At 32.6% G+C, this 144179-nt stretch overlaps 5 protein-coding genes and 1 non-coding gene across 7 annotated transcripts; 2 read left to right on the top strand and 4 right to left on the bottom strand.

Annotated features, from left to right (window-relative positions):
* Window positions 1–66710: 66710 nt before the first annotated feature.
* Window positions 66711–94179, bottom strand: LOC123717069 (mitogen-activated protein kinase kinase kinase 15). Of its 2 annotated transcripts, XM_045672855.1 has the most exons (25): window positions 94021–94179; window positions 93744–93949; window positions 93151–93345; window positions 91473–91642; window positions 89453–89731; window positions 88831–89001; window positions 88442–88554; window positions 88087–88288; window positions 87225–87336; window positions 85943–86112; window positions 85357–85537; window positions 84468–84668; window positions 83225–83375; window positions 82068–82282; window positions 80563–80658; window positions 78029–78168; window positions 76996–77142; window positions 75159–75254; window positions 73652–73745; window positions 72682–72864; window positions 71833–72097; window positions 71413–71557; window positions 69419–69535; window positions 68836–69009; window positions 66711–67779 (listed from the first exon to the last, which is right to left on the bottom strand). In XM_045672855.1, the coding sequence occupies exons 1-25, from the start codon at window positions 94064–94066 to the stop codon at window positions 67539–67541; spliced, it is 4110 nt and encodes a 1369-aa protein (XP_045528811.1). In that variant the 5' UTR covers window positions 94067–94179; the 3' UTR covers window positions 66711–67538. The 2 variants fall into 2 exon arrangements, with proteins under 2 accessions (XP_045528811.1, XP_045528812.1); XM_045672856.1 differs by lacking the exon at window positions 75159–75254.
* Window positions 88617–88735, bottom strand: LOC123717589. Its single transcript, XR_006754841.1, has one exon. It is a non-coding gene; the product is annotated as a 5S ribosomal RNA (ribosomal RNA).
* An 892-nt stretch (window positions 94180–95071) lies between the features above and the next one.
* Window positions 95072–108650, bottom strand: LOC123717209 (muscle-specific protein 20-like). The gene is made up of 4 exons (XM_045673093.1): window positions 108500–108650; window positions 96896–97107; window positions 96413–96533; window positions 95072–95820 (listed from the first exon to the last, which is right to left on the bottom strand). Exons 1-4 carry the CDS (start codon window positions 108521–108523, stop codon window positions 95629–95631), a joined length of 549 nt encoding a protein of 182 aa, XP_045529049.1. The 5' UTR covers window positions 108524–108650; the 3' UTR covers window positions 95072–95628.
* Window positions 98722–100178, top strand: LOC123717210 (myophilin). The gene is made up of 4 exons (XM_045673094.1): window positions 98722–98855; window positions 99257–99456; window positions 99525–99645; window positions 99715–100178. Exons 1-4 carry the CDS (start codon window positions 98850–98852, stop codon window positions 99895–99897), a joined length of 510 nt encoding a protein of 169 aa, XP_045529050.1. The 5' UTR covers window positions 98722–98849; the 3' UTR covers window positions 99898–100178.
* LOC123717208 (circadian clock-controlled protein daywake-like) lies at window positions 105143–108051 on the top strand. Its single transcript, XM_045673092.1, has 6 exons — window positions 105143–105373; window positions 105639–105731; window positions 106620–106767; window positions 106922–107055; window positions 107133–107282; window positions 107655–108051. The coding sequence occupies exons 1-6, from the start codon at window positions 105307–105309 to the stop codon at window positions 107846–107848; spliced, it is 786 nt and encodes a 261-aa protein (XP_045529048.1). The 5' UTR covers window positions 105143–105306; the 3' UTR covers window positions 107849–108051.
* A 5548-nt stretch (window positions 108651–114198) lies between the features above and the next one.
* Window positions 114199–121203, bottom strand: LOC123717408. Its single transcript, XM_045673390.1, has 2 exons — window positions 121123–121203; window positions 114199–115319 (listed from the first exon to the last, which is right to left on the bottom strand). Exon 2 carries the CDS (start codon window positions 115306–115308, stop codon window positions 114199–114201), a length of 1110 nt encoding a protein of 369 aa, XP_045529346.1. The 5' UTR covers window positions 115309–115319; window positions 121123–121203.
* Between the last annotated feature and the right edge of the window lie 22976 nt (window positions 121204–144179).

Here is a 144179-nt window from a genome sequence, read left to right as displayed (position 1 = left end):
TAACTTTGAAAGGTACCGTCAAGCGGTTTTTATAACTTATCTCAATGTGGTCGTGTGGTTTTTAATATGATCTCTCCTTTACTTACAATTTTTCTGGAATAAGGTTTGATGATGGCTACGAGGTTGCGAAGCTCAGTAAGGAAACGCCAATTAGATTTTAAATCGTTCTAAGCTATGTGAAGTCATTTTAATTATTCAATAACTAAGAATGATAGGTAACATATACCATTGAAAAAATATATTATTTAAGTCAAGTTTTTAGGATATTTTTATATATTCGCGAAAGTCGATGCGTACGGAATTGGCACCAAGAAAATGTTACTAAGCAGTTATTATAAGTGAGTAAAGTTCCATTTTGTAACGATTTTATAATAAAAGCTATTAATTCGTAAAGATAGTGAGCGTTGTATTGTCTATTTTATAATGTTGGTAAAGCATGTGTAGTGTTTAAGATTGTTTCAGAAAATTGTAATAAAGCTAATGAGGTAAAAAAACATGTTATATTTTATACGGATACTGATATTAGGCCCGTCGTGAGGCGGGTTTGTGTTACTTTACGAAGATAGTGTGTAAGTTTACTCTTTAAAAGAGTTTTCGCAGGTAGTAGTTTTAGTAGGCTTAGTGTTTTTTATACCGGCTTGATGTTGTGACATTTACTATTAATTATACTATACGCAGAGGTACCGAACAAGCGGCTATCGATCATTAGCCTATGTGTAGTGGGTATGAGGGTAGGACGACGAAACATTTCGTTTTTGTTTACGGAGCATGAGCGGGCAGCAGTTATGTGATCTTTACCAAAGTGTCGCTGTTCGCATGCATATCATTTAATACGACGCTAGATACGTTTTGGTACAAAATTTAGCGAAGTTTTTATTCTATTCAATTTATTATATTGTTAGACAATTCTGTGTTGTCAGTTTTGTAGTGGACAGTACATTTCCATATTGGATCGAAGCCGTCTCTAGTCGATTTCATCGGCTTACGAAAATAGTCTAAAAACGTCTTAAGAAGTTTTGTCCTATTACAAGTCTGGCGATTGACCTGAATTACTTCAGTTATTTAGCAGAATTATATTATCATCTAGTGTTTCCGATTATGTTACGTTTTATATTGCTTATATTATATATTAATACAATGTTCATTAAGTATTTAATTCATTTGATGAGAACCTAGTCGATTCTCTATGATATCACATCTCCCAAAGTACAAATCCTTGTTGTTTAGTCCAATTTTGTTTGACTGTTATTGACTGGAAATTAATTTAGAGAGAGTAAGGCTTGCTCGCTAACCGCAGCGGAAGCGTATAGTAAGGATTGGCTTTGTATTGAATTTTCTTTGCCTGCGATGAAGCCTCTTAATAAAATCTGCATAATCATTTTATGGTTTGTACATCGCAATCGTCGCCGACAAGGATAATCAAAGTGTATAATTGTAGTTAAACTTATTACTGATTTTTTCAAGCCAATGGCAACGATTGACCACTTCTAAGTTAGCAGCTGTGTACATTAGTTTGATGTTAGTTTATTTTAATTTTATAATTTACCTTTAGTTAAAGCATTGTAACCCGATACTTAGTTACTTTTTCCCACTAATTTTAAGCTTCATTGTGTGTAAACTTCCCAGCAAATTATATTTTACTTATATTTGTTATACTTAATCGCCTACTACACATTACCTAAAGGGAAAGCTAATTTGCATTGAAATATACTTCAAATGACACTACCTATGGTAATACAATGAAACCTTTATAAAAATATAATAAAATTTTAAAAAATTTACTGTGCGTTTCTTTTAATACTACCTGTTTTTGTTTGAAAATTAAATTATAAACAGTCGGTGCTCAAAGGTTTGCCTGAGATGGTTGTTAATTACATTTCTCTTTCACATATTTGTTACGTGCTATCTCGTACGTAACCCACAAATTTAAACTACCGAATTTTTGAATTAATGTGAACGACAACACGAGTGAACTACGCTACAAAATTTTGATAAACACTTGGTGTACGGTAACGATTGCATTGAACGCATATATAACATCAAAAATATTAAAACTTGTAATAAGGCATGAATAAATTCAATCATAGTTGACTTTTCTCCATAATTTATACGCAATATTAAACAAACAATTTAAGCTTTTTAAATTATTACTTTTGTCATATTTAACGCGTTACAGATTTTCATTTGTATCTTCATTGCTAAATATTTAATGATCATACAACACAGAGGTTAGATCATAATTAAGTAAAAGGCACTGACAATTCAAGCTGTTTGCAATCTGCACTACATGCTTTCGCTGTAGTTAAAAGATCAGATCGATCTTCCGAATTTCAATTGTTCAATTTCGCTCATAATTTTACTTCTTAATAGATCTCACTCCATATTCAAACAATCAACATCATAATATTCAGTTTGATCATGCTTTCATTAAATTATAGAATACTACTATACAATTTGAAAAAAATGCACACAGTTATACAATATATGTATAACTGTGATTATGAACTTGTTTAGATTGAGCTGGTCTTTCCAGTTTCTAATAAAAACCTTTAAAAAAAACTTGAATCCAGAAATCAAAAATCGCTCACAATACAGTAAGTTCCGTCAAGTGTCTGTCCAAGGCTATTCAGATTCGCGTCTAATCCTACCGCTACAAATTTAGAGATAACGAGCTCCAAGTACGGGTTACTTAGACGGATTTGTATTTCCTCCGTAAATAGCTCAGAATTAAATATACATTGAATTTGCATCGTAGATTCAGAGATTTGGAACGTAATTAGCAATTTAGATATACTGATTAGAATTGAACTCGAACGATTTTTGTTAACAAAACAAATAATTGGATAAGCTCACCTGTATTATTTGAAGAAAAAATGTTAGTTTTTATAAAGTTATAACGTTTAAAAAGAAAGTTCAATAATTGTCAACACATGTTTTTTTTTACTAATTGTCCGAAATTGCCAATTATACGAGCGCTCACTAGGTAATATTTGCAGTATTCATGTATTGGATACATTGGTGCTTCGAAAATTTAATATTAAATTGTCGTTTTGTCGTACTGGCCACTTTTACCTCTTTGGTTAGGAATTCCAAATTCAATTTTTACAGCTATTTACCTGTGCAATTGTTTTTCAAAACCACGATTCATTTAACTTTCACGTTTTATTTTTATTTCTCTGTGTTACTCTATTTACAAAATGGAAAATATGAAATATCTCGTTATATACAAGTACGAGTTCCACCGGGGCACACAGTGCAGAAATGGCTCGAAGGATTAATGATGTGTATGGCGGCGGTGTCGCAAAAGAAAACAGTGCGTTTTTGGTTCCAACGGTTTCGTTCTGGAAATTTCGAGCTGCAGAACAAGCCCTGTGGACGGCCGGAGACCAAAGGTGATATGAAAGAATTGAAGGCTATGGTGGAGGTGGATTCATCGCAAACAACGTCTGAGTTAGCTGCTGGCTGCGGTGTTAGTGATAAAACTGTATTAATGCACTTGAAGCAAAGTTGAAAAAGCTTGAAAGGTGGGTACCTCACAAATTAAGTGAAGCAAACCGACAAATGCGCGTCAACTGCTGCGTTACATTACTCAACCGGCACAAAAATGCAGAGATTTTAAATCGAATCATTGCCTGTGATCCCATACGATAATCGGAAGTGCTCATCGCAATGAACTCAGCCGAACCAGCCAAATCGTGCCCCAAGCGAGAATTGACTCCGAAAAAATTACTTGTGAGCGTTTGGTGGATTAGTGCCGAGGTCGTTCACTATAAATGGCCAGATGATAACGGCAGATGACTATTGTCGGCAACTGCAAACCATGATTGAAAAGCTAGCTGCTAAACAACCATTGCTGCTTCACGACAACGACCGACCACACACTGCACAACAGACTGTTACCAAATTAGAGGCTCAATTGGAATTTCGAAGAGGTCCAACGTACTGCCCGGACCTTGCTTCATCAAATACTATTTCCGAAATTTGGTTAACTTCTTGCAAGGTAAAAAATTAACTCTGATGGAGCAGTCGAAACCGCCTTCAAAATGTTTATAAATTTCCGTCTAACTAACTATAAGATGGAGTAAAGTGCATAGATAGTAATGGAACATACTTTGATAAATTAAATATATACTATTTTTTTTAAATCAACTTTTTGTTCCTCTCCTACAAATTTCAGATGTTATTACCTTAATGTGTTTAATGTGACCAGTACCTATAGGCAAACATTCAGTAAGAGATAAAATAATTCAATTATAAAAACTAAAGAAAAAGCAAGTCGATTTCAAAGTGTGAGGGAAGCAACTATGCATATGCAGGCTTGGGTCCTTTATCAGAATGCTCAATCTGGTGAGTGTTGGCCAAAACGCGTTCTTCTGATACTGAAACTAAACTGTGCTGCAAATATGCCGCAAAAATAAGAAATGCAATACAATAAGTATATAGAAACCAATATTACATACATTACGGTAAAATTAATCGATTCCATATCTTCATTGCTTTAAGATAATTACTACCGTAGGCACTATTTGAAATAATCTTGACCCGAGACGTCGTTTGTAGATTAATGGCCGAGGTGTAATACATAATTTAACTAGATTTATTGTAGTTAGGATCTAGATAATTAGTATTTACACCTCGTACTATCAGATGACTTGGAGAGGTGAAACTGCATTGAATAAACATTTTATCTTACTACATCTTACACAAATAACTTATTAATTAAGCTATTTAACATGAGGTTAGTCTCAATAATAATAAAAGCATTTGGGTTCTGTTCACGGCAAAATATGTTTCAAAGTAAAAATACTCATTTATTTATTACAGAACTAAAAAAAAAACATAATTATATTAAAAAAATATGAACGGAATTTTAAATTACTGCTTCCACTTTTATAAAAAAATAAAAGTTGTACACATAACCTTCATAAAATATAAAAATCTACGAATTTCAATGTTATATTTTTTTCATCTTACGCAAAAATTGCATTAAGACGTAAGGTGTAGTAATAAAGTATTGAATCCAAACTAATCCATCACATTTACCGCACGTAAAACTGGCAATAAAACACCGAACTATAAATATAGGGTCAGTTTATAGAAATTTCGTAATAATAAAGTGGACTTGGGAAAGGGACACCTTGGGATATCAGGACGAACAGGGCGCACAAAACGCGTAAAACACATTTTATTGGACCACGCATAGCTGCGTAGGTTTATGCATTATATCTATCACTGTTTACTAACTTGATTGGAAACGTGCTCTTTCTATTTACGCAAAGAATTTATATTTTTAGTACTTCTAGATTTGAGTCTAATCCCTCGGTCTGGGTTCGCTATTCGTACGTGATGTGGGAATTCTGCCAGTGACAGAATTTGCGATTGGAAATTAACTAAATAGCTGCGGTTTAAAAAGAATATTGGTAGCAGTAAAATATTCAAATCATTGACGACGTTTTTTCTGTATTTTGTTGACGAAAAGAAAACACAGAAGAATCTTGATCAGTAGGGAGTGATGATACTGCCTTAAGAGCGCTCTCAGTCAACATTTAGCTATTTCTAATATGTATATATTATATAGCCCCTATTCCTTCCATTATCGTGAACTACATGAACTATTAAGTTTTTAGGTACCATAAAATATATCCATGTAACACTATCAACCACGTCCCTGTTTATGGTGCGTAACAAGCAATAAAAATGAGGTCCCATCGTTTTGCGATCCCGTCACGGCCTACTGTCTTTTGATGAGGCCCCGTACTTTATTTGTCTATAAACTTTTTATATCTCGCACATATCCGATGATCTTGTTGGTCAGCGAAAGTAAATACTCGTAAAGCCAGTGAACGGTGTAAAAGTGTGTTTACCTCTTTGATCTCTTAGAAGGTGCTCTTAGCACCTATCTAAAATTTTACATAACCTTTTCAATAAAACAGGATATGACTAAGGGGAAACATAAATGTCCGCTTAATTTATTTCTTGAGTGTACTCTATTTTGAACGTCGGTTGTTGGACTGAACATAAAGTTTCACTAGACCTTTAAATAATATTTTTAAAAGAAATACCTATTTGTGAATTATGTAATGGTTTATTAATAACATACATAGGAGACAAATTTGATTATATGACAAGTTTATAATTAATTTACCGAGAGTACTAACTAAAATTTTCAACGGGCCAGACACATTTTTGGGTCTGTCTACATGATAATTTTTATATGGTTAGTACTTCAACAGCCTTCTATGCCTGACTCACGTAGATTTTTAGATCATCCGGTTAGAACGTTGTTTTCCTTCACACATAAAAGAAAATTCATTGATGTATCGCCGTGATTTGAACCTCTGAATAACATTAACCACTAAGCTTATCATGCTTTAAAAAGTACATATATGGAAAAGCTGAAAAAAGTTACTATATAGAGTAGTATAGTTATCATTATGTTCAAAAGAGTTGGAACACAAGAGATAAATAAGACATATAATATTGCGTATATGTTCATTACGCGATGCCAGCAGATGGCGTTGCTGGCTAATGACGCCGCCGCATTAAATTATTTTTATGAGCTACCCTCCTGACGTTCACCGCAATATATTAAGATAGTTTGCTGTGGTCTTTATTTATTAAACTTAAGGTTTAAAATTTTCATACAGAAGGAACGAGGGAAAAAGCGAAATTCTAACAGTAAATGTTACCCTTATTATAAAAAAGTAACTAATTATTGTTATATTTATGGTATTGTACTATTTTTTAAAGTTGTTTTTCACGGTTTTATGAAACAGTAAATATAAAATTCAACCGGTTATATCCAATAGCATTTAGCAATGTAATTTTATTAATAACATTTTTTACATAAAGGTAAATCTAAGCTATATATAGTAATAAAATTATATGTTTGGTCCCTATGACAGTGTATCTATAATTCTAGCACAACTCCCTCGCTCTATTGCGATAGCAAAAATACTTTGTCCCATGACAATTTTATGATCCTAGCTAGTTCATCAATAAAATGACTTAAGATTTTACAAAAGAATCTTCGGTTTAGTTGTTCCAAAGCAGGCTTCGCCAAACGCGGATGCAATAAATATATATCACTAATACCGTTCATAACTTTATCAGTATAGTCTATAACCATGCCCAAGCTCGTAATGTAAAGAGTACGTCACAAGTTACGACATTAAAACGTCCGTAAAGTCTAGTCTAGACTGCAGTTTAAACACCTTCGCAAACAACGTCACATGCGGGCATAAATCCCTTTATTATGTGATCATTTCGCTATTAAGTTTATTAGTCAATCGCGCTGAGTTTTTCACTACCAAGCGTTTTTACCTCGCAAATTAAAATTGGTTAGAGGTGCGCAATATATTATTCGCTTGCTGTAGCCTGTAGATTTCGTGTATCTATGCAAGATTAGTACGTATGCAAGATACGTGTTCAATTACAATCATTATATTTTAGTAAATTCTCTTAACTCTATAATAAATTATGTATTAAATATTCTACAGGAATCGGACTATCCTGGCCAAAACTCCGCTAGATAAATTTAACATAAACAGACGATCATACGCGGCCGAGGGACTTCAATTATATGGTCTGTGACGGTGAAGATTCCAGAATTTTATTAAGAGATTTCCTAGCATAGATTTAATCCGGAAAAAGCTTACTCGGTCATTAGAAACCTGCTTATTTTGTTCAAAATTATCAGTATTCTTTGACACTCGACAACATTGAGAAATTTAACCATAGTTATCTATAGAAAAATACAATTCGAGGAAATACGACTGGATATCGAACCCGGACGTTATGCAACGACATACTTTAACCTACACGACATGTTCTATAGCCTAAGTTAAGCCTTATAAATGATGATATTTATCTTAGTTTAATTCATAGTAAGAATATTTTATTTTAATCAATCGGTATGGGGTTTATATAAATACCAAGAAATAAACAATTTAAGTTAAAATATATTATATATAGTGTAGCATTATTTAATTAATATATAGATAAATAGATATATGATCTCAAGTATCAATAAATAATCTTATAAACGTGTAAGCAACATATACCAGCGTCAAAAATATACTCTATAAAGTTGAAACATCTGGGACTCACGTAATTTTGATTAAAATTGAATTGGAGCCCGTACGAAGATTGACGGGTGTCTCTCTTCATTAATTTTTAATACAGTCCGTACTGTATTAAAAAACGCTATTCCTTTAATATTTTAGCATTTCAATAGGCAAAAGAGATAATAAATATATATGTGATTTAACTGTCGCCAGATTTTACTGTTTGGATGATTCTAACAAAGTGCAAACACAAAAAGAAATCTAAACATATTCCGGCGTACAAAATATCTATTTTGAATATTCGAAATTGTATGAAAACACAAAACCATATTTTTAACTTTAGCTAATAATTTTATGCTGTTTTTACCGACTTCAAAACACGAAAAAGAGGATAAGTTTCTCATTGAGTAAACCTAACACCGTTAGACAATTTCACTATCAAAACGATATAAGAAAAATTAATTTGTCCCGTGCAGCTAAGAAAGGGCACTAAAAAGGAAATAAAACAGTTTTATTTGGTCGTACAGTCGGTAGTGAGTCGGTCATTAACGGACTAATAACACTGGCTCCCCTCAAACAACTTTGAGAGTCGGTATTGCAAGCAATAATCTCAAATAATCGCTAGAAATCGCAACAATTCTTGTAATTACAGAAAATTGGTATACAGAGTTCATGCATTCCAGTTTATAAAATCTTGTATCTAACATAAAGTATCAAAACTATTAAAACCGAATAGTTTGCCTTCTTGGCCCTGAGAGGACGGTAGTTCAGCTGACTACGTTTTAAGGTAATATTTATCCTCGCTAAAATCTCGTTGAAGGGCAGTGCAAATACCTTATAATATTTTCTATAATAACGAAGGCATGCAAGCACTTGTATTTACGCAGTTTTTAGCATTTTTATGAAGGCGACACCATAGTTAAAACCCAAGAAGCCTTGCACAAATTACAATTACCTTGCACTATATAATAACAATTATGTAACCGCCTTCGTGGCATGTTGGTTCGTGGTATAGAGATCCCTGGTTCGACTGCCGACATAGAAAGTCTTGCCCTAAAACATAGATAATAAAGCGACAGACATGTGTGGTCTGCTTCATATTTTAATGAAGGGTCATAAGTGTGACTATTTTATAATAACTGGCCTATAATTAAGCATACGCATTACAATTCTGACACTTATTATTGCTTTTCCACACACACAACCTTGAACTCAAAAATCTCGAACAATACCTAACCCCATTATTAGTTCGTCTCGTTAACAAACCCATAATTAACTAAACTAATTTTCTATTCCAATTCCACGACTGACAGTTTATAAAAACATAATAACATCACGATTTATACATATAATACAATTGTAGTGTCTGTTTATTCGACACTAGATAACTATTCACTGATGATTAAAACTTGCGTTGGTTTCTGAAAAGCCAGAAATCATCTTTAAAAAGTAGGTGCGTGAATCCGGATTTTTCTTTTATATTTTTTAGTTGCGCATGATCACATAAATGCATGGGGCAAAACTAACGATCGCATTTAATTAAAATAAAATAAGAAACCAGTAGCTCTACAACCGTTTTAGGTCTGGGCATCAGCTTTCTGTATGTTTTATGATGAAGTAGGTGCATTCTTCTGTGCCAGACACATGCCGTCGACTTGTAGGGTCTAAGGCAAGCCGGGTCCTTTACCGTTTAAGCTAATATCAAATGGTCACATAGACAGAAAGTCCATGGGTGCACAGCGAAGGATTTTACCTACAGCTTCAAGGATGAGAGTCGAACGCTGAAGCCAAAAGGCAAGAAAATCTCTATAATAAAAGACTTATAGTTGGGATCGAAACCATATTGGTGCCTTATCTATGCACTGAAATATGTTAAATTTCGATTTCGTTTTTAAAAACAATAAGATCGTTCCACAATTACAGAGTGATGTCTGTATACATCACTAGTTCCGAAAAATATTGCTTTTGCTTAACAAATATGAAATAGTAAAAACATAATTATGGGCTTTTTGTTTTAATATCTATGATTTGTTATTTAGACTTGGCTTATTTAAAACGCAAAATATATCGAAATGATTTCCAAGACTAATTCACAATTTCGTTTATTCTATTATTCATGCTTGCTACAATCTATGCAAAAAAATGTATAATTTTGAATTTAATAAAATTATTAAGTTTTTATAATTCGTATATAGTCTGTGTATATTTCGTCTATAGCTTGCCTCAAAATATAGTTAGGTGTCCTGAATATATCTTAATTCAAAAACATATCAGATTCCGATCTTTATAGATCGTTTGAACTAATCTAATTTCTAAGCTATGATTCACTCTAAAGTAAAGAATTTCCAGTCTTTTGTATTTCATATGACATAGATGTAAAAGAAGAGAATTGGTTCCAAAGAGCTCAATGTAACTAAGCCGCTAATTTATACTAAAATGGATTTAAAGAACTAACATGGTTACTGTAGGCGGGTAAAAACGTGAAAAACCAAAAGGTTTCCCAATAATAAATATATCTTATAAGAAACTTCATAAAGTAGTCTAGGAATATATGTCTAATTGCATTCGAAGTCATACCAGTTATAGAAAAATAAGAGCCAAACGAGCCTTGGTAGTTCTTCAAAACATTCTACGATAAATGCAGTCTATACGTCAGTCTAACTATGTGTATACAAGTATGCAAATATTTCAAAAGTTTCCTTGGCCACTAATAATTCAATAGTTAATAATATTTATAATATAATCTACATCTCTAACAAGCTTCTTCAATCAGGTAATATGAGGATTATAAAAACAATTTTTTCCCAAGAAAAAGAGACAAAAAAATTGACTACATTTCGTTTAGACGAAATGTAAAATTTTTCGAAGAATATCGTAAAGATATTTGATACTGTTGATCAATAATGTTTGATAGAGATATCCAACCTTTACACGCGATTAGGTTCGGCTTGTGGTTAATTTATTTCTGACTAAGCGCCCGCCACGAGTTGGCGATCTTTAGACAGCGAATCGTATCAAAACTTGTGTAGTTTTTTGTTAACGATAGATATTATTTATCAAACGTGCCTTCAAAATTTCGTGCGTCTTGCGCGTCTTCCATACTGTTGCATGTGAGACTAATCTACTTAATTACACACTGTTATAAAAATGTTTTATGTTTTCTTGTTTTGTTTATATGTAATATGTTTTTAGTTTTTTTATGTCTTTAGTTCCTTGTTTAATTTTTTTATTAATAAGTTGTCTTTTGTATTAAGTTATGTTATGAGAACATAAGGAAAGAAAATACTTTTTTACCGCATAAAAGCTATTTGTATTATTATTTTACATAATTTATTTATTTATAGTATTTTCTTTCAATGTGTAAAAGCTATGTTAACAAAAGACAATACAAGAAAAGGAAATAAATAAATTAGGATCGTGAATTCGCGCAAGAAATTTCGCTGGGTTGCTTAGTTTTATATAAAAATTATTTTTTACTAAATTGGCATCACTGCTAAATAATGAGTCTTTTAGCCTACATGACACATTTTAAAACGTCAGCCTATCAAAAGATTGCTCAGAAATATTGTACGCGCGTATATTTCTTACATAAAATAATTATCTGTTTCGCATTCCCTTGCTGACACGTAACATGTAGTCAATAGAGTAAATAATGTAATAAATATACGTTTACATGCGCCGCTTACGGGATTTTACTTTTTCAGCCGCTTCTGGTAGGCCCGCCTGTCTCACGCTATCAGATTGGACGCTTCATTAACATAAGTGTAATGTGATCCACGAGTTGTCTTACGCGCCGTGGGTCAGGTTTCCACTAAATTATTTCCGTGTTACCAAACTGAATGCTTTATTCATTCACTTATTTAACTTGAGGTGACGCGATTTCTTGATGTATTAATCCCAGTTTAGCTTTTTAGCATATCAAAGGTCGCGATCGCGTGGCTCAGATTTCACGTTCCTATTTATAGTTATTCTTTTTATAAAGATATATTTAGGAAAGCAAGTTTTAATTTTCCAATAATAATAACGTAACCAGGAAAAGAGTAAGAGTACCAATTCTTAAAAGGCCAAGCTCCGAGCTCTCTGGTATTGAGTGTCCATGTATCACTCAACATAACCATTGCCTTATCTAAAAAAAATAAAAACCTCACAGGATATGAAATTTAAGTCTAGTTAAAGAAGAGTCAACGTAGGTTAGAACCGTCAATGGACTTTCTGTTTATGTGTTATTTAACACCCAGTCGTTCGGTGAAGCAAATCGTGTGGAAACCGGCACGCCTTAAGCGTGTGCTAGTCTTAGAACTCTGATCGCCTACTTGCCTATTAGACGAAACAAAATTCATGCAATTCTAGTAGAGAGGTTAAAAATCATAATAGTCTTTGCTTTAAACGAAAACTTTACGCGCATACGTTCGCAAACGCAATAATTTATTTTTCTTTCGTAACATAAAAAAGGCAATTTAAATTTGTCAGCCATGTTCCACACACTCCAACGTTCCTATCTATGGAATGACGACTAATGGAAACCAATTTAAATAAAGAACAAACAACATTCTTTTGTGTACTCTGTGCATAATCGCGGCGGTAAAATATCTTATCAGTTTTTTTCAAATAAAGAACAAAATCTCTTCCTCTGTGTTTTAGTATAACAAAAAAGATCATTAATTAAGTGCAAGTGTCTACAAAGTTTTATCAAACTTACACGTGAGCCGCTATGATTACGCTAAGTAATTGTTCCCGAAACTCTCGTAAAGGAAATTTAAGGATCTTTTATGAACTTTGATGGCGTGACGTCATTAAGATAAACGATTAATACGCTTTGAGATTGCATCTTAATTATAAGGTACTTGTAGTCCTCGTATTTCCATTTTAAATGTTTTAAGTTGAGCATATTTGGAGTTGGATAATATATATTTTCTGTTACATATTTTAGTTAAAAGAGGACGTAGTGACAAACAAGGACTGAGAATGATATTTTTTTTATTTAAGCTAAACAATAATGTTACACAGAAGGATAAAGACGCAAGAAAGAAGTGGCTATTTGATATCTTCTTCGTTCCTTGCATCTTGGTAGCTTAACGGGAATTCTTAAGTTAGGTTAGGATAAATTAGAAGCGGCTTTCAAGTAGGATATACCAAGCAACTATGAATGGTGAAGTCGGGGAGGTGGTACCTACAAGAGAAAAAACAAGTTAAAAGTTAACCGACGAGCATGCACTGTAATTGTCATGAAAGTGGATAAAGCTAGAGAGGTATGTCCGTACCGTACAAGTGGAGATCGGTGGTCTGCCTACCCCTTCGGTAGAAAGGCGTAAATCAATATTAAAAATTAGAACTGCTCTGTTTTCTACGGTGATCTGAATAGCGGTTTTGTGTTAGAGCATGCAACGTGTGACCAATTGTTAACGAATGATTAGTAGTGTTTCAATCTTTTTTTGTATCTTTTAAAATAGACCATTAAAATTGTATTACATGCTATCGCACCACATTAAAAGTGCTTAACCGATTTTGATATATTCCAAATAAAGATGAGCCTTAAAACCAAGGCTTAGATAATTAAAAGGCCAGGGCTTAATAATTTTCGATTTCGAACTACGAATTTATTCGGTAATTCTGAAAGTTTAAATATATATACCATGTGAAATAACATCAATGTGATAGTTTTTAGGTAAAACAATCGAATTATTTAGACAAAAGACAACACAATTTTTCTTTTAAAAAAATGTATGAAGTATTAAACCTAAAAACAGATGTGGGACTTTTTTTATGTAATAGGAGGCAAACGGGCTGGAAGCTCATCTGATATTAAGTAACACCGTCGCCCATGGTCACTCACATTGCCAGAAGCTTCGCAAGAGCTTTTCCGGCCTTTTCCTTGAAAGTTTCAGTCGTAACATCGTAGTTGAAATTTGCTCAATTATACAAGCATATAGCAACCGTCTGCCCACTATATAGAATTTCATAGCGTCCTAACTCCCTCGCGTATAATCCTACGATTTCTATACAATTGTCCTGAGAGCGAGAACAATATAATCTTTTTGTTGTATTAGATACTACGACCATCGCATTCAGTTTAATTAACTTTGAAATACAATAGTTATGTCATTAAAAATACTTACAACGTAATGTTTATAAGATAAAAAAATATAATGGGATGGATAAATTCGTGGTTTACTTTGAAATTAATTATAGACCTGGACAATTCAGATAATGCGTAATATGTTTTAGAAGTTTAGTTATAAATTTTCACATTTAATTAGAGTTTTTGAATTAAGTTATTTTAAAATCAAACATACACTTATTAAATAACTTTAGCTCCAGTAAATATTTTACGTAAAATTATTGTCATTATTTTATTTAACTTATCAAAACCTTACCAAAAGTATCAGCGATAAGGCGTAAAAGATAACAAATTTCACATTCAATAATACGCTTTACAATTTAATACCGTTTAATGCAATAAAACCTGTTTGCAAAAAGCTAAATCACCCTTAGCCGTACCCGCTTATAAGATTCAAGTTTCAGCATTATTAATCCTCAATTCAGCGTCTATAAACGTAGCGAGACGTACAGAATTCAATCTTTTAGGGCCCAGTCTGAATCATACGATGTGATGGGGCGGCAATCATTCTAATGGGTCCATCGGATCTCACAGACCAAATTAGTTCTTTACAAAGGTCCATCATTGAATTGAAACCGTCCAGACATTGACCTATCACATATTAGTCTAGCCTATTACCCATTAAAGGATAATTCAGATAAAGAAATATTTAACGACGTGTATTTTTAAAGTATGTTTTTTTTTTATGTTGGTTGAATATTGAATCGAAATATCATTGATTTGAATCATATTATCGCTTACCTACTACAGCGTTCCATATATTTACAACGTCGTTAATATTAAGATATCCCATCAAACTTAAGTCGATATTGTGCCGAATTTTCAATACTTATATAAATCAATCTTTTTAGGTCTGGGCCTCAAATTTCGGTATCTGATTCATGATATTTGTTAATCTGATAGGCAAGTGTGACCAGCCTTCTGTGCCTGACGCACGCCTTCGACTTTTTGGGTCTAAAGCAAGCCGGTTTCCTCACGATGTTTTCCTTCACCGTTCAACCGAATGCTAAATGCACACACAGAAAAAAAGTCCATTTGTGCACAGCTCGGCAAAAAACTTAGAAAACAAAAACGAAAGAAAAAGTACTCGAATGCTATAAATATTTAACATAGTTAAAACATATGAAAATAACTACATATCTTTATTGCATTTCATGTATGGGGGAGGGGCGTCCTAGAGTGTAACTTTTTTATAAAGCTCGTTTTAAAACTATATCCTAGGAGCTACACACTCCTTACGTATCTGCATAAGTGCAGTCGACTCTCCGATGCAGGTGTTTACTTGTATACGGGAGCCCACAACATTTTCATTCGCCCGAAGCATCTAAAAATATTTACTGTTCTGAAACATTCTATGCGACTTAATGCAGGTGAAAATTGAAAAAGTTTATGTTACGACCACTTGTAACGTCTCAGTCTAATTTGTATATCAAAATAGCACTTTTACATCTTCTACCTTTGTTGTAAAACGCTTACTTTGTATTTTTATTAAGTTCAATTTTAAGCCCAAGAATATACTTTAAAAGCGCTCGCTCGCTCTTTTATAAAAAAGAAACCAGTGGCGCTGCACCCTTTTTAGGTCTGGGTCTCAGATTTCTGTATCTGTTTTATGATCTGACATTTCTGACAAGTAGGTGATCAACCTGTGCCTGACACACGTTATCGGATTTTGGGTCTAAGGCAATCCGGTTTCCTCACTATGTTTTCCTTCACCGTTCAAGAGAATGTAATTCCCGGGGATTGAAGCTATGACCTCAGAAATGAGAGTCGCACGCTGAAACCACTAGGCCCACACTGCTCTCATGCTTATAACTTATGGCTAATTTTGTAACTACGTTTAAAATACATTTTATTAATGCATTTTGTAAAGATTTTGTAAAATAAAATAGGTCAAAAGCAAAGCTTGATCAATGAGAAGTTCAATTTCTATGTCCATTAACAGTTTATGTAAATATATTTAAAATATAACATTTATTTTATTTTATTCTACTAACGTTAATATATAGATTTGAAAGCTATGTAATCATGTGTGGAATGTATAGAATCGAGATAATACCGCCATTAGAACAATTTCAAAGGCGGAGTCGTAGACGCATCTAACAGACGCGAGTCGCTCGTAAAAGTGAATTATTATAACCGCGTTCACTGAATTTGAACAATTGCTTTTTACACTTAAGACCTAGACTAGTCCTTTGATATGCGTTTGATGCATTTGAATTTTAAATATGCTACCGTCGCCCTTATAAGCAGGTGCGGAATGTTTGTTTCAATTGAATTAAACGAAGTGGAGTAGAAGTGACACCTTATTCCCAACCAAATACAATTTTTGTATTCTATATTCAAAACTTATCTTATATCTTTTTATTTATGTGTCATAAATTAATATTAATATTTGAAGAAGGTAATTATTGTCAATGCCATCGTAGTATATCAGTGAAACCTCTTTTCATAATAACATTGTTAATTTATTGAATTCTATATTCAAAATTTCTTAACATTTGATTAAACAACTAATACAGAAGGTTGCCAATTGTCAGAGACTAATAAATTCCATATTCAAACCTGACCTTGACTTTTTAAAGTTCCATTTGGGTGTTATTCAAAAAGCGAAACAAAAGATTACACACGGTTAAGTTGGCGACGTGACGTGGATATTGTAAGCGGTAACAAGTGCCCTTCATCGCACAAGCGGAAGGTGCGAAGTGCAATCAAGAGCTCTTACCTTGTGCAAACAACACTTTCGCGTTCACACTCCTTAGTATGTACTTTTTTGGAAGTCACTTTTTGGTTTTAATGTTGCTAGAGTGCGCTCATTTAAATATGGAATTCCTATTTATTCAGTCGTTTTTCATATAACAAAAGACTTCAAATTTAAAAGATATCTACAAATAAAGGTCACTTCCCAAAAAAACATCAGCCTAAATTAATCAGGGCTGAATTTCCTGATGACTTTATAAACGTAATTAAAACTTTACAATGAGATTTCGCCTGATTTCTTTTTTAATTTCTTCTGACTTCGCTAATTTCAGCACGACGGGGGATGACGAACCCTTAGTGAATCGTAATTAAAAAAATAAAAGGGTATCCATGAATGTTTAACAATAAATAACGTAAAGAATGTAGAATTCCATCTTATTGTTTGACCCGGAAAATCTTTGACAATACAACTAAGAAGATGAAAGATAAATCTGAAAAATAATATTAAGAAAAACTTATGGAATAAAATTATTCAGATTAATGCAACTTTATAAAGTACATTACACTACTACATCCGTCTCTTTAATCATAGCGTAAACTAACCTAATTACCTTTTATGAAAAAAAAATCACTGATTGAAAATTTCACTAATAAGTGTTATATAAGAATATTTTAATAAGCCTTTTAAGAGAAATAAAAGTATATAGTGTTAATTAATTTATATATATTTGTATTATATCGTTTGTCACCCCTTATTGTTTCGATCAAGGCAAATTTTGTTATATTGAGAGGTAGACTCTCATCGTTATACCTAAAGATTTCTCCTACTATGTGTAACAATTTATAGAATTGTATATTCATTGTATATTTGTTGCAGTTGGAGCAGTGTTGGCTTAGTGGCTACAGCGTGCGCCGCTCATCCCTGAGGTCGTAGATTCATCCTGCTGTATTACTCAAAGTAATAATACTCTATAAATATTATAATTCAGTCGGTTTTTCTAGTAGTTTCGGTAACATTTAGGAGTTATCCAACTTATTATAGACCGCTACGCCCGAGAAAGTTCTATAAACATCTGTTCAAGCCATGACAAAAGCTCGTACATAAGTTGGCAAAATTGTCTCATTTAAGGCCAGAACGGTCACGAAGGTATCATTAATATCAGCTTAGCCGTTGAGTTGGTGACCATTAACGCAGAGACGAAAGCCTTATTGCGAATCCTGCTAACTCCGGGATAAGGACGATCGCTTATCGTCCCTTATAAATACAATATATCTTTGTAAGCACCTGATCGTTGGTATATATACCAATAGTATAAAATAAAATAAAAAACATTAGAAGTTATACTACTAAAACTAAAATGTTGACTATAGCTAACTTCAGGGTGTCTGTTTTTTAGTGACGTTGTGCGCGCATCGTAAAAATTTACTCTCATCATTTTTCCCGCGCCAAAAGAGGAATAACTTAAAAAAAATAATAGGCCCGTGACTCAGATTTGTGATATTTATTTTTTCTAATAGGAAAGTAGGGAAATCAACCTGTACCTGACTTACGGTGTCGACTTTTTGGATCTAAGGGTCGGTTTCCTCACGATGTTTTCCTACACCGAATCTTAAACGCGCACTTATAAAAATCCAATGCTTCGACATCAGGGATGAGATTCGCACTCTAAAGCCAAGGTCAACACTGTTTTTTTAATACTCCCTCATTATATTAGAAAGTACGAGCTTCCGCCCGCAGCTTGCCCGGGTGTATTTCGATTACCGTGATGTCATACTTTTTGTTGATATTAAAAAGTCCCCTTCTCGGTAATTACACTATCTTTTGTAACTAACTATATGAACATCCGTTCCACAGATTTTGAGTTTATCGCGTACATTTAGAGTAAACTTGTGATACTTATTTGTATTTGGAATATTAGATAATAATTCTGTATCAGGAGAAATAACTTAACATCTGCATCTAGTTTGATGTTTTGATTTTTTGTAGAAATTGTATGTATATAATCATTTGTTTAATAAAGGCGAATATAAAACAACTTTTTGTACCAATCCTTTTTTATGTAATGGGAGGCATACGGGCAGAAGGCTCACCTGATGTTAAGTGATACCCATGGACTCTTATATTCCCAGGAGGCTCGCAAGTGCTGGCCTTTTAAGTATTGGTAAGCTCTTTTCTTTAACGACCCTTAGTCGAATTGGTTCGGAAATACTTCAGGGGCAGCCAGCCACATAGTGGTGGTGCGCAAAAATTGTCTAAAGAAACGCTCAGTTATGGAACGACAGATGTCGAGGTGATACGGATGATATTTTGTATTCTGCCCGGGCTACTCTGTTCAGCTACGAGTATAAGTCCGAGCAACTCCTCTGAATACTCTCCACGGTAAACGCGGTAGAATATGCTTAGAGATCCAACATCTCCCACATCAAGACGCTCGGTAAGAGACTGGTCGTCACCGATTCGAGTCGCTCTTCGTTGAATACGGTCAAGCGGAAGGAGGCTTAATATGGTAACTCTCGAAACGTCTTAGCCTGATAAGTATAAAATTAAAAAAATATATATTACTTAAATATAGTTGAACATTTCTTTTGTTTTATGTATTTAAAAATATATATGCAATACAAAGTAGTCGATATTTCAAATATGTATAAGCAATACGTACAACGATAATATTGTCGCACAAAGGCAAAATGAAACAATTTCATTAGAAGCGCTTTCTTAATAACATTACGTTACCGTAATTACTCTTATACTAAGGTTTATTAGTGTTAGAACTGCGGGGCACACATGTCCAAGTCTAGCCACAATACATCTCTAAGAAATACATACACACTGCAATCTTCATCGTTCACATTTTTGTATGTACAGCGTGACACATCGTAGATTTTTCACATTCGAAAAAGCATCATTTGGTTTGATGTCGCAACCACGAGCTTCCCTCTTACTTTCCGTTCTTCCGAGACTAAATTCCACCACCTAATTACATCCAAAAGTTTCTTAATAAAATCCCTAAGTACCGTAGTAACCCGCCTGTACCAATAAGATAATTTTGAAAAAAATATGAGCCGGTAAATAGCTATTGTTCAACATCTCAAATTACTAACAACGTAATAAAAGAACTTTATTCGAACAATAACCAATTTGTGCGGAAAAACACCGCCTCAAGATATACCCATTGACATAAATAAATCATTATCCAAGGGAGGCTTAGCGTTACGTCAATTTTCAAAACGAATTTTCATTGTAATGGGCCACAAAGAAAAACGCGAGTGTATTCACGGTGCTTTGTTAAAAATTAATTTGATACTTTTATCTCGAATTTCTTGAAACATTCTTGTAATTTTTTCGTTAAATGGCCACTCAGGTACTCATTATGTATTGATAAATTTTTATTACAGACGAATTTAAGCAGACTTAGCGATTCTATTGTTCAAGCCCAGGTTTAAAAAAATATTTTAAATTGCATTTTGGCCGTGTAACTTTTAGTATTATTTATAATCTAAATAAACAGTTCGCGGTGTGTCTGTCTACTGCCTTTTTATGTGCGTAAGTAGTCCTTATCATCGTGAGAAAACCGACATGTCCTAGACCCAAAAATACCTATTTCGGCCAAAAAGGCCTACTTGCCTATAAAGAAATATCAAGAATTACTTTTATAAGTTTATTCTTAAATAACATTTTATCAAACATTAAATCGCTGCTCTAAAATATGATTAATAACATTATCACAAAAAGCATCGATAATAAATCTTATAATTTAATATGTAAGTAAACAAAAAAGGCTAAGTTTCCCCTCCCATTCCACTAATAATTATTAGTACGCTCGATTATAATTGGATCATCGATTATTCGGATCTTCGATAAGCATATAATTGCTCTTATATCGAGTTATAATCGCAAATTACACGTGACTCTATCTCACGAGTCTTAATATTATTTGAAACTCGTTCGATTTCAACCATATATTGTTTGATAAAGTCGATTTTGCTTAGTTCGTGCGATGCGGAAATTTATTTAGAAGATTAAATTGGTATCAGTTTATTTCTTTAAGAGTACCTTATTTTTTTTCAATTATATATAATGGTAGTATGTTGAAATAGTTGAAATCAAGTATTTCGGAACCAATTCGACTTAGGACGTACCAATTTTTAACAGGTTGGCAACGAGACACTCTGGAGTGTCCATGTTTTCCCCCTATTCTATAAAAAAAAATGTTTTCAGGTTCATTTGATAGGAAATACTTATTTATATAACGCTATCAAACAATTAAAGCGGTGCATCAACAAGTCTGGTGGTTACATGAGGTGAAATATTTTTTAAATTAATTTTGTTGAATTACAATAATAAAAAGCTCGTAAGGTAAAAACAATTGTGAGTAAATCATGAAGTCTTAGACGAACAGCGATGGAATCAATTTGTCTTTTCTTAGTTTAATATCAATTATATAATTCGCCCCGTCAACATAGTTAGTAAATTGATTTGAGGCTGCATTTCTCGCATTCTAAATACTAGGTAATTCAAAACAGAACGTATAAAAATTGTATGAAATATTTCTGCATTAGTCAAGGAACCCCTTCATCCAGCCTCAGGTGAAACTGGCAGCTGTCGGGAAACGGAAAACCTTAACTAATTATTTTTTTCAATAACCACCCGTTGCGGCACTCCCCTTTGTCTCTAGGACTTATGAACTTAATTGCACTTTCACTTAACGATTTTCATTAATTTTAGCTTACCTGGTAATTCAATTTAATAAATAGGATAAAAACGGTTTGTAATAATGGTTATAACTCTTATATCAGCAGACGTATTTTAAGTTATAATTCATTTAACAATGTAAAACCTAAGACGTTTGCTTTATTTTGATTCAATAGCGTCTTTAGTCACAGATACGCGATACGATCCGTCTGTTTGATAAATCAGAATAAAGCGAAACGCGGCATTGTTATGTCGTTATTATTATAACTAACTAGAAGAATCTTATTTGTTATTGTCACTGTTGTACGTTCAAATTAAAAAAAAAACTCAAATTGGAACACGTGTATGCTTAAATAAAAAAAATAACATTCTATAAGTGTTTTCTGTTAAATATTAATAACTAATAAATAATATTACGTGAATGTGGAATCAGCTGCCTACTGAAATATTTCCGAGAAAAGAGCGTACCAATTCTTAAAAGGCCGGCCACGCACCTTCGAACCCTCTAGAATTTAGTGTCCATGGGCGGCAGCATCACTTAACATTAGGCGAGCCTCGTAGCCGTTTGCCCCGTTCTATAAAACAAATATACGTAAAACTAAGTTTCCGGTTACTGGCTTCGAACTCGACATCAATGTAAATTTATATAGTTCAGCTTCCTACGAAAAGCAATTTTTAAAACGAAACTGTGATTATAATATACGAGGTCACGTCTAGTACATCATTACCCGCATACAAGTAAATAAAATAAAACTTGTCTTGTTATTTATGAATTCGCTTAAAAGCCATTTAAGTCAGTCGAGTCACAGCAGACTCTGATAACATTTTATTTATACACTTTTAAAGCTCGCGGCTCGCGCGTTTTTGATAAGAATTGCCCTGGGTCGTATCGTAATTGAAAAGTGATAAAATAAACACTAAGTGACAGGACTTTAATATAATTGATTTAACTTCAACGCCTTTTTAATTTAAAATACAGCTTGTCTTTCGACACTTTATTTGGATGAAAATGTTATTCGTGGATGATTTAGTAAAGTCACAGGTACTGGATTACACATAGAGATTTGGAGAAGAGAAACTATTCTTCGGTATAACAAGTAAATTTTGAAAGATTACTAACAAAGTTTGTTTTGCCATTAAATTCGAGAATCCCAACTGATTTTCGTTAATAAATAAATTTGATTTGATGGTGCGAAAATATAAATTAAAAAAGAATGTTGTTATCTCTCTATTATGATTCTTTTTTATTAATTTTATTATTGTTACTTTATGTTTCTGAGTGTGTGTTTTGTTAGTAAAAAATGTTATGTATATGTCTATATCTATGAATAAAATGTTTGTGGAAGGAAATATAATTTACAATGTCGTAATTATACAACAATATATTATACATGAAGAGTGGCACTCCGCAGACAGGAATGGCAGGACTTCGAAAAGGCTTTTGCTGTTGCAAATGATAGAAATATAAATGTAAAGTATCTGAAATAAAAGGTTTTAATTATTATATAACTAACAATTGTAAAAAAACTATATCAAATATTATAACAGTAGTTTGTATTATTCTAACGTATAAAAACTAATAACCGATTTCAAAAATTATTTCACACATTGAAATGCTACATTAACAGTGAGGAGGCTATTTTCCAAAAAACTACGCTGACCGAAGCCGCGGCAGGCCCCCTAGTAATAATAATAACAAGAGAAGTCGTCTTTTTTAGTTAAACTTTTCTACTTCATTATGTAAAAGTTGTCAGCTATAAAACCTGTAACAAAGCCTTAAGATCTTAACAAGTTCAACTTTTCATAAATAGCCAGACATGAAGCAGAACAGTTTGAGCGATATTGCGTAGTGGACAATGGATAGTTGAGACCAGTGCAAACACAATATCCTCTATGATACGGGGATTATACGCCAGGAGAGGGCTAGACAGCCTACCCACACGATGTATGAATTTGATTAAACAATTTTCAGACAATGATTTTTAGGAGTGATAAGGTGTTTAGTACGATAGATAGAATAATGTTAGCATTTGAATTTAGCTCATTCAATTCGTGTCGCAGAGAACTTTTTTTTATATGGAATTCTATATATCAAATCGACCTTATAATTTCAATTTGATTCGACTAATTTAAATAAAATCGTATAAAGTTTTGGACTAGGAAATCGAAACAGAAAAAACTTAACTATCTGTTTTAAATTTAGAAGTTTCATATTGACGATATTATTATTTAGGTTAAGTTGATGCGTGCATATCTGTGGGTTTATAAAAATTATGAAGTCTGTTTTAAAATGAATGGGGTGATGAAAATTAATACATCCATTTTTCATTAAATGCTTAGTATCTTTAAATTATTAGAGATAAGGCTTTTGTAATTACTAACTCGACTTTCCTTAACTACCTCGCTGAATTACAATTTCCATTTTTAAAATAGGTCTTCCAGCGTAAATGTCTAAGTGCATTCCGCGTACAAACATAACAATTCTCTTTGCTTGTTTTGCTCTAAAGAACAATGCTTTAATATTTATGCTCCTACATTAATTTAAAAATAGTTTGTTGTAAGTTAGTAACTAGCTGATAACAGAATGTCAACACACGTCATTGTTTCCGGCGTTGCGACGCGGTGTCCAAAACTCCAAACACGTCGCACTGTCACACAATTGTAACGAAAACCTTATTCTATATGTTCGATTTACGAATGATTTGAAAAAAAAATATAAACACAATTATCCTATTGATGGCTTCTAATATTTGATATTAATTTCTTTAGTGTTTTTGTTAAAAATTCAATTTCATTCAATTAAAATCTATGTGTAAGAAACTCGCATATTCTCTTGTTATAAATACTTATTTATTAAATTCTTCCTGATTATGAAACAGAGTAAAAGAGTAACTACATATAATAGATAATGTTTTTTTTTTGAGACTTTGGGAAGTAATGTTGAAAAATAAAATTATTTCTAAAGGTTTTCTATTTCGCTAACAAACTATGTTGTATATTGTATATAAGGGTAGTAAGTAGATAAGCCGATGTATTTAATTAAAATGTACGATGGTATCGATACAGTATATCGAAGGCTGGTTTCGCAGTTGACATAATAAGCACCAAACAACGTTAACCATGCGGAAATTGAGTGCGATCGTATACTATACATTTTATATCGTAGATGTGCAGTTGACAACCGCTTAACAAACCTGCACTCGAATTTGCTAGCGAAGTTTGCTTGTACATGCAATTTTATACTTTAAATGATTTTGACTTAGGTAATGTTATATAAAAAATAAGACTATTTATTAAAATAACCCAACAAATTCAGTCAGATTACTGATTGTTGTGACAGAAAATTTTAATTAAAACTTTAAATTTTAATTAGAACCGTACTGTTAAAATCAACATTTTAAAACGAAGAACGACTTACTTTTTTAACTATCCACGTATACTCACGTATTATTTACCTTATACACGTCTTCATGGGAACTTTTAACACAAAAGCTATCCAATAAGTTTGTGTTTCGATAATACAATTTAATTCAAAGCGATATATATGTCCAAAGAACACGAGAAAAAAGTTGTTCTCGCTATACCCATTTTAGTACATTTAAGTAATATTATAACTGAATAATATATATATGTGTATCTTTCGGCGTCCCTCAGGGTTCGGTTTTAGGGCCAACGCTGTTCTTGATATATGTCAATGAAATGTGCAATACCAAAATCAATAAAGGTATCATCACTTGTAATGCTGATGACATGGCACTAACTTTTTATGGGGATACATGGGAGGAAACTTATAAAAACGCTGAAGCGGATCTTCACAAACTTAACGCGCACTTAACCAGCAGTCAGCTAACTATTAATCCATCTAAAACTAACTTCATAACTTTTGCTATACGTGATAAGAGCCAACCCCCCTCCAATCTTAACATAAAATTACACAAACTAAATTGCAATTGTAGTGAAGACTGCGGCTGTGACACGCTGCTTAGGGTGAAACAGATTAAATACTTAGGTGTGATTATTGACCAAAATCTAAACTGGCACGCTCATGTTGATGCAGTAATAAAAAGGAAACCTACGTAAGGTTAAGCTGGATTTTTTGCAATCTACGTCATGTAGCGGAGCCAAACATCATATATACCGTGTATAAAACATTAGTTCAATCTGTTATCACCTACTGTATCACAGTGTGGGGTGGTTGTGCGAAATCCAAAGTTCTACCACTTACTAAAAAATAAAAGTTTTCCAACTGAAGAGTTGTACAAGTCTTGCAAACTACTGACCATACGCCAGCTCTATATTCTCCGTTGTGTCGTTAGGAGACACGCAACCTCTCCACATAAAACAGACACACCTCAAAAAAGGACCCAACATAATATAATAAGCTACACAATTTGCAAGACAATCTTTACACGTAAGCAATACAACAATCGCTCAGCTTATCTCTATAATAGTTTAAATAAAACCCTTAGCTTTCATAATCTTACATACCATAAATGTAAAACAACTTTAAACCATTGGCTCGGGACACTTAACTACAACAAAACAGAAGCATTGTTAAATCATCTAATATAATTTTTTCCTTAATCCATCTTTTCATGCAACATTTTATTTATTTATTTTTCTTTTTTTTAAACCAATTGTGTTGGTTGATTAAACTTTGTAAATTTAAAGAAGAGCGAAGCTTCCCTGTCACAGGTCTCTGACTTACTAGGGATGCCTCTATCTGAATTGTCTTGTACATATATCTGAACAAATAAAGGATTTTGATTTTTTTTTTTGATTTTGATTTGTATATTATTCCTACATCCATTTTTCATACAATTCCAGCAAATATAAAACATGCTTATTAATTATAGCAAGATAAGCATAACAATGCTAATATTTGGGAATATTTTTTTCCATTTCTTATAACAAAGTTAATAAATACACGCGTAAGTGCATGAGTGACTGTAATGTGTTTGTTTTTTTTTTAATTGTGGACGGCGAGCGTGAAGGCTGGCTGCATTTGGATCTAGTCTGACCGGCGACAACAACCCTATTTCATAAAGGGGAGAGGTAAAAAAAAATGTGTGCATGTACTAGTGTACACACGTAAGAAGTGAAACTTCTTTATACCTTATTTTTCGAAAAATGATCTACTATATGCAACTTTACAGAAATTGCTTAAATAAAGTTAAATTAGATAAAGTTTAACAAAAGGTTTTTCTTATTATACACATGAATACAAATAATACAATTATTTCATTTTACCTTATTACTACTAAGATTACAGAATTTCATTAGAATTAGAACTATTACTATCATTGTTATCGTTATTATATATTAATTGGCTTCGAATCATCCGTGGTAGGGACAAGAAAGAGATGGGGCCGTAATGGAAAAATGTGACGGTAATTTCTTTTCCAACGCCCATAAAGAAGTTTTACTTCACACTTTTGCAATTGTGATATTATACTTGTACAGTGTAATATTATAACACAGTCCATTCAATAGGTTCCACTTTCCAATTATCTCTTTAATTAAATACAATTAAACACATTTACAACTTATACACGTATAGGTATGTACTATACGTAAAAGGTATATTTATTTATCTACTATATAAAAGTAGAATGCTTAATCCCATCAATTCGCTTAATATATTTCCCAAACAAAGTACCAATAAACGTTACAAGTTAGATGTAAAATCGACTTAATAGATTAAGCACGGATATGACAAGGATACTGTGGTCATAAAACTTTCCCTGCGTGAAAAGTGAGTTTGGTCACGAAACCATCATTAAACCTAACAGTAATAATAGTGTTTCTTGTAAGCCAATGATTGTACACGCCATAATAATTTGAGATTTTAGTTTTTGCCGCTTTACCTTACTACTACTTACCCTAAGGTTGATGGTCAGTGATGTTTGAAAGGATGCGAGACACGTGGCAGTTCACAGTGTTAATTTCTTCCGTATGATGACACAATTGAGCTCTAAGTATGACTCTCGAATATCCAAAACGTGTTGGACTTCGAAATACGTTTTAGTTCTTTCTAGGCTTTGACTACAAATCTTATGTTTGGACAGACTAACAAAGGTAAAAAAACACATTGATAAATGTGACACAAAAACTATCTGTGCTTTGTTTTTTTTTTTGTAAATATAGGCAAGTTTGCTATTTGAAAACCAAACACCATCTTAAGTTAGATGCACTAGTAAGCAGCGAACCCTTAATATTTGCAACGTTCGTTGATTATGATACCAATATACGTTGTAATTTAAAAAGGCGAAAATACAAACTTCATAAGATTTATGATAAAATATGGAATAGCACTAATTTTAATATATTCAAATTAAGCTTCATAAAATAGATTGACAGCTTAATTCACGTTGTGATTTATGCTTTGGCTAATAATACCTCTAAAGTAAGCATTACGGGCTACAAAAAACTGCGAGCCGTAATAGCCAAATTTACAACACATTTTAAAAAAGCTTGGAGAAATCATAAATAGAACTTAAACAAAGCATTCATTACTTATTCCGTTCATATCTTTGCAAAAACCTTATTGCATTAACAAAAATACATTCGCAAATATAAAAGACAACTAATACGTGAGCTGGTGCAGCCTGTTTGGAAGCTGCGACAAGTTTTGAACGTTTATGAATAAATAAGGAGATGCCGTCTGCCCCATCAATACCGCGGTGGCTGTATGCCAAATTCTGTTCGTGACACTTAGCACTTTCGCCCTTTTTTCGTACACACGTTGAATATTTTGTGCGGCTAATTTCCAAACCGAGTGCGACTCGGGCGAGCAAACGTTTCAATTCCTTTTTTGCAGATGCCATTGCAATTCATTTGTTTTGCTCGTTTCGATGCAAGCGTGTTTACTAGCGCTGCAAATGGAGAGTCTTTAGGTGGTATTTGAGATTGTTCGATGTTATGACAATATACTGCTTATAATACCGCCTTTATCACTATATATAATATAATTGAGTCCTCCGTTGACTCTGAGTCTATTTTCATAAACTCCGCTTACTAGACAGATCGAAGTCGCATTTGTAGTGGCCATAGTTATAATAAAAAGCCCGTTTATTTATTAAAGCTTACCACATCATACATTGTACTTAATCCACTGAATATTTTATATAATCTTTCATCTAAAATGTATGACAATTGAAGTACACATAAGTGTTTCAAAAAAGAAATCAAAAATTATAGAATACAATTAAAACATATAATACAAAAAAAATCATCAGCATAACAGCGAATTAGGTTCGAGATAGGCAACAAACAATGCTTTCTCTAAAACAGATCAGACCACTACCGAATATATCCAGCTCCGGATAAGCAATCCGTTAAAGTCGCGAAGAATTCGTAAGAGAGGTGCTTGTTTAATTTCCAATCTTGACTTTTTTAGCTTTACATATTATTTTTATCTGGATTTCCTATAATCTAGCCACACTCAGTACCGCCGATCGGAAGACACAGGTATATACATCCTCCAGCTTTTTCCAACTGATAGTCAGTCTTTGGCTTTCTCCATTAGCTTCCTACTACCGCTTTTGTTCTTCTAACCACCATTTTTTTGGGGCGATACACAGATAAAAGGTGGATACTTAAGGCAACTACATATATGGAAAGGACCAAGAGGAAGAAGGAGAAGAGGGCTCCCCACAGTAATCATAATAGATAAGAAATGAAAATAAATCCTTAATCGTTCTAAAAATTTCGAGAAAGCCTAATGTATTGCCTATATTTCTTTTGTATAATAAAAATAAGTTCAAGCCCAATACTTAAAAGGCCGGCAACGCTATTGCAAGCCCTCTGGTAATCTGTCTATGGGCGGCGGTAACTTAGGTAAGTGTCGTACCCGTTTTGCATCATGCTGATGCTGATACACAAACCGATATAGACATAACAAATTATTTCTCAAAACTATTATAGGTTAGGAAAACAATTTGTGTATTTCAGAATACAAAATCAAGGGATATATAAATTCTAGTCTTTGTAGTCAGTGTAAATCAGACATAGGAGTTGACATTTGAAATTTCCAAAGCGACGCTGTTTGGGGAAGGTGAGGCCATTACCCGGGTACTAACTGCACCCTTCTTCGCCTGTCTGAAGGTTCATTGCCATTAACGGTGATCTAAGTGCAAGTACAAAGCATTTCGAAGACAGCTGACTCAAGAATGCTCGTGCTTGGGTTATACAAATGATTCTGTAATAATATAAGAACAATTTATATAATAAATACAATAGCACAATCACAGTTGGAAATATATATATTTTGATAATTATTGATTGATATTTTAACGCCTAGTTTGTCAACCTTCTGTGTTTTCGATTCTAAATCGTGCCGGTTTCCTTACGATGTTTTCCTTACATAAGAGTGAGTGTTTAATGGTCACATACATAGAAACATTGGTGGACTGCCGGGGCTCGAACGATCTCAGGAATTATATTTTTTACTCTGAAACCATGTCCCTGAATACGGCTATTTATGCATGTATACGTCACTTTAATAGTGGTTTTAGCTATGTCTAATGACTGGCATTAGCTTTCCCAAATAACTTCTTATTACGACGAGACGATTCAATAAAATTCAGGTTTATTTTGTTTGTTGTAAAAACCAGAAAATATGATGCAATGACATATGAGATTAGAAACTTCTTCGAATTTATTACAACTAATGTGTAATGAGTAATGAGAATGAGTAATGAACTAATAAAAACATTCTTATCGGATATATATTTTTTGCTCGCTATTCAGTGGTCACACGAGCTGTCGGAATAATTCCTGCACCTAGGTTTCATCAGAATACGAAATTCACAACCAAAAAACAACTCGACAGCTGAGCTTAAGACAGTTTTTGCCACGCACCACTATGTGGAATCAGCTGCCCACTAAGTAATTGCGAACCAATTTGATTTCAAGAACAATTAAGAAGGCCAATTATTAAATGACCAGCATTTGCGATTCTTCTGGAAATGTGAGTGTCCAAGGGCAGCTTAAAACCAGGTGATCCTCCTACCTGTGTGTCCTCTGTTCTATAAGAAAAAAAATATGGTATAGAAACCAGCATAGAAGTTGACATAAGGTCAAGACTAAAATACAATGTTTCCCTACTTTGTTGGACGATTTTAAATTGGGTAACTGCTTATTGTTCAGAGACTAGATTTACGACCAACGACTAAGTGTACCCAACAATTGTCTACAATGTAAGCTTTATTTTTGTGGATTTCAAAACATGTACGTACAATGTCTCAATATTGGTTAATATTCTTAAAATTAGTGACAGCATATCATCATTGTATTGGTTCGGACTTTTGTATCTGTCTTCTTGATAATTGTTTAATATACCTTCTGTGCATCCTTAAGAGGTTTCTGGCATAGCCATGCCTTCCTTCGTCGTATTGTCAAGTATTTATTGCGCTGCTTGTGTTGGGAATCGCGCTAGCGCAGCTCATAATAATACTTGCCTTAAAAATATTAAGAACATAATCTCACAAATACGTCTATCATATAACAACGGCACCTAATAAAACTCGTTTGGTTTTTGAATTCCATAATATTTGTTTCTTCGGAAACCTTTTGGGTTGGGTTTCCGAAGTCTTCTTAAATTTAAGTCTTTAAATATTTCCCAATGTGAACCCTAGTCTCCAAAACAATAGAACGCCTGCAACAATCTTGCGCTCTCAATCGTCCACTTGGAGGTCCCGCAAGAAAAAAAATTGTGTTTCATTCATTAAATGAAATTTAGTCAAGCGGCATAATTTAATAACTCAGCCATAGCATAAATAACGCATTTAGTATCTAAGTATGATTTATTTAAATACCCATTCATGTGCAAACTTCCAATAACATTTGCAAAAGTATTAAAAATCAGACATAATTGGAATAAAAGTTACAATAAAAACTTTTGGGTTCGTCTGATTGCAGCGTTCACTTAATGATACATTATTACAAAGAAATAAATTTTCTTTCGCCGATTTATTTCTAGAATCGCGTTCGTGACTGCATCGAAAAGCATCAAATTTAAATAGCACTGTTCACCTTCGTTATTTTTACGAGCGAAGCAGACGTTCCACGAAAATAAGGGACTCATTTCTCTTGTGCCATATTTTTATTTATGTTACATAACGCACTAACAGTCAGGTCAATACCCAAACTCAAAACAATACCGTACACCAACCACATTATACAAGCAAAAATTATAATAGATTGTTCTTTATAGCTAACTCTGTAACTTGTATGTAATATAATTTTTTTTATCAGTGACCACATCGTGTATAATAAAATAAATTGTTAAAATATCACTTATTGTTGTAATGTTAAATTTGTTGGTTTTCTGTTACTAAAAGGGGTCCTAAAGTCCAATAACTGTTATGTATATGTAAACCTTGTCTTGACGTCCGATGATGAACCTCAGCAGCAGCTATTATTCCGAACACTCTCCAGGGTATATGTGGTAGGAGGTGCAGAAAAAACCCATATCTCTAAGCAATGGAACAAGCCACTCCGGAAGTAACTGATCGTCGACGATTCAAACTGACGATTTGTATACTGTCAAGTAGAAGGGGAGGGAATGGGATCTCGGGAGCTCCAGCCCGGAGGTGAGAACATTACTCCAGTACTCCCAATTTTCTCTTTATAGAAATTAAAACACAAATTAATAGGTAATTGACTGTCTACCTACCAATCTACTTCGAAGTAACGATTTCAATGACTCTTACTTCCAAAAAAATATATGACGTCATCCAGCGTCACTTTATTCGACACGTGTTTCAATATTGGTAAACCTGCTTGGAATTGCGAGGTGCGTAAGTTCGACGTCCTGGTGAATAGAAAACCTGTCCAGTTTATGTTTCTACTACACTATTGTAGACTTCTTAAAAAAAAACAAAATTCTTTAAAAAAAAACGAGGGTACTGTAAAAATAATAAATATATGAATATATTGTGATGACTATACTATGTAAATGTGTGAGTTTTTGGAAGACGAAACAAATGTGTGCGCATGTTGCATGAAAGATGGATTAAGGAAAAAAATATATTAGAGGATTTAACAATGCTTCTGTTTTGTTGTAGTTGAGTGTACCGAGCCAATGGTTTAAAGTTGTTTTACATTTGTGGTATGTAAGATTATGCAAGCTAAGGGTTTTATTTAAACTATTATAGAGATAAGCTGAGCGATTGTTGAATTGATTACGTGCAAAGATAGTCTTGCAAATTGTGTAGCTCATTATATTATGTTGGGTCCTTTTTTGAGGTGTGTCTGTTCTATATGGAGATTGTAGTCATACAATTAATAAATACAATAAAAATTAAATAAATCGTATTTACGTAAAGTAGCTATATATGTACAATATAATAGCTACTACGTTTTAAATATGTTAAAAAAAGTGATTAAATAGATCAGAAAACCACTCCTAACATAAGATTTCCATTTTTATTAAAACACCTCAACATATCTCTCAGTTTTCGAGAACATTTTTCTCCGGCTTTTTCGGTTTTCTTTTTACCGTTTAAAGGGAACCTAATAGAGGTCGTCAGTAGACGAAATTATGCAGAATTAGGGGTCGCTCTTGATGGAGTAGTACGTTTTAGTGGGCCTTTACGAGTGCCTATTGGCGTCGGCTTTGCAGTTTGCTCTGAATAATTAGGGAATACTGTGGAAATGTTTACGTTCAAAAGCTTAGCTACTTCACAATTTAAGATGTTCTTAATTAAACGTATTAAATTATACAATAGAGTCCTTTAATAAATTATAATTAGCTAAAAATTTGAAAGAATGACGACGTAAGTCAAACTGATTTTATCTCGCATACTTAGTTTGCAACGCTTTGAAACCAATTACCGCGTATGTTTTAATGATATCATGTACACAGAACTCTTTTGATAGTTATATTTCCCAGAATTAAATGACCGAGAATGAAACTTTATTCTTTAGTTCTTCGTTTTAGAATATCATATTCTATATATGGGTGTGGCAAATCTTCCTAAATTCCACCCTTTCTCAGACAAGTCTTGGCACCTTTGTTATAAGGCCTATAAGGATTTTAACATGATAGGGGATGGCCTGAGGATCTCGTACCTTCAACACTGTCCGTCACCACAAGCTTCTCCAAGTTATCGGGACTTCTGAGTGCTAGATGTACAAAGATATTTACATGACATTTTTATATGAAATAATGATAGCTACTACATATACTACTATTAACAAAACATTCAAGATAAAAAAAACATGTAGGTATTTATCAAACTAAAAAAGGTCAAATTATATAAATTCACTTTAGAAAATAAACCAATTTATTGTCAAATCAATTGTAGCAATAACGTTTTACGATATTAAGAAGCTCTTAAAAATAAACTGCAAATGTGTACAACATTAAATAACATAATGTTCCATGTCAAAAGAAATATGGCTGCGTCGCAACTGCGGAGATATTTTTAGTTTTCCATTTTTCTTTGTACACACATTAAGCGAGAATTGTTGAGAATGTGCTGTTGTGAACATTTCTACAACAATTTCTATAGCGTATATGTGTAGGTTGATAGCCAATTTTATATTGGTAATACTTTTATTTGATTGTATTAAGTGAATATCCTTTTGTAATACAGATAGTATTTACGACACAAAAGAAAGACTTATCTTTGGACAAAAGCAATACATGATTCCAAAATTACATATTCCACTAACAGTAAATCATTTGTTTATAATTAATGAACTACAATTTTAGTTTGACAAAATGCTTTGAGTAACTAATTCACATCGTCTACATATTAGTTTTTAAAAAAGTACTCATGCGCCATGTAAGATAAGGGACTAGCAAAGAAAATTCAATAAATTAATTGCTTGCCTGTTAGCTCACGAAGTTCTAAAGAATCTCTGAAACAAGCCCACAGGGATCGCACATTTGAAATAGATACAATGCTCAATTATCTTGATTCAATTTTATTTAGCCTTTTTGTGTTTGAACAATAAAACACGAATTACTTTCGCATTTGAAATAGCAGTGTCTAAGGCTTAGTAGCACAATACATATATAAATAATCATTATCTTATTTTTTGTATATGTTTGATATTTTTATTATAGCTCAATGTAAATAACAGTCCAATGGATGAGAGACGCACGCTCAACCGTGTGGCTAAAAATTACAATTCAAAATATGTATAGGTACAATAGAATGTAACACACCTGCAGATTTCAAGATACTAATCAATAACGAAAATACAGCAATACAATTCCGCAAACGAAGGTTCTAGATGTTTGAAATATTTCGAACAATGCGTCTGAAATCTTGTCTAACTGCTTCACATACCGATGCTCAATACTCTTCAGGCACGTCTGTGGCCGACCGGATTACGACGCGATCGATAGCCACAATAAATATTCCGGACGCAGATAAATCACACGAGATCCGAATTGCTCACAGGTTTAAGATAAAATTTGTCTTACACGGGAGATAAAAGCCTTTTCTTGCTGTGTTTGAAAATGGAATTACTGAAACAAAAAATAAATATCATTCTTCTATTGATATTTGTTTACCTTTCGGACACTATGGCAACTTGTTTAGTGCGAATTATTTTTAACTAACTAGAATCTTAATTGGGATTATTTTCATAAGAAGTCCTTGAAACCACGTATGAGGATTTAGATTAAAAGACAAGACTAAAAGAGTATCGGTTTTTTGCTAAAAGATAAAATTTTTATAAAAATTTTAGATAAAATTACTGTGGCGTTCCTTTACTTCTTTTTTACCTCTGTGCACAAATAGGTTTTCCTTTCCACGTGCAATAAGCATGCTCGTACGGTAAAAGGAAATATCGTGCGGAAACCAACACGTCTCAAACGCTGACTAGGATAATACGGAGGGCTAATCAACTTGCCTTTAAATTACAAAATGATCGATAAAACAAGAGAGTTGTAGGAGTCTTATATTTCCTGTGACGTCTGATAAAAATTTTACTTTACTTTTAATTAGTACCAGTTCTAACTTTACAATGCTTTGGATGCATTTTACTCTACAGCTGTGAATTTTACAGTTAAGACAACACAAACAAACACAATAAACTCAGCTGTTTAAATAGAAAAGATTGAATGCAGTTTTTGTTGGGTCAGTATTACATTTGCATAAAATTATTTTTGCAACGTGACTCATTTGCGTGATTCACCCAATGAATCAACAAGAAAGCGAAATTTTCTATGCTTTTCGAGTTTTATTACGTTTATTCTAGGATAAAAGTTTGAGGAATTTGTGACTAAGCGGTTTCGTAATGGGGCCGTGCCGTGTGTATCGGGATCAATTCTCGTTAGGAGTTTTTTTATATTTCTTAGCCTCTAGTCTTGATCTAAGAATACGATGAAGTTCCACAGTCAAAAACGTATACCAGAGACCAAAGATTGATTCTTTTCTTAGAATACCTTTCTAGAATACCGACTCTTTAGGAAGCTTGCACTGGTCAACATATATAGACTATCCACGGTATAGATCGTTGTAGTTATGCTAATAATATATAAAATTATGAGTAAAATAAATAATATTTTATATTGTTTTTGTTATGACCGATAAAAAATAGTATAAGCAATTGTCCTGAATTGTGATTTTAATGAAGTTAAAAACTGAAATATGTCGAACGTATTCCAAATTAATAAATATGTGTGTGTGTGTGTGTGTGAAATCGACTCCATCTTATCTTTGATATAATATACACTATTTGATTATTTGAATGAAACATCGTTATATATTAATTTGACAATTTAATTACGTGAAGTCGAATAGTTCTAGTCGAATAATTCAATATGTACCAACTTCAAACTTTACCAAGTAAATTATGACAAATTTTTGCGCAATTGTGAATAAGCAACTATAACTTATTGTACATACACAAAAAAAATTACGTGTTGTAGTTTACAAACGTAAACGTAAATAGGACACGTTTTTTGAATACCTAATTCGAAGACACATACAAGTACTACATCCATATAATCACATTAAAAACATAAAATTCTGGCAACATAGCCCTACCAACAAATCGACAAAGCTAATATTACAAGCTAAATCGGCTGAACCACAATCATGTAGTGGTATTAGCGATATAAATTAGGATGTTACGCTGTCAGCCCACTCAAATAATCGTAAAGAAAAGATACTGGTCGTTCCCAGCACTTGCGATGCCCGTTTCGTCTGTTTCATTTCGTACGAAAAATAACAAGTGAAAATTACATGGGGAGATGTTCGTGTATGAATTATACATAAGTTGTGTTACGTATATATTAAATGTTTTTATTTATTTTCTTTTCTATAAATAAAAAAAATTAAACTAATAACACAATTATATAGTATTAATAATATTCGTAACCTACATATTAATATTAATAATTTAAAATGTATGAATAGAAAGATAAAATTAAATTTAAAAACTAAGATCATAATATCATAAATATCCGTAAAAATACATATGATAAATTATAAATAATGTATTTCTTGTAGATTCAGTATTCAATGAAGTAGATCAGTCATACATATATCATTATACTTATTAATAGCAATACAATTTAAAATATAATTCAAAATATTAAGATTCAGTAGTGCAGGTAATCTCTACTTTGTCAATTTTTTTTGTTTTTTTTTCTAATTTAATTGATGAATGAATATCTGAGTTTTTCTGTATCTATCAATACAAAAAATTACGAGTACATCTTGTAAGTAGTTTAACTGGATTATCTTCAATAATCTCAAACCAATAAAATGTTCCCAATTCGTGGTGAAAACCAATGCACTAATAGCATTGAGTCTCGCCCAGACATCTAGAAGCATCAGCCTCCGCATACTTATTGCTCGATTTCCCGCAGAGCAATTTCAATTGTACCATACCATTAGTGGAGTTCGGATGGCACTCGTTGCGATAAAACTTGATCGAAATCTCTAATGACCACTTTGCATACAGGTATGACTTCTATGGAAAAGTTTAAATAAAGTAAAATATTTTAAACAAAACTCGGTTACTGTTAGACTAGTGGTTAAGCATGGAGTTTATCGTAAGGAACTTTGAGGTGTTACCTATAAAATCCCTTAATGGTCACACCCGTCAGCCTCCACTTTATTCACAGTGAGTCACTTTGACAAACAAGCAGATGAGGCGCTTGGATTCTGTTCATTAAAAAATATATATTTTAGAACAGATTTCTCTCGGCTCATGAAGGCTTGTAATGCTACAAGATGTTCATACATATTATACATCTAGATTTTAATCTTATAGGTTTATTAGAATAATATCTACTACTATACATTCAATCTAATCGAGTCCGTATCTCCAAACCTGAATCAAAATTGATATGTCATAATTATTGCAGTTACTTATTTTGAGCTTATAAAAGCAAGCTCGGGTGATTGCAAACGGAACGAACAAGATATAGATACAAATATGATGATAAAGAAAATGATACAGAAGCAGTTGCTGAAATGTCCTTGTCGCATATCCCTAAGATTATGGCAATACACCTAAAATAACCGCCTGTAATAATTATTTTGTAGCTAGGGGAACTTATACTAGTGTAATTGGCGTTATAACTGTAAATTATTAAGAGATTTTGATGGCCTAAACATTGTTATTTAATATAATATGTATTAGTTGTGATATACATTGTGTTTTCATGCGATAGTCAAGTGAATATTTAAAACATTTTTTTTAAATAACGATATGTTGTTACGAAGTTACGTTTTTTAAGACATACGACTAAACTTGATATTAAATTTTTATACTTTGTACTTATTTAGTTCAATATTTACATCAATATTTGTTAAAGACGACAGCTTATTAATTCAAATCTTCTGTTTGAGTCATTTTACATTATATACAATAAAGGTATTTTACTAATTGCCAGTGAAAACAAGTGTTAATTCTAAACTGAATTAAGTACGCAAATATTTATTTCAATTAAGATCCCCTTTAGCAAAGAGGCTGCGATTGACACGAAAGAAAATCTTGTGACATCTGAGAAAAAGGGTTCTTTCTTAAGCGAAAAGGAATTTTGATTGAGAGCCACTTAAGCCTTTTACAGCATACTAATTAACTGCGTAATTGAGTATTTACTTATATTACGAGTTTGTCAACGATATTATGTCAAGGGATCTTTTCATTCGGTTACTTAAAATATAGTATAGTATACAGTAACTAAAAATATATAGAATAAAATTTCTTTTATAAAAGTTACATCTCTTTGTTTTGGAATTATCATTTTTTAAGATTTTTGAAAAAAAAACATATTTTTTATTTAACTTTTAACGACTCAAAATTAAATAATACACTGGTTTGAATTGGAAAATTCTAGCATATAAGAATCAACCTACATATCGTTACAAATTCATGATCCTGAATGCATATAAGACAAAAATACCTTAGAAAAAAATGCAATAAAAGATTGGTTATATATTTTCTTTGTAGATTGTTCGCTTGACCGCACATGGAATATTTAAAAGTGCCTCGGACCTTTCGATCGAATTGAATAGCCATCCACGTGAATAAAGTTTCAGTGTATTTACATAGCCCAGGTATTTTTATTTAGAAATATTGTCCTTTCTCTTGACTATTTAATCTGAATCGGTCACGTTTCACTTTTACAATTTTCTTCGAGGTAAAACGAGATACAATCATTTTATTTTTATCTTCAGAGACCTGTATAAAGTATTTAATTTCAAGAAAATACGAATTTTAGTATTTTATTGGCATCAAACGAAGTGAGCTAGAAAAGACTAGCTACGTACGGAAGTATGGTAGTGTAAACATATTAAACGATTGGTCAACCCAGCAAATTTCTCTCTACAAACTGCAAGAGACTATACCATAGATCAAATCTATAATTCGGACCCATATAATTTGCGTTATTGCACATGCGTTCCATTAAGCCAGTTACCCCCAGAAGCGACAATAAAGAAGTAAAATAATCGTCCCTATTAACTTCATACACAATTACAATCACGTGCACGAGTTGTGCCTTCCAAATCCTTTACGACCTATAGAAATGGGTGCAAATTTGATTACAGTAGTCAATTATGCGTGGATTTCTGCCAACAGTGTTTTGTTTTTGTTGCTGTATCATATCGGCTTAGTAATGTAATTAACGTATAACCTGAAGGTAAATTAGGTACTTTGTTCGATTATTGGCAAAAAGTGGGGTGAGAATTCCAATCGAAAAACGATGGCTGGCTTCGTTTGATTGTGATTGGTGAAACGGAAAGATGCTAGTTGTCGTTGCTAGTCCATTTGAATAGAGTTGTAGTAGACAATTTAATGAAATATCTGATACATTTCATTAAAAATATAAACGTAAGCCATCAAAAAAATTTAGATGCAAGTAAATGCTAAGTTGAACTTCCTGAAAGTTTGACTCATTACTAAAATAAACATTCTTATTAGTTTTGGGCCTCAGATGTATATATCTGTTTCATGATCATTTGTCAATCTAATATAGTCAAGTAGGTGATCAGCTTTCCGTGACTCACGATAACCGTGCCCACATAGAAAGAAAGTTCGTCGGTGCACAACTGGAGATCGAACCTACTACCTCAGGGATGAAAGTCACACGCTGAAGCCACTTGTCCAACATAGCTCTTAACTTATTATTACTAAAAGGACATCTTTGAACTTCTAATATTTTCATAGTAATGCAATTGACAATTGAAAATGTATTTCTTTCCGATAGATGCATAATGTATTCTACCCCTTAGTTCCGTATCCCTAAGGATTTACAAGCTTCTTAATGCTGTGTTAAGTTCAAGTAAACAGGTTGCAAACGTTAATTAGAAAATTTAAAAGGCGGACGGGTTCCCTACTTGAATCTTTAATAGCAATTATGTCACAGTTTTTGTGTAATGGAGATGGTGAAGACGGTGTTACTAATTAGGAGCAAATGTTCCAATGTTATCTTAAGCCCGTTTTACATCATTTTGTACGTTGCTTGAGCAGTAAGGGGAAATTAATATGACTTTGTTTGTTTCTTAATGAGCGTGTATATGTTTTCGATCACGTGTTTAATAGAGAGCATTTTTAGAACGGATATGCATGTACGAATTTCAGACTTATATAAAACTGCTCACTCATTTTTGAGGAAATGTATACAGATGTATAACAAAATTACAGATCATATAACCAAACTTCCGCTACAGAAGTTCAAACCTTACATCAAGGAATCCCTAATAAAAAAGGATATTACACAGTTCAAGAATACATAGACGATAAAAATGTGTAGGTACTAATGCCGCTATATCAAATAGCGGCATGGGATGTACAAATTGTACCTAGATGAATAAATGACTTTTTGATTTTGACTTTAATATACTAATTTGATAATTTCGCTTATGAATTAGGAATCAGCATATTTCTTGTAATACAATAAACTATGTGCTATACACTACTTACAAAGATCAATTTTGTGACACCAACCATTAACGCTGGCAGCATTTCCTCGATGTCCTGCTGTGCTTATCCGTTGACCGACGAAAGCATCAGCTCTGAGGTCACCGCATCTACCAGGCGCAACTTAAATCTTTAATTAGCGCCCGAGGACCTAAGAGTCTCTACTCCAAAAGGAACAAAATCGAAGTTGGAGGAGTCTAAGAAAATAGACACCTCATAAAACACAATTCTGGGATAGCGCGTAGAAAGCGGCGCACGAGCTACCTGAAGCAATCAACTACCAAACAAAATTATACGGAAACGTCAAATGACTTCATAGGCATCAGATTTTTTTTATAATATCGTGCACATTACAAAGTTAGGTGAGTCAACAATTAACGTACAAGAACACTCAACACTAAATAATGCAAACTATGTTAACATAATTTTCCTCTCAGAAGTTGTTGGAGCTCGTTAAAATATAAAATACGCCTTCAAATCACTTACTGTAGCTAATTAGAGTGTAACTTTAAATTTAGAAGCATTAAAAGTTTTCACCTTACTTTAAATTCAAATGAAAAACTGCTTCAGTCGGAATAACTTTTAACAGACCCCTTAAATTTTATGTTAAACGGGTCGTTTGACGAAATTCATAGAATACTATAACGATACAATAAAGGGGGTTTAAATTCAATATCGACACTCCTGGATCGAATGAGCAAATCCCTTTCGACACATGAGTGTTTTTATTTAGCTTTTTATCGCCTTCATCGTGGCTCGGTGGGTCAAGTATGAGTTTCAATCGAAAATGTCACGTATAAAATATTATTCTTAATATTTTATTTAAGTAACTCATACGCTATGAATCATATCATCTGAGTGAGAAATAATTTAAGATTATTTTATTATATTTACCACTTTAAATTATATTATAAACGTTAATGACCCTATTGTATATCTTGATATGGATTATGTAGATTTTTTAAAGTTATTTTTTGTTACCAGTTAATAAATAAATATATTTCAGTTTCAAAGACGATAACGTTTCATTTAACTCTCGCTAGGCCCGATTGGAATGAAGTCACATTACCGTTCGATTTCCATAAGTGCAGTCAATTCTGCTTGCATAATGATATCTCCCGAAATATATTGGTGTCTTTCCCGACACATCGGGTAAAAATATTTCGATAAAGGGTATTACTAGTTAGAGACTGTTAGTACAGATTTATATAGTCTAGAAATGGCCACAAGATTCATCCAATCAAGTTCCATTCTTGGCCAAACAATAATTATTTCTGTCTAAAAGTACCCAGTAAGGTTCCACTGAAATATATGCAATAAACAAATGTATCTTGATAGAACACATGAATATTCCAATTATATTCTCGGTCTAATTAATCTTGCATCGCGGCTAACAAGGGAACCAAACAAATGACAGTCGTTTCCTTGTAGACATAGTGGCCAAAGATCGGACGTCTCAAGAATAATTGGTACGTCTTACCCCAATGCGGTCAGCGGTCAAACTGTTATTAATTAGTTTGACTTCAGTGGCTGAGCTATTGCTTGCTTGACCTCTTGTTTTCCTGGTATAAGGCATAATTAATTGGTACTCTATTTTTAAGTAATTATAAGGAACAAATTAATACATTCAATGGTTTTATAGAAACACGTATGTACGTAACACAAATCACTGCTGTTGTTATACTTTATAAAGCGCTGACGAAGTTATTCCAGCCGCTAAGGATATACAACTACTCGACTCTGGGGCCTTCGGGCTGGCCAGTAGTGATTAGACTGGTCAAGGACCTTAAGGTTGGAAAAACTGTTCACCATTGTCTGTCTCCTATCCTGTCTGAAAAACTGCTCTCCACATTATTTGGTTAAGCACGTAGTTTACATATAATTCGATACTACCATGGGCTTGATTCGATCGCAATGCCAGAGGGCTCGCGAGTGCTCTGTCGGCCTTTCGATGCCCATGGAAACGCAAATTAACAATAAGTAACTGAAATGAATCAAATGGAATCCTTTCTCAATACCTACTGGTCACTTGAACAGAAGTGGTTGTGAAAGTCAATCTTATTACGTTGTTCATTGATGTTTTTATAAGTAATCATAAAATAAAATACACAGTATTACTAATATTCTTAACCTACAGCTAAAATAAATTAATAAAACAAAAAACAATAACTAACCTTACAATATAATAACTAAAATATATTATTAAAAGGAGTCCCTTTGGGCAAGGTCCCGAAGATACTGGCAGCGTTCCCCTTTGAATGGCTAGACTAATTCTTTGTCCGACGTAGCTGTCATTATTATTGATTATTTTCTTTAATCTCAAATATACGTATACCCAAATTGCTATCAATCGATCATATTAATGAGGACCATCCTTACGAAGGGAGGTGATTCTAGATCTCGGTAAACAATAATGATTATAATTAATATGTAAAACTATTGATCTCATTGCTGTATTAAAGAATAATAGAATTTAGAAGTACATGTTCTATAACACGGTATCTCAAATGTTCAAACAAAGGCTAATTTAAAATTAAATATATCCATTTACTAGAAAATTTACATAATCGCTTCGGGCTAAATGAAATCTTACACTTGGTCTTAGAAAACTCGGATGTTGTTTTTGTAAGCAAGTTGATTTAGTTTAAACAAGTAATTAAATGTATCTAGAGTCTGTATTACTTTGGTTTAGCAAGTTCGCGTGTTTTATTATGACAAAATTGCAAATTCGAACTCGGAACGTTGCAACATTCTAATTTATATAAATGGTAGTAATTACATTAATATCTAATTAAAGTTATTTAGTTAGTTCAGATGTGGACTCCTGGGCTGGACGCTGCAACTTCCAGTATCGGAATCGCTCGTATGACAGCGATTCAGCCCTATCATCCTCGCAAAACATCAGCCCTATTGATGCCGATATTGAAAGGACTACTTCGAACATAAATACAAAAACGTCGGCATCGGTATTGATGTCCTTATAGGAAGTTACACAATATTTACAGACCTTTTATTTACGCAAGTTCGTGTGTCCGTACTTCTGTGTTCGTAATTATAGAGATATAACATGTAGCGTCTACGACTTCCTGCATTTCTCTAAATTTAGAATCCACCCTGGAGTATAACAAGTGTGTAGACTAAAATCCTTATTAAAAATCCATATTATTACACTAAATTATATATTTGTATCCTTTTAGTCAAAGCATAAAGACGATGTAATAGAAGGAGACAACAGAGGTTATCTACCTCTCTTTATGCCCCCGGAAGGAACGTTAAACAAATTATAGTACTAGGTAGCTATGAAAATGTATTTCCCCTAAGGTTATTATGACTGAAAAGTTTCAATAACTCCACAGTTTGCGACCACAGCTTATCTTGTAACAAGTTGCGTCTATGGGCAACTAATAAAAACTTCCTACTCGATTGCTTCAAACCACTTTAAATTCAAATTGTGGAATAATTTATCTTAGGATTCGGTTAGAGTTTATATTATATTCTCTAACGAAATCCAAAAAGTGCATTTACGAACAATACATATAATATAATTATTGTGAATTCAAGAATTAGAATAACTGTTTGTAAAATATAACATTCCGTTATATTTATTACATCAATTCAAAGATTTTAAATGTAAATAACTTAAACAAGGTAACGAGAAAAACGCATAGATTTAAACTATGGGCATAACATGAAATGTCAAGTGAAGCAGTGCCTTTCATTAATATTTTAAATGACAAAATGCTCGCATTTTAATAAGGTACTGAAAAGCCCAAGAGCACAAATCGTCTATGGAAAAAGAAAGTTTTTTAGTAGGACAGAAACGGGAGTGTGTGGAAATGGCATTCAATTTAAAGAAAACCTGAGCATGTTTGCTAATTCATTATGTCTAGCACGGGGGCGTGAAGGCGACATATTGAATTGCGAAGGCTTTAGAATTAAACCCGGTTAATTAACAAATGCCTCCTCTTAGCCGCTATTTTGTTCCTTGAAAAGGCATTTGTGTCTCAGAAGATTTGTATTCTAATTCATAAGCGATATGAAATGTTTCGTTTTGTCGTTTTAAATCTATACAGGATTTAAAATACAAATATTATATACCACCTCTGCTCTACACAACGCAAACATAGTTTTTTGTTTCACTTGGAATATTAAATATAAATAGTTGGAATTGTGCACATATGATGGGCAATCAATTGTTGATTGATGTTAAATATGGAATGTTGGTTCTCCATTACATATTATGTACGTTTAAATATAATAATATACTGTGTTTTCTGTTAATAATTAATAAATAATTTCATATTAATGTTTCATACATGTTACGAACTGAACGTAAACTAAATTCAAACAAATAAAATCGCGTATCACTCATATCTTGTATCTGTTCGTGTCAGACACACACATCCAATGGTGGTCAGCAAGCAACAGCCGGGGGCCGTTGCGGTCACTTGAGGCGCGTCATTTTGACGGACAGCTGTGCAAATCCCCTAGGGCCATCTCGACATTGTTCCTCATAAGTGGGAAGTAGTGTGAACGATTAAGGGAGCCGTTATTTTAGTTTATCTATATAATAGACGTTTAATAGCACAAGTAACTATTTTATTGAAATACATGAAAAATTTCTACGAAAAAAAAAATGTAATTGAAAAACAAAAAAATAGTATTTTGGAATTTACTATTAAGTCTTATGGAAGAGCTGGGAACCCTGATGCAGGTATTTTTTTTACTTAAAAGTATTTGCAAATCTTGTAAGATACATTTTTGCATATATTGCCCTTGCACTTTTTGGTGGTGAGGTCGCAAAACAAAATCACCACTTTTTTATTATTATAGATATAAATGTAATATTATATTTACTTTAGAACGAAACTCTTTTGCGAGCTTTATAAAACCTCTATGAAATTAGAAAATAAGGTCAACAATACATATTTTTCTTTCGTCAATGTCATCGATGCAAAATATTTTGTTTCATTTTCGGGATAATAGACTAAAATGAAATAAATTAAAACTTATAAATAACTATACAGTTTAAAACAATGAAACGGTAAGCGCGTTACCATGATATATTACAACCAATATACATGTATATGTATAATTATTATATATATTATAGCCTAATCCAACCATAATTTTAGTTTTATAAACATGTTTTATTTTTTCATGTATTGCTTTCAGAAATAAAGGTGAGCGTTTGACTAGGAGGACAAGTGTTAATAAAAGTAAGCAAATTATAAAAGAATCTACTGTAAGAAACGTTAGAAAGGACAGAAATGATTCCGCAGTACCGGATAAAAATCCTTTCAAATTATCGCAACAAATGCGGTTGTTTAGCAAACCTAATAAAAAGAAAAAAGAAACACTTACTAATTATGAATTGGACGAGCCAAAGACTATATGCGATGTTGATGAAACGTTTTATAAGATTATAGAAGGACGTCCACTACGACAATTTTCGGACATAAAAGTCTATATGACGAATATAAGAGACATAACCTTATTTAAAGCAAATACTGCTTATCTTAGAGATGAAATACTACAAATGGTTAACGCTAAATCAGATGAGATGGAAGAATATGAAAACATCTTCAAACTTTATACCGACATAAGATCTAGTTTCATAAGTTTTGTTAGAAACGGCTATAGAAATGCTAAAAGAAGTGAACAACTTTGCAAAGAATTAGAAATTAGAGTCTCTAATGTAACTGAAGAGTTGAACGAATACTGTTTCACATACAACAAACTTAGATGTGAAGTTGATAGTTTAGATGCAACTTTTGATTTTTTATCAAAATATGGTGAATTCCTTTATGATATATCTCCTAATATTTGGAAAAAATCACGTAGAATTATGTTTCTTAGAGCGTCAGGGCTTTTAAGGGCACTATCATCTGACGTCTATACTCCATCGAAACCATCTGTTAATAAATACGATGGCTTTATAACAGCTTTCAAAACAAATGAGCCGCAATTGTATTTTAAGAAGCCAACGCAGTTATATTACATTTTTGATGAATTAAGTAAACAGTGCCTTAATTACATGCAAAAAGAAGTTTTTATAACTAGTCTTAAGAATAATGTTCTAAGACGAAAAGATTATCTAAAAAAAGTTATTGGATATGAAGGTGATGGATTAAAATATGCTGTAGACTATTATGAAAAACAAATACGTTTCTATGAACTGAAAGAAGCTACATATAAAGCTAAATTTTACTCAGTGTTAAACAATGATTTTTATAACGTATTTGCCTCTTACGAAGCAACAAAAATGTTTACGTGTTTGCAATATGCACATACACAGATAATAGGTTCTCAAGAAGACCCCAAAGATAATATCAAAATGTTAGCTCGAAATTTAGAAACGCAATTTATAGAAATTATGTCTCAGTTCGACGATTTGGACCAAAAAGTTGTAAAAATAGCAACGAAAGAGCTGTTTGCAGAAGACAGGAAAGTGATGAAACAAGCACTTTTGGCGCAGAGAACCTTAAAAGAGTGTAACATTCTAACAAAATCTTTGTACTCTAGTTTTGAACCTCCTAGACGGCCACGGCGAAAACAGCACATAACTAAGAAGACAGTATCTATGCATACGTTTCTGATCTAGTAATTTATCGTGAATTATACAGCAAACACGGTTTCTTGAATATCTAAATAAGCGAAATTATTCTTATTTATTATTATTGTTCGTGTGCCTAAGGCGGATTATTCTAGCAAGTAATTACCATAAGCTAAGTTAGGTAGATGATTGTGCGTTTTCTCGCAAGTGTTTACGCTACGGTCGTCGCTCTGGGACAAAACGTTTACTTTCATGAATACCTTTTCATAAGAGGTAGAACCTTAGTTACGAATATAACAATGAGAATTTAATCTTAATTTTTAGCGAGAAAAGTTTTTTTGTTAGTCGTAGCAGTTCACAAACTATTATTATCGTTGAAATTATTTAATAAAGATATAACGATCTGAGTATTTTGTTGCAAATTGAATAATTTCGTTTTTGACTAAGCTTCGGAGCGGGGACAAAAACTTCATATTGTGTCAATTTAACTTCTAATCACTTTTTAAATACGTTAGCAGCGAGACGCTCGTCCGATCAACGAATAAATTTGAATGTATTAACAAACTGATTGAGACCCCGCCTTCTTGCTGACAACTCGAGGGGAACAAAATTGATTTTTTTACTTTATATTCACATCTTAGTTGTTAAGATGTAATTATGCTGCTGTGTTGAATAAAATTTAATAAATTCACCAATTTTAACTTTTCCATTCGCAAAGCGTAATTGTTAAAACATTTGGTTTGGCAGAGGACGAAATGAATTCAACTTTGTGCCCCTAAAAGTCATCTCGCCGATATATAACGTTATATCGTCGAGCGCGCAATTATAAATATGAAATATGAGTACTTTGCATCCCACAGTTCAACTTATATGAAAAACTTGGAGCTATTAAGACAATACAGACTATTCTATTTCTAATATCCGAGGCATTCGCTCGAGACTAAAAATATTTAATACTCATTTGGGTTCATGCTCTTTGATGGTACTTGGTTAATAGAAATTCAATTTATTATTTAAACAAAAGTACCGTGAAATGCCGGAGGTTTAATGCACGCATACCTCTGTTATTAAACCGGCCCGCTCGGAACAAAGGGAGCAGTGGAGCGTCGATTGATAATTAATATTGTTTTATTATAAGCTGCGTATCTCGTAGACGCAACGCGGCTCGCGAATTTAAGCTCAGCCATGTGTGCTAATTCAGTTATATTATGCTTAGATTGATAGAAGATGTTTATAAGACCTTTCGGAAGGTTTAATTTAAATTCTCTTAAGCCAATTTTAAATTTCCGCCAACTGATTTCTGCCTCGTTTATTGTAATCAATTATCCAATAAGACTTTACGATGTCATTGTTGATCAAAACATTATATAGAAACGTAATAAACGAAAAACGAAATGTATTTTAAATTTCACGTCACATCTAATGACATTATCATAGCAGCATAAACTTGACATTTTCATTTTCAGAGCGAAATAAAGGTGACAATTATCTGCAAACATGCTAAATAAGTTCATTGCTCTGTTATAATGGAATAGTAATGGATATTCTATTTGCGTATAGCCTAATCGATGTCAGCCCTCGTCAAGTTTTGGGTAAATCTAAATGAAACTTTATTTTAGAAACCTTGAATATTTTATGGTTTAATAAAGGCAATACTTTAGTTAAAACTAAGAGTTAATGTGTCTATTTAGTCTCTAAAGAGTTACTTTGTAGTGAAGCTCTTTTTATTTCTGTGAATATATTATAATACAAAACAAAATATTTGGTCTACAGTCTTGGGACACGTAGGCTTCTTCTAGCTCTCTTCATTTACTTCTATCGCGGGCAACTCTAGTCCACACAGTGGTTTTCAGATCCACCCCATCGCCTGACCTGTCAACCTCTTTTCGGCGTCCATGCGTCAGGTTGCCTCTCTCCCTAAAATATGTCAAGGGGGCCGATGGCTGGATCATGCGTGATACTCGTGAACGGGTGCTATTTGTGGTGACTGGTCGTACTTGAATTCGTGTATGCGGTGATGTTAGTTATTTCGACTATGTATTTGCGTGATGTTCACACGAGAATGTTTGTGCGTACTCATATTTCACAATGCCTCCTGCTAATAGAGGATCTTTGACAATGTGAGACGAATCTTTGTTTTTAATTTATTTTATTATTATTTATTTACTTAAGATGTCATGTGGAACATGGTGTAATGGTTGCAGCTCCTTACAAACGTTGTGTAATATAAATTAGGCGATTAAAAAGAGGGGCGGACAGTTCATAGCCAGTTCTTCTCTTCCGCCCTTGAATTGAGAAATGGCAGTAAATGTTAAATCAGAAGCATTTAAGGTATATTTATTTTTTATTGACGTTCATAAGTGTACATTGTGTTACCTATATGAATAAATGATTTTTGACTTTGACTTTTGCTTTTTCCATCTCGGAGCTGCTATTCAGTAATGAATCTTATCCATTTTTCATGACTTGCTCTTGTCATGTACCCGACAATCGTCATTTTAGGCGCTTTACTTTCTAGAATACATCCTCCACATTTTTAATTTTTCTGTGTTTATCTGCCCTTACTTGGTATGGTATTTTAGATCGGCATCCAAAATGCTCCTTTCCATTCCTTTTGGCAGGAACGCATCTTTAGGTTTCTGTGTTTGAGTGCTCATGTTTGGGCGCCTATGTAAGACATGATAAAGCATTTTCTTCATCAAAGTGCAAATGTATTTATATTTAAATAATTCTTTCAGGGACCCAAATATCCATGCACATGTTACTCTTCTGTCAATTTCTGTATCTGTTTGATCTCTGATAGATATGAACTGGCCCAGATATACATAATTGTCGACGTATTAAATGCTTTCTCCATCTACTAATACCTCAATTTGTCGCTCGCTCTATTTGTCGTGGCTTTATTTATTTTTCTACTTGTATTTGTTAGTTATTGAAGCATTTGTTGCAGGTTTATGTTCATTATCAACTATGAGTACAAGGTCATCTGCTCACCTGAAGTGGTTAAGTTTTTGGCCATGTATTAGTTCCACGTGTTTTCCAGTTCAGTGTTCAACACACTCTCAAGTACTGCAGTGAAGAGTTTTGGAGACAAAAAGTAATTAATAATATATTTCGATAGAATAGAAAAAAATTGTCATTATTTTATATGCAAAACACATCAAAGGCTAACGCGCATATCCTGTAATAAGGAAATCAACTCGTGACAATGTAATAAAATTAAGTTAAAATAATCAATTTGTTTTTATTATAGCACTTTTGATGGTATTTTAATATTTTAATTATTAAAAATTATTTTAATATTGACCTAAATATACCTACGTTCTAAGATATAAATATATAATCGAAAATCTTATACTAGGAATAGCTAGCAAAACTATTACAAATTTTAAAATATGTGTCCTGAGACATCGGTCTCACTCAAATCAGCCTAAATTAATCAAATAATGTTTCGACACGATTTACTTTCAAATTGACACTAGAGTGATGAGGTACATTCAATAGATATTAGACTTTAAAACGCTAGCACTCGATCTATCATCTATAATAATATTTCAGTTAATAACACTAGAATATCATATGCACTATAAAATTCAGTCTGGTGTGAATTTCGGCGCTAAGATTCATATATTATAAACAGTAAATCCCCTGCGGTGGCCTGAGTTTAGGGTCAGACGTGTGTAGCTTGATTGATAGCGGTGATTTCGCCCCTAGAGCTAACTAATTGCTATTTTAGCCTTAGATGCAGCCATAATTCTACAACAGATTATTGAATTTGTCTGATCACTATCGATATATACTATTACGAGTTATGTAATATATAGGTAAACTTTACTTAGGCATACGATATTTACAATAGAATTACAATTTCGTCAAAGTAAAATTAATTGTATTAAAACTTAACACACGATAAATTCATTTCTTTTTATCATTTTGCAATGAACGCAATTTCAAACACTAAAATTCACTCATCATTAAGTACGTTTTCGTAAACATCAATCATCGCGAACCGGTTAAAGTGTATATTTTGACGTTCAAAAATTCACAAAACGATATTGGAATTATGCGCGATTCAAAACAGATCTGTGGCACGCATGACTGATACTAACGACACAATGATGCATTGGACCCTTTGACGCTATTTTTTAACGGGGAGGCTCTCCATTAATCTTCAACCCTGGTACAATTAGGTATAAAAATTGTATATTAAGCGAAAGCCATTAGAGCACGCATGTGCAAGATAAATGACTCAAGGTGCTGATATATGCAATATGATATTGAAAAAGTGATTGATATAGTCTGTTTAGGCCAAAGTGGTTTATCGTTGATTCAAAAGTCATGGGCAGTCAACTTTATTATAGTGGATCATATATTTTATACGTAGGTATTTTAAGATATAGTGATAACAAATTCCTGGTAAGCAGTAATTCATATAATTAAATATTGTTTAATCTATTATGAAGTTGTTAAAATAGTTTTATAATGACTTACAAGTAATTTTGAACTTCCTGACACGTATATAACAAAACTTCAAAATGTATTTCATTGCAGGCTTTATGTAGGTCTAGTATCAAGATAAAAATCCATTATATTTGTGATAATATCTGAATGATAATAAATTTGTGGTAAAATATCCTAATGCTGTACCGTTTAAGTAAAATTTATAAACACAAAAAAATGTTATTGTTAAGTCGCAGATTAGCTAAATAATTTCAAGTTGCTTGGAGAAGATTGCTCAGAAGCAATAGGACCGCACATAACACTAGATATTAATAAGTAATATTCTGAAATAATACAGCAACGAGACAGGTGACATCGCTCTTTCCTTACGTGGGTTGTGATTTGGTTTAATTTATCGTTAATGGCTTAGATACGCGAATGTTCGCACTGATTGCTAGACTCCCCCGAGGCGTTAGTTATATACGTGGTTTTAAAATACTTTATCATACTTAAGAGTGTTTTCTGTATATATTTAGATTAAGTTAGAATTCATTTGTACAGAGAGGTTTATGTAAGACAAATTGCAAGGGACATATTTTGAAAGTTATTCGCTGAATTCAAGTCGCTTAAGAAGATTTAGATTTAAATAAATTCGTGGGAATTCTACAAGACATGACTAAGTACTTCGTACCTGTTTATTTATTTAATAGCTTGTGAATGTATTTTAGTGTCTTGAGGGACTAACTTTTGTACGCGTTAAAACTATAATGAACATGACGCTCGTTGTTTTGATCTTTTTTTCTCACTGTCATTGACTTTGAAAATAATTGCAGACATTCTACATACTCAGATTACACACATTCATGAATGTATTTAAATTAATGTGTAATTTGAAAGGATGGCATGGAATTACATTAATATATTTAAATAAGTCTTACGTTTCTCAAATGTCATATTATTTTTTTAACCTACTGTAATGGTTTTTATTTCTAAATTTTTTGCCTCCGAGTACTTGAACGGAAATTACTTTTGCAAAATTATTTTCTTTGTAATGGAATTATTTTGAGGTATTCTTATACTCATTAGATTAAAGAATATTGGTAAAATCGTAGAAATATTAAGCATTCATATACTTCAGCTTTAGTTGGGTAATTTTTATTTCTTTGTGTTGCAGCAGCTTCAAAGAAATAATATTAATTTTAACTTCCTCTGAAGACAAAGATTTCGGGTGTTATTAAATATTTAATACCTGCATAGATTGTCTCGCCGAGATTCAGCATTCGGGAGACAAAGTAAAATGCAAATTCTCATGTATTTCCAATTAGCATCCATTCCTCTCGTCTGTCATTTAATAACTAATGTCGTCGTAACGTCGTTAGGGAATTTAGAAATAGGAATTTGTCTGAGATCAATATATTGTAAGCGCGACATAGCATTTGCTTTTGCATTTAGTAACACGATATATATTTCAGCTGGATTCTCCTGGATAGAGACTTTCATACGCACTCAGATATATGTGTATTATAATATTAGGTCCTTACATATGAAATTGGCGTTTTGTATGGGTGGAACAAAAAGTCGAATATTTTTAAATATAATATATTTAATTAATCAAAGTATGAACCATTGTTTTCTATGCACTTTTGCCATCTCATAGATAGTTCATTGATCCCTTTACTAAAAAAAACAGTCGGACGGTAAAAAAATCAATAAAATCTGTGAAGGCGATTTGGACTGCCCCAACAGAGTTAAATTTTTTCCCTTGCAAGAAGTTGTCCAAATTTCGAAAAAAATGGTTATCTGTTGGAGCAAGGTCCGGGGAGTACGGAGGATGTCTTAGACATTCCAATTGAAGCTCTTCTAATTTGGTAGCCGTCTATTGTGCAGTGTGTGGTCTAGCGTTGTCGTGAAGTAGCAGTGTTTAGCCGCTAACTTTTCCATCATGGTTTGCAATTGCTGACAATAGACATCAGGCGTAATAGTCAGGCCAGATTTGAGAAAACTGCAATGAACAATACGGGCACTAGTCCACCAAACGCTTAAAAGTAACTTTTTTGGGGTTAATTTTCTCTTGGGACAGGATTTTCACTAACACCGCAGCCTGCAGCTAACTCGGACGTGGTTTGCGATGGATCCGCTTCCACAATACCCGTCAATACTTCATTATCAACTTGGGTCTCAGGCCGTCCACGGGGCTTGTTCTGCAGGTCGAAATTTCCGGAACGAAAACGTTGGAACCAAAAACGAACTGTGTTTTCTTTTGCAACATGACCGCCATACACATCATTCACCCTTCTAGTCGTTTCCGCAGCACTAGTGCCACGGCGGAACTCGTACTCGTAAATAATGCGATATTTTAAGTTTTCCATTTTGTAAAATGAGTGACGCAAACAGAAAAAAACAGAAGAAAAAAACAAAAAAATGACGGTCATCGAAGCACAAATACATGAGTAAATAACTGTACAAATTTGAATTTGGAATTCCTTACCAAAGAGGAGAACATCGTGATTAAAGTGGCCAGTACGAAATACGCCAATTTCAAATGTCAGGACCTAATAGTAGTTTTGGCTGAATGCAGTGATGGCCTAGTGGCTTTCGGGTGCGATTTTCATATTCATTACCATGCGAGGTCGTACGTTTGGTTCCCGGCTGTGCACCAATGGACTTTCTTTATATGTGCGCAATTAATATTCGCACGAATGGTGAAGGAAACCGGCTTGCCTTAGACAGAAAACGTCGACGGCGTGTCAGGCACAGGGTGATGATCACCTAATTATCTTAGATAACAAATGATCATAAAACAGATACTGTTCTCCTGGTACTCTAATCTGAGGCCCAGGCTTAAAAATATTGTAACACCACTGATTTATATTTTATTTTATTTTAAGTGCTATGCTGCATTTTGTAGTTTTAAAGTTTTAATAGCGTAGCGGAGTTTAAATAGCGTAGTACAATATAATATATATATTAAGTACCCATTAAAGATAACTCGATTCTGAGTAAGTATTTACAATGATCTTGGTTGCAATAACACAATACAAACCCCAGTTAAATTAGAAATACATTTAATTTGTTCATAAATTAATTTTATATGGAACAAAGGCAGAATCTTATTTTGTACGAAGCTAATGATATTACAAATATCACTTGTTCACAGCGACGTATGAAACGAAATGCGTATAATTAATTTTCATTGTTTGGTTTGTTAGTACTGGTTTTGGGAAGTTGTGAAGTTTGATATGGCTTTGTTACAATAGCCTTATGCGGTAGAGAATATTATATAGTAAATTAATTATACAGTTGGAAGTATCTTAGTTTGTATAGCATTTAACAAGAGTTAGTGAATAACAATGCTTCTGTATTTCTTATAAAAAAAATGTGTTCGAACATTCTGTATATCTACTCACTAATTAAGTTCCACTTTATTTATTCGTGATTGAAACGTTTTAGGAGGAATAAGAGTGTGAGTAAATTTTGCCTAATTAAATATTGGCTGTAGAAAAGCGAAAAAACATGTCAGCCACAGATGTCTGTATTCATGCCTGATCTCTTTTTTAATAGAGACGAAAAGTGCTAAAATCGCCTTAACCTTCAATAACATCAATTAACAAAATTAAATTTCACTTTTTCTAGGTGGTGAGGAGATGACATTGAAACAAATAAAAATGTGTGCGTGTACTAGTGTAGGTTGTAAGAACACACGTAAGAAGTGAAACTTCTTCATGACCTTATTTTTAAAAAAATGGTAGATCACTTGATATGCAACTTCACAGAAATTGGTTAAATAAAATAAAATTTGATAAAGTTTAACAAAAGGCTTTTATTATCATAGACATGAATGCAAAAAATACAATTATTTAATTTTACCTTATTACTACTAAGATTATTACAGAATTTCATTAATTATAATAGATTTATTGCTATAATTGTTATCATTATTATATATTGTTGTTATTAATGGATTCGAATCTCTTTGAATCAACCGTTGTAGGGACAAGAAAAAGATGGCACGTAACGGAAAAATGTGACGCTACATTTATTTCCATCGCCAATAATGTTTCACTTCAAAAAATTGACTAAATCTGTAATTTCTACATATGTAGTGCCAGTACGAGTACACTAAACAACAACACTCAATATACAAGTTATGCATTGAAGTACTTTTTCCCCTGCAGACTTCTAGCACTTATAAATAAAACATTTTCATCCTTAGAAGCGTTGAAAACCCGACACCTGGGTGGTTTTGAAAATTTTAATATCGCTCGAAGCGAACGTTCGACACCTAACAACATAATAAAATATTGTAATGAAAAAATGTTCAAATACAGTGGAACGTTGACTTTGTTAAAAAATAAAATCTCTAGAAATTGAAGTTTCAATTATATTAAAGTGGAAAGGTTATTAAAATTCACTTAATAATTAATAATAAGAAAACGCTCTCAGACGCTCGTTGTGGTTGGTATTTAATTAAAAATGTCTCGAACATTTCTATAATTATTTTTAGGATCTCTAATAAAATTAAGTGTCTTTATGAATTGGAGAGTCCAAAAACTTTTTTATTTCTATTGTTACTTGTATTGTCTGTCACGAACAAAGGCTGTTGCGATTACAAATATTTCCAATCTCTTTTTAATATCAAAGACAAATATAAATATGTATATCAAAAGTCTTAACAGTTTTGTATTTGAGATTAATAATATTCCAATACAGCTATAGTTTAATAAAGTTGGTAGTAATTTTATACGCACTCAAACTTGTATTTACAAGTTAATCATGATCTGTTAAATCTTTTAAAACATGTTAAAAAGGAATGCAAAACTTAAGGAGCCAATTACAAGTAAAAGGATTCCTTTGAGAAGTCAAGACTACCTGTTGAGCCTCGGACGTCTAACTTAAAACTGAGGAAATATTTGTGAACACAGCAAATCTTAAGCTTAATAAACAGTGTAATACTTTGAGCAATTTATGTGAGCTTTGTGATAATAATTTTAAACAATATTACGAGTATGATCATTTGAATAACAGTAATAAACATATAGGACGTGTGTTGTGGATAAATTAAAAATGATTTATTTTTGTAATTCGTTGTTGCCCATAATCCAGTTGTTCTACAACCCTATTTTGGTCTCAGATTGAATCCGTCTTTTTCATTGTTTTAAATTAATATACTAGTAAGTGATCAGCCTTCTGCCTGACACATGTCGTCGATTTGCGATTTGAGGCAAGCCAGTTTCTTCACGATGTTTCCTTCACCGTACGAGCGAGTGTTAAATGCGCACATAGGCAGAAAATCTGTTAGCCAGGGATCAAACTTACGACCCCTCTTTATTTTGTTATATATGTGGAACCAGCTGCCCAAAAGTATTTCCGAAGTAATTCGACTTACGGTCCTTCAAGAGAAGAGCGTACCAATTCTTAAAAGGCCGGCAACGCATTTGTGAGTCCTGTAGATATTTTTTGAGTTTGACAACTAAGATTTGTGTTAAATTTATTAAAAAAATATTTAAACCCAAAACTGAGTGATCCTTGAATTGTGGATAAACTCTTTCTACGACATTATATTAGGTATAAAAACTTCGTGCGAAATGGAGAGGATCATCAAAATGTAATTATACCCAAGCTTTGTTTTCCTAAAAAATATTACCTCATATATTTGACCGGGAATGCAGCGTCTCGGATGTACAGCGCGGTCCAACCCACACAACTATCTTCGCTATTATTCCAGCAATTTCACCACTTACTCCCTGAAATATAAATCTTGAATATATATTATTTGGTCGTAGATACTCGCCGGACAAACACTTAACCTGATTGACCCTCGCATGGTATTTTTATTGCTTCTCAGTCCGTGTTTTGCCCCGACGAGTACGTGCACTCAGCTTTGGTATTGGAAATTTTTCACAAAATAAAAAGCTAGTGTACTCCACTGTACACTGTATGAAAACTTTTTAATTAGATTTGTTATTTTGTAATACATTACTATTAGTTTATTTTCTATTACGTACTAATAATGACGACGACGAATATTATATACATGATATTTATGTCCAGAAAGTTAAGCCATGTTAACAATGGATATGTTTACTATGTTTACTTATGTTATAATTGTTTTGTTTTCAATATTTAAAAAATGATATTCAATTTATATCTCAACGTAATTATCGGGAGTACAAAGCTCGTTTTCTATGGATTTTCACTATCAGTTTCAATATATTGTAAAGTTCAGCCGGCGCACAAATTGAGACAATAAATTGCATAGAAACAGTATCATGTGGGCGACAGTCTCCCCGCCCCACACAATCACGCCCCGACACATTACGCCGAAATTAAGACAGCTTGTAGTGTACCAATATGCAAATCCGCTGTTACCAACACACGAGAGCCTAAACAAATATTGCATATAATAACAGACACTTTGCTTTTCATAAATGACGTCTGCCGTTTTGTATGCATATTAATATTACGCAGGGATTACGCAAGGCGCAAAGTAATTATTTTCATGTTCAAACAGTTATTACAAAATATTATCGTTCTTTATGCTGGAGGAGTGGAATTGCGAGTACAAGATGCGATATAATCACAGGAGCTTCAAGTTATTAGCATAAATATAAATATAGTGAGCACTTTGTGCCGCAAGTTGAGAATGAAGGTAACTATTTCCTTTGTTGCCTTCGAGGAATATTCCTTTGAATTGCTTCGCTAGATAAAATAAAAGCGGTTTGTATTTCCACAACGCATTTGTTGCTTGTTTGTTCAAACAAACAGAAGAATCCCTAAGTTGCTTTCAATTCGCGATAAAATATCACAGGGTTGTAGGAACATTCTTCTCATTCCTCGAAACGACCCACTGGTATGGAAAACATCTTTTATGTTACCCACATTACATATATATTTATTTAATTTCACAAGAAAGTACATGAAGAAGAGACACTTTATTTAAAAGTTATAAATAGTTTTTTATATTAGAATTTTCCGTGTTTGCTATTAAAAAAAATGCGTTATTTACAGCATTGCACTTATATTATACATTGTTGCATCTGTTTCTATACTATACATGAGATGACTATTTCAACTGAAATTCGACGTAGCGATGCCATAGCCATCATATCAATTTCTTTTAATTCTAACCAATAGTTTCTGACATTAGCACGATCAATCAAACAACATCTTTAGGTTTATAATATTAGATTACATTTACTTTATTTAATGTACAACAAATAGCGTAGAAAAAGCACTCATTTAATAATTTCCTTTTAAATAAATTGCAACCACAAAGGTTTTATTTAAAAAAGATCGCTGTAACAATTTTCAATACAGCGATCGGAGGTCTGAATTATCCGAGAGGTGATGTTACAAGCTGAATTGATACTTCAGACTGCTATTCTCTTGAAAGCTTTTATATTATATTATCTAGACCTTTCAACTCGCAAACCGTCTGTCGATGCGATCAATCGATTTCGATTTTATCCTCTTGGGTACGAGATGCTTGTCACCTGAGCTCGTAAAAATAGACATTTGTTTTACTTACAAAAGACTGAATATGCTGTAGTCTAAATTCCGGATCTGCTGATGCTACTGAACCAGCATAATGCTAACTTGAAGTATGTTAGGTCACTTACCAATAATCGTGCAAATATATATGTATCGGTAATATTAGGAAAAATAAACTATTTGATTTGATAGAGACCGGCTGGCGCCTAGACCACAAATTGTATCAACATTTGGTTAGTTATATATATATAGTTATACAATTAAATACCTAACGTTTCAGTTATTAAATTTTGTTAAATAGTCATGGTATGACATGGTCGTTGAAAATATTTCCATGCTGTAGACTCTCAGTTTTATTTAGTGACTGCAACGTACAAGTGCCACTTGACGTTATAACAACCAGCTCATACTCCAAACTGCATATCATTTAAATATATATTAAATTAAAGACAGTAACCAGCTCATTGTATTTTATTTTATGTTCGATTTGAGCTAGTTTAGATAGCTTTACATAAAAGAGAACACTAAATATACCCCTTCAGTAATGATAATAATCCAGCGGTGCTACAAGCCTATATAGATGTCAGATTGCATCTGTTTCTTTGTAAATCGATGATAAGTCATCTGTGGTGACGTATGTCAAAGATTTTTGGGATTTTAGGACATGCTGGTTTCCTCACGTTTGCCTTGACGAGGAGGAGTGTTAGTGGCGGTATTAGAAAATAAAATCTGATCCGGGTGAGGCACGCTTGCGCCACTAGGCCAACAATGGTCTAAATCTTATAAACCGTATACAGCATAAATAAATATAAATCTTAACATTTAAAAAACTTCGGCATATATTACAGACATAATGGCGGACTTTTTTGTAGTATTCTTTTTAATACTTAATTTTTTTCAAATGGACATGTTTTAAAATGTTATCTAACTGAACGGATGTATAACACAAGTATTATAATTATATTAGGAGAACAAACCTGTTCATTAAGGTCCACGAAGTGACTGTGTGTCTTTGTCTAAACATTTAAATCTTAAGTAACAACTTAGGCATTTTTTATTCACAAAGGTTTACTGCTAATAAACACTTTACCGTACAAGTAATTTAAGGACACGAGTAAATGAACTTTAAATTAAACGAAATACTAGGTTAGAATAAATTAATATATTATGTTAGAATGGAACTGTTTATTAGTTTCTATATACAAGATTATAGTACTAATTGACCTAAACATGTCGGGTAGCTTGGCATAAATTGTAATAAGACCGCGTGAGCGACGATAACATTCAACACTGAACGTTCTAACGCTTTCATATGTTATGTTTCTAAGCGTATTTGGAAGTGAAACTTTATCGGTGTTGGAAAAAAAATTACCGTCACATTTTTCGGTTACGCGCCATCTTTTTCTTGCCCTTACCACGGTTGATTTGAAGAGATTCGAAGCCGTTAATAACAAAAATATATAATAACGATAACAATGATAATAATAATTCAATTACAATTAAGGAAATTCTGTAATAATCTTATTAGTAATAAGGTAACATGAAATACTTGTATTATTTGTATTCATGTCTATGATAATAAAAACCTTTTGTTAAACTTTATCTAATTTAACTTTATCTAACCAATTTATGTAAAGTTTCATATAATAGTATTATTTTTCGATAAATAAGATCATAAAGAAGTTTCACTTCTGTCGTGTGTATACTAGTACACGCACACGTTTTTTTATTACTTTTCAGTCTCTTGACTTCATAGTTAAGACATTGGCGGTGTTTAAACCCTATACCTAGGTTGAGTATGTAAAGTTTTTAGTTCTGCGTGTGTTCTCATGATGCTTTAGTCCAGTCAGAAATTCATCTATTTTATCTATATAAAACTTCATTATATAATATTAGTTTATCAAATCACAGCTTAACGGAACAGAATTCTTGAATTTGGTTGAGTGTCGATAAAACAATTAATTATTATTTATTTCATAAGGGTTAATAAATACCTACAATTGATTAGCAATTTTAACCAAGCTAGAAGATAAAGTCTCTGCAATCTCTGTTACTAAAAATGCGTAAATACCTTATTCATTTATCGTTGCACGCTGCTTTTGTGATATATTTTATTATATCAAGGCGACCCTATTGTCCACAGACAATTATCACATTAATTTTACTTTGACGAAACGAGCTCTTCATATAAATTGGGATTTAAGGTTCCGCCGTCTCACGCTTGATGTAAATCCACATTATGCAAGTAACAACGTTTTGGTTCACTGCCAGCAGACTATATGCTATGCCTTGACTAATTCTGCGGTTTTCATATCCATTATGTATTATATCGTTTATATACTGTTAGTAAGCTTTTGGCTCTCATACAAATGCCTGTGATCCCAACCATTGTTTACTACCCGCAAATAATTTGGGGCCCAATGTGGTTATATCTAATTGCAATAGTAGCATTGATACGACGATTAAATTCAATGATATTGTGATATTACAACAATTCATCTATTTTGGTAAGTAAATATGTTTGAAAAAATCACATCATGACGAAGACGATAGACGTACTAGGATGATATGAAACAAATTCTGAGGATACAAAAAAGTACTGAAAGCAAAGATACCAATAAGCTTAAAAAATAATGTCTTAGACACGTGTATATTGCCATATATGATTCGAACACTAACGACAAAATAACAACTTGTCAAAGAGGAATCGAACGTAGTGTAGGACAAGATAAGATGTATAGAAAAAGACAAGTTTAAAACAAGACTTAAGTTAAAATGGGCGGGCTTGACCACTTGCATGAACAATAACAGATGCAAACAAGGTGACATATGCCAGGCCAGGTAAGAGAAAGAAAGGTCGCCCAAGGTAGGCTGACGAACTTAATGAAGTTGTTTGGGGAACTTCCAAGTTGGGGAAGTTTGGCGATATATACTAAAGATATGGATAGATGGACCCGATTGGAGGAGGCCCTTAAGAGGCCTCTATTAGCCCCGTGCAAAAAAAAGTTAGTTTTGTATAAAGTACATTTTTGTAAATACTGTTTCAAGGAATAAATGAGGCTTTATTATTATTATTGTATAAAGTCCGTAATTAACTACTGAGAAAAATATTTCTATGGATTCTTCGAACTGACAATACTAAAAGACTCGTCTTGCATTTAAATAAAATTAATATTTCAGATTCTTGCACTTTCAAGTTAAAATATATAAGCCTTATAAAGGCTTATAAAGCATGAAGAGATACCGAGGTGGATATAAATACAACAGAAATTAAACTGACATTAAATTTCCCGTATCACCTCGACGTGCGTCGTTACACAACTGAGCGTTTTTGAAGGCACTTTTTCCCACGCACCACCACTATATGGAACCAGTTGCACACTGAAGTTTATCCGAATCAATTCGTCTTAAGGTTCTTTAAGAAAAGAGCGTACCCATCCTTAAAATTCCGGAACTCACACGCGAGTTCTCTGGAATTGTGAGTGTCTATGGGCGGCGATATCACTTAACATCAGGTGAGCCTCCTGCTCGTTTGCTCACTGGTCTATATATATAAAAAAAACTATCGTTTATTATTAAGTGGCACACACACAAAGACAATTATTGTTATAAATTACTCATCAGTATAATACTGGTTATTATAACACTTAGGCCTTTATGACTTACCATTTCCTTTTTTATTTTCCTTATCAATCCGTCTCATCCGGCTCAAATATACCTGTTCCAATAATTATGTATCTGTCATTAAATGCTTCCAAATAATTGAGATTTAGCAGGGATTCCAATCTGACGTAATGAGATCAACTCAGATTTACATTAAAAAGGTCTGTCTCCGAAGAACGTAATAAAATTAACAATTCTTTCCTTCGTCAGTTTCGACTTTCCAATTGAAATTCAAATCCAAAGTCTCAAGCATATCTAATATAATTAAGACGCTTCAGTAATTGAGTAGATACCCGAAAGTCAGTATCGAACTTTTTATAAGCTTTTGTTTCCTTAGGAAGCAAAACCATAGTTTATAACCATTTATTTCTTTAAGAAAATGGTAATACTCTCCATAATCTCCTAAAGCAGAGACTGACATCATGAAGCTCAAATAAAGTTATTTAAAAAATCCAAAAATCCGTCCAGCAGATCATTTGGTATCGTATTTATACTCTTAATAATTTATATTATTAATTATGATCGAAAATTATTTTACTGGCGATTCTTGGCTGGAGAACTATTGAGCTAATTATTGTTTTAAACTAAATTTACTTTAATTACATTTTATATTACCATTTTAGGTATGTTTAAGTTTCAGCCAATATTTCCTATGAATTTGAGATCTATTGTCAGTATCCGTTTTCATCATAGACAAATCGTTAGAAAATCAAGTTAACATCACAACCTTATTGCATTAGCCAGCGAATGTAAACACTTCAATGTCAATTTGTACCAAATAGTGCTGAAATTGTGTTACACCTCAAAATCAACGTAACAATATTATTGTATGCTTTGTCAATACATTAGCGCGAGATTTCTAACCTCATAACGTCATTTTCGCTTTTAAGATACGGAGAAATTATGTGCCCATAATCAAATTTATAGCTATGGTATGATTCCTTAATTATTTTCTATGAAAAGCAAATAGACGATAAACTTTCGATGCCCTCCAAACACTTATGACAAGAATAGACCCGAGAGATGCTGGGTTACCCTGGGTTCGAGTTGAACGGCTCTAGACGTTATTCTGCAATCAGTAGGGCACTCACAAAATACTACATTATTATATCTGTGATTTTAAAACATTAATGCGATCGTGATGGAAATATTTTGATAAAGAAACTATATGAAACAATACATAAGCATCGCACGACATATCTGTTAATCTATTATACGTAGCATACTACTACAGCTCATTTCTTGATTATTCTACTTGTTAAAAGCCAAGATACTTTTATCTTGGCTTTTAACAAGTAAATGTTCATTTAACTTGGCTATTCATTCAAAACAATTATTAAAAAATAATATTTATTATAAACAAAGTTAAGTGCTATTGCATTCACAAAATCCCATGTTATTTTACATGAAAATGCACAGACGACACACATGTAAATGCATGGTAATAAGCCATTAGGGGCACGTAAGTTAATACATTTCGCGAAATATGTAAATGAAGCAGACTTTATCCCGCAAACATCGGGTGAATTAATGTATTATACGTCTTGCGAACGCCCCAGGGGAGGTACAACTTAAATTGTAACAATATCGAATCGTATGTACACGTCTTGTTAATAAGATCGTATTTAAATTACTTGTTAAACACACTCCTACAATGAATACATCACATTGTTTCGAATTTGTATTTAACTCACTTGAGAGAATGGAAAGTAAATTCTAATAAGAATTTATACATCGTAAATATAATGTATGTATAAGGCTCTAATACTAGTAGAAATAACCTTGACACAATGATTTTAGTTAAATGAATAAAGCTGTAAACAAAATAGGACATCTGGCACGAAAATAAAAACAAAATTTTTAACTATGTTATATTTGTACTTCACAATATTGAGTATTAGAATATTTTGTAAATATGTTACAATTAATGTAATCTTAAACAAAACAAATGTTACTTTTATTAAAATACATATTTCGTAACACTTCCATATTTAACATCAAGTAAGCACAAAGATCAATAGGAAAACGAGGAACAAACAAGCGTTTGTCTAGATTGAATAGATAGCCACTAAGAAAACACTTATACTATGATTATTTACACTATTTTAATTTTTTCCGTCAAGCACGCGAAACGTCGGAAAAAAAATTTAAAATTATGTAAATAATTATAAGTTTATAATAATAAAACATAGCTTCAATCCGTTTGAAAAAGTGTTTTCATAATGTGTAAAAGCTATGTTAAAAAAGACAATACTAGATAGCCACTGTAATAACATCACTTCGTAATTATGCATATAATTAAATTAAAATCTATTAAATATATCTCCTGCTATAGACTATAGAGAACGTGAAACTAAAACAAAAGACAAAGCTATTTCTTTCTAGTCCAATCACAGACGTTCTTCTTACTGTCAGACGGATAAAAAATAGAAACAAAGTCTTTTGTTGTACGTTTACAATCTGTGTTTTATCAAACTGGCTATCATAATAATTATGAACCCAATTCCGTGAGATTTTTTGTTTTAACAATAATGAACTTTGCTCAGTAAAACAAATTGTATTAAAGTATTCAATCAAATTCAAAGCTGTGCATAAATGTGAATACATAATATTTTTTTAGGATGAATTATCTAAAAGTTGACTTAACGTATTGTAAATCTTTTAATGACAACGGATACGAATACGAACGACTTTTTTGTTTATTTGTAAAAAAATACATCGAACTACTTTTTATCGCGTTGCCTTAGTTACAAATACTGAAAAGCATACGAATTAGCCATTAATTCGATTTTTACAAATAATGAACATTGTTTAACCAGGGTTTTAAGTGAATTCTATAGTAATATTTTTTTATAATTAGTTTGAACTAGCGTGAATTGTAAAATAAACTTCTCGCATACGAATACATTAAGAAATTACCGTAATATTTTCTAAGACTCGTGTTATATTTTTACTGAAGACACGATTATCAGGATAACTCCAATATAAAATACATTTTAACTCTATAGATAATTATAGATCGATCCTTCCTACTAGAAATATAAATAAACTCATTATTATGGCACATAAAGGAAATATGTAATAACAACCAAGAATTAACGAAAGACTTATTCGTAACGTATAATAAAACCAAGTATACAATGTTCTGTCCCTATCATACCTGATCATTTGCCAATACATTAACGAGACAAAACATACTCTAACTAAATGGGGTTTTTAGTTTATTTACGTCGATAATTTCTCAAAAAGAAAACTAAAATCGATTTAAAAAAACAGTTTAACATTGCCGCTTAGCGAAACTACGTAAGCTATACATCTAAGTTATTCTTAAAACTAATTTTTAGACAACACTTATAACTTTAATTTTAACAATAATTGTGAATATGAACGCTTTTGAAACTTATTTAAAGCATGTAAAGGCACTTCATATAACATCACAACTTTAGCACCATGTTTTGAAGTATTAAGGCGTGACCACGTGATTTATTATGCATAAATATCAAATTTACGTATACACGTATACGTGCAGATACGTAACATATACGTATTAATTATGATTTTATAAAAACACAAAAGCTATATAAAAATCTGATACCTAACAAAAGACGTATATAATTAAGGTGCAAAACTGGGATGATCTGTGCTACGTCATTTTCCCTAAAACTTTGTAAGCAATATAAATGATACTAATTTTGATGTACAACTCCTTATTTCTTGAAAAAAAAAATATTATTTAATGCTTTTAAGGGTTATAAGGGACTTTCGTTATACTACCTTTCACTCGTTAATTTTATTTCGTTCTTTAGAATAAGCTTAATTCTGCAATTTGAACTGAATAACACTAGTTTCTCGTAGATGAGAATGTTCATCAAAATTACCACCAGAGTCTTATAATAAAAATCTATATACATTAAGGGTGGCACACTAGAAGCGTTAAAAGCAGTTATCCCTCTTGAAAAACCTATTTAAGTTTCACTGCCATTATTTTTTTTTAGTTATTGCTATATATTCTTACATCTTCTATGTTTTTAGATTGTGCGTTAATTCTACGTTTCGTAAGGTATAAGAAATCTAATTATTAGACGGTTTTCGTGAACATTTGTACGAATACGTAAACGTTGTATTATGGGTTGACGTTTTGTATTAAAAATTGGTCTTGCATATAAAACGTTCCGTTTGTTCGCAGTTGGGTCGGTTCAACAATTGAACTAAATTTTTTATATATAAAGAACGAATTAATATTTTAACTTTTCATAACTTTCGTAATATATTTTCACAAATAGGATTTCTACACAAAACTCAACAAATCTAATAGTAATAACATTTTATACATTTTGAAATTGTAGCTAATATTTAGATTTCTCAATAGACAAATAATAATAATCATTGTAGAGTGCACCACCCTCGCATTAGTCAAATATCGCCTCTATAGTATTCGCTGTCCCCGTTAACCTGATCCTTTATAACTACAGTTGGGTTACCAGAACAAGAGTTCGATAGAGAGCGCGCAGTTTTGCACTGATTGCACTCAACCACGACTATTGAGTTCGTATCCATATCTGTTTCGGTGCTGCTTGTGCGGCGAAGGACATTGTTGTTGATTTGAAGCCGGTGCTCGAGTATCGCCCGCCAAAGTCGTAGTTCGATGCCGCCTCTAAAATGTTTATTTATTTATAAGTTCTAAAACAATGTGTATGCATCCCTTACCTATTGTATACAAGTAAATATGACCTCACAAAATTTACACACATTGCACAATTATATAAGAACATTGCTATGTTCCAATATAATTAGCAATGGAATAAATTAAACAAGCAAACACGAAATAAAATAAAATAATAATAACTAAAATTAAATGAAAACTTAAACCTCATTAAGAGCATGATGAACAAAGTTACGTTACGTTGAAAGATTGTAAATTATATCAATATTTTCTGTAAGATATATTAATATCTTTATTAATTACTTGGTCTTAATAGACGAGCTACCAGGATATCTGGATATATTTGCTTCCCTAACACTTTGAAATGAATTTTCTTTAGTTTTTTATAACACATGTATTAATATATTATTTTTCTCTTCATGTTAGTAATGTTTGCCTATAAGTGCAAAAGTTTTTCTATGTACCAATGTATCAGAGTGCCGAGCGTTGGCAAGCTGTAAATAAAGTAGTCCGTGAGTTTATGTGCAAATTTTTTTTTATAATATTAAATATTAAAACCTCGAACTATTTGTATGTGTGGACACAATAAAAAAAACACTGCGACAACCACAGACTAGCTGTCGATAAGATATTTTAAAGGTTAATGTGAATTACTTACGTACTCTAAGATAAAAAAATGGCGACAGGCAACGATTCTACGACAACGAAATATTATGTCTATGATAGGAGATGATCAAACATATAATTGAGAAGCTCTGTCCCGTGAATCGACACGCATTATACCTTCCCTATAGCTTTCCTTCAAAAATATCAGTAGTCTAAGATCGCGCAAGCCAAATAAGCTACTTTTTGACATGAGTTAATATTGTGTGGTTTTTCCGGTAATCTACAGTGATTTGACAGATAATATATAATTTGATAAAACAATAACAAGAATGACTTAGCCATGATGCTCCTTTCTATTACACAGTCTTAGACACCGTTAAGACAGATGTATACACATTATTTAAAAACACACATTTAAACCAGACAAAAACACATTCTTACCTAAGATTAAGTTTAGTGATATCCTCCCGCTGAGCATGCTGGAGTACGTCGACTAAAGTAAATCCCTGTTGGGCAAGCGCCTTGCTAGCTTCTTCGGGCACACCCCGTGACGTCATCCACTCTTTTATCGCCTCGTATTGTTCTTCGTCAAAATCTTCATTGGTGCTGTGCATTCTGTGTTAAAATAAAATTGATTCATTTATGTATATGCCAAATATTTTGTGTGGTGATGAGTGATTTTTAATTTTTTTACAATACAGAAAATATTTTTATATTGTCTAAGTGTACATAATGGGATTTGGAAACAATGAGTATTTTTCTAACATGCCAAGGCAAGTCTAGGAACCCATATTCTAATATTTAGATATATTAGGTAAAAGTTTATTATATTTATTCTAGAGTTTAATTGTATATATAATATATATATATATATATATATATATATATATATATATATTATTTAAAGAATAAAGAAACTCCATTCGTTATGGTATCCCAATATTGTAAAATCCATATTTCATAGAGAAAATATTTTTGTACAGTTCTACAATTTTGTATGTGCTTCTTTGGTCTAGAGGTTTACCTTGGCCTTTTCTCAACGAATTCCCGAATAATTTGAGTCTGCGCCTTTTGTTCTTCAAGCATGCATCGGAGCAGGGACTGATATTGCTGGTAACTCTCCATTAATTCTTGTTGTAATCTATAAAACAATTAAAAGATCTATACAATACTTTTGATAAAGGTTTCACTAAGGAAATTGCCTTGACTGAGGGAACGAGAATAAAGACTAACATTCTACCTTAACCAATAATAGGCTATTTACTCCTAACCCACAAACACAAAGTAATAATAATAATAATTAGTAACTGATACATCGAAAATTTAAACAAATCCTCCTGCCCGTTTGGCTCCTGTTAAATAAAAAAAACATATACCACTTGCTCCGGGGAACAAAGTCGTAAAGCACTATTACTACTAATTTTTGCTTTTTTGGGTTCTTTTAACTGTCAATTTTCTCAGACTTTTTTCTATGTATACAAGAAAAAACTTGTTGGAAATTATTTTTTACATAATATTAGTATTACTGGTTTACCAAATTCTACCTTCCCTGAAATAGATCGCAACCACCATAAAGATAGTTTTAGTTACGATTGTAATTCTAACACATAATCATAAAAATATATGCGACAGTTTTAAAGCGAATAAATATATCTTCACGTAACCTTGGTGAAACAGTGCTAATAGATTATTAAGTTCTAAACATTCGTCAAAACGTAATGTGCGATTACTGTGTTGTCCGTTATTATATTTAAAAAGTGAAACACTCGCTGTTGCTCTTCATTAATCAGATAAATTACTGTAAATATGCATTTAGTTATTTTCTTAACTGTGTGCTTAGTGCACACACATACATAACAACAGTGTTTAAATTGTGGAATAGGAAAAAAAAGCATTCCTTTGATATATACCTAAGTAACACTGAAAATTGAAAGAAAACAATTTTTTAACCGGATTAAAGCTATTTGTATTATTATAAACTTTTAATTATTTGACATAATTTTAAATTTAGATTTTTCCAACGTTTCGCGTGCTTTACAGCGTGCGTGGTCACGGTGACTGAAAATGTTTAGAAAATGAAAAACGTCTTAATGTAGAAAGTTGCAATACTTTTATTATTTTTCGAAGTACTCTCCGTTCCCCTCTACACATTGCCGCATTCGATGCATCCACCGAGAAAAGCAGTGGGCCTATTTTTCCTTAATGGCTCTTCTATGGCAATTTCGTACGCTTTTACCGCATCTCTAGGGCTTCTTAAGCGAATATCTCGAATTTATCTTAAGTTCTTGGGAATACATGAAAGTCACAGGGCACCAGGTCAGGACTGTATGGCGGATGACTCATAATCTCGATACCATGCGAAGTAATTTCTGGACGTCGGTTAAAGTATGGGGAATCCATGTGGTGCAAAGCTTACTGCCGCCTACATGTACGTGTAATATTTTTTGAACTTGACTCATAGCTGATAGGTCACTGTCTTATCTTCCTCTATCATACGTCTCACAGCACTGACGTTATCTTCAGTAGTCGCTGTTAAAGGACCTCCCTCACGCGGATCAACATTGAGATTGCTACGTCCACGCTTAAACTCGTTAAACCAATTGTAAATAGTGGCACGAGATGGGGCTTCATTAAGAAATGCTAATCGCAGCCACAGCTTTGTCGTTGAGTAAGCCCACAACGAAAGTCATTATAAATCATTGACCGAAAATTTTCTCGCGTTAGGTTCATTTTCACGTCTAACAAGAGTTTTAGATTTGCCGCCAATTCACAAAAACAAATGACAAATGAATGCAATATACCAAGAATACGAGTTACCAAGGAGTTCTAAAATTGAAATTCAAAAAAGTTTTCATTAGAAATGTTTCTAACTGGCCAGTTCTACACATTTTAGTGTGACCCTCATATTATATATGTAGTGTACATAGTATCCTAGTTATCATTTCATTCTTTTATTTTTTTTTAAGATTCTGCTTTTATGACTTTGTTCCCCCGGGTAAAAGATATAAGTTAACATACTTCTGGTTCTCATGCCGCAACTGATGCATCTGGTGCAACTGGTGGTCTCTGGTGGAAGTAGCAGTTGATAGAGCGGAAGGCGTGGCTCCTTCATTACTTCCGCGTTCCCTTCTAGCATCTTGGCCTGCTAGGTTGGCTCCGAGCTCTAAAACCAGCGAATATTTTTGATTATTTTCGCTATTATCTTTTGAGTACAACTTGTACCAATTAAACTTCTTTAACGAAATCATAGAAATATTATAAGAATTGTATATTTGATTTTAGACTACATTTGGTTAAATTTAGAGGAATCAAAAGATCTATTTTTTTTACAAAACATACTGCAATTTCAAGTGCTTAAAATTTTTTATAGGCCGCTCACGGAAACGCGACCCGGGTAATTTTTTTAAAGCTAGTTTAGCGGGTTTATCTACAACATACCTGGTGACAAAACAGTGATGGCTGCCTGCACCGCGTTCCTGACTAAATTGTCCAAAGCAAACATCCAATGCGGCTTAATACTATGCATACGTAGTACAACGTTCACCGCTTCTTGGAACATGTAAATTGCTGAATGGAGTTCATTTATTGCGTTCGAGTCGAAATCCAAGTCTTCCTTCAATGTCGTTATCGCCTGCTCAATGACAGATCTGTTTTGGTCCATTATGTACTCTTTGAGCGCGCATCGAAGGGTTTCTAGATGGTTCTGAAAAACGATGAAAAATTATAATAATATGTGGTCCCGACCTATCGCAACTAATGTTTATTAAATATAAGTGTGTTTTTTCATTATGACAATACATTTCAATGTCACCTTCAAACTTAATAGTTGGTTCCAGAACAACTTGTTTTTTTTAAATTGCAATTGTGTTTTTTAACATGCACGGGATTACATGAATAAGTGTGTGGGTACATTTATTAGTGACTGGACATAGCAACAAGTGCATTATTTTCTATAATTTTAACAGGCCGATGTCCCATCAGTGCAGTGCCTTCAAACTTCCTAATTAAGGTAGGAGCCCTTACAAGTAAGAGAAATCGCAATTTCTCCCCGACACATAATATTAGATTTGTGAATCTTGCAGTATACTACAGATTTATGAAAGTATACTTCGAATATTTAAATGGATGATAAGTCTTCTAGAAAGACCTTTCTTCTGAATGTCTTCCTTCCTACGGCGTATGCACTTAAATGCGTACATATAAAGACAAATCTAAAGGGTTCGAACCTATGAAATTATGGAGATAGTCGCACGCCCAGGCCACAAGGTCAACAGATCTTTCACTTACCATAGTCAAAACAGTAGTTCCGAAATCTTGTTGTATACTGAGCATCCATTTTGAACAAATCTTCTCGCAGTCCTGCTCTAACACACGAGAGAGAGTGAGACGCCGTTGCGAGTCCTTCTTGAGCAGGTAGAAGCCGTCGTGTTCTATATCAATAGATGATCGCGGTACGTTGGGCATGTCCACCTAGAAATTGAAGTTTTGTTTTCGAATACAGGGTTTCATTGATTTTAGTTTTAAGAGTATGTGATGGACAAAGCAAAAAAATAGTTTTTACAAACTATTTTTCAAGTGAAACTTCTTTATCGGCGTTGGAAAAAAAATTACCGTTACCATCCATCTTTTTCTTGTCCCTACCACGGTTAATTCGAAGAGATTCGAAGCCATTAATAAAAAACATATATAATAACGATAACAATGATAGTAATAATTCTATTAAAATTAATGAAATTCTGTAATAATGTTAGCAGTAATAAGGTAAAATGAAATAATTGTATGATTTTAAAGCCTTTTGTTAAACTTTATATAATGTAACTTTATTTAACCAATTTCTGTAAAGTTGCATATAGTAGATCATTTTTCGAAAAATAGGGTCATAAAGAAGTTTCACTTCTTACGTGTGTACGTACACACGCACACATTTTTATAAAATTGTATGTATTATATTATAGATTACAATAAAAAAAACTTTCAAATGTTATCAAAATATCCATCAATGGTACATAGTTTAATGTTTAAAGAACTTTATTTCTCATTACAAAATTATATTTTATTTACATGAGAAACTAAATTTTATGAGCGAGATACACGTCCCAATTTAAGTTCACAACATTCACTTTGACATGCATTTTTAATGCCCCCTTGAATGTTTAATTAATTTAATTATCTAAATCGAACCATTTTTAACACATAACAATATGGGCTGAAATACTAAATTATTACAAGTAAGAGATCGGTTACATTACAGGCTTACCTCAGGTGACAAAAGCCCTCCAGATGAACTTCGTCTATTTAAAATAGTATCAGCATTCTCCATCTCTTCTGTGGATGGTGTATTCGGCATTGTACTGAAATATAAAAATATTCAGAAATTAATCCTAAAATATTTTATTTTTGTACTCCGCCGGTAATTTTAAAATACTTCTCCTTATCTCGTTATCATTTTACTTGTATTATTAAAAGCAAGACATAAACATCCTTCACCGACAATCCTGTTTCGAAAAATATAAATACATGCGCTTTCTATAAATATAACGAAATCCCATTATTCACAAAACCATTTTTTATTGTGTACATGAATTAATGTATAGAATTAAAACTTTTTGAAGTGAAACTTCATTTTTGGGTTACGCGTCACATTTATCCGTTACGTGTCATCTTTTTCGTGTCCCTACCACGGTTCATTCAAAGAGATTCGAATCCATTAATAAAAAAAAATATAACAACGATAACAATGATAGTAATAAATCTATTACAATTAGTGAAATTCTGTAATAATCTTAGTAATAATAAGGTAAAATTAAATAATTGTATTATTTGTATTCATGTCTATGATTATAAAAGCCTTTTGTTAAACTTTATTTAACCAATTCCTGTAAAGTTGCATATAGTAGATCATTTTTCGAAAAATAAGGTATAAAGAAGTTTCACTTCTTACGTATACACGGACACATTTTATCACATCAAACGTACGAAAACATTTTTTTATAACCAATTTAGACCGAACAAGTTCTTATGAACAAGGGATTTTAAAATAAATAAAGTTAACAATGAAATGCAAAACATAGCAACATGATAAGCTTTGTGACTTAGCGCAAGATATATGATTCCAAACATTTTATGACTAGGGAACTAAAAAATGCCAATGATTAACAAAGGCTAAGACTACATTATTTCGAACGTGCTAATATCATTACAACATACATACATCTCTAACTAGGAGTACAATACTATAAAAATGTTAGTCTCAATCTACTACTACGATTTAAAGTTCGCCAAAATTTTTATCTGTCAAGTGATCTATTGTAACAATAGTAGCTGAAGTTCTTAAGAATGACTCTTAGGAACTCTGCCTGCGTCTCAACGTCTGCGTTAAATATTAGAATGAAACACTATTCATTCAACAGGGTGCAAGAATGGTTTATAAAACGGGAAAAACTCTTATCCCAAAAGACATTCGCGGGCGAACATGTCAAATTCCATTAACTAGAAAAATTCGTATCTTCCTCGTTTGGAGTTTGTCTCGTTGTACTGATCAATGGTATAAGGACTGCCATGCTTATCTTAATACATTACTGGAGCGCTTTATTATTCAAATATTTAACGCTGACTGTATATCGGATTTTAAAACAATTTATACGAGTAAAACATTTCATATGGATATGCCAATTACTTGGCTAATTGTGCATTTTTTATACAGTTGGAGATTATTTTAGAAAAATTGGTGCATTGAAATTATTGTGGTATATAACAATGTTTACCTGCTATGAGATAAGTCCGGTGGGTAAATCAATATTGGAGACAGCATCGAGGACGCCGTCCTAGTGATTGTCGGGTTAGACCGGACCGTTTTAACCCTTTGAGGGAAAATAAACACTTAGCAATCGTACGGTTAATGTTAGCCAATGGGGTCGAAAATCACAACTAAACCAAATTTTAAATAAAGAACGTGAACGTTTATGATATTTCGATAGCGTGTATAAAGTCTGATTATCACTGTCACCGTGACTGAACTGGTGAAATGCGAAACATTTTTGGGTTATTTTTGGAAAAAAAGATCAAGAAAACAGCAGCAATGTTTATCACGAGGGGTTAATCTGACGATTGATCAAATTTAATTAATTTTTGGTATTAATGCAATCTATTGTCGAGTATGAGTTCTGTATATACTCAGCAGTCAAAATGAATTTTTAATTGTGGGTAGAGGCAATAATAATCTAAATGATCTTCTATTTGTTCTGATATAACATTCTATATGGGCAGTGTTGGCCTAGTGGCTTCAGCGATCGACGCTCATCCCTGAGGTCGTAGGTTCGATCCCCCGCTGTGCACCAATGGATTTTCTTATGTGCGCATTTAACATTAGCACGAACGGTAAAGGAAAAACATCGCGACGAAACCGTGCCTTAGACCCAAAAAGTCGACGGCGTGCGTCTGGCACAGAAGGCTGATCCCCTACTTGCCTATTCGATTTACAAATGATCATGAAACAGATACAGAAATCTGAGGCCCAGACCAAAAAAGATTGGAGCGCCATTGATTTTTGTTGATAACATTCTATAACTGGAATAATTACTTAAATTAAATTTCCAATCCTTCATGTCTTTGCTAATTTTATGTTAATATGGCAATTTACAGGCGAAACAAGAACGGGTAAACACGAGGCCCAAAGCCTTTACTATCCCACTTCGTATCGCTTCTATAGGAGTGCATCGTTATCTGAACGGAGTTATAAAGTTTACAATATACCATTGAAATAGAATTCATTATCGCAAATAACGTACATCTCTTAAAAGGAGACGTAAGGAATGTGGAAATATATGGGATATTATTCAAACATCTTTACTTTAAAGTCTATAGAAGCGTCTTTCGCAGTTAAAAGGACAATCATGAAAATTTGGTCTAGTTATGAGAAATTTGGAAGCAGTATTGGAATGAATCATACTGTTATTTGGACATTGGGTGTGTTTAATGTGATGGTCATAACTGAAAACGGATTAGTCGAAAATTTTAAAAATCATTAATAAATTATGAATAAACCACTCGTGAAACAAGTATGATTAGGATAAAAATAATAGTCTAACCAAAACCACTATTAGCTTAAATTTAAAGGTAATGGTCTGTATTGCTTTGTATTAAGGTGTATTTTATAACGAACACATTTCCCAAAATTAAGTAAAACAATGGAAATTGGAACTTAAAACCGTTCACATGCAAATGGATAAATATCGTTACATGCTATAACAAAAAAATCGATACCCACTAAACTGAATTCCTTTATTTCATATAAAAACAGCTTTTAGAATCTCTGCGGAGAGCCGTTAAAAGATTTTTATATTTTTACAACTCTGTTACGTCACTATAGTGCGAAGTAATCATCTTGATACAATATGTTTTTTTTAATAAATAATTTTACACCGGTTTTCTTTCAACATAAACTGTATATTTTATTTCAGTACCAATTTCCCAATAATATTTTTAAACTTCAAGTGATTAAATACTGATTCCGAATAAATTTCAAAAGATTTCCAATTCACAAAATTTATATTATCTGTTAGTGGGTAACGACTAAACCAGACCCATATTGAAAAAACCTACTCTATTTCCGGAGAGCTCGGCAGATTCCCTTGCAAACTCGGCTGAGAGATTTTCTTCTGAGCTACAAGCGGCCGTCCCTTATCCGCGGGAACTGATATACTGCGGCTAAAGTCATTGTTTCCTAGGCGACTGCTCGATTTCTTTTTTCTGGAATAATTTTTATATTATAAATACGAGAAGAATCTTATGGTGCAAAACTTCGAACGTATAATTGATGCTGCCTGCTGATTCAGTCACGCAAGTGCCTAATAAAAAAAAAAACACGCAACATATGCCATAAGAGAGCAGTCTGAAAACAAATAGCTCAATGGACTTTAGGACAAACTGGATATAGCTAGATCAGACGTGAGTTTTGCCAACTTTAGATCGGATTCGAATTCTTAATTATGCATAAACCATTAATATCACTTTTCAGATAAAAATAATAATAATAAATCAATTTTATCAATTATTAAAACTCATCAGAGACGCCTAAAATAAATAGAAAACAATTCATACCAAACCCAACGAATTCCAAAAGAATATACAGTGATACCTCGGACGTAAGAGTTTATTTCGTTCCGTAAAATTGTCAATTTCCCCCAAAACACGCCCTCACTTATTTTTGTTAAGGTTAAAAATAAATTTACAAAAAGAAAACGTGATCCCAACATATAAAAAATGCGTCGAAAACGAGAGACGACACGCACATAGACTGTCTAGTCTAAAGTGGGAGAAATTAGTTTTATTTTGAGTAAGTTTTCTCGATGCTCTCATCTATATATATATCTATGTGTGTGTGTTAATGATTTAAATATGTTCGACGTCCTGGTGGTCAGAAAAAACTGTGTACAGTTTGTGTTTCCACCACACCAACTTCCTTTATATTAAGATCATTTAACCAATAAATAAATCTCAAAGCATAGTATCGCTCACTAGGCTTCTCGTAGGCCAAACCACATATAGGGCACTCGTATATCGAGATACATCAAAGACAATTCGAATCAATTTTCTACCAATTACGTAGGTACCAAAAATAATAAATTGAACTTACTCGCAAAGGAAAGGATCTTCTAATAACTCTGCAGCAGTGGCTCTATTCTCCGGATCAGGTATGAAGCATCGAAGGATGAAATTCTTCGCCTTCTGCGTCAACTCACTCGGGATTTCTGGATGCATTTTATAATATCCCACCTATTTCCAAATATTTTGATTTGAGATTACAAGACAGTAGTTTCGTTAACTACTATAACTAGTAACTATTGATTAGACCCAAATTGTTTATTTGAAATATCTTAACTTTTTTTTCAATAGTATTAATATTTTTAGTACCATGCAAGGTCATAAGTGATGTCACTCCGAACGTAGAAATAATTCAAAACGGTCAATCCGAAACAATATTTAAGAATCGGACCAAACTATATTAGACTACTTAATTATATCAATGTCAAAATGTCATTCATATAAAAAAAAATCTAAAAAAAATGTTTTCTTTACCTTTCGATGGAAGGTGTAGTGTCACCTCTACATAATCTCTACTCTATATATCTGTATCTAGTATATATCTACATTTACTCAAATAGAGAGATATATAGAGCGATTTTTATTCGAGCATCCGATTGTTTGACTCATCTCCCCGAACCTTACAATTTGTTGTTTCGAGTATATATTTTAAAATATCCTCTTTATAACGCTTATATTGTCTAGATTCTGTTAGCTATTGAGAATAAGTAAGTTGATACAGAACAACATACACAGTCGTGGTCAACTAATGACCAGGGACACTTTGGTTAAAGCGAATTGTGAATTTATTTTTTATTTTCCAACGAGTCTAAACCATATTCCATATCTCTTACATGTAAGTATAATTAGTCATTTATGTGCCCGATTATACAAACAATAACAACTTCTTAAACATTAAACCTCTTTACAGTATAGCTGATAGATTATCGTAGTGCTATTTGTGCAAATAATGCTGGCTGGCCATTTAATTAGGGACACTGAGATATTGCGTTCTATTTTCAAAATTTGAATCTCAATACTTTTTTACTTCTTCTCTTATTGTTTCGTGGTAGTTTTGGCGGCAATCCCGATATTTATTTTAAGTTTTGAAAAATATTTTTAAGAAAAATGGGTAAAAATAAAAGTTGCGATCCAACACTACGAAAAATTATCATGAAGTTTGTTGTCGAGCATGGTTGGCCATACCGAAGGATAGCAGAACATTTAAATTGTTCATAAACTATGGTATACAATGCAGTGCAACATGTCAGACACAATAACACAGATTTAAATGTGCCCAGAACAAAAATATCGAGAAAAACAACCCCGCAAGAAGATAGATTGATTACCAGGTTAGCTAAGAAAGATCCGTTTCTAGGCTCTATTTTAATTAAACACGAAGTGTTTGGGACAGACGAAAGAGCTGGTGTCTCAGCGAGGACCGTTCGACGACGTCTGGTAGAAGCAGGGTTGTTCGGAAGAGTGGCTCGCAAAGTACCGTTGTTGAAGAAAGAACATAGAAATGCTCGTTTGCCGTTTGCACGTAAATATGGACATTGGACCTACGCCCAATGGCAACATGTATTATTCTCTGACGAGACCAAGTTTAATTTGATTTGTTTAGATGGAAGGCAATACGTACGGCGTCCAGTAAAAGCGGAAATGAATCCAAGATTCACAAAAAAGCAGGTGAAACATGGCGGTGGAAACATTAAAATGTGGGGTTCATTTTCTGGACGTGGAGTGGGACCTGTGAGGAAAGTTCAGGGTAACTTAGACCAACATCAATACCAGGCAATATTGGAGGAAACGATGCTTCCCTATCCTGAGGAGCATCTCCCTATTATATGGACGTTACAGCATGATAACGACCCGAAACATACCGCCCGTTCAGTCAAGTCGTTTCTTACCAGTCAGTCAGTATCGGTGCTAGATTGGCCAGCAAATAGCCCGGACCTTAACCCTTTGGCACGAAATCAAGAAAAAAGTAGCCACTTATCGTACCACAACTTTAGATGAACTTAATGAAGCTTTTTGTGAGGCATGGGCAAACATTCCTGTCGAAACATGCCAGAAACTGATAATGTCTATGCCACATCGGTGTCAAGCGGTAATTACTAACAAAGGTTTTGCTACTGGGTACTGATTTTACACGTAATATAATGGAGCTGTTAAAGATATTATAATACTGCAGATTATTAGTTTTGTTTAACTCTATTTTTCATTATAGTTTACTGTCCTTAATTAAATGTCCAGCTACAGAATTATACCTTGAAATTGAATACATATTCAACCTTTGATATTAAATACTTTTTTCTATTTATTTATTCTTTTATTTACAGCCATTTAAAGCAAAATAATCGGACCAAATTATGCAAATAATAGTTACTGAGAAATCAATAGGGTTTTATATTTGTATATACATAACCGGTTATTGTTCTTCACTATCTTGCATGTCCCTAATTAGTTGACCACGACTGTATGTGTGTCTCAATTCCTTCGATACCAAAGAAGAGAGACAACTATATTTCTGTTTTAAGTGTTTGTATTAATTCAAATTTGAGAATAAAACATACGACGAATTACCTTAAACAAAGCAGCTTGAGGTGACCCCAACTCCATGAATGGCGGATTTCCTGTCGCCATCTCCACAACCGTACAGCCAAGAGACCAGATGTCAGCCTGGAATTTTTTTGTACATGCAATAATAACTTGTGAATAAAACGCAAATAAATAAATTTATACAACTAAATAAACGATTATTTCATTTATATGTTATTAACCGCTATACATAGGCAGATATTAGAGCAGCCTTCTGCTCGACATACTTTCGTCGTATACGTCAATGTTTCGTTATAAGACATGCTGTATTCTTCGTGTACTTGTTCGCCGTGAATTGCGTACATAAAGGTTACGTACAAGATTGAGTAGTGGTTAAACGTTAAGAAATAACCAAAGATATTTTGGAGGCGTAATCATCAAAACAGTTATTTAAACATTAACTAAAGATAAATTCATTGAAAGAAAACACTTTTTACCGGATTGAAGCTATGTATTATTATAAACTTATTATTATTTTACATAATTTAAAAAAATTACAACGTTTCGCGTGCTTTACAGCGTGCGTGGTCACGGTGACTGAAGAATAAGGTGTAGAATGTCAAAAGTATCACAGCTGTAGAGAAAGTTGTGTTATCTGTATTTATTTACCCGGAGTTGATATCGACTAAAAGATGACGGATGATATAATAATACATATGTTCAATCCGGTAAACAAAGTGTTTTCTTTCAATGTGTAAAAGCTCTGTTAACAAAAGACAAATTCGTTTAGCTTATTTTGTCAAAATATTTTATTTATGTTCTACCATATACCAAATAATCAATGCCACTCTTCATTTCAAAACCCACATTACATACACTTACTAAAAATCTCAAAGAATATCTTGTCAACCTGCCCTATACTGATACAGAAAATGTTCTTATTGTGCAATAGTTTCAATATTAATTTGTGTTATGTAGAAATCACAAACGTAAATACAGTTTATATACTAAAAGGAATCCTAGTGTGGGGGCCAGTGCACTTAACTTTACCTAAATATCCTGTATACTGTGTATAATAAAGTTTTGTTTCTTTCTTTCTTAAAATAAGTCAGAGTTAAACTGAATATTAGTTTCCCCATCTGTCATACCTGGTGTATATACATTATAACTATTGTTTTTCTTAATCTACGATAACCGATTATGTATGCCTACGGGCAAAGGCCTCCCCCATTGTCCTCCATTTTTCTTTATTGTACCCTAATTTCGTCCAGGTCTTTCCAGCCATTTCCATAATTCATCGGCCCACCTTTTGAATTGCCAACCTCTTTTTTTATGGCCTCTTGGTTGCCATAGTGTTACAATTTTGCTCCATTTATCTGCCCCTCTTACGGTATGTCCAGCCCATTTCCATTTTAGTTGTTTTATTTCATATGTAACGTCAGCAAACCGTGTTTTAGTATGGATTAACCTAGTGTGGTTAATCGATACTAACCCCAAGCTCTCCAACACACCTGCATTATGTACCATAAATAAAAAACAGTTTCACATACCGGTGCTCCATAGCCCCTCTGTCCCTTGTCTATGACCTCTGGGGCCATGTACTGCAATGTGCCAGCAAAAGTCTCCGTTGAGGGACACAAACCGGCCAATCGCTTTGACGTACCGAAATCGGATATCTTGACCACCCCACTGTATGTATTCACCAATACGTTGTCACCTTTTATATCACGATGCACTATTTTTTGGTCGTGTAGGTATTTTAAACCTGAAATGATAAGTTACTACGGTTAATAAGTGATTCGATCTAAGAAAACTATTTAAATATTGATATAATCATAATTCAAATTCTATCAAAAAATACGTAGTAATTTAGTTTATATTTATTTTATGTTTTAATTTTTCTGTTTGATTGTGTTAAATTTTTTTGTGACTAGTTTGATATATGTTCTAACTAGCTGCCCCCGCGTACCTCATTTCTCCTGAATGTGTTTTTACTTAGCCTACCTTTTTAGTAACATACCATCATGGAACGGTTTGCTATGCAACCCCAGACTGTTCAGTTTTCGAGAATGAAAACTTTTTAGGTTTTTCTGTGAAATTTTCTGTATATAAACAAACCTCAGAGGACAAGTCATAAGTTTTTAAGTAACAAATAAAAAGTAGGGGTTGTTTGTATTTTTGAATGCAATTCGTATAATAAAAAATAAACACAAAAAATACAATAGAACCCGTTTAAGACGACCACGCTTAATACGATTTCACGCATAATACGCCACTGTGATACTTTTATACTGTTACACAGAGACTGGCCCTGCAACTTGAGACATATTTTCATACATTTTTTAACGCTTAATAGGATTCGCCATCCCGCTTAAAACGCCCCATCCCGCATAAAACGCTTTCTAGCTTAAGACGCGTTTTTGGTGGTCCCTGAGGAATCTTCATAAATGGGTTTTACTGTATATCTTAAAAATGAAGTAATTAAAGGTTGGGGAGTACCCTTAACATTAAAGGGGATGAAGTATATGTTATCCAATTTGCAGAACTAACCGATATACACACAAAATTTCACGAAATTGTGTCAAACCATTTCAGAGTTGTTTAATTACAAACACTGTGACACGAGAATTAAAAACTATCAAAACATTTCTTTGTGAAGTCTAATGTTAGCCATACAAATGCCTGTTAAATATGTACTAATTCTGACCTTCCAATATCTGCTTAGTATAGTAGGCTATAGTGGCCTCGTTTTCTTTAAGAGGTCCCCATTTTGAGCGTAGCAGAGCAGACAGAGAACCTCCGGGCACTTGTTCCATGAATATCTTGAAATAGTTGTCTTCTGATATTGATCCTAGGTACTGAAATAGCAAGTAAATATAGATAAAAATAATTACCCCACAAACAAACAAACAAAAATGTGTGCGTGTGCTAGTGTACACGCGTAAGCAGTGAAACTTCTTTATGATCTTATTTTTCGAAAAATAATCTACTATATACAACTTCACAGAAATTGCTTAAATAAGATACAAATCATACAATTATTTAATTTTACCTTATTACTAGTAATATTGTTACAGAATTTCATTAATTGTAATATAATTATTACTATCATTGTTAACGTTATTATATATTTTTGTTATTAATGGCTTCGGATCTCTTCGAATCAACCTTGAACAAGAAAAAGATGGCGCGTAACGGAAAAATGTGACGGTATTTTTTTTCCTTCAATAACTTTATATAAACAATTAATTAGTTTCTTTTATCATTTTCGTTTGTATTTTTTCAAGTAATTTAAATTTATTCGATGCCTTGGCAATCGTATATCCGGACATTACATAATATTGTGCGAAATTGGGATTACGTCGTGTTTTATGACTTTATTAAATGACAATCTTCGAGAGTTTTGTAACCAAAACAAGCGGATCAAATCAAATTCACTGTGACTACTTAGACTTATAAAAGTCAATTTAATGATTGTGTGAGCGTGTTGATTAACAATGTAAAACAAGACTCCGCCATGATTATTTGATTTTTTATTGTTATTTCGGTGTGATCGTGAAGAACTGCGAGCTTGGAAATTCCGTGTTTTGCTTTATTGTAAATGGATAAGTTATGTTAGGTTAGTCTTGTTGCTTAGGAACGTTTAGGGAACTCGTTAAACGTTTCGTTCCCTCACTTGTCTGACGGAACGTTAGCGACTTGATTGAATATCGATTTTTTATTAACTGTCTAGAGATGCAATTAACTCTCTGATTTAACTACTTTACTGCGACATATATACCACGAGTTCCCAAATCAAGGACGTAAAGGTGGCGAGACTAGCCAAAAAGCTCCCCGTGATTCTTATTAAAAAACTTTGGATTACAAGAAAATTGAAATTGAAAAAAGGAACTGCAGAATATTTATATTAAAAAAATTGAGAAATTAATTCCAGTTCTATTTTTTTATACCTGTACAATATTCCTGTGCCTCAATTGCGAATGCAGCATTATCTCTTCGTGTAATGGCTGGACATCTCCGAGATTCTTCTCCGGTATCTCCTTAACTGCGATACGCACTTGTGTATTCAGATCCCTCGCTGCGTATACCACTCCGTACGTGCCTTTACCGAGTACGACACGTTTGTTGCAATCGTCTAGTTCGTATTCAAACTGAAAATAAAAGATATTGAAATTTCCTTTGATTCCTGCCCCCGCGAACTTCGTTTCTCCTTAATGTGGTTTTAGTTAGCCTTAATACCGTGACACGAAAGAATAATTTCACTGTATTATCGTCACTATAATTTGAATTTGATTTACACTTCGGTCTAAGTAACACGTGGTTGGTTATGCTAATACCAAAAATTAAAAAACTAGAAATAATTGAATTTCACGGTATTTCGTTTACTAAAAAATAAATTAATTAAAACTTTAGCCTCAATAACACGTGGTAATCATGAAATTGAATTGTAGCTTATATGACACGTTTGTCGGTTTATCATAGCAGTGCCATCTATTGATTACTTACTCAATCCAGTCGAAAAGTATCGACATCTGTTAGAATCTTTTAGAGTTAACAGATAATTGTGACTGACAACTAATTATAGACAAATAATTTGCAATAAAATAAAATTGCGACTATAATTAAAGATCTAAGCTATCCTATCTCTTAAGTTGGACCAGACTGCTCACTGTGTGCTAATTTAATTTAAAATCGGTTAAGTAGTTTAGGCGTCCATCGCGGACAAACTCGTGACAGGAGATTTATATATATTAAGATCTGTCAGATTTTATAAGAATACAAAAAATACTTAAATATACAAACTATTTCGACTATATAATATTATCTAAATTATTTTACCTTTAACTGGTCCTGCATGACACTTGTATCCAAATCCGCGACTTTCTCATGGTCCGCAGTCAATTCTCCTAAGAACTCATATAAACGTTGCCGGAACAAATGTGAAGGGAGAAATATTTGAAAATCATCAGAATTCTCACTCACGTATAGAAAGAGGCATCTATCATCGCGTTTGTATAAACTGCAAACAGTAAACAATTAAGATTGCTAGGTGGTAATGCACCACAGATACACAAATGCTATTTATAACAAATTTTAACTTTTACTAGAGCATATAACAGTTGAAAAGCGCCACAAAGGAAATCTCTATACAACAAATAAGTTAATATTAAAATAACAAATAAGTTTAAATGTAAAAAAATAATTATGATTTTGTTTGCGATTGCATCGGCAGAATGTACTAAAGCAATCATTTACTAGAACCACACATATGTAAATACAAAATTTCCATACAATATATTATTTTATTTATATTCTTAAAAACTATACAGTATAAGCCAATACGATATGGAATATACAATTAAAATTATTTATAAAGAATATAATAATATTAACTACATATTATGAAGAAACAATAAATTCTTACCTATAAGTCCTAATCATATCAGATGTAAACAGCCATCTATGTACCTGTCTGCAATCTCCCCTCATGTATTTAAGACATAGGTTAAGTATTTCCACCGATTTTTGTTCAGCTCCCATATTGACATTGACATATGAAGGCATATATTCCTTTGTAGTTTCTAATATCACGACCTAATAATAAAAATCTTATTAAAAACTCGTCAACATAGCAAATAAACTTAAAACTTTATCTTCCTCCCATTTTAAAGTATTTTAGAAAATAAATGTTAGATTACAAGATTACTTAATAAGTTGTTATGTATTAACATTACACATAAACAACTATCTGTTAGTATATTTTCAGTGCCACACATACGTTTCTTGGCCGGTAAGAGTCGCTGTCATTTTTTGGATAAAAGGTCCTTCTGTCGGAATCATAGAGATTACAATATTACATAAAGTTCTTAAAAGTATGTAATGGAATTTATATCACAAATATAACATTTTATACAATTGCAAATATTCGAAACGAATGATTCATTATTTGTTTAACTGTGTTTAAAATAAATTTAAACACAGGTATGAAAAAAGCACAATTAGATAATAAATCTTGAGGGCAGCGGGGAAAACTTAATGAATTTTCTTCTCCAACATAACTTATGACACTGACAAGTAATAAACGTTTCGCACTCGAACAAGACATGCTTGATATCTGCATTTTCCTCCTTGGTAAATATCATTCTCTCATATCTCATTTAAAATCAAATATCTCATCTCATATCCTTGGTAAATCTCTCTGTATTAGTCGCTGTCATGGATATTAGTATTGCCAGTAAATAAAAATTAACCATTATAAGGAGAATAATTTGAAGACATGCAGGCTAACTTAATGATTTATTGAAATGTAATCTAACAATGAATCTAGAAAATACATGAAAACTTAAATATGTCACAAACTCTGAACAACTGATATGATAGGTTTTGTACTATCTGTATATAATATCTTTTAAGATACCATTTTTAACATTTCAAAACAGCGACGGTAGTACCGACTTCAGCCGTCGGCCAGAAAAGTATGTGGCACTGTACCTACGTACCAAATTATACACGCCAGAAAGGCATAAATCTAAAAACTACTAAATGATTTTAATGACTTCATGATTGACTTGGATTGATCTAAGTTAGTTTCTTCCTAGAAATTAATTAGAAGTGTTAATGTGAAACGTAATTGTTTTTTCGGAATCAGCTTTTAATTTAGATTTATGTCAAAGCAAACATAAATTTTAAAATAATATTAAACTTACGGGGAACCTAATGATATTTTCACAGGTACTCTTGGTGGCCTCAACGAAGAACTCCATCCAGAATGAAAAGATCTGTTGCTCTGGTGATGTATCTTCATTCTTTTTTCGAAACCTGTAAAATTCATTCAATTAATACTTAAAGTCCTTCAGCCCAAACCATCTTTGTCTATGGTACTCTTTAATGCTTTTAGTCCGAAGATCGTGAGTTCAAGTTCAATTGTTTTCAGACACAAATTTCATATAAAGAAAAAATTAAGAAGATGCATAAAAGGACTTCCAGCTTCTGTAAAAATTTTTTTGGATATTGAGGGTTAAATTACATACCGAATTTTTTTTGGCATTTTCGGACGATTTCACAAAAAAATATTTTAAATAATAACTAAGATGTCGTTAAAGGCCATCTATAAGGCAATTAAAATCCTTCTGACATTGTTTAGTGTCTATGGGTAGTGTAAATAACTTTATACTAGTTGACTTCCTCTGAAGAAAAATGTTAATATACTTGCTTTTGTAATGATATAAATGCGAAATGTATATTTACATAATTCCACATTTCGAGTGCTTTTAGCAGTAAGCAAATGAAGTTGCCAATTAACATTAAAAAAATATTGTAATGCCAATTTAACAAAATGAAATTCTTGCATTATAAGGAAATTTAATTTAATGAAGCGATTAGCAGACACACAAATCACAGGAAATAACAGAATAGAGTTAGAATTGAAATGTTATTTTTGGTTGTGTCGACACAGTAAGAGTCACTTATCAATAGACTTTGTACTTTGGCGCCAATTCACGTACGCCAAGGTAACAAATGTACGAACGTTTGGCGGAGTTAAAACACCTAGCAGTGCTATATACATACCTATCTATAAGCTCGATATTGCCAATAGTAGATTTAAGGTACCAATTGGGCGGCTTCAATTTGAACATACATTCGGCCGCTTGTATAGCCTTGACGTAATCCTGCGCAAGGACCGATATCTCGAAGAAAGTGGCGACGTCCCAATACTCTTTGAGGGACGATAAACTGCCTTTTTTACCGATCAAGTGGTTGAGTACTCTGCCTGAAAATCCAAGGATATTTGTTAAGTGGACACGATGTGTAATAAAACATAAATAATTGTTATTTTTGTTAAAACAAAAAAAAACGTAATTTGAATTGTTATAAACAATTTTTATTTTTTAAAGCCAATTGAATTTAAAAACGAAATGAATACCTATATGCTGTAGTTCTTGGGAATCTTTAAAATCATTCCCAGCAATAACAAGTAAAGTTGCCAAATTGATGCCAGCATATTCATTCGGTTGTACTTCGAACCCCTGTCTGTACCTAATATAAACAAAAAAAAAACATTACAAATAACAGTAATTGAAATAACAAAAAAATAAAAAAGCCAACATCACGAGGTGTTCCCAGGCGGTCACCCATCCAAGTACTGACCACGCCCGACGTTGCTTAACTTCGGTGATCGGACGAGAACCGGTGCATTCAACGTGGTATGGACGTTGGCAATAGCAATGGCAAAAGTAAGGTTTATAATATCATAACTAAAGAAAATAACTTTTATAGTAACCACTTTTTTATTATTCTGTTTTAAAGACATACCAATGAATCGCACTCGTCAAGCTCTCCAAATCGCTGTGTTGAGATTCAACAAATTTATCCTTATAAATGCGCCCACAGAGGCACAGCATGTCGGGAAATTTATTTTCCTTTTTTTCCAACGCTTTCACGCATACTCGCAATGCATTTTCTCTATCGCCTTCTTTATTTCTCCTGAAATCCATAAAATAGTATAATATAAATATATTGCTAACAATTATTTTCGTAACATTAATAATACAGTCTTTTATATTAAAATTTTGTTATTGCTAAATGTTATTACTGAGTAGTAACAGCAGCAAATAAGAAGCAACGTCCCTATAACTTCTAAACGGATTTTAAAAATCTTCTTTAGCAGTGAGTGACAAAGGCCTCACAATAGTGTTTAATATTGTTCGTTTTCACGCGAATTAGTAGTTTAAAACCCAGTATGTACATACCTTATATAATCTCATAAATTGAGATCGAACCTAATTAATAAAAAGTTAATTTTTTTAATGCCAATAGTTTTGACTTTATACCAGTTTCAAGTTAGTGCAAACTTCTTGGTGACACGTACGTGTTAAGCTGATTCATCCGACGTTCGAAATTCAAAAATTTCCAAATTAGATCGTATGAACCTTACCTGTTCATAGCAAACGCGTACATGAACCTTATAATCGGCATATTTACATAATTCTTCCTGTTCATAATAGTCTTAAGATCATCAACAATATGTACTATTGCGTCATAGTCCTGTATTTCTCTATACGATATGAGAAGATTCAAAATCGTATCTCCCGATAACACTCCCGGGTCATCCAGCCGACGTCGCATGGCATGTAAATAATTATTAAGCTCCGCACCACTGTACGTTTCACGAGCTTTTCGAAGATCTGAAAGGAATTTCTCTTGTAGATGCGCTCTGTGGACAATGAGAATATAATTTAAAGAATTTATAAACTAAGCCTTAACAATTGCTTTGCCTTTGAAGGCCGCACCACGAGACTGAAAGTGGATTGGAGGCAGCAGATTGTTGGTGATTTACCGTTTTCTTAAGATGTTTTTATGATATTTTTGCAGACAGAGAAATCATTTCAGATTGAAGATCACTTGTTTAACCTCTACACAAACCTTGCTTTCTCATACAAAACCCCTGATTTATTTTTAAATTAAGCTTGACACTTGGTCTTTATTTCGGTATAAATATATGAAAGACCCAAAATCCAGTGTCACAAGGGTGTGTAGAAAAATCGTAAGCCAATAAAGAGGTGTAGGCATATATAAAAACACAATAAACAAGCTCATTTCATACAATAAAAAAATGGTCACGCTCTAAAATATTATCTCAGTAGTAAAAAGCATAAGACTCGTGACATAAGTACATAGGTGTCATGTTAACAACGGCTAATTGGAGAGTAATTTTAGTCGTTAAGATAAAATTTCATTGACGTAGATTTAGACACAGTTAAAACATTCTATTTCGATAACTTTATTATTTTGTTGTTCCCTGAAGAAATAAAAACTGATATGTTCTGTTCTACGGTTTTGAAAATCGCTAAAAAGTACTATAGCAGTGCTTGCCAGACTTTTTTTTAAATTAAATAAATTAATGTTTTTAAACACAAATTCCAAATACTTATAATAAAATTTCAACAAACCCTCTGACAATCATTTTGCACCTACGTTGAGTAATACTGGACTAGAACATATGAAATTACGAAAATCCCTTTTTTAAAGCTAAATTGTAATAAGATGGTTCTAGATATGACTAACCATAATTAAAATGATAATCACAGAACATAAGCAACACGTTGAATGTGGCCTGAAATCTGCATTAAATATGCAATATCAAGTTTTCCTTGAACATGTTCTTAACCCCCAGTCTTACCTAAGTTTTTTTTTTTATATAACTGAGGACAAACTCAGGCAACGGAGGCTCATCTGCTGTAAAATGGTAACGCGGCCATAGACACTCACATTGCCAGAGGGCTCGCAAGTGCGTTGCCGGTATTTTAATAATAATTAGATAGTTCCATAATCCAGTTTGTAATGTGATTTTATATACTATACTAAGCTTTCTTAATATTAGATTTTAAAGTTACATAACGCTATTAAGAATTAAGCATTTTTTTTAACCCAAACCGAACCTATGCTACGAGATGAATCGATTAACAACCAAATAATGTAAGGGCAGGAAGACATTATCTAATTAAAATCTTTACTCTAAATTCAGATGATTGTGACCGTTAAGTCCTAATGAGAGTCAGAATCCATGAATTATTGTTTAGGTCGGGGGCTCCTATTGTTAAACGTTACGATGCGGGGCGGGGATTGAATTGCGCGTTATTGTTAATATTATTTTCCAGTTTCCAGTACTTTACACCACATAATGGTAAGTTTTAGGTATAAAGAGTCACCGGGGTTGGTCACGAAACGTTTGGATACAAAAAACGTTACATGGCACGTTTCATGGGGGGGATCAAGAATCTCCAAAAATTGCGTGACGTAATACTGCGTAAGTAGCTGCGGGCGGAAGCTAGTTATAAACGAACGTAGAAAAGTCTCTATTAAACGTTAAAAATATATTTTACATAATCCTTAGATAATATGAAATATTGTGTAATGTCCTGATACTTTATACGACCTATTGTTTGCATACGTACTTTGTTTGCACTTCTACGTCTTGTAATATATTCTTCAATCTCAAGGTGAGATGTTGCTTTGGATCAGATGTTTCCTCCCCCTTGAATTTCGTCGCTGCCGGATTGGTTGTAACACATATGCCCGCATCCGTCAGCTTGTAAGACACAAAAAGGAAATTGGGCAATGATATCTGTAAAAGTAATTAAATGTACGTGACATTAGCTTCAGCAATAACGCGTTTGATTATAACAATATTGCATTATTATTTTCGTTGTAAACAAGCTTGCTAAAGGTCGGATCATTTTTTATAAAAGTTTTAATCTGTTATAAAAATTTATGTATTTAAGTATTAACAGAATTTAAGAAGATTTTAACTTGAATTTCCTTAAAAAAAATCAATGGCTCTACAACCTTTTTAGGTCTGGGCTTCAGATTTCTGTATCTGTTTCAAGATCATTAGTCAATTTAATAGGCAAGTAGGTGATCAGCCTCCTGTGCCCAGACATAGTCTACTGTTTGGGTATAAGGCAATTCGGTTTCCTCAGTATGTCTTCACCGTTCGAACAAATGTAAAGTGCGCACATAGAAATAAATTCCATTGGTGCACAACCGGAGATCGAACCTATGACAGCCAGGAATGAGAGTCACACGCTGAAGCCACTAGGCCAATAATGCTCTCTTTAAAAAACTAACCCATACTATTTCGATTTCATTTAAATTTAAATGAAATATTTTTATTGGCTAAAAGTAGCTCACGCCTCACAGTAGCAATATGTGTATTAAAAGATATTGTATTGAAGTAGATATAAACATCTAGTACCGTTATGTTAATAAAAGTCAACTCCTATAAAATCATATTCAGTGATGAGAATCTATTTAAATCACAATGGGCACAGTGCTGTTCATAATTGACCTTGACATGCTCACAATGCCTAGGTAATCAATGTAGATCAAAGATTGAGCCAGTAGCACTAATTCAATGAACTCACAGGTAAGTTTATATACTAACTATTGTATGTGTAAAACTATGTCTGGGAAAAGTCTCATACAAAGAATAACCCTCCCCTCACCAATCTAGAAGTTTTACACAGGCGTAATAAGTACGGATTTGGCATTTATGGGAGATGATTTGCTTCTGCCATCAGTGTTTGAAATTTGACCTTCTCTAAAATTCTTTGCTTAATGGAAAGACTTATATTATAAGCATTTAGGAGCCCAAAGGATCACTACACTAATCTACACGGCATATCATGGTATTGACAGTTAATACATATATTCAATGTAACAGCAGTGCCAGTTCCACGGCCCTATTTTGAGTTAATTGTGTGCTCCCAGTTTCTGATTAAATACGAACATTAATAAATGCTTTTCCTACAAATGTTTTACTGGGCAGGAGAGAAGTAGTTATCTTCTTAGAAATAAATAATTATGTTTTAATAAAATTCTAACCATAAATTAATACATATGTATTATTATATCTTTTTACATAATTAATTCATTGCTTTAGTCTCACTCTAAAATATACACGGTTATGTACCTTGTGTATTATCAAACAGTAAATGTTGTAGTTACAAATTTGAGTTTTGAGCATTGCATTGATAGATACTAATCTGCAATAAATGAGGAGCATCTTTTATCACTAATTATATTTAAAAATACATAAATAAAAAATGAGTTATAGGGAAGTTCTATTCTTACCTTAATACGAAGTGTAGCGTCAGGATCAATATCATTATAAAGCAGTACATTCTCCTTCATATCAAAACTCTCTCTAACACCAAGATGATACAGCAATGAACTCTGTTGCACTTGAACGCTGAGATCCACGAGTACCACATCAGCATTGTAGAATGTATCCAATACACTTGTTTCACCAAAATCAAGTTTTTCAAACTAAAACAAGAATACTTTACATATATAATTTAGTTTACTCTAAATTGTTAGCAATTCTTGATATATTATTTTCATTGAGATCCAAACATATCTAGAATCTCTAAAGTCTCTCTAATAAGATGTCAACTAAGGAATAACTTAATTTTTACAAAATAATATACACTTAAAAATTTGATTTATTTTTCACTTTACCCATCCTATGTTAATTTCAATTGGATTATTAGTTAAATTTCAATAAAGAATATTCCTTTAATATATATGATAATTGAAACACAGAAATAACTCAGCTGTGCCGGTAGAGTTTTGAAATACAGTAAAAAAGATACAATATACAATTCAGTTTATTGTGTTACTTTACATTTAGAGTAACCTTCTAAAATATTATGATTTATACATACATGTATATGATGTAGATTTGCATTGACAAGGTCTGAGGCCAATCTAACTTCCTCTAATGCTCTTTTTCTATGCGCCAAGTGTAATGTTTGGGTCACATCCAAAACACATGCAATGTCCATTTTAGGCCTTTGATTGGAAGACCCAGCTTGTACAGTAGCATTTGATCCATCACTGCATACACTTTCACAAATACTTCTTACTTCACCTAAAATATTCATTTAGTTACAAAAATAGTTTAATTTCGACGCACAACATAAAAAATTCGACGTTTCGTACCTGACTCCTCCGCATTTGAAGCGTTAGGATTTCCGAATGTTATCATTTTCCCGTTTGATTACGAAACATTTGGGCAGTTTTACAATTTTGCGTGTATTAAACTCTATAGGATACCAATAAAATAAAAAACTTGTGGTAAGCACGCAAGACGAACCAACAACCAACTTGAATTGTTATTTAATATTAGTGTTGTGCTCCATATCTACAAAAGCATTCGTCAACAGTAAATAAAAAAATCGTTACAACCGAAGTCCGAAAGCAATTATAATCGAATAGAGATATTTGTAAAAACCAAAACTAATCATGGAATTTTTATAAAGTAGTTTAATTATTGTGAAGTCAATATTATATTAGTGCCTTTAGATTTAAATGATATTGTGTTATCTATATTAAAGTATGTATATTATTTTTTTAATACCAAATCTGTTCAATTCTCGATATTAACTTTGGACAATCACATGCTTAAAGTAAATATTGTTTAAAATATTTACAATGTACATTCTTTTCATTTATTACTAATCATAACTCACGTCCTAAATATAAAGGAAATACTTCATCCTATCAAAAAATAAATTATTATTATTCTACTTTAAACACAAAAAGATGAAAAATGTAAATATATAAAATGAGTATCGAACTTGCAAATAAGATATTTTAAAGCTGAGGCACATCACTACCTATTTATATTTTGACTTTTGTATATAAATTGACAACGAACAGCTGCACTAGAGATATACGTATTTAAACGCCATCTAGCACAAAATATGTGGGCTTTACAAATTATAGGTCATGCTTCCCGCGACCAGCCAATGTATAATAATAATGCTTCAGTTTACTTTGCGGAAATATAGATGGCTTTATATGTATTTTTATTATATAATACGCGTCGGAGTAACAGTTACTTCACTAAATTGAATTATTATTATTATAGTTTGGTTGGAAAGATGGAGATTAACTTCTACAATTGTATATACGGTATGGCGTATATTGTATAGATTAAAGGGATTGTTATTGTAAAAAGGGTTTGTTAAATGTAAAGAGGTAAATTATCTTTTATCTTTATTTAAAAAAATCACAATACCTACATCACATAAAAAATATATAGTGAAGATCTGCATCATTACTTCTGGAGTGGCGCTTATAACTATTTCATGCTAAAGTTTTTTTAATTACCCGCTCCTTAACCATCCTAAGGATATATATCTTAGTTTTTAGAACTTCAGTCTAATATCTAAAACATATACGTATATAGACACGAATCATACACAATGGGATAATCTATTATTTATTACAGCATATTGTTTACTTTAAATTTGGATTTTTTATATGTATGATTACATTATTTTTATACATTTTGAATATTTAAAAATAATGTCTCAGATTTTACTAACAAATACTAGTAGATATACACATAAAATAGAAGTCATCTTTAGTAGAATTTTTCATGATTTATCTAGGAACATTAATGTGAGTATATTTCATTAATATAATAATCTATAAATAAACTAGAGTATTTTTTATATGAAACATAACTATTAATTTTAAAGAAAATTCTAATAACAACATATAAAACCACAGATGATAGACCGAGTACAAAATAACCACAGATTACTTTCCAAGAATAATTTTACGAGAAGCGCCAAAGCTTTGTCCGGACTGCGAAGCTAGTTTGTTTGTTCCAGCTTGTAGGCCGATGACAGCATTTCCGGCACGAAGAACGTCTTCGCTGAATTCACGTCGATTTTCTTCAGCTGGCTTGGGACCTAGGAAAGGACCGCGCCATTCTGGGTGTTTGTAGGCCTAAAAATAGGTTTTTTTTAGTAATTTACACGTCTTTGAAATTTTATGTACACGTAAAATAAAAGTTGACAATATTAGCCATCGTACTTTAAAGCATTTATTTATTTAATGGATATTATGAGATGGGAGACTATTAACTTGGGAATATTTTGTCATTGCCTACTGGGAATATTTTGTCATTGCCTACTGGGAATATTTTGTCATTGCCTACTGGGAATGTTCGTGAATGATGAACGTTCAGGAATGTACCTTTAGTAGCGAAGGACCAACGGACTCTGTTTATTTTAAATATTGTCGTTTATTATCTCGCAAAAATCAGAAATTTAATAGGATAATCAATGTTTTATACATATTTCTAGTTACTAAGAAATTCTTTTGCTTATGCCACTTTTATTTATTTACCCTTGCATTGTAATCCCCAAATTTTAGAAATGCAAGCTTGTAAATCGGAATAGTATTTGTCCTTAACCTCGAATTAGCTGATTAAAATTACTTTGCTGGAAATCGTTCGTGTTTTAATAACTAAGAAATATTATTAATCGAAAAGCTATTATATATTTTATATTATATATATTAAATAAGATTAATTTACCGTTCTGCCGACGGCGAAAACAGTTTGAGTTACAAGCGCAATATTCTTCTGGTCCCAAAGATCAGTTGTCTGGAAAAGGTCTACATCTGGTACTCCATACTTTACGCAAGCTTTCTGGAATCTGTAGTATGGAAATATTTTTATCTTCATTACTTTCAAGTATACAGTGATAAATATATTATTATTAGAATAGTGTTGCAATTTGCAAATGCTTTCTTTGTTAATTTCGTGTATTGGCGGGTAGGTGATCACGGCGGTCTCAGGAAAACTACCTTACCGGTGAAAGAGTATATTTCTGATGGATTATATAATTGTATGCGTCTATTCATCGTCGCAGCTTTCTCGTATAATATATAAAAATTAAAACTATATATATTAAAATATTATAATAACCGCTATTTTTTTTAATAGTAAAGTTAACTAAAATCAAGCTAAAAATGTAGGTTTTGAACTTTGGGAAATTTTACATATTTGTTTACTTACTGGCTTATATTGTCCATAAGTTTATAGTCCCCACCGGAAACATTGACCTTCGAAATGATTCCTGGTTGCAACCTGTTCATCAGCTTGCAAAGAATGATGCCGTCGCGTAATGCCAGCTCGTAGGGTAGGTCAGATGGAAACCGTTCACCAATCACAGCTTCAATCCATCTTTGTGCTTCGATTTCTTTTTCTGGCTCGCGCTTGCCGGCACACTGAAATTTTATATAAACCATACTATCAGTTAGAGGAAAGGAAATATGAAAACCATTTTATGTATTTCATATTATGTATTATTGATAAAACTGTATCGGTCTTATTGAAAAGTATACACTATAATATAGCACCCACTACATTACGGCATTATGGCAAAAAAAATAATGTAGCAAAGCTCTTTATTATTTTTAATTGTGTAAAATATTATTTTAAATTAGAAATTATTGACACATTATTGTTGACCGATTAAGTCAATTAAAGTAGTTTTAATAACTAATTTACGAGATTTTTCGTTTAATTCGCCTTTTAATGCGGTTTTTTACGATACGATGACTCGTAGCAATTAAAACTTTAATATTTGTATTTTGGACATAGAAACGGCCTAAATCAATATGATATGAGTTGCGAAAGCAAAATTAAACAAGAAGAACAAATAATTGATAATTCAATTAATTTCACTACTAATATAGTTTTGTTGGATTAGATTCATCATATCGACCTTGATATTATTAGCTCTAGCAATTCATACAAAATAAAATTATTTTATCGTTCTCTAAATACATAATCCGATTATATTTATGGCTTGACTTTAAGAGTGAATGAACGAATGTCATTTATATTTAGATCACGTTTAGCAATTTGAAATATGTTGAGTTTTTTTTTAAAGATATAATCCTTGTATATGTCATACTTTATTACTTACACCCATACACTAAATGTCTTTGATGAAATTTTGTATATGCCTAGAATGATTTCATGATCGTTTCAACAAATAAAAAGTTTATAGGGATGTTCACGGGCGCGTGCTGTATCTAAAGTTTTGGCAAAGATACACCACTTTATATTAACTGTACAACAAATCATTAACCATTAAATATGAATGAAACTTATGTCCGGGCCTCAGACCGAATTCCGTTATGTCTTTATAAACGCAGAATAAACCGGACTGTGTTTTTTTTTTTATATTCTTGCATTTTTTATTGGAAACATTATATAACGGGTGTACTAACAGTTGAATAATGTTTGTGGCATAATGTATACTTCATCTGCTCTAATTAAACACTATATTAACTTCGTAATATATATATATATAATCACGATTATTTTAATATCTAAATAAATGAAGAGAGACTGTTATTAGAGCTCAATAAATCAAGAAACCGGAAGATGCAATGCGATGGAAAAGCTTCTAAATTTAAGAATGAGCACAGATTGCATATTTTTATTAAACGAACACGAAATAAACTTTATTACCCTACTATATGTATGTATATCGTATAATTTTCAGACTCTTAATTTTAAACTATCGAATGATAGCCTACAAATAAAAAAAGGGAATTGAAAATTTATTGTAGTTATTATCTTAACTATATAACTATATAATTAAACGAATAATAATGAAGATGGACGCCTATTAAAATTAAAAGTCTTTTAGAAATCGGACACCATCATTAATTTATTATCTTTACGGGAACGTTTGATTTTCTTAAGTTTTATTTTCGTAATAGTGTTAGCAATGAAATATTACATCCGGAATCGATCATGCTATAGCAAGCTGAAGACCAATGTCGTAATGACTATTATTACATGTAATGTAATGTTGGAAACTTTGAAGCAGGGCGGATTGACGTATGCGCCTCTACCAGCGTCAAAAGTTGGGCGGGCGGCACAGTCCGCTTGTTGATACCGATCTAGTAACTCGTTCCTTTCGTGTTGTCCAGTAAAGTTCTGTGACCTTAAAATGCCTGTAAGATCTTCTTTTACTTCATTTTATAAAAGTTATTATTAGTAATTCATTAAATCGATATTGTATATTTTTTTATGATGTAGTTTATTTATGTTATTGTTATCTTTGTTTACATTATTGTTGTTTTGAAATATTTATTAACTGATTACCTATATTTAGCATAAAGTACCGGATCCATTTGCTACTCGTATACAGTAAGTAAAATAAATTGCACCATCTGCTCTTACCCAAATGTGCCAGACATTACAACAAGATAAGAGTTGTATGTTTTCGTAACGAAATGTATTTTCAGAGATGATTCTGGAATCCGAGTTTACCAAACGACTTGGCACTGGAGCGAATATTTTATGGCCAGTGTTCAAGAGTGTTTTATAGCGTAATACAAGAATTTATATTTACAGCCCAGGAACAAGGATCAGGAGCAAGAAGTTCTCAACTGGATATCGGCTGTGCTTGGAGAGCCCTTGCCAAATGGCGCGTACGAAGACGTCCTTAGGGATGGTATTGTCCTGTGCAAGCTAGCGAATAAATTGTCACCGGGATCGGTTAAGAAAATCCAAGAAAAGGGCACAAACTTCCAGCTAATGGAAAATATCCAAAGGTATTTTTACTCCTTAGTGTTCAACATAATTAAATTGGTAAACTAAATTCAAATTTAATTTTTTGAAGGTTCCAAGCTGCGATTAAAAAGTATGGAGTACCCGAGGAAGAAATTTTCCAAACAGCTGATTTGTTTGAGAGGCGTAACATTCCGCAAGTGACATTATGCCTTTACGCATTGGGCAGGATTGTAAGTTACTTTCCACTATTATAATTACTCACGCCCTTACAGAAGTATTAACTATTCTCTCCTTTACAGACACAAAAGCACCCAGAATTCACCGGTCCTCAACTGGGTCCAAAGATGGCCGAAAAGAATGAGCGCTCATTCACAGAAGAACAACTAAGAGCCCATAACGCAGAATTAAACCTTCAAATGGGTTTCAACAAAGGTGCTTCTCAAGCTGGTTTGGGTTCATTTGGCAACACTCGTCATATGTAAATATGTACCAAGTCTATATTAAAATTATCAGTATTTTTTACAATCAGACATTAACTAAGTTCGGACGTTTTGGAAGTTTTTTAATTATAAAATGTTGTTTAAGAATACATTAAAGCTTCTTGTTTTGTTGCCTGTATTTGTTGAAGAATTTTACTATGTCTTTACATGATTAAAATGGAATATTTACAATTTAAAATCTAACATGTACCTTCAACTAAGACTTGAATCGTTTTTTTGTAAATAAGTTTTTTTACTTTATTTAAATAATATCTTTTTCTAAATGCTTTGTTTTATTTCAAATCTTATTGTAATTTTGCTAAATGAAGAGCAAGTAAACTTTGCTCGGAATTTTCAAGTGAGAACGTCATTCTATTTATAAACGCGATGATTGGTTTGCTCAAGTGATGCCAAATACTAAATTAATAATTTTAAAGCTTTATAATGTATGATGGGCCATGGCCTTATTAATTTCTGTAATGCGTTCAAGATTAGACAGATTGAGGTCTTGTCACAATAACATTACACGTATACACGTAACATACGAATCCTAATATAAAAGTGAATCTTTTTGTCAAAACATAATAATTGCTTTGTTTTAAGCAAAGTGTAACTATATATTATATATCGTCTTACACTTGCTACGGACAAAGTGCTAGGAGGACTCGTTGTTCTTAAAACATTACATAGATTTTATAATGTATGGCTACCTTTTATTAAACATAGTCGTGACGTACGTTTACTAAATACAACCCTAACCCAATAATACACGTTTAAAAAAAAGCTAATGGCGCTACAACCTTTTAGGTCTGTGACCCAGATATCTGTATCGGTTTCGTGATCATTTGTTTTTTTCTAATAGGCAAGTAGGTAATCAATTATTCTCTGAACTGTGCCTGGCAAACGTCGACTTTTTGCCAGAATTAGCACTTCAGGGATGAGAGTCGCACGCTGAAGCCACTAAACTAACGCGTAAAGAATAAATTGAAATCGTAATAAATTACGATGACATTATTATGTACCAAGCATCTAAATGTAACACAACCGCTCAATATTATCGTGTTTACAAAACAGCTTTTGTCGGATCTTTTATTATAGAATATAAACATCAAAAAACACGAATTGGTTTCTATGTTGTATTTGACTTCAGTCGCTCGCGATCTGTTCTTACTGAAAAGATGTATATTAATAATCTTATTGGTTGTCCATAGATAAGCCTTCATGTAAGAATACAAATCGAATACTTTTTTTAGTTCCCTAGTTTTTACTTTGCGTACATTAAACGTCAATCATGATGTGTTCAACTTACGTTTTAGCTTCGAGGATTCTTTGTTTTGGTTAATAATTAATCAACAGATTCATTCAAGATTAGTTTACTTTTTAACTTAAAAACTCTGAACCATCCTATGGTTACGGCGAAGGAAGTGTATGCTCAATATATAAAGTGTAATTATCCTATGTACCTTAATAAATATAAGCATTACTATTACTAATTAGTCACTAAATGAGTGTGGCCGAAGCATGACTCAATACAGGTGTCAAGAGCAACAATCAATCAACACTTTCCATTTATTTTGGTCTTGCGGTCGTACACCCTCGATGTTTCGATCTATTTCACGAAAACTCTTTTTAAAAACTAAATAAATTATAAATTAAATAACAATTTTTGGCACTTTATACGAATATTAATTATTCATTTATTTACACTTGGTTACCTTTTATGAGGCAACAGGCGGACATCGTTCGTCTTGGGTGGACCAAACCGAGGTACAGAAATGTAGGAAAAATAACTTTGGTGAATTTAGTTTTACTTACTATTTAACATTTGGAACGGTGAAGGAAAACATCGTGATTTACAGGAGACCGATCACTTACTTGCCTATTAGATTGACAAATGATCATGAAACAGATACAAAAATCTGAGGCCCATGCCATGTCACTGATTTATTTTATTTTCGTTTAATCGGTTCGAGGGATGTTGCGTAGATCTCTTTTTCGTTTGTAGACAAAATTGATCCAAGTATGAAGCGCCTAGAGCCGGTGTTATGTTTCAATCTTAGTTTTATTCGCGCTGGACCAGAGGCGCTTTAAGATCATTCATACAAATATTATAATACTTTGGTAAGCACCTGATGCAGCTGCAATCCAAACATAAATATGTGTGTAGGATATGGAAGTTGTAGTACATAATACTTGAGATAAATCTGTTTTAGAATTATAATAGTAATCTTTTATAAAAAAACGTTGATCTCTCTTAGCTTAGCTTTGAATTTTAAAACTGGATATTGCTTTTAACAAAAACTCAGGTTCTAAAATATAAATCATAATCAATATAGAAATGATTTATGAAAGATCAAAACGAATGTTATTTGTTCGTTTTAATCTATTGAACATTTGAACTAGTTTATATTCCAGTCAAGCTCCAGCACATTATACGTTTTCGTAATAAATTAGGCGACGAGAACGAAAATAACTTCTTGACGAAATAACAGTACTAACAGATGAATGGTTTCTATTTCAGTTTTGATGCAATAATTTTCTTTTCATTTTAACTTAAGATATGTTTGGGAAGATATTTCAAAAGATTTAAAAAATCCCTTTAATCAGAACAATTTTTACCTTTTGTAACACTGAGTTTTTTTTTACCTTAGGATTTTGGTATGGATAACACTGTCCTCCTTTCTTACATTATATTTATTATAAAAAAATAAATATATTGGGTGTGATGCAAGCGTAAATAAAACATAAATCAATCTCAATATCGGGCTTTCAGTTCGTCTGTCTTAATTAAACGTCAAAGTCTCCACATACTTACTTTGTCAGTCATATTTCAGTCATACTTAAAGAAAGATTGCATGGAGCAAAAGTAAAAAAAAAAATATGTTAAATAGCTATCAGGAATACATAAAGTATTAGGAACTTGTAAATGCAGAGGTTGGATGCGTAAACCTGTGGCCCACACAATATATTTTGACCAGGCGCCAAGTGTTCTACTGGAAATCAAACATGACACCCACATTGATGTTACGTGAGTGTTTACTAATTACATATATTCGTCATGTCAAAAAGGTATTTGCCAAATTAGTAGCCTTTTGCACGTCATCTATAACAAACGTCTCGAAATGTAAAATAATATTGTGACGTTAATTCTAACGCCACAATTGTTACAATTATTGTCAATATTTTTTTTCCTCATGTCTAAAGTCTTTGCAAATGAATTAACGTATTTGAATGAGATTATGAAACAAAACAAATAACATAATTGATAATTCAAATATCAAAGTTAACCAATTCAAAAACTTTTAGTATGTAAAATAAATAACCTAATTGGTTATGGGCGGAGGAACAGAAAAGTGGATCAAGACAGTATCAAACAGGTGCCCAAGGTTACAATAAACGATAAAGAGGAAGACAATTTAGAAGGTAGATAGACCAAAGTAAGGAAACAACAGGCAGACGGGAATGGCGGGATTTGGAGGAGGTCTTTGCCAAACAAAGGGCACACAGATACCTGAAAAGAATGTGATGGAAATATAAATATGTTTAAGTGTAAAAGTATCTGAAATAAAAGGCTATTATTATTAAGTATGTGTTGTGAGGTCAAAACCAAAAATATGTATTTTGTTGCAAGATAGATTTACATCTCTGTCCTTTACCCTTTGTCGAGTTGTGTAAGTGACGAGACTGCATTCACTGCTCAAGGCCGGTTTGCTTATACCTCTTTACCCTCTCGTCTAGTGGAAATTTCCCAAATCCTTTGCAAAATTATAAGTTACGAAACGTACTAAATGAATAGAGATTTATAACCAACTTTTTAAATTTTTCAACATCCGAAAATATTTAATAAAAAATTCCATTCAAAGCTTATTATATATTCTAATTATAGACCAATTATCGAATCTGTGCCTTGTATAGACATGGTTTTAACTTCAAAACCAAACTTTTAAAACGACTTTTTTAACCTGGAATGGAGTTTTATATTTCCTATACTTTTTACTTGGAATTTTTCATAAAATTACCTGTGATAGAAGACTAATAATTGTGTAAGTAGTAAATACATTTTCATACTTCCGATTGGTCAAAAAATTGATTCTAAATGTCATATGTTAGTTAACAAATATAAATACGGCCGTTAGGCACTGCGAAGACGAATAGTCGTGACACAATTTTCTAAACGTATAAATAGATATTACAGATAGAAAAAATTTGTATGCTTTAATAAACTAAAAAACTACTGCACCGATTTAAAAATTATTTCACTATTACAATGCTACATTATCCATGAGTCACATGACTGTTTTTTTAAATACTTGATTCCAGCTGTGCGAAGTCGAGACACTCCTAGTTTAATATATAGAAGAAAATTGGCGTGATGTAAAGGAGATATAAAAAATAGAAAAAAATTAAGATGCCAATCGAATAGGAATGTTGTGATCATAAGAAAGATCAAGAAAAATCTTAAGCTTTCGCCGCCATTAATCGATTACAATGGATAACTGAAAAACGACACTAAATGTACAAGCATTGGATAATTTTTATTCTACACAGACAAGAATTAGTACTTTCAATCTAAAATGGCAGTGAATGCCAAAAAAATCCTGTTTCAAGTTAGACTGGTTAATCTAAATCGGGCAATCGTAAAACCCACAAACCGTACAAAATTGTTACGTTCGTTCCGTATCATCAATTCCTTGAACACGGGCATATGTCGCAAATGTGCATTTCATATATGCGTATGAAACAAAATGACACATGAATACACACTTGTTACTTCTTTTTGTTCATATTAGCAGAAGTATACGGACACTATAAAATTCTTTAATATTAAAACGCCTGTGAACCATAAAGCGAACCATATTGAATAAATAAGTTTGTCTAACAGTCGTACGTAATGTCTAGTTATTATTATTAATTATCTCTAATGGAATATGATTGTAATATTGGTGAAACTCAGATACAACATTTGATACCCGATTGCGTAATGTATAAGGAAGCAAGGGCTGTTAAATACCTTTTTAACCAACTTCAAAAAAACACTCAGGTCAACAATTTGATGTGTAATATTGTTCGTTTATGGTAAATTTATTTGAAATTGACGAATAAACAAATATATAAACGACAGGGATAAATTATGAAATCAAATTATTACTGGTACGAGTATCACGAAAATTTTATATGTTAAGTTGGATTGGATGGATACTTCTGAACTTTAAAAATACATTTTAAGTTGTCAACCGTGGAATGTAATAACTACAGGTTCCATAAGGAGGACAAAGTTAAGTTCTGTTTACGAAGTCAACAATTGCATGGCCCCACTCCGAGTGTTGCATCAAGAACCGAACAGGCGGGGGCTTAGTACGCACCACCTCGGGCCACCTCGAGGTATACAAAGCAGTTCTTTAGAATATAATCATGAAGTTTATACTAGTTACAGTGATATTGGTACACCATATAACCGCGGAACACTATAAAACGAAGCGTAAGTACATTTTATGTCAACACTGACGACCCACTTTTAAATGCCGTCAAACATTTAATGCCGTAAATGCATTACAACATCGTGATTATATAAAATAATGCAAGATTTAAATTATTTACGAATGATAATTTTAACAGTATATTATTTAGTTACACTGTTGATGATAATTGTAAAAATTTGTCAATGCCCGATTTCTACGTAGAACCGGAAAAATCGCTAAAATGTGAAAATTTATGAAATAATTAAAACCTTTTTTTTTGTTCAGCCAGCTTTGTTAAAACGTGTTCGTTGAGTGATCCCGATTTTGACGATTGCTCTAAAACAGCTGTACAATTATTGTTCAATGCATTGGGACCTGGTAAGTCTAGTACCTACACACTATACATAATTTGAGGATCGTATTTAAAACTAACTAAATTTAGTTTAACAATTAACCATGCAAACCCTTGCTTCTTAAAGAAAAAAAACATTGTATAAGGCGATATATCACAGTGAGCTAGTGAATATGTAGCCCTAATAACAAATTTGTGTTCCTGGTGACTAATTAAAATATACGTACTTATCTACGTAAGTAGTGGTAACACCACCCGACATTGCACAAATGAAACGTGTTTGAGCGGTTACCGATTACAGACCTCTTCATATTCGCTGCGAGCCTATTCATTTTTTATTTAAACAAATTTATTTGTTTTAATTTATTTTATTTAAACAATTTAATTAACTTATTTATATTAATTAATTTGATATAATTGAAAATTCCAGTTTATTATGGTCGGGTTTTTATGGTATACGGTATCAGGCATTTATATTTTTTATGATGAAAACAAAATATTGTTTGCCAATTAAGTTTTATATTTAGTTAACTAATAAGTACTTGGTATGACAAGCTACATTGCCTCAATTACGAAATCAATATAGCGCGGAAAACGAAAGTGTCTGTATTTCTTCGCTGGTTCTTAGAAACAAGATCACTAATGTTTATAACTAAACTTGTAAAGAAAACATATAATAGTTAATAGAAGTATCGTCCTTTACTGACTAATCGGCACGATGGACCCAATGGGACAGATATATTATATAAATTAATTTAGTTGCGCTGGAAATCGAACCTAGGACCCAGAGGAGCACATAGTTTGCTGAACTGAGAGGCACGGAAACAGTCATGATGCCTGTATAAAAACTAGTAAATTAATTACAATTAATATTTAGACAGTTAAGTTTTAACTTAATAATACCGATTTTTCAGGTCTTCCAGAGATAGATTTGCCTCCATTAGACCCCTTAAAAATACCAAAAATAAGAATATTACAGGGAGATGGCCCCGTTAATGTCAACGCAGCGCTTGACGATGTTACCGTGTCCGGCTTTGGTAAAACCGATGTTTTACTGAGTCAGTAAGTTCTTAATATTTTATGCACTCCTGGTAGCAGTAGGAACAATTTGATCGACTGACCAACTGTCGGAATTGAAAAATCGGAAATCCGTGTGATTTCCTGATAAAATAATAAATTAATTATCCGTTAAATATGTATGTATTATTTGTTGCAGAGTGGACAGCAAAACATACGACTTTTACACAAAGGTACGAGTACCAAAAATAAGAATTGAAGGAACTTATGATTTAAAAGGAAAAATTTTATTGATACCTTTAGTTGGTCGTGGTCGGTGCTGGTTTGAGCCCAGTGAGTAAAATAAATAATATATAATTAATTTATAAGAAATTTACCGACAGGCAGCTTCCATTTTTTTTAATTTTTAGGTAACATGACAATTGATATCGTCAGTGACGTGAAATTATATGAAAAAGATGGATTTACGTTCTTTAACGTTACTCAGGTTCATGTTAAATATAATATTGGAGTTCTCAAACTGTATATGCACAATCTATTCGACGGAATTTCATCCTTAGGTAAGATTTGAATCACAAGTTGATTTATTTTTGTTTCTAATTATATCATACCAACTGTTAAACAACGACATCTGTTTCAATGTCTTTACATTTGATTCATAGATTTTATACTATTCGATAACAGAGGGCAGCAGTTGTTATCAATATATACTTTCTGTGGATTATGTGATCCTAGTACCAGTATGTTACAAATTGCAACGTTTGAGACACCACTCAACTCTTTCTTAATTTGCGAAGTTTTTTTCTATTTAATTTAGCTTTAATCATAAAATATACGACTTAGTTATTAAACCACGTTAGTAATAAATATTATTTTATAAACATTTGAATCATACAATTTGATATAATTAAATAATTCAATTTATTTTTTAGAGGAGAGTACGAACGCCTATTTAAACGCAAATTGGCGCCCTGTGTCCGAATCACTTCGACCAATTCTATCAAAAACAATAGAAGATATTCTACTTGGATTTATGCGGCAAATATTCCATAATTTACCTGCAACCTTTATGATAGAAGACGTGAAAAATAATAGTTTATTAAGTAAGAAGGATGACAAAAAATAGTAAAATAATGTTAGCGATTTTAAAAACCCATTAACTACTATGAAATTTACAATAAAATCTTTCTAATAGTGGACAGTAATTTCGAAATAATATTCTTTTTAATAGAAGTTAAGATTTATGAAAATGATATTGTTTGTAGTGTAATTAATTGGTTTGTTGCGCAATGTGTTTGAATTGATAAATGTAATATTTTTCTCCCATTACTTTACATTAAATTAAGACCCTAAAATCATGAATTGTTAAGGTGCTCACTAACTAATGACATAAAACTAGTATTATTATGATTAATATTTTTTTAAATAATAATTTTAATAAATATACGTGTAAACATTATTTTCTTAGATTCCCTTGTAGCGTTAGATTTTACAATGGCACGTGCTGTTTATACCTGAAGCTTTCAGGTATTGATGCCAAGGTCATGATTCACTAACGTTAGTCACCCATACGATATTAGGATTTTCGTTTTAAACCGATTTATATCAACATGAACACAAATACTATTCATAAAATTACTAAAAATATTAGAAATTATGGATGAAAGAAACAACGTCATATAAAATTAGTATGTATTCTTGAAATTTCCTTAATAATTGAAGGTTTTGTACAAAATCAATATTAGAGGTTCCTTAATATAAAAAAAAATATTATTACCTGCCAAATAGGACGACCAGGCATTATATTTGTTTTTCAAATCACTAGCACACACAAAACACACGCCCGTTTGGCACGTCAACCACTAGATGGCTCTCTTGCAAAAGTGAAGAACAAAATAACCTGTATTGAGTCATCTATTCCTGTTTTATACGAGCCGCAAAATGTGATCTGAGAACAGACATTACGCAGAACAGCTAAATGCTACCCAAAATATCTTCTCACGTAGAAAGAAACTACTCAACAAATAAACTCTTATGGTAATTAGTTTGTTCAGAGATATAAATATTTTAAACGTATTTTGGACTACTTTAATATTATTCGTATATAATGTAATATAATATTATATGTCAGTATTCAATGACACAAATTATGTTAATAACACAGTCCCAATACAGAGTGTGGTATCTTACATATTATAAATATTGCTAATATATAGTTTATACTACTTACTAAGTCTATATATTATATAAAGGGCAAGGAAATTGTGAAAGCGTGAGTTTTTAATCTTCAATTTAAAGGCTTCAATTAATAAGAGAGTTTAGACTTGAGAGACGAGAAGAGAAGAGATTTTGCATTACAACTCTGCGACCCAAAATACGTAGTGTGGCATCAGAAAAGAAAAGAAAATCATCGCTTCCTTTCCTGCGCTAATTTCGTGTTAAAATACAATTATATACATATTTTACTGGCATTAGAGATACACTGCCACACAGACCAAACTTTTAAATTTGTTTTAATTTTATATTTATAAATGTTTTAATTATTATTATTATTCCTGTGTTAAAATGTATAGTACTGTGCATTTGTGTATCTGTAATATTACTATAAAATAAAGTGTTATTATACAATCTACCATATTATATCCGTTATATGAATAAATTTTGTATGCATATAGCATGAAAATAAAAAGTCCAATCGTTTCTAGGTCGTTAGTGTATTTAAGTATTAGTTTCGGGTTATAAGCTAAACAATTCTTGTAGGTCACTATGTCATTACAGTTGGAAATTAAAGTATGCTTCGACAACAAACTGATAACAAAAAAATTATTTATTTACCAACAGTAAATTCAAACAGGTTCTTGGTACGTCATCGAGCAGGCTCACCAACTTCATAATTTGCAGTTTTGTATGCAGATAATTGCAATCACATCAGATCACTCCTACATTATCTACAGTCCTTGTCCAACAAGTTCCTGGTAAGGCAGAAAATGAGGTGAAGATGATTCTTATTTTATTTAATGTTATTATGATTTTAGGATAGATTTTAGATATTATGGTGTTCAAGCATAAGCAATTAAAAAAATTATAACAGTAATTAATAATAAAATTACCGAGATAACAGATGTAATCTAATTTTGAAAAATAATTTTGTGTATTTTTAATAAATGGTGGATAGAGAGATAGTGAAATAGTTCTAATCAATGTATGATCGTACACTTTTTCCATTAATAAATTAATAAAAGTAACGCGTCCATTAATTTTTGGTTACGCTGGATAGCATATGATGGACTTATGAATATGTCATTAAACTTAAAGGATTCAACACAATTTAAAACAGAACAACGAGCAATGACCCAGAGAAGGGTGCACCTAAGGGGATAGGGCCCCTTTGGTGTCATTCACAAAAGGAACATTAACTAGGTCCGTATAAATGGAAAGAGATCGTGGTGCATACATGCACTTTGCACCGAATCTGGGTGACGTCATCGCGTTCGCATTGCATTGTTTGATGTTGCACTTTTCAAGTATGTGTCATTTAATTTGTTTTGCTCGCAGCGTAGAGCACGTTTCGTACTGCTGTTTTGTTTTGTTCAATTATATTTAGTTAGTATTGAAACATTAATGTAGAAACAAATTAAAAGGTCAGGTACACATGAAACTCGATCAAGACTCGATCAAGACTTCTAAATATTCGAATTCGAATGCTTTGTTTAATTTAATCAAATATTATTATCACAACAAAGAACACAAGTATTACAATTTAAGTGCCTTTGTCTGCGCATGGTTGAAATAATAATACATTTTTCGAAATCTATTTCGATCGCCACATCATTACGTTCAGCTATGTAGAACACGTGTTCGGTAACGGCCGTTATAGCGGATTCCGTTATTAAAAATAAGTTTCGCAACTTCTGCGCCACCGTCTTAAAATAATTCGTACGTAGGTTGCACCTACACATGATTCTTCAGAATTTCTTAAAACCGAACGAACACTTTGTAAAAAAAGTCCGGACCAAAAAACGTTTAAAAATATAGTCTATATGATTTATGGGTTTTGTATTCTTATGCTTATAAAAGCCATGTACGCCCCAGATCAATAAATAATATGATGTATTTTAACGTGATTCGTGTGTTAGCAGAAGAAAATAGATTTTTATGGTCAATAAACAGATACATAAATGTAATTTTATTCGTAACAAAAAAAACCGAAGGAAGGAATCAAATGGGACGTGTATATTTTTTTATGTCCAAGTATAGCCACTCCGTCCGTGGACCTATCGGGATAGAGGTGTCAAGTTTTTCGTTTTTTATTAAAACAGGAGGCAAACGGGCACTTGATGTTAAGTGATAAGTCCGCCCATGGACACTCTTAATATTGGTTGAGCGTTGCAAAAATAAAAAATATTGTTATTTAATGGCTTTTTAATTACTGTTAAGGCTTCGTTTATATATTTTTTTAAAGGAATTTATATAATCTTATTTTCGTAAGATTGGATTCTACAAGATTACGAAGGATTTATAAACATAAAACTTAGGGGAAATGGTTTTTGATTGGAAAAATGCCCAGAATAATAGACAAAATATTTTAAATACTCATTTTATTATTACAATGTTGAATGTTGTTTGAACGTTGATATTTTTTGAATAAAATGACCTGCTGAGTTTAATTTAAATAAAATAAATTGAAATATGGAAACGATAGAGAGCTAAGCATGAGCTGGTTCAACATTCTAAACTAATTAATACCTATTTGATGTCTCCAGAAAATTCTGTAATCATCAAACCTCGTCGAGAACGTACTTGACGTTTCAGTTCAAGACTGTTACGAGAATAGCCCTCTGAATGTTATGCTTAAAATAGAATCATCCTTCTATATAGAACTCTAATTTCCATTAATTTCCAAACCGTAACGTCATCAACAAACAGTGTTGATTGGATATGCTGTTTTAGTCAAAATTCATCCCAGCGTAAACGTAATTTTGGACACAGACGAATGAGTAGTTAAACGATAGCAATAAGATTGATTTAATTTTTATGTATGTAATTCGTTATTCATAATGTAAAAAGTAGTCGTGATACAAAATATCTATCTACTTTATCACACTGACTCTTTCTAAGCGAACTTAGCCTCGAGTCGGTACTTAACGTAACTGAATAAAAGGCGTATCTGTTATTTGTTAAACATAAATATCTCTATGGTGTTTTGTTACGTACCATTTGAACCCTAAACATGAACGAATATTTAAAAAAACACATTATGTAAACCCACCTTAAAAATATATGTGGACAGAAATCGAAATGTCCGAAAATTCCTCATTATGTTGAACGAGAATGTGGACGGAACGCTTGGAACGTGGGCGCCTGTAAGCGGAGAATCTGGAGCAGGCACTTACGATCGCCGTGTACTAGGATAACATGAATATAAAGAAGGTGACACTAGCGTCCAATATAAGTAGCGTCGATTTTGTAAATGTACGCCACCTATCGGACAGCAGCAGCAGCATTATTATGGAAACATCTAATATCGATATCACGCCACCTATGAATTCATGTTATAAACTACCAACAATAGCTATTGGACACTAGATGGATCCCTTTTCTAAGTAGTGCGTCAAACTAGTCGAAGGTGATAGATAATATTTATCAATCCTCCGAAATGTATTAAACATTAACAGTATCTATTTTTAAATTAGAAAGTGGTAAAAAATAAGAGCATCGTAGTAAATATACTAGTATGGGTATTTAAGGTGTATAACGCACACATGTGTTGTAATATTTAGTTGTGTCGAGTTTCATACTATCTTTTAAATTGGGATTAGAGCTGCAAGTATATCAGAATAATGTAATAGCCAATTTTTGAACATACTTACCATCAGAAACTAACATAATATCAAACATGTACTAAATTATTTTCTCGACTTGCTTTCCTTGAATGTGTAAATATCGGACGATGTCACTTTTTTCTTATTTGGGTACCAAACAGATTATATTCAAAATTACAAATTCAAATAAAAGGAAAATTAATGGTCATGAATTTACTTTTACTTGACACAATGATAATTTCAGGTTGTTTAGTACTTTAAAACATAAATGGCGCCAAAACCCAGGGCATATCAGCGCATGCGCCAAAGCGGGGGCTGTCAGTCTATTTACGCGGTAAATTGAAAATGTTTTGAAAAGCTTTAAAACGAAAGAAACACTAAGGAGGTTGTCTCTGTTAGCTTTTCTTTTACTTCCCTAGATAAAAAAATAACAAGCATTTACTACCGAAATTTTTGCAATAGTATATGTTATATAAAAATTGATATATAGATTATTAGAGTGAAGGTGTTGGTTTGATGATGTTTCAAAAATGTATGTAGTCTGTTTTTTAAATAATAGTCCTACTAGATCATCACTGTGATAATGCTTTGGAAGTACTATTGAATAAGTTGTATAAAATAAGAGTTATTAATAAAAAGGATGTTGGTGCTTCACTAATAAGAAAATAACGTTATTGGCAGGGCATTTCACTAGTTCTCAACTAAACATTGATTGCTATTGATTTATAAAGTTTTGGAAACACTAGAACATTTAGGTGAAATAAAACTTTCCAATTGTCTAAGACAGTAAATATTTTATTAACTATTTTGTCCTAACATTAATTATTACGAGAAATATTCACATTATTTTATATTACGTTGCTTACAGCCAATAATAATCTACGTTATTTATTTTGTTACATTAATGTAAGCTAAATAAAATTAATAGCATGCTTTAATAATTATTATGGTAATTATATATTTTTTACAACCGGAATACTATTGTATAAAATAAAGTAGAATGCCATTTTCAGTATTTGTATCTTAAGATAGAATTCAGAGACACGTCAAAGCACAAACTTACGCCCTTTAGCATAGAAGACTTACAAATATAGATGTATCTCTAAATTTTGGCCTAGAATCACATGAGGTTATAAAATAACTACACCGAAAAGTATGAAACTAGTAATCTAGTATTGAGCACTGTCAATAAAACGAAATTTAAAACATTTTCTTTAGTTACGCCCTAGATTTTTGTAGGCGTTTATTTTTTAGTTTTGATAATATACCTTACATTCAATTGAAATATATATGCAAATACTAATAGTATAAAATTATATATTTTACAAAATATGTTTAATAACTCTTATGTTATATGTCATGAAATTAATTGTAATTTACATTATTGCTTTGAACACGTATCAATCATATTTACATCATTTATTATTTAATTTACTTAATAATACTTCGGTAAGTTACTGTTATGAATATCAGAAAATTTAAAAAATAAAATAAGATTTCAGTTCTCTATAAATTCCGAATACCAAAGTTAAAATACATATATTAGGTATTTTATTAATACTTATTTACATACACAAATTACCAAGGGTATATCTCGCTATATATGTTATATTGAACGTTAAAATGTTACATATACAAAAGTATTTTCTGTGTTTTAAACTAGCCCATCGTATGCATCGTCAAATTCTTGTTCGGAATCATCATCTTCAGGTGTTGTTTCCTTATGATGTGACATTTCTTTTTGGGCCAGCAGCCGGTCACAATCGTTAAGTCGAGCGAGCAAAACTTCATATACACGGTTCATAGAAACCACCTTTTCTTTACACGACGGATCTCTTTCTAAAGCGAAAAGTCGCGAATCCAATAGCTTTATTGCGCCAACAATGTAGTGTCTCAAGGTTTTAGTTTTATGCTCTCGGCTTATGTTGTCTAGAAACGCGCAAACTTGTCTCTCACCACATAACAAAACGTCAACATCGTACGCTAAAGGGGAATGCTGCCGGTGTAAGAATGCTATTAGCCGCTTCGCATATCGGCGGTATGTTCTATAGATTTTTCGTTTCCTAGTACCAAGTGTTCTGCCCATTGTCATTGATTTCTTCATATCATCAATTACAGCTTTGTAGCCAGCGTCAATTTTAGAGTCAAAAATATCACGAAGTCGTGTTTCTACAGGTTGTAGTTCATAGGGAGCTGGTGATGGCGGTAGGGACGGAGACGATGGGGGCGGTGATAAAGGCAACGAGCTACGTGCACTGTCATCTTCACTCGATTCGCTTGACAAACTACTTTGAACTGAATTCGCCTCTGGTACGGCATAAGGTCTCGCTCGAGTTCTAGTTCGTTGGACACGCGCGGGCCTTGGAGCGGTTCTAGCATTGTAAGCTGTCAGAACATTTGCGTCTTGCTCAGTCAGAGGCCGACTTCTCTGTGTAGCTGCTAGTGGAATAATGCGTATTTTAACTAGCGCATAGCTTTGATGTATCTTAGCTCTAATGCGAGGGTCATCGTAATCTGAGCCCCAGAGGTCTCTAATAGCTGTTTCTTTGAGATAACGGACTTGGCATAGTTCGCCATTGAAGAATCTCTTTCGTTGTTGCTCGTTGAGCGCATCTCGTTCGGCGCCTGTGAGACCGTGGATCTTGGTGAGATGATCTGGTAGTTTTCCATATGTGAATCTTGCGCAATCTTCAATAGGACAAGGTATGTTGGCATGGTTTTGTTTCTTCGTACGAGTGGCGGTTGTAGTCGGACGCGAACTCATTTTTGTGGATTCTGTAAATAAATGTTCCTTATATAACTTTTATTTTAATATGAATAATAATTTGGTGTGGTTTAAAGGTCTATTGTAGTTAAGAATAATAATTAATGAATTGATAAGGTACAAAGAGCGAACAAAAATCTACAAGTTTCTAAAGGTAAAAAGAGAGATTTAGATTATATATAGTTCCTGTGAGATATTTAGAAATGTATATTATTTTCCAGGCCATTACCTAGCCGCAACCTTTCCTAACAATAAAAAATGAAACGTTTGAAATTTATCGCTGATCTTGAATTTGTTGACATTAGCTCCCGACGGAAGAATATTTTCTTCAATATGTGATGTTTTAATTGAACTATTCCTAGATGCCTAATATTTAATTCAATATTCCGCATTTAGCATAGTTACTTCTCAAACTCCTACATTTGAACTGTATAAAATTAAATTAATTTTAACAAATTGAATTTATAAAATTATGAGACCTGTCCGATGCTTTCAGTGTTTAACGCTAGCGTGGTTGATCGATTACGATCGATTATTGGTACCAAGTTACTAATATTAAGACACTAGACTTCACAACCGTATTCAGAAACAAAATTTAACATTAAATCTGACTGCCGTGCGTCAAAACTGCGCTAAGTCAAAACAAAGAAGTTTAGTGATTTTGATAATAATTGCGTACTTAAAATACGGATTTAAAACTTGAGACTATAACATAAATAGTTAATAAGTATATCAAGGGGTATTTTATTTTATTAAACGTTTATATAATATTGGCAACGAGATAATTTATTTAGAGTATGTTTATCAACAAGGGTGGCTGTCCAAGGATAATAATTGTGTTGACGCAGGCCGGCGGCTGTTTACGGAGAGCCGGCCGTCCTTAATTTATTGAAAACAATACACTATCTTCGATGTCATTATTTGGAGCTCTTAGCTTAATGGAGTCTTAAGAATTTTTATAGCTGAGAAAACGCTATGTATTTTTGACGTTCTTTTCTATTTTTAGCTGTTATAATCATCATTGCGATAATCAGCCAGTGAATGTATTGATTGAAATTTAGCTTAAATTCCGATTTTAGGGTTTGAAAGAATTCTGTGTGATATCTCGGTAGAGAGAAAGTGCTGCAACTGAAGGACTGTGGTGGAAAGTTACGCACCATGAGACCAGCCACGGTAATCAATCAAAAAGAACAAGGAATCTCACCTCGTTGATTGATCTTGCGCTAAAAAGCAATGTATCTAACGTAAAGGATACTTGAGCTGATCAATTACTTGGAAACTTATTTTAGATCAGCAGAAATAAACGTAAGGCCTGCTAGTGGAGGACCGGGAGTGAATTAAGGGTTTCGTTTCAGGAGTGAAAACACCATTTCGATCAGGATACGTTCAGTAAGATCGCAAACTGCTATTTAAATAATTATAAAAAAACAGCCATTGTTTGTAGACTAGAAAGAAATTTCTTGCGTGGCTAACGGGTGTGAGATAAATAGCGAAAAATAATCAATAACAGATACAGAAATCCTATCCAGTGCCTATCCTGTGGGGATTCCAAGACTTCAAACAACACTGCAAAGACATTTATAATTTGAAACAAAACAATGAAATATTAGGGACTATCCGAAGAGGTTTGATTGAGCTAATATTTATTTTTGAAATTAGCTTGTACCGTCTTGGGCCGGTCGCCGCGAAATTATAAATAATATTAATGAAACGGGCCTCAAGGGAGACGATATCTTGCTATTGTTTAATATACTTCAATTAATAATTTTGATTAGCCCTAAGGAAAGTTCTGGAATAAAGAATGTAAATTGGTATGAAATGTTTAATAAAATAACTTCAGGGCAACGTTATTTATTTTTCAAATGAAGCAATACAATTAGCTTTGTAACGGATGACAGTGACCTGGAGTTTTGGCTTCCATTCCCCGTGAAACAATGCTGTTAGAAAAATAATTATGTAGCGTGTAAGAATATGTAAGTATTGTAGCTGCAATTATTGTACCTACTGAAAAAGCTTATTGTCCTTTCGGTTCAAAGATACTTTATTTCTCAAAGAATTACATTCACTTAGTGGGTACATTTATAGTGGGTTAGTTATGTACATCGTGTTATGAAATTATTTGAAAATAAGCTGTATAAAATAAATATATTCGTTCCTAACAAAATGTTCAATATTTTTACAAAAGTGCAATTACGTCGCATTGATATTAAAACATGCATTATGTGAATAGTAATAATTTCTTAAACTCGTTCACAGATAAATGATTATTTTTCTTTCGGTTATTAACATCATTAAATACATCATAGTAGTCAGTATTCATTACTTAAGAAAATTATATAATTGTATTACAAGTTACAGGAGGTAAGATTTCTCATCAAGTAATATGACATAAATGTCACGGATTTCGAAAGTTTTCATAAAGACTCCCCTTTTAGGCGAAGTGCGAGTTGAATAAATAACTAATTTACATATTTAATACAGGTATCGCTCTCAGATTCAATTGTTCAAATCCGTGAATTATTAAACTGAGTCGCGGTTAGCTTATTACCCTCTAGAACAATCAAATATTCAGATCAGCTGTTGTTTAATTAGTAATTTACAAATAATTCAGAAGGTTCGTGTTAATTAAATTTTTCTATCCCTTGGTAGTCCAAACGCATTTTTATGTCAATCTAAGTATTGGACTGTGCCAATATGGGCAAGACTATTTTAGTTTCTACTGCTTGGATAATTTTCGCTTTTTTTATACAACAGAAGTTAACGTACAGGAGAGCGGTAAAACCGCGGCCACTTACACTGCCAGAGGGCTCGCGCGTTTTGAAATTGGTACGCTCTATTCTTAAAGTCGTATTGGTTCGGAAATACTTCAGTTCAGTACTACAGTTGGTTCTACAAATTGGTGGTACGCGGCAAAAACAGCCTTAAAAACGCTCAGTTGCGGAACGACGGATGTCGAGTTAATACGAAAATTTAAAATAATCTGCCCGTTTACTAGAGGTAAACTGTTATATATAAAAATATAAATATAAAGAAAATTTTAGATAAACAATAACTTTTATAGAAATATCTTTATAATAAATAATCATAATTATGATCATATGCTATCAATATAAGAGAGAATAAATAGTATTAGACTAAAAACATTTTATAAAATGTTTTGAAATACGTGCATCGCGATGCAAAGGTAGGGGAGAAGGGGGTTGTTGCGAACACCCGAAAACAGTCAACAAAGGGGAGACGTAAACAAGGGTGCAAGGGTGCTCCGATACAATAAACAATTAGTTTAATCGATACATGCAGGAAGTTTATCACTTTGTGTCTTTAGTGTAGAATGTTTTGATTTCTAGTTTTAAAACGGATTACAATTACGTGATATATACGATTTTGTTTATTACTTCCATGCTGGATTCCAATTATTTACTCAAACCACATACAATATTATTTTGTGATAAACACAAATTATGTTGTAGTATCTATGTAATATATGACTGCCAAACATGAGCTGTAACTTTCTCACAAAATAAATGTTATGTCAAAATTACTTAGAACGAAGCATTAACGATAAAATCACTATCTAAATTAAAGGATGCCAAAACAACTTGTAAAAGACTGAAATGGCAATGAGCGGGACACATGAAAGAAGAAGAAAAGAAAAAAATGATAAAGTAGATAGCAGAGGTACCCTAACGATTGAAAGACATAGAAAAGACGGCAGGCGTCGGGAAGACGACGCGACGTAAACAGGTCGAAGACCAGATCAACATGGTGATATTCGGAGGTGGACTTACAAGACACAAACAGATTGGTTGTAATAATAGTAAATAATAATAATAACATATACATATAACATTATAAAAAAGAACTCTAGACTAAGTACATTATTTTTTTAATACTCGTAGAACATAGGGCAAACCGGCAGGAGTTACCTGATGTTAAGTGATACCGCTCATAAATATACAAAGCCAGAGATCTCGCGAGCCTGTTGCCGGCTTTTAAATATATAATATGGTTAATAATAATAAAATGGTTTGAAAATACTTCAAATTCAAAAATAAACACAATTCAAAATTTCTTTATTCCATAACAAGTTGTTTTAGCAGATATAAGAGCCTCTGAACTAAGTCTAGGGAGACCTGTATATCAGGATACTCCGCTCTTCCAACGGGTTAATGAAATTGTAACACACACACACATACTTCAGTGGGCAGATGGTTCCACAGTGGTGGTGCGTAAGTAATATAGATGTCGTTGGGGAATGGCGAGAAAAAGGCAGAGGAGACTTCGACCGGGCTCATGGTCATTCATAATTTCAACAAACGATTTTTTAAACGCAACGAAGTTAACATGTAGATTATTGATATGGCCTACTTTATTTTTATTAATTGCTTAGTTTGGTTGAAATGTGTGACGCTATTACTAGAACAGCATATCATCATCTAATTATACAACGTAATTAAGTAAATCAGTGGCGCAGCAACCTTATTAGGCCTGGGCCTCAGATTTGTGTATCTGTCTCATGATCATTTGTTAATCTAATAGACAAGTAGGTGATCTTCCAGTGCCTGACACGCCGTCGACATTTTGAATCTAAGGCAAGTCGGTTTCCTCACGATGTTTTCTTCACCGTTCGAGCTAATGTTAAATGAGCAGATAGAAAAACCATTCACCAAACCTACGATCTCACGAATGACAGTCGCACGCTAAAGCCACTAAGCCAACACTGCTCTTCTAAGTATTTTTTAACAAAAAGCAATATAAAAAAACATAAGTAGGATGAAAAGTGACATTTGTTTATTTTTTAATTAGAAAATAGTTCATAATAGCAAATGTCAAATACAGGTTATAATGTCATAGCTAGTTTATAAATCTCTAAATATATAAAATACTCGTATCGTTCGTTCCAATACTCCCCCGAAACGGCTGAACCAATTCTTATGAAATTTTTATGCATATTCAGTAAGTCTGAGAATCGGCTAATATCTATATTTCGAAACTCTAAGTGATAAATTATTTTTTTAATGATACCACATACAACCCTTAATTTTCACCGCTTTACTATCAACCCCTATATTTTATTTGTTAATTAGAAAAGTATGACTAACTCTGAGGTTTATGTAGACAAATATTCACAGAAAAACCTAGTAAGTTTTTATTCCGGAAAACCGAACAGTCTCTGGGGTAGCATAGCAAAATGTTCCATGTTGGTATGTACTAAAAAGGTAGGCTAAGTAAAATCACAGTAAGGGGAAACGAAGTTCTTGGGAGCAGTTAGTAACTTATATACTGTTAAGATCAAAAAATCAATCCCTTAAAAACGTGTTCAATTTGCAAACTTAATTAAGTGTTATTTAAGTTAATATTTATATAAAGTTTATTTTAACATCATCAATATACAATTTTTTTACAAGATATTGAACTTGGGAAATACTTCCCAAGTTCAATATCGTTCGTTTACGTAAATCACAAGTAGATTTTTATTATTTAACTACCCGGAGTAAGTTACTATAATAAGAAGTAAGTTATTAACCATCAATAAATTGGGACATACATTAAAAAGCATATTAAATTATTACTTCAACAATTACTATTTAATAGATAAAAAAGTAATTGTTGAGTAATTATTCTATGACAACTATTAAGTGAGATAGAGAGTGTTAACATTATTTTAATTTTTTTAATTATGAAATCATATTAATGTCATTTAAAAATGCTTCCTTGAAATTCAATTAGTTTTGGAGAATCATACTAATACAAAACAACTGCACTTTAATCTACAGTAACGGTTGTTTTAAGTAATCCATAAAAATAACCTACCTGTTAGTAAAACTCCGAACCGTTCACGTTGTTTACGTGAGTAAACACGTTGTTGTTATTTATCGTTAACAGCGAAACAATCGAAACACGCTCCTAGCACCGCTTTCGAAACTCGACTGCCGTTACGTAACAGATCCTGGCAAATTTCTTCACCCATCCCTCAATTTTCATGCATTTTCTCTTACACCCCCAATTTAAACTGACCTCCCCTGCCTCCTAGTAATAGTCTCAAGTCGGTATTATAGCAGTGAAGGTATTAAGCGGTGGAGGTCTTATTAAAGTGGTTTCACTTCTTTGTACTGATACCTTCGGGTATGGTCGGAAAACTTCGGCTAGAATCGAAACAAGCCCCGCCTTCTTGACTTGGACACCTGAAAGGAAATGGTAGTGTGAAATTTTCTCATTTAGTGAAGCGCTTTGGTTGTGAAAAATGTAATCAATATTATATATTTTAAAGAGTAAAAGGTATTGAAACTGTTTTAAATCCTATTTTGACATAAATACGTACATGTCGTCGTAGATTTTAATTGTTATACGGGATTTGAAAACCTTTTTCTTTATCATAGAAAAAACTGGGTTCTCTAATCTGTTTAATGCAGTGTGTAATTTGTCACCTTTTGTCATTGAAAGTTTCACTAAGTTTTTTACGCATAGATTGGAATTCATTTCTTGAGGATAGACAAGTTGTGCGGTAAATTATTCTGTTGAGTAATAAAATTATTAGTATTCAATTTATTTAATAATTTAATACGTGCGAAGCTAGATTGAGTTTGTTATAAATGTTACATCAAATCCGAATTTGTTTGAAACCAGTAAAAGGTTATTAAGAATTCTTGTTAAGGATTCATCACATTTTCATATTCGAGTCTCACTAAGAATTTTATATCGACTTAATTAGCGGATCCTTCCGAGCTTGTTCTATGGACTTATATAATTATTATATGATATCAAATATTACTTTAAGATACGCCCATCGAGTGGGCGTGTTTAAACAGTGCACGCCCACTGCCTTTAGTAGAGATTTTCTGAGGCGAGAAAATTCATTGTAACACGTCTAAATGCAGAGCATCAAGCTCTATATGGAGAGTTTAATAAAGAGGTAAAATTTAATTTAGTCGCATTATTTAACAATTCATATTGATCGGTCTAACTTTGTAGACGATTGATTAATACCTGTAGAATGGAGTGATAAGCTACTTATGCGTTAAGCTACCAATTAAATATGTCGGTTATTCATTAGGAACACCATAATAGTTACAATAGTATAAGTATTTCATTCATATAAGGAAAGATTTGAATAAAAATGAAAAAACACAAACACTACTAGGGCGAGTTCAATAATCCTTCCATCATAATGCATATCTCTATATATGAATTGAATTTTTAAAATATTAAATAAAATCCAGCCATGCGAAGACGACCGCCGCTAGTATATATGTCGCAGCCAACTAGCTTAATTAGCCGTTCAATTAACAGCCTTAACTAAAAGTGCCATTTAACTAGCGGCCTGAAAGGTATTCAGCCGTTTGTTACAATATGTGGGTTACACTGAAAATGTTTAGAACTGGCCAGTTAGAGACATTGCTAATGAAATTTTTTTTGAATTTCAATTTTAGAACTCTTTGGTAATCTAATATAGTATATTGCATTCATTTGTTTTTGTAAATTAGCGGCAAATCTAAATCTTATGTTACAAGTGAAAATTAACCTAACACAAGAAAATTTTCGGTCAATTATTTCGGTTAGTTATTATGACTTTCGTTGTGGGCTTACTCAACAACAAAGCTATGATAGGCTGCGATTAGCATTTCTTAATGAAGCCCCATCTCGTGCCACTATTTATAATTGGTTTAACGAGTTAAAGCGTGGACGTAGCAATCTCAATGATGATCAGCGTGAGGGACGTCCTTTAACAGCGACTACGTTCAAAAAATATTACACGAACATTTAGGCGTGAGGAAGCTTTGCGCCAGATGGATTCCCCATACTTTAACCGACGACTAGAAACACCTTCGCATGGACTGGTGTCGCCAAATGTTAGATAAATTCAACGGCGGTGACTCAAATGCTGTATTTGACATCGTCATAGGTGATGAAAGCTGGATATATATTACGAGCTCGAAACCAAAAGACGATCAGCTTAGTGGGTATTTCCTTTCGAGGATCGGCTAACTAAAGTAAATAAAGGAAGAAGTGAAAGACAGAAGATGATTGCCTCATTTTTTGGTCGGAAAGGTCATTTTGCGACAGTTGTGCTGGAAGGTGGAAGGACAGTTGCTGCTGACTGGAATGTTAATCACTGTTTGTCTGTTGTCTTGGAAAAAAATCAACAGCAGCGCACTCCTGTCGAAGCAGGACCTTCACCACGACAATGCTTCAGCGCACTCCTCAAAACGGACTGTTGAATATTTGACTATGGCAGGTGTCAAGATAATGTGTCATTTGCCATACAGGCCTGACCTAGCACCCTGCGACTTTCATTTATTCCCAAGAACCAAAGATAAAATCCGAGGTATTCGCTTTACGAGCCCTGAAGATGCGGGGAAAGCGTACGAAAATGCCATAGAAGATAACCCTAAGGAAAAATGGGTTCACTGCTTTTCTCAGTAGTTTCATTGAATGCCACGAAAGGAATGGAGATTATCTTGAAAAACAATAAAAGTATTAGCAACTTTCTACATTAAGCCGTTTTTCATTTTCTAAACATTTTCAGTGTTACCTAGGTATTAGTATTTATTCTTAGCTAGTTGGGTTGCGAAATGTACACTGATTATAATAATCATACGTATTTAAACAAAAGCTATAAATTTGTAATGTATTCTAACAGAGTATGTATTTTCTTTTAACCATTTGAAGATCATTTAAATGCTTGGAAATAAAATGCAGCACTATTGAATTATTGTTTACTATTTATTTGAGGACAAACGTAAGGTTGACTTTAATCGACTCAAGCCAGTATAAAATAAAAAATTTAGTTACAGCTTATTCTCTTCTCTGATATTTAATAATATTTTCTGTCTATGCCTCACAATAGAAATACATAAGTGATATTCTTGGATTGGATTTCACTAATAAGGCATTAATTTATATCTTATAAGTACCGTTATAAAAATTCTACAAATTATATTTTCTTCTGACATTAAATTTTTTTCATAAAAACTGTTTTTGCCTGAGTGTGGTGACGAGGCAATCATTAATCAGCCAATGATATGCAGGGCTCCTAAAATATAGGAGGTTAAGAATACTGTCATAGTATGGATAATCTTTATCCATCCAAAATATTGTTACGTTAAAAAATAAGAATTTATTATTTCTAACTAATTTTAATTCTAAAAGTGATTATATTATGCAGTCATTCGGAGTAATACAATATTTTTAGGTATTTTTTATGGAACAGTGGGAAGACCGGCAGGATTGGGCTCGCTGATTTTAAGTAACACCGCCGCACACTCAATGCCAAGGGGCTTAAGAGTGCGATGCAGGCCTTTGAAAAACTGGTGGACCCTAAGTCGAAATTTGTACTTTTGTAAGGCGTTGCAGCCTATTGTGAAGTCATTCATAAAATGATTCTTAATTACTCGCATTTCTTTCTGAAAATGTTACATTTTTTCATTCCGCACCTGTCTTTAGATATACTTATTATTATTATGTGAAGAAATTTGTAATATTTATGTATCCTTAATATCCAGTATTAATATATAGATGTTTATACAAAGTAAGTATTTTAGAAGGCATCAAAAGATGCAAGCAAACATTTATCTATTTCAGTAACTCAATATATTAAATAAACTAAATATCAAATCTCATAAGGATGCATATACACGTATCGATTAAGCTGTTGCCCTCGACAAAATGAAATACCGTCCTTAGAATAAGAAAGAGGCCTTATCCGCGATAATTCATTACAAATTTTTTGACATAATGATGATAAAAATATGATGTTCAACTCCCCTCGGGATATCCGGTGGATATTGTGTTATCCGGCGTCACAATAAGAAGCTCGTGATAAATTTGTACCGCGAAATGCTCCTTGATTGATAATGTTGCTAAAAAAACAATTGCGTGAGGATCGGACTTATTTTATCCAATTAGAAAATGTACGGGTTGTCCGGAAGGTACCAACTTACATTTAATTGTTAATTAATTCTATTTACAGTATTTTATATACCGCATAAATTCTTAAATGTATATTTTGACGTAATTATGATTGAAACGAAGAAACCCTTTATTTGTTATTATTACATTTAATTAAATTTAATCACATTTAAGGTTATTACAATTAAATCTGACATCTAGAAACAAAAAAATATAATAAACAAGAAACAATCTGTACAACTTCACAGACAACCATATTATGCTTAATTCTTAAAAAATATAAATGTGACGTAAAAACCAAGAAATAGAAATAAGTGAAAAAAAACAAATGTGTGCATGTATAATGAAAAAAAGGTCTAGTGTACACACGGTAGAAGTGAAACTTCTTTATGACCTTTTTTCATTAATTGTAATAGAATTATTACTATCATTGTTATCGTTATTATATATTTTTGTTATTAATGGCTTGGAATCTCTTCGAATCAACTGGGGTAGGGACAAGAAAAAGATGGCGCGTAACGGAAAAATGTGACGGTATTTTTAACGCCGATAAAGAAGTTTCACTTCAAAAATTAAATTTTGGAAAATATGGCTCTGAGTAACTGCGAGTACGTTAATCTTGAAAATAATTACAATAATATTTGTGCCCGAGCCTGTGTGCATTGACAAAATAACTTCTGTATTACAATTTGTATTTCTTAGGTTATTAGAACGTATTCGATGAATGCGCACTATTAATAAAAAGCAAGCTATAAGACAAGCAACAATAACTAACCTGTATGTGACAAAACGGACACCTATTTGATATGTAAGATTTTGTAAATTATATCATAGTGCTTTAAAAGTAACCACATATGACCGCTCGTTGTACTATGTGGTTCTATTTTGTTTCATTTAAATTTTGTTCATAGATTTGCATTATATTTAAGCATTATCATGGCAAATAAAGAATTAGTGATAATACGACGGATTACAGTTTCGTTATTTTTACTCTTTTATTACCACTTTATTGTACAACGTCACCTTTATAATTTAAACAATTAGACAGTTCATAATCAGTGAACGACGAATTCATATTTAAAATAATACCAGTGATTGTTAAAAATAGATTATGAAACGTTTAATTAAGATGAACAAACATGTACATTGTACCATTTATTATCCACGTAAATTTTAACCAGAACAATTTATTTCCATTAAAATATTTTTCATAAACATGCTATTTTTGATGTAAATATTTTTGATAAACGTTATGCAGGGTAAATCATAGGGTGTCGTGCATAATAAAATAAGTGGGGCTCCGATACTTTGTTTATTGTTTTGATGAGTAAGCAACTTTCCCCCCTACAGCGGGGATATTTCCGACCCGCATATGCTCAAGAAAAATTATTAGGAAATATTGAGGATATTTGCTTTTGGAGACTATTTTCATTCCTGTTTGTTTATTTATTGTAATTTAAGTTTTCGGATGTAACTGTCGGAGACACTTATCGTACAGTAACATTAATAAAACTATATATTTATGATTCTCAAACAAACATTCAACGGTTGCTCTTCAGTGACAAATAATTGGATTAAAATAAAAAGTTATAGTAATAAAAATAACTGACATTATGTAGGTTTATTATTAATAATAAAGAATTAATTAATTCATATAAATTAATTGTTACTAATATCTGTTTAACAATTAATGAAAAGAATAAAAAAAAACAAATTCAATCTCGTCTTTGACCGATTAAAACATTCATAACAAACTCAATTCATATTCAAGTCGATAAATTACGGTAATATGTATTAATTAAATTAAGTTGATATGTACGGCATTCTCTATAATAAGGCATAGGTTAAGCATTTCAGTTCATCAACTCCAAGCGGACACATTCAACATTCTGGTATACCATAGAGCCAAAAAGTCGGTGTGTGTCAGCCACAGAATGTTTACCACCTACGTGCCCATGAGAAAGAATATATATAGATACAGAAATCTAACGTAAAAATATATATAGATACATAAAAGGTTGTAGAGCCACTGCTTCGTCGGCTAAAATAAGCTTGATTTAGACTGTTTATTGGATATTATCAAAATCGCGATTTTTTTTCGTGTCTAGACATGTCTATAATAAAACGGCTATTTGCTCAACGTTTTTACAAATACGTCGGATAAATTGCCAACTATCATTGTTTTGGTCAACGAATGGGCTTGTTTCCATACAGCACGACTTAAATTACCTTTATTAAATATAATACTAACCACTGAAGTATTTCGGATCAAATTCGACTCAGGGTCCATAAGAAAAGATTCACAAAGCGCCGGCAACGTACTTGCGAAGCTTTTGGCAATCTGATAGTTCATTGGTACTTCACATTAGATTCACTTAACATCAGGTGGGCCACCAACCCGTTTGTCCTTGGTTATATAAAATAAAATGATCCTAGGCTATTTAGAGATTGTTAGGGAAAGTGTTCGAATTGTACTTATGTTTTTCACATTACAGAGCGATAATTATCCTCGCAATGGCTTCAGGTTATTTCAGAATATTTTTGGAACTGTAGGCAAACGAGCAGGCGGACCACATACGAGTAAATTATGTACTGCCGCTGGGGACACCTGTAATACCAAGAAGTTTGCATGTGCGTTGCCGGCCTTTAAGGCGCGTTTAGACTGAGCGTTTTTCAAGGCAATTCTTGCTGCGCACCACCGCTATGTGCAACCATCTGCCCGCTAAACAATTTTTGAATCAATTCCACTTAGGGTCCTTCAAGAAAAAAGCGTACCAAAGACAAAGACCGGCAGCGCACTTGCGAAACTTTTGGCATTGAGAGTGTCCATGGACTGCGGTATCGCTTAACATCAGGTGAGCCTCCTGCCCGCTTGACCCCTGTTCTATAATAAAAAAGGTGCTATGCTCTTCTATTGACCCTCAGTCTAATACAACATTAATAATAAAAAGTGTAATTTAAAATTTTCCGCAATTTTTTTGCATCCACATTATCACTAAGTATCGAAATCCGAAAATCGTATGGTAAACCACCCAATCGAGTTTGTTTGGTCACGCTGCGATTAAGTCACTGAATTTTTTATACAGTAGATCGTCGTGAAACAACAGTCGAATGTTTTTTCACTTCGTTTTTCGGAATTTCACGTGATTGTCGACTGAATAATGTATCTCCGTGAACGTAGTTGGAGGCAGCGATTTTTTCCAATTACATCACAATACGGGCTGTGTTTATCTTGTAAATAAAAGAATTCGATAATTCGACCAGTCTTTGTTTTAATAATTCTTCGATATGTATAGTCCAAACTCATTGTTTCTCTTTTGCCTAATTAGGATCGTCAATTGTTTTATAATATATTTAGTTTAAGTAAACTTTTTAACAATTATTTAGTAGTATATAATACGTACAACTTTTCTTTTCTTAACTATAAGGATTTTTTTTAAAGAATAGGGGTTCTCTGGGACATCTGGTGTTAAATGATACCACCATGGATACTCTCAATGGATTTTAGGTATTGGTTGGAATTGAGAATTAAAGGACCCTAAATTGAATTGGGTTGTAAATACTTCAATGGGTAGCTGGTTCCACATTGTGGTGGTGCGCGGCCACAATTGCCTACACGTATAAATAAGGGCTCAGTTGTGGAACGACAGTGGTATACAGAAGGAAATTATGCCTCGGCGTCCCACGGAAATTTTGTCTTATTATTATTTATCAACTTAAAGATAATATGACATAAGATCTTAACGGAAATTGTGCTTTATTGTTTGAGTATTATTTCGTCTATGTATTAGTTCTATATAGAACAGTACGCATTATTATATGTACACACCATAGATACATTAGAACTATCCGCAATGCTTATTCAGCCATTTGAAGGGAGCCGATGGCGATGGGCTGTCACCACGAAGTGTTCGGATAAATGAGAGGTCGTTTTTTGTCCTCAAACTAGCTAGCGATAGTATCAGCGCTCCGTAATGTCCGCGAGGATTATTGCCATATAAATTGTTCACAGTTACCGAACGATTTAATAGGGCTGATATTTAATAAAATACATCAAAGTTGACTAGTTTTATTATTTATATTATAGATTTAAAAGCTGTAGTCAATAGATAATATCATAGATAATAATCGAATATTATGTAATAGACTAATATAAAGTCAACCTTTAAACGCAGTCTGTACGAAGGTCAGTATCACGTTCCTGTTAGATCTTTGTAACTAGCACTTTAAGATTGTTAGCCAATTATTATTATTATTCAATGCTTTCTAGAATTTCAGATTTTTTTATTTTAATTAAATTAGTCAATGATTTTTTTAAGTATTATTGTAATGAATGTCAGTTAAAGCAGAAATTGTGATCAATTATTGTTCCACTGTCACATACATTTCTGTATTTTTAAATAAATAAAGTTAGTTTGGTCCGCATGAATTCGAAATATATTTAACATAAGTTCTTTAAACAAACAGTAGCGCTTAGCAAAATCGTTCACTTTTTAAGACGATTTTGACAGTTGAATAAATCATAGGCTATCATCATTTATATCTTTTTCACGATTCCACGATGTTACACGACGTTGATAAAGGCATTTAAAAAGCTATATATAGAAAATAAAGAAAAACTTCAGATTAAACGGTATCAAATATAAAAAGCAAGATTTTTTATATAATCCTTGTGCTAACCCTAAACATTTTCGTATTTTCCGCAGTGACCAGTCACTCCCCAAAGGAACATTTAACGATATTAGGGCTGTATTTTTTATAGTTCGGCACAAAGAACTCTGCATTATATGTGACAAACTGGCCACTATACGTTTTCTTAAGTGTTATTTTTTATAAGGCTTTATTGTTCAAAGAATGACATTCTACCTCGATCAAAACAATTTTAATCAAACGAAATTCTGACTCTTTGTATCTTTCAACAATAGTTTTTTTTCTATGTATTTCCTCGTACAGAATATGTCCCCGAAAAACAGGTATTTCTTAGACCGGAAACTTTTAGAAATCGACGCAGAAACCTCAGGACAAACACGAAAACATCAAACCCAGCATAAGACATACGCTAATTACGTTAACCAATAAGCCACTGAGGAAGAGGTCACGATAAATATTACTAATTATTTACTGTTTTACCAAGGCTTAATAAATATTAAAAATAAAACAGAATAAAAGCTATAAAAATATACAAAAATTACGAATGTTATTTGAAATTATTAAAAATATTCTAAAGTATTTTTTACACCCAAAATACTTTCAGGTGATATCAAAAGTTGCAACAAAGCCCCTGAAAAAATCCCATTGTTATCGAGGGTATAATTTATTAGGGGCCAGGCACACTGGGACCTTTTTTATATATCATCGCATTATCCCCACTTGGGGGGTTACAACTTCTTAAAGAAAATCAAGGAAATTAATTTAAGCATTTAAAACTGTCCCAAACAACGTCCTGACTTTATGCTTGTTATGATAAATGTTCGTAAGGAAGATCATTTTTCTTATATGGTTATACTGGCTTATACTTTTAATGGATATATAGTATTACAGTCTATGGATGGCGTTGATTTCTGACGTTGAATTTTATAACTAGAAGCTTGTATTTATAAAACTTCATTAGATCGTCTTTTATCAATGGTAATAAAACATTGGCGCTAAAACCATTAATAGGTCTTAGTTATTATGTTTTATGTTTCTTTGATGGTTTAAAAGCTAGTCAATTTTTCAATTTTTTGTTTCGGACCAATCTTTACGAACTTTACTGTACGAGCAAGTATTTTATTTATTTATTGAAAACTGCGTCGAAAACATATTGAAATGAATTTTCGTACTTAGGTTAAGAGTCTTATTTTTACCCTCCAACTTAACCTAATGCCACAAACTTTATATTCTTCTGCGACAAGTAGTAGACAAACTTGTAAGTACCTTGTTATCGCTGTTATCAAATTGTCATAGAGCCAATGAAAATTCCGTTTTCCTTGCAAATCCGCTAATCAGAACAAAAAACCTTTTATCATACTTAAATGTAATTTAAATAAATTTTGATTAAATTACATAAACGGTAAAGGGTTCGTTGTTCATCCGTTCCCGATTAAATGTGTCCCTAATATTTTTATCTCCTAACATAAATACACGGTAATGAGACCGAAATTCTCGGACCACGGTCAAATTTATTCAAGTCGGGTTATGCATTCAAGTATAAATTGATATAAAAATAATTTATTACGTTATTCTCTTAGGGTGGCAAATAAGACTAATCTCTGTACCTTAACTATACAATAACAAATGTCTGTACTTTATAAGTATATCGATAACAATACAGTATTTACAATTTTCTTAACCTACAAAGTAATAATAAAAAAAGAAAAAATCTTAAAAAGAAAATCAAAACAAATTTAAAAAGTTTGGTCCCTGTGGCAGTGTACTTTATCTATATATATATATATATATATATGAATTCCTATTTCCCTTGGTCACGGCATCACGCGTGAACGGCTGGACCGATTTCGCTAATTATTTTTTTGTTGTGTTTGTTAATGTCAAGCAAAGGCTCTTATGAAAGAAAGAAATAAGAAAATTGAGCGGAAAATTAGAAAATTTAATAATACTTTTGTTACGATACCATTTTTTTTAGTTGCGTAGCGTTTTTCCAATTCAAGTTTTTTCATGTAACCTCATGGCGTTTGACATAACAATGACAGAATGCATGTTGCAAATATCGGCAAAGAGGATGTAAGAATATTAATATCGTTTAAAACAAATGCTTCTACCAGAATTCTTATATTGATAAAATTAATATGAAATAATTCATTTATGATTTCTAACAAAAAATGAATTTCTTAGTGCACATAATCGTTAGTTCCGAGCTATCATGCCTAATATTAAAAGTTCAATTAATACAGAGTTAAATATTCATAGTGAGCAACGTCCGTCGGGTCCGCTAGTAAGTTATATTTTATAACCGTTTAGACGTGATTGCAACGTACTTGGTGTAACCTTTTACTATGATTCAGGTATAGGTACAAGTAGGTGGTAAGTCAAGCTTGCTCATAATATGCCTCATTTACTGTCCTGTTAAACGGTGTGGAATTCAACTTAAAACACTGTTTACTTAAGATATTTATTTAACAATTCATAAGTCACTATGACATTTTAATGAGTAATTAAAAATAATATTTATTAAACCAAAAAAATTATAAAGACTCAAACTGCGTTGTTTAGTAACATGTTCTAAAATTATGTGCTTATCTTAAGATTTATACATTCTTGTGATTAGCGATCATATACGCTATTAAAAAAAGGAATTTGCATATAAAGTTTTAACTTTTATTTCATGGTATGTTGAGTATTTTAAATAGAAAAGAGCAAAACTTTATAGTGTATAAAATTAGACTCTGATTAATAGTGTAGAAAACGTTGTGTTTAAAATACATTGCGCACACCGAATTAGACTAGCACATAGCCACACACAAGAAACCAGAAATATAATTTACAAACTTACCAACTTAATATTAAATTTGTGACTCACTTATAGAACGTTATAACATTATAATTTTCTTAAACAGTTTTAACGTCTAATGAAATACGATCTATGACCATACGTAGTATAAACAAAAATGTATTGTTTAAATGCATTTATTTTTCTAATCCCTTAAAATCAAACTTGAGCAGTAAATATTGTATGAAAAACATATACCTACAAGCAGAGGTACTAAGTAATTTGTTACCTAATGCAAACCTTACGAAGAAAACACGAACGTTTCACCCAGGAAATTAAACCATTCACGCTGTATCCTATTGCATGAGAAAAGATACTTATTTTCTTATGAATGGCTCTAAAATTCGGTACACACTTTTTGAATATTTTTATTTTATTTTATCATATATTTAGACTTTATAGTATTAAAATAGTACCTTTAATTTAATAGTAACCATATTTAGTGTTGTTTTAAAGTGTGAGATATAGTTGCCATACTTCAATCTAATAAGTTTATTAATCGTTGTCACAATTATTAAGAAAATAGTGTTTATAATGAGAATTCGATGTACCATAAAACGGCATTAAGAGGATGGGCAACACCGCTAATGGACCCATGATAGCGGCTGAGTACCACTGATTTATAGCCTCCTGGTTACTCACCGTGAATAATATAAGGAAAATTTATTAAATCTCCCTTTACAGATACCGTTTAAAAACAAAAACGTTCCCGAATAAAAATAATAGAATAAATACAAACGAACTCGTTATTCAATTATTTTTCCGGTCGGCTTTTTCACGGATCATTTTTGTGCAATTCGCGGTGCTTTTAAAAGCGTTTTTCATTGACACTAGTGTTCGTCAACACCAAAATATGTTTTTCATAATACTAGAAGCCTCGGACACGTACCACTCACGCCGTATTTCGTAGTGTCCCAATTGTCCTTTCAAGTTAAACATTGAGTCTATTGTTTACGTCCATGCCAATCAACTGGCTCGCTAACAAAACCAATCAACTTCGTCTCGCCTCTATTTGCTTAAAAGGCTACTTTTTCCTTTTAGTTTTACATTGTCGCTGTGACCCTTTCGTCCGTCACCCGTTCCGGATATATTTGATTAAAAAATAACGTCGTCAGAAAGCGGCAGCGCAGTGTATGCGAATATCTACGGGGAGGCAAAAGGAGTAAAAACTCCTTGCAGCGGCTTAGCTGTCAATTGTCACGTTCGCGCCACACGTCGGAGTCACCGTGTATGTTTTGCACTATCTGTGGACTAAAAGACGAGACGGCTAGCATGGGCTAGGAAGATATATTATTGCGAATGGAAATCGGTTTTCTATGGCCAATCGATTTTCTGCTGACTGAAGGTTGGCAGCCGCCGCTCATAATTACGAGGATTGAGCCAGACTGTACAATGCATTGTTAACTTTTTCAAGAGCTTTATAATGAATGGATGGCGTTTGGAATCCTTTATATCAATACGAAATCAATAAAACCTAATTTTTTGCCGTCACAGAGTTAAAGAATATACTTTTTATTGTTTTTCCCTCTATTTTGGGCCCCCACGTTTGGTCTGTTTTATGAATGCGCGTTTTAGTGTCCACGGCTTTTCATTATAACAGGGCAGATAGTGGCTCAAGAACAATGGAAAACGATTAGTCCCGTTCGTTGACTCACCCAGCAATTGTTTTAAAACGAATCTAGTACCTGAAAATAGTACCTGTCTATTATCATTTTTCGTATGGCCGTTTTTCTTTTATTCACATGCCATTTGATGTTTCAAGAAGAATTGATTTTGAATGAGGAATACGATCCCAATTTTACAGAATTATTTGGATGAATTATTAAGGTCTTGGTTTGATTTGTTGTCGTCACAGAACCTTAATAGTCTACAAAGAAAAGGTTTAACAAGTTTTTAACATATTTTGTTGATATTGTTTTGTTTCTAATAGATAAATCTGTTTCTCAACGAAAACACATAAATTCGAGAGGCTCCTCGTAATTGCCTACTCCTTCGATTCCTTACCTAACAATTAATCACGTAATTTATTTGTTTTGCTCCAAGAAAATAAGTTTTCAAACAGCGCTGAAGTTGTTAGTGTAGAATTAATTTACTGTTAATAGAATGGAATTTTGATATTTTTACGAAGTAGTAGAGATATCAGACCAAAGCACAGTACTTTACTGCAAAGCTATGTGTATCATACCGATAGTTCTAGTTTCAAAATGAAGTTACTATATAAAGTTTATTTTTTTTTGTATTTTTTAATGATAGGTGTTGAGCTATCTGTGCCGTCGTATGTTTTTGGTTCTTAGATCGGTATCCTCGTTATTTTGATAAATACGCTGTAAATTACGCTTGTAAAATATTTATGCAAGGTTTAAAGGCCGGCAACTCACTTATGAGCCTTCTGGCAATGTGATGTCCATGGGCAGCTCACTTAACAATAGGTGAGCCTCCTGTCCGTTTGCCTCCTATTACATAAAATAATAGTATTTTTTTTATACACACTACTCTGGGTTGAGAAAAACATTAAAGATATATACAATCACTACACAAACTATTAAAATTTATTAATACAGTTAAGAGGTTAGTTCAATCCATAATGAAATCTTAGAAAGGGTTGTAAGGGAATAAACGGCCAACTTTTAAACACGGATGCAAGATTTTACGATAACGATCGCAATAAAATATGGAACTTTGTTGTTCCTCGTTTGTACTAAACGTTTTATTATGAATTCGGAGCCTATTTCCTGAGGGAGATTTTCTATGAATTTGAATTATAATTTGATTATATACAGTATTTTGTAATACAACCGGTATGTAAATTTAGCATCATACTTCAGATATTTTTCAGACTCTATGTATGTTTCTATTTTGAAATAAACACATCAGATACTAACTAGTAGTGTGTTTTTAGTAGTTACATTGATCGAGAATCGAACTCAATACCTCAGCACTATATGATATGTGCCTTAACTCTAAAGCTATGGTTGTCATCATATAATATACTAAAAAGAAGCCATTTTAGCTGCATGCTTTAGCATGTTTTTCTTCTGCAGTTACTTTAATATTATTACCCACAAACATCTTACAATTCGTTAGCGTTCAAAAGCGTTTAAACGCAGCATAAAGTATTTCCTGATTTACCCTAAAATTATTACCACAAATATGACAAATTAACAAATAACGATATTTTAATAAATTTTGACCATGAATACACATTACAAGCGTAAACGTCAAGAAATTTTGTTATCGCGCGATGAGGCGCTGGCGGTTTTCTTAAAATGTAATAGAGAAAGTTGAGTCGAGTTTTATCTGTAAAGTCGCCCTCGAGGATCAATTAAAACTCAGCTACGGCGCACTTGACAATTATTGTCGTAATAAGAATGCGAAAGGACATTTCTCGTGAAAGTATTTAGATGCATAAACGACTTATAATTTTGTCTGTTATTCGAGGTATCTCAAACGGTATTTTTAAACTAGAAAACTGTAAAGGAATTTTAACTGTTATTTATACAAATGATTATAGCTGCGGTTTCAAGCCTGTGCATAGTTTTTTAGGATACCAGCTGAAATGACTCAGACTCTGAGCCCGTAACGCCGTATTGCTGATATTAATTATTTTTCAATCGTTTCAATGCTATTTAGCGCTTTCGTAATGTTAAAAATTAGGTTACAGTTTTACGTTAGAATAACGTAACCTAATATGGGTAATGTATTAACTCACACATTATTTCTCCCCGATTTTCGGTAATGGTATTTGAAACAACATCTCGCTTATTTATCTCTTTTTAATCGAAACTAACGAGAATAAAAGTAAAACTTTTGTATAAGAAAAGAGCTCAAAAACGATTGGACTGACTTTTTAATTAGAATTCATTATCACAGAGTAGCAATTATACCTATTCTTTAAAAAATATATAGTCCCGCTGTGCGTGGCTGGACTGCACAAAGTCATCATTAACAATTGTTAATTACCAAAACCGTTTAAGATGACTTCATAGATATTTCGTATTTATAAACAGCTGAGTAACGGGGAAAGCATACGTATATTATATTATATTTTTTCTTCTCATATCGTATTTACTTTACAAAGAGAGCTTAACTAACTCACCAAAATTGTTTGGCCAAGGAAAAGCCATTATAAGCGAGAAAATGAAACTTCGAATTAGTTCCAAATTTTATCTAAAGGTAAAAAATAAGCGGTCGTTATAACATCTTAAGACATCATTTATAACACGGTAAAGCAGTAAAAATACAAATGTCCCCTTTGAGATCGAATTGATGGCACTTATAATGGAACTTTTAATTATTATAATCGTTGTTTGTTAACTAAACTCGTTAATTCATTATGAAACGAGTTATGGTTTTGTGATAGCAATTTAAAAATATATTTTTCTATAAATATTAGTGTTTATTTGAAGAAATGTCAATATTTTCAATTACGTTTGGGCTTTAGTGGTAAGAAAGTAAATTTTAATCATATTTATAAAACCATAGTATATTATTTATATAACCAAATTAGAAAACGATTTATTTGATTACGAAAATATTTGTTTTCGCAATGTAGTAGGATAAGTATTTTTAATATACTATATGCAAAACGTCTTACTAAGTTATGCTAATACTGGACTCTTCAAAGCAATGTTACACAAGGTAAAGTCAATCAGATCTTTAAGTTTCAGCAGACGTGTCAAAGCCATTCCGAGGTACGTGCTAAATGGTACCAGGTATCTCCATCCGACTTTGTTATCCTGTTACGTGTACATTGATAATCTGTCCCTGGGGATGTGGTAACAGCTTGGTAGTCTTGCTGTATTGGGATTTTGTTACTACATAAAAAAAACTGAGAAACTTCATAAATGTTAAAATATTTGCCTTAGCTTATGACAGTCACAGTTGTTTATGTTATATGTACTCAAACCCAATAGTCTAACTATTATGTGGCTGCTGAATGGCACTTTATACATTATGTGGTCGCATAATTTTTAATGGTACCATCACGATAAACTTTGAACCTTCAAAGTCAAAGTCAAAAATCATTTATTCATATAGGTAACACAATGTACAATTATGAACGTCAATATAAAATAAATATACATTAAATGCTTTTAATTTTACATTAACTGCCAGTTCTCGAATCAAGGCCGTATAACGGAAGAGAAGAACTGGCAATAAACTCTCCGCCACTCTTTTTAATCGCCAAGTTTTTTTTGTTTGTAAGGTGCTGCAACCATCACACCATGTTCCACATGACAATAGCAGCAGGAGGCATGGTGAAATAGGAGCACGCACTTACATTCTCGTGGGAACAACACGCAAATTCCTTGAAGTCTATAAGAGAAATGTCGTTAAAAATAGTCACATTTTAGAGCAAAAACTAAAGAAAGTTGAAGTACAATAACGGCGAAAATAAAAAAAAGTTATTGAACATTATGTGGGTGAGGTGGTGAATAATATGTTTATTGAAAATATATTGCAATTTCACAATGAAATATAATCCATCGCGAATATTGATAATTTCTTACAGTAAACGCTTTTAATTTAAATAATATCTTTATTGCTAAGATAAGAAGGACTGCTTAAAATTCTGAAAATACATTTTAAACCAACAAAACTCTGATACAAACCGTAGCGGTATAATTGTCAGCAATTAAATCATTAATTCTAAACCGAACAACGCATAAAATGTAACAGCTTGTGCGAAGCGGCGTAGCATCGTAGCGCAACGGGTTTCAAGATATCGCTTTATGTTTTCTTTATCTCAAGTTAAATGTTCATTTCGTGTACTAAAATAAATAAAAATTATTAGCAATTTTAAAAATCATTTACAATATATTTATCACGCTTCGAAATCCTTTAAACATAACTGAAACTTTTAATTTGTTGCCGTATTAACGTTTCTATCGTATTATTAATAATAAACCTCTATTCAATTAATTAAATACAAATGACATTAAAATTACATAGCTTTTACACATTTAAAGAAAACCCTTTTGATCCGGTAAAAAAATGTTTTCTTTAAATAACATAATACTGCTAACATAAATTATTATAACAAAAAACCATAAGTAACCTTAAAATATAATAACTAAAATATATTATTAGGACTTAATTTAGCGAGCTTTTTAAATCGCTGACGCACATATAAACCTATGAAAACATTTGCGTGGTAAAATCATTCTAAATTTTAAAAAAAATGCATAACCAACTTTTAACGACCAATTTTATATAACACTTTTGACACCTAATTTAACATATAAAATTTAATATAAAAATAATCTGTGGCGCTACAAACTTTTTAGGTCTAGGCCTCAGATTTATGTATCTCTGTCATGATCATTTGTTAATGTAATAGGCAAGTAGGTGATCAACCTTCTGTGCCTGACGCACGCAGTCGACTTTTTGGGTCTAAGGCAAGCCGGTTTCCTCACGATATTTTCTTTCACAGTTCGAGCGAATGTTGAATAACCACATAAAATGAAAGTGCATAGCCGGGGATCGAACCTAAGACCTCAGGGATGAGAGTCACACGCTGAAACAACTAGGCCACATTGTTATTTATGTTACGATGTTATTAAATAAAACATTTGAATATTTTACCCAAATTATTTTACAAATATGTCGAGGACCGTTCAAAATTCTTCCGTATTATATATTAATAATATAATCCAGACACTGTATATTAGATATCCATTATATATAACATAATTTAGAATCGCATGAAAATGAAGCACTTAATAAGAAACAATAAACATTTGTTCTAGGCAAAAACGATATAATTTTGACCTCCCCTGCGCAGGTAATCCAATGGTGTTCGCAGCCATATTCTTATAAATTAATTACTTGTAATCTACTCTTGAACGGAGACTTACCGAAATGAAGTTACAACACAGCGTAATACCAGAAAACGTGGATGTATAATATGGATACACTTAAAACCTATAGCGCGAACAAAACGTAAACATGAGTAGTTAAACGTAAGCAAATCCTATGTACAACTATCCTGCACTAGTACTAAGTGGTAGTAGTAGTAGTAGTACATTAGTTCATAAATTGTATGAAGATCTATGCGCTAAAACTAAAGAAGTCAAATTAACGTATTGATATACCTATGTATATAGACTCGTTAAAACTATCGCCAAGTTAACTAACCACAATATTTAAATCAAGGTTTAGTTATGAATTGATGAATTGATATGATTGATTTATTTTATTTATGTAAAATTTATACTTTACAAAAAAATGCAGCTGTCTTTTCTCTTAATGCATTTTTTTCTATGGAGAAACAAGACATTTATTCGTATTTATTTCCTATACATAATACTCATGAATGTGACATATATTAAACAGATAATATTAATATGTGTCATATTTAGAAGGATGAAACAATGAGTATATACTAAGACGGTTACGGGTAAAATGACACATTTTACCAACGCCTCCTGAGGTTTTTCGACATGTCACACACAGCGATACAGTTTAGAAAAACTAATCGTGACTGGCAGAGTGAAGATCACCAGACGTCGAGGCCAATCCCCAACTCGCTGGACCGATTAAGTAAACACACGACTAACAGGTCTTACCATCACCCAGGGGAAACCAGGGCAGACAGGGCAGAGTGCAACGCCACTAACACGACTTTCAGAAATAAAGAGCGTGACTGAAAATGAAATGGAGAAGATAGAATAACGTATTGACTTTTTGATAAATTGATAGTAACCGAATAATATAAATGTTATGTTCTATATTCAGTGAAAATGCCATATCCTTTATAACTTGCCTTTTGTATTCTACGGTATGATAGCTCAAGGGTTCCATAACGACTTAACGTCGGCAACGACGCTGAATTAGAAATGAAATGTCTCGCCCTTCCCGGTTAATAAGGCCCATGTGTCGTGAATCGTGATTTTCCAAACATTAACTTGACTGTATTATGGAGATTTTTTCATATGTGTCTGAAATAAAATTATGCTTTATAATATAATGCTAAGCTTTAAAGAAAATAATATATATTAACACGCGCATTCTAATTTCAATAAATATGTTATAATTAATTAATATAACAAAAACAATAACTAACCTTAAAATATAATAACTACAATTTATTATTAAAAGGAGTCCTTTAGGCAAGTTTCCGAAGATACTGGCAGCGTTCCCTCTTTGAATAGCTAGACTAATTCTTTGTCCGAGGTAGCTGCCAGCTCTTCGGTCTCCTGTGATGTCGACTAACCTTTTTGTTATTTCCTTAAAAAGCCTTATAGCGCTAGGACCCCACGGACCAGGGGTCTCGACACCACATGGGACATAATCATATTCGGAACCTAGACATTATATTACTACATTATACTAGTATTTGCATGCTTTAAATCAGTGCTAATCTTTTCCCATTAATGTATTAAGAGAATCAAGAAGAGAGAAACAAGAATTGTTAGTTGTTCGTTTTTTGCTTTTAACAAAATAACAATGTGGATGTTGCAGCGTGGCGTAGGTGTTAATGTAAATTAGCTAGGTACTACTTATCACTATATATAGCATATTTATATTCGTTTGAAATTACGCTATCAAATGATCTAATATGGCCGTAAAACTCAATATTCTTCTATATTAAAAGCGACACATAGAAAGGTATTAACTTCCCCTAAGGGTCCCGAGTTCGCGTCTTATCCACTACGCAAACAGTATTTACAACGAAATAAAAAAAAGCCTCAGATTTCTGTATCTGTTTTTATGATCATTAGTAATAGGCAAAGGCAAAAAAAGGCAAGTAGGTGATCAGTCTTCTGTGCCTGACGCACGCCGTCGACTTTGGGTCTAAGGCAAGCCGGTTTCCTCACGATGTTTTCCTCCACCGTTCAAGCTATTACTAAACGCACACATAGAAAGAAAATCCATTGGTGCACAGCCGAGGATCGAACCTACGACCTCAGGGATGACAGTCACACGCTGAAGCCACTAGGCCAACACTGCTCACTCTGAGAAAAATGTAATAAACATTAAAATTTAACGAATGTCTGCACTTAATAAATTGGAACGTAACAAACAATTGTTCAATTTGAAATTTAAACAAGAATCTTGAAGCCTCTGAAACGAGTAACTTCCCAGTTTTTTAAAAAATTACATAACAGTGCCGGCTTTTTAAGAATTCTTACGCTCTTTTCTTGAAGGAACCTAAGTCTAATTTGTTCGGTAATTCTTCATTGGGTAGCTGGTTGACATAGAAGACATAGAAGTGGTGCGCGATAAACACTGCCTGCTCAGTTGTGGAACGACAGACGTCGAGGTGACGGGTGATATTTCGTACTTTGCTTTAACGTCCGCTGATGTAATGGCATGTGCAATTATAATGGCATACAAACCCAGGTACCGCTGGGTCTGTAGGAGTAGGAAGTGATTACCTATTATTAATATTAGACCTGGTTTGGTAGTTCTACCTGTATGTGGTCATATTATTTGGGAACGGAAAACATTTTCTTTACTTCACAGTATTTAAGTATCGAATAGGATTATAATAATACAAATTTTTAATTTGCAATAATATGGTGTATGTACAATACACAGAATGCTACAAACTGTAGCGTAAAAATTTGTCTTACTTGAGATAGATTACTGTAATTAAAGGACCATAACAACATGGATAAGAAAAAGTCTGGCCTTTACCGCCTTTTTATTTCCCTTGCATTTTCTTTTTATTGCCATATCGACTATTCTTGAATAAATACATTTTAATTTTCTCCCGCGTCAGCAGTCTTTTGTGCTCTCCGTCAGTCTAGGAATTAGCGCGCTTGAGGTGTCATAAAAGATTTTTTCGAAGTGTTGATGCGGCAATCCCGTATTATTACTGTAGGGTTGTGCTAAGCCGGGAATTGATGATATTTGTTTACGTTTTCTAATATGTGAATGAATGATTTACACTTTTTTATGGTATAATAGCTAAAATATATTATGGATACATTTATGTCATTACTAAAAAATATTTTTATTATACTTTTTGTTAAATCTGTAACAAAAATAATAATAAATAAAAGAATACTTTTAAGTTCCTCAGATTTCTGTATATATGACGTTATCTTTTGTTTTTTTTAAATCTGTAGTAGGTGATTAACCTTCTGTATCTAACCGTCGACTTTTTGAGTCGAAGCGATTCCGGTTTCCTTAATCCACCAGTACCAATGTTTGAACCTTCCTAGGGTAACCGTCCCAACATGTAATGATGCATAATTCAATTAAGATTTCTATAGTAATTATCAATGAATGAATATTTTGAACGAAAAAACTTAAAAAATCTAACAAATTAAAAAGATCTCTATTTAAATGCGACATTATACCTTGACCTGCTAGTAATTTAAAAGGTGAGTGAAAGACACGTATGTAATAAGTATGATTTTAGTAACAGCTTTGTGTTAGTGCCTTCTTAAGTCAGGGGAAATAAATATAACCGGTAAGCTCTAACACAAACATTAGGGATTGAAAAGTTCTTCCATCGGCTTAGAAAAACAAAGATAAATCCAACTTAAGGAGCCGGCCAAGTGCGTACTTTTATTTCGCCCGTGATTGTACCCAATTATGGTATTACTGTTAAAAAGGTAATGTACTGTAAATGAAATATAGTTATTTTATAATACTACACGACTTAGATTTTAATATATTTAAATTGGTTTTCATATTTAAGTGATTCGTAATAATTTTACAAGAAAACATTCGATCTTAAACATAAGTTCAGGGGCTTTAATATACATTAATATATTACGTAGTTACCATTAACTTTGATCCACAAATATAGTATTTATAATAATGTAAACCTACATATTAATAATAGATTATAACAGATAAATAGAAAACTAAGTATATATTAGTTGTAGTATGAATTATGTCATAGATTCAAATTACTAATAATTTTATAAGACGAGTAGAAAGTCACCAGTTCCTTCCGTGCATTTTGCTATTATTATGGAATTTATGTGATATTCACATTAACCGCATTGTATTAATTTTATATGCAAAGTCCAATTTACCTCATTAACATTAGCAATAATACAGGCGAACACAATTTACTAATGTTGTTATTTTTCTGTCGTATGAAATCGTGTTTGCAATACGTCGTGTCAAAACAAAGCCTTGTAGAATATAGCCTCATTTGGAAATATGTAGAATGATATATTGCTATGAATAGAGAACAATATCGGTCCCCTATAATCAATATAGAATGTCCGAAGACGGACGATAATATCCTCGAAAAGGACGTTATAAAACACACTTGCGCGCATAATACGTTTTATTAATAAAAAAGCTTCCGTGAATCACCCATAAATAGCTGTAATAGCCACTAGTGATCCGTCGATTTTTTCGATACATACGAACGCATTTGTTTGACAAATCCCTCGGGAATGGCACTATCTCGTATTATCTGGCTTGAGGGATGAGGGGTCATTCTGGAGGTGATGAAAAGCGTATCGCTGTCTAACGGCACCTGTAAATCATTCAACCAGGT

This window comes from Pieris brassicae, chromosome 12 (genome assembly GCF_905147105.1).
Source record: "Pieris brassicae chromosome 12, ilPieBrab1.1, whole genome shotgun sequence".
Classification (NCBI taxonomy): domain Eukaryota; kingdom Metazoa; phylum Arthropoda; class Insecta; order Lepidoptera; family Pieridae; genus Pieris; species Pieris brassicae.
This window is presented reverse-complemented; position numbering and strand designations above follow the sequence as displayed.

Coding starts and splice junctions, on each gene's coding strand:
- LOC123717209 (XM_045673093.1), bottom strand. CDS start 108,523: ATGCCTGGTCGTCCTATTTGGCAG. Junction 97,108..108,499: donor CTGGTCGTCCTATTTGGCAG/GTAATAATATTT, acceptor ATAAAATTTCAG/TGTGCCGGCAAGCGCGAGCC. Junction 96,534..96,895: donor CTTATGGACAATATAAGCCA/GTAAGTAAACAA, acceptor TCCATACTACAG/ATTCCAGAAAGCTTGCGTAA.
- LOC123717210 (XM_045673094.1), top strand. Junction 99,457..99,524: donor CTAATGGAAAATATCCAAAG/GTATTTTTACTC, acceptor AATTTTTTGAAG/GTTCCAAGCTGCGATTAAAA. Junction 99,646..99,714: donor TTTACGCATTGGGCAGGATT/GTAAGTTACTTT, acceptor TCTCCTTTACAG/ACACAAAAGCACCCAGAATT.
- LOC123717208 (XM_045673092.1), top strand. CDS start 105,307: ATGAAGTTTATACTAGTTACAGTGATATTGGTACACCATATAACCGCG. Junction 105,732..106,619: donor GTTCAATGCATTGGGACCTG/GTAAGTCTAGTA, acceptor CCGATTTTTCAG/GTCTTCCAGAGATAGATTTG. Junction 106,768..106,921: donor ACCGATGTTTTACTGAGTCA/GTAAGTTCTTAA, acceptor TATTTGTTGCAG/AGTGGACAGCAAAACATACG.
- LOC123717069 (XM_045672855.1), bottom strand. CDS start 94,066: ATGATAACATTCGGAAATCCTAACGCTTCAAATGCGGAGGAGTCAG. Junction 78,169..80,562: donor CTCAAGCTGCTTTGTTTAAG/GTAATTCGTCGT, acceptor ATTTGGAAATAG/GTGGGATATTATAAAATGCA. Junction 77,143..78,028: donor GAAGATCCTTTCCTTTGCGA/GTAAGTTCAATT, acceptor AAATTATTCCAG/AAAAAAGAAATCGAGCAGTC.
- LOC123717408 (XM_045673390.1), bottom strand. CDS start 115,308: ATGAGTTCGCGTCCGACTACAACCGCCACTCGTACGAAGAAACAAAAC.